The 120,644-nt window shown below is 39.5% G+C and overlaps 2 protein-coding genes and 1 pseudogene across 8 annotated transcripts; 2 read left to right on the forward strand and 1 right to left on the reverse strand.

Moving 5' to 3' along the window:
* Positions 1 to 33,692: 33,692 nt before the first annotated feature.
* Positions 33,693 to 91,124, forward strand: LOC311592022 (fMet-Leu-Phe receptor-like; the record flags this gene model as incomplete). 5 transcript variants are annotated; one of them, XM_084771947.1, is made up of 3 exons in its annotated part: positions 73,085 to 73,230; positions 73,961 to 74,040; positions 89,858 to 91,124. In XM_084771947.1, the coding sequence occupies one exon, from the start codon at positions 89,869 to 89,871 to the stop codon at positions 90,958 to 90,960; it is 1,092 nt and encodes a 363-aa protein (XP_084628073.1). In that variant the 3' UTR covers positions 90,961 to 91,124. The 5 variants fall into 5 exon arrangements, with proteins under 5 accessions (XP_084628077.1, XP_084628073.1, XP_084628076.1 ...); XM_084771948.1 differs by lacking the exon at positions 73,085 to 73,230 and adding an exon at positions 73,644 to 73,694; XM_084771951.1 differs by lacking the exons at positions 73,085 to 73,230; positions 73,961 to 74,040 and adding an exon at positions 33,693 to 34,026 and having other exon boundaries at positions 90,209 to 91,124.
* Positions 57,697 to 68,003, reverse strand: FPR2 (formyl peptide receptor 2). Of its 2 annotated transcripts, XM_084771953.1 has the most exons (3): positions 67,902 to 68,003; positions 67,373 to 67,560; positions 57,697 to 59,557 (listed from the first exon to the last, which is right to left on the reverse strand). In XM_084771953.1, exon 3 carries the CDS (start codon positions 59,544 to 59,546, stop codon positions 58,491 to 58,493), a length of 1,056 nt encoding a protein of 351 aa, XP_084628079.1. In that variant the 5' UTR covers positions 59,547 to 59,557; positions 67,373 to 67,560; positions 67,902 to 68,003; the 3' UTR covers positions 57,697 to 58,490. The 2 variants fall into 2 exon arrangements, with proteins under 2 accessions (XP_084628079.1, XP_084628078.1); XM_084771952.1 differs by lacking the exon at positions 67,373 to 67,560.
* A 17,719-nt stretch (positions 91,125 to 108,843) lies between the features above and the next one.
* On the forward strand, positions 108,844 to 114,463 carry LOC311609823 (elongation factor 1-alpha 1-like; annotated as a pseudogene). The gene is made up of 2 exons: positions 108,844 to 108,901; positions 113,007 to 114,463. The product of its transcript is annotated as an elongation factor 1-alpha 1-like (transcript).
* The last annotated feature ends 6,181 nt before the right edge of the window (positions 114,464 to 120,644 follow it).

The raw sequence follows: 120,644 nt of genomic DNA on the forward strand, positions 1-120,644 counted from the left end.
GCTTCGATAGAGTAACTCCTAAGTATTTTATATTGCTTGTGACTATTGTGAAGGGTGGAGTTTTCCTAATTTCTTCCTCTGTATGATTGTCATTTGTATATAGGAAGGCTACTGACTTTTTAGAGTTAATTTTGTATCCAGCCAATTTGCTGAAGGTGTTTGTCAGCTGTAGGAGTTCGCTGGTGGAGTTTTGGGGGTCACTTATATACACTATCACATCTTCTGCAAATGGGGATAATTTGACTTCCACCTTTCCTATTTGGGTACCCTTGATCTCCTTTGGTTGTCTTATTGTTCTGGCTAGAACTTCCAGTACTATACTGAAGAGATATGGAGAGTGTGGGCAGCCTTGCCTTGGTCCTGATTTTAGAGGAATTTCCTCAAGTATCTCACCATTTAATTTGATGTTGGCTATTGGCTTGGTGTGTATAGCCTTTATTAGGTTGAAGTATGTACCTTGTATACTTGATCTTTAAAAATGAATGGGTGTTGGATTTTATCAAACGGTTTCTCTTCATCTAAGGAGATGATCATGTGGTTATTTACTTTCAATTTGTTTATTTGGTGGATTACTTTGGTGGATTTCCATATATTTAACCATCCCTGCATGCCTGGAATGAAGCCTACCTAGTCATGGTGAATGATATCTTTGATATGTTCTTGTATTCTTTTTGCAAGTATTTTATTGAGTATTTTTGCATCAATGTTCATAAGAGAAATTGGTCTGAAATTCTCTTTCATTGTTGAGTCTTTGTGAGGTTTAGGTATCAATGTGATTATGGCCTCATAGAATGAATTTGGTAATGCTCCATCCATTTCTATCTTTTGAAATAGCTTGAAGAGTATCTGTATTAGTACATTCTTGAAGGTCTGCTAGAATTCTGCACTGAAACCATTTGGCCCTGGGCTTTCTTTGGTTGGAAGACTATCAATGTTTGCTCCTATTTCTATAGGGGAAATGGGACTATATAGCTTGTTGATGTGTTCCTCATTCAATTTTGGCAAGTGCAATTGATCAAGAAAATTGTTCATTTCCCTTAGATTTTCAAATTTTGTGGCATATATGTCTTTGTAGTACGATCTTATGATGTTTTGTATTTCTTCAGTGGCTGTTGTTATCTCCCCCTTTTCGTTTCTGATTTTGTTGATTTGGATACTGTCTCTCAGCCTTTTAGTTAGTTTGGCTAATGGTTAGTCTATCTTGTTGACTTTCTCAAAGAACCAGCTCTTGGTTTTGTTGATTATTTAGACTGTTTTCTCAGTTTCTAATTTATTAATTTCAGCCCTGAGTTTGATTATTTACAGACTCTTCTTGAGTTTTTCTGCTTCCTTTTTTTCTAGGGCTTCCACCTGTGTCATTAAGTTGCTTATGTGTGATGTTTCCAATTTCTTTATGAAGGCACTTAGTGCTATGAATTTTCCTGTTAGCATCTCTTTCAATGTATCCACAAATTCTGGTATGTTGTTCCTTCATTTTCTTTGAATTTCAGGAAGTCCTTAATTTCTTTCTTTATTTCTTCCCTGAACCAGGTGTCATTAAGTAGAGAGTTGTTTAGTTTCCACGTATTTGTAGGCTCTTTGTCACTTCTGTTGTTGTTGAAGTGCAACCTAAGACCATGATGATCTGATAGGATACAAGGTATTATTTCAATCCTCTTGTATCTGTTGAGGCTTGCTTTTTGGCCTACTATGTGATCATTTTTGGAGAAGGTTCCATGGGGTGCAGAGAAGAAGGTATATTCCTTTTTCTTTGGGTGAAAGGTTCTGTAGATATCTGTTAGATCCATTTGATTCATGGCATTGGTTAGTGATGTTGTTTCTCAGTTTAGTTTCTGTTTCAATAACCTATCCTTCAGTGAGAGTGGGGAGTTGAAGTCTCCCACTATTATTGTGGAAGAATCGATGTGTAGTTCAAGCTTTGTTAATAGATCTTTTACAAATGTGGGTTCCCTTGTATTGGGAGCATAGATATCCAGAATTATGATGTCACCTTGTTGGACTTTACCTTTGATGAATATGAAGTGTCCTTCCTCATCCCTTTTGATTAATTTTGGTTGAAAGTCTATTTTGTTAGATATTAAAATGGCTACGCCTGCTTGCTTCTTCTGACCATTTGCTTGGAATATTTTTCCAGCCTTTTACCCTAAGGTAATGTCTATCTTTTTTGGTAAGATGCGTTTCTTGAATGCAAACCCATGTTGGATCTTGTTTATGCATCAATTCTGTTAATCTGTGTCTTTTCATTGGAGAATTGAGACTATTGATGTTGAGAGATATTAATGGCCAGTGATTGTTAAGAGTCTTAATTTTCATTGTAGCTTGTCCCTTTGGAGTGGAGTTTTCCTTCTTGTGCCTTTTGTAAAGCTGGACTTGTGGGTAGGTACTATTTGAATTTGGTTTTGTCATGGAATATTTTGTTTTCTCCATCAATGGTTATTGATAGTATTGCTGGGTAAAGTAGTCTGTCCTGGCATCTGTGGTCTCTTAGGGTTTGTAGAACATCTGTCCAGGCCGTTGTGGCTTTTATGGTCTCTGCTGAAGAGTTGGGTGTAATTCTCTTATATTTGCTATTAAATGTTAGTTGGCCCTTTTTCCATGCTGCTTTTAATATTTTTTCTTTGTTCTGTATATTTTGTGTTTTGATTATTATGTGACAGGAAGTTTTTCTTTTCTGGTCTACTCTATTTGGTCTTCTTGTATGTTTATAGGCATCTCTTTTTTTAGATTGGGGAAGTTTTCTTCTATAATTTTGTTGAGAATAATTTCTGGGCCTGAGAGTCTGGCATCTTCTCTTTCTTCAATGCCTATTATCCTCAGATTTCTTCTTTTCATGGTGTCCTTGATTTCTTGGATGTTTTGTTTCAGGATTTTTCCAGATTTAGCATTTTCTTTAATGGTTACTTCAAGGTCTAGGATTGTATCTTCTAGACCTGAGATTCATTCCTCCATCTTTTGGATTCTCTTAGAAAAACTTGCCTCTGTGTTCCTCGCCTTCCTCTCTGAACTCTCATGCTCCTGTTTTTCTTCTGTCTTTGTGTTCATCATTGAGTCCATTTTCCTCCCCAGATCTTGAACTGTTTTATTGATTTCTTTCAACTGATTGTTTATATATTCCCAAGTTTCTTCCATTGCCTCTTTTTAGGCCTTCAGAGATTGAAGAGTTTAATTGATATCCTTCATCTGGTTGTTTTTATTTTCCTGAATTTTTTCCAGTGCCTCCCTATAGGCCTTTTTAATTCTTCCACCTGTTTGGCTGCATGTTTCTGCATTTGATTATGAATTTTATTTGACTCCTCCATTATCATCCTCATAACTAAGGATTTGAGGCCATTTTCTTGTATTTCTGTTGTGTTTGAGTTCTCTGGGTTGTTTTCTTTGGGATAGCTGTGATCTGGAAATGCCATATTTTGGGGGGTTTGCATATGATTTTGCACTGTCCCTTAGTCTTCTTGCCTGATTTCCCTAGGCTGGAAGCTCTGATGCTTCACTGGTCTGGATGGCAGGAGGCTAGCCATGTAGTTTCAGTCTCTCACAGCTAATGATCCCCAGCTCCCCTGTAATTGTCCTGGGTCTCTGAATGTGCATTGGATCAGGCCGAAGTGTCTACAGCCTTCTGGGTCCCCTTGTAGCACTGGAGCTCTCCAGGGACTAAAGCAGGTTGGGCAGAAAGGGTATGGTGGCCACTCTACTCCTTGTCACTCTAAGATTTCCTTAGTTCCAGAGCTTTAATGCTCCTTGTTCTGTGCTTCCCAGTAGCATTGGGACCCTGACCTCTGACAGTGTCCAGATTAGTGTCACAGGGCCCAAACTTTTTGCGTACACACACTTAATCCAGTTCACGTCTTTGGACGCAAATGGGTCTCTGGGCCTAATCCACGCACTTAGTCCAGTTAGCACTGAGTCCAACCTGGGTCTCAGGCCCAAACCACACACTGAGCTCACTGAGTTCAGCTAGAGTCTCAGGACCCGGACTGCATGCTGAGTCCAGCCAGAGTCTCAGGGCCGGAACTGCACACCAAGCTCAGCTAGAGTCACTGGGCCCAAACTGCCCACCAAGTCCAGGTAGGGAATCTTGGCCCGAAACATGTGAGAAGCTCAGCTAGAGTGAGGGCCCAAACCGTGTGCTGAGCTTAGCTAGAGTCTCAGGATCCAAACTACCTGCTGAGTTCAGCTATGTTTTCTGGGCACAAATTACTTGACAAGTTCTTCCAGGGACTCTGGGCCCAAACTGCACACCCAGTCCAGACAGAGACTCAAGGACGGAACTGCACACTAAACTCAGCTAGTCTCTGGGTCCAAACCACGTGCTGAGCTCAGTCAGGGACTCTGGGTCCAAACTATGCACTGAATTCAGCTAGGGACTCTGGGCCCAAACTGCGCACCCAGTCCAGACAGAGTCTCAGAGCCCAAACTGTGTGACAAGCTCAGCTAGAGTCTCTGGGTCCAAACCATGTGCCAAGCTCAGCCAGGGACTCTAGGCCCAAACCATGTACAGAGTCCAGCCAGAGAGGGTCTTGGTCCAAACCACGCACTGAGCTCAGCTAGGGACTCTGGGCCCAAACTGCCTGCCGAGTTCAGCTGGAGTCTCAGGAGCCAAACCATGCACCAAGTCCAGTTTGGGTCTCAGGGCAGGAGCCACCTGCCAAGTTAAGCTTGGGTTATGGGGCCCAAACCATGCTCTAAGTTCAGTTATGGGCCCAAATCTTGCACAGAGTCTCCTCTCCTGCAGCAACTCCCACCAGTTACCATGCCAATTGCCTCTGCCAGAGGGTTCCTAGCTGCAAACCTCAGCTGCTACTGTTGCAGCTCTGGTCTGAGAACATCAGTGCTCCTGTGTGTGCAGGGGTACGCAGCTTTTCTATATTTTGGTCCATTCGAACTGTGGAGTACTCCTGCTGTAGTGGGGTGGGGAGTTTTGTGTTCCTGGTTCAGAATTCTGTGCAATTCCCTGAATTGTTTACTGGAGCTTCTAAACATGGTCCATGCTGCTCGACACCATCTTGGATCTCCCAAGAAAGTACTTTATTCACAATAATTTAATCTTAATTATTGAAGGGACTTTTTGCAAAATCATATAAAATCCATAATATGTAGAAACATCTGTGACATCTGACTATCTATTAGAAACAATTAGAAACAAATCAAGAAATATATATGTAACTAACAATTGTTTAGTAGCCATGCTTAAAATTATACCAAATTTTGCCAAAACTTAAACAACTCCAAATAATCCTATCAGTAATTGTAAACTAAACAAAAGCAATTGGCATCATATTTTAGTTTTGATATTTCATATATATTTGTTTTTACCTTACTCCAAGATATTAGACTTTTTTTCAGACACCTGAAAAAGGAACAAAACACCAAAAGGAGACCAAAGTCTGAACTACACAGAAAAGGCTGCATTTATTAGCATATTCATCAAAGTTCATAAGCTGTACTGTGAGTGTTGTATGGTGTGTAAAAGGAAGGTGCTTGTCAAGCCTCTTATATGGATGTGGATTTAGGTTTAAGGAACTGGATGCAGCTGCTCACATTCTTTAAAAAAAAATAAACCATCTGTTTTCTGGAACTGCTTGATCAAAAATGAAAACATCTTTAGAAATTTATGCTATCTTCCCCTAGTGTAGCTTTTCCTCTTAAATGTTCCATAGCCATGAGGACAGCAGTGACTACAGAGTGAGGAAGAAGCTGTGATGAAGAAATCAAAACACCAGCATCTATGTTGACTGTGTGAGAAGAAAGCCCATGGGTATCAGGAATGAGCAGTTCTAGCCTCTTGCCACCTGACCCCAGGATCCACAGAAACTGTCCTAGCTTCCTGTCAATAAGTCCACTTGTTTCCTTGAGTATATAAATCAGACCTAAGGAGCATACAGGATCTCACTCCAACATAGCAGAACCTAATGTGAAAAGTGTGGAGGAATCAGGAACTCAGATACCAAAGAACAAGTGAGCAAGAAGGTGAAATGCTGTCTGCAATAGTTCCCCCACTGAGAAAATGGTTCCTGAGTTCCTGTAAAGATCCACAGGATCATACAAGCTAGACACCCTCACTCTAATCCCCTGGCTCTGGATATAACAAGGATACAGCCACATGAAGAGAATGACAGGCTGTTACCTGAGATACAGGAGTAAGTCCACAACCATATACACCAAACCAAGGAATGCTGCTCCAAAAACATCTAGCCTCTTGCCGGGTTTCTTCTGCACTCCATGGAAATCCAGCAAGCACCAAGAAAAATCAGCCAATTCAAAAGACCACCAGTTGGCTAAAGACCACTGTAAGAGCAAAAGCAACAAGATCCAGAGCAATACGGTACCATCAGAACCCAGTTATACTACTGCAAGCACCACTGGATATCTTGAAACACAAGAAAATGACCTTAAATCTATGTTTATGAAGATGACAGAGGCTCTTAAAGAGGAAATTAATAATCACTTTAAAAGTGCAAAAAAAACTTACAGACATGTGAAGAAAATGAATAAAACAGCTCAAGACCTAAAAAGAGGAAGTAAAACAATAAAGAAAACACAAATTGAATAAATAGTAGCGATGGAAAACTTAGAGAAATGCAGAGAAATGTCCTTGTGGATGAAGCAGTTGTCAATAAAAAGCTGTTGGGCCAATCAGCTAGGCAAAAGAACAAATATTGGGAGTCAGGATTTACTGGTGGGGAGAAAGGAACTCTGGCAAGTAGAGAGAAAAAAATTTTCACCAGGTGACATGGAGGAAGAGAGATGTGCTTGTGTGTGCTGGGAGAATAGCTAAGCACATGGCTGTAGAAACACATGGATGGAGTACTAGCAGCCCCTGGAGTCATCAGACAGACAAATTATTGCATTTTATGTGGGTTTTTAAAGGTACTAACATTAGAAGAGCTCAGATTCTGACCAGTATAGTGGTAATACTTGAAAATAATGCATCATCTTTCGGTGTCTGTTATTGGCAAACAAGCTGGTTAAAGAAAACCACTGCCTTAATAATTTATTGGATTAATTAATATCAAAAGAATAATTCCTCATTCAAAAAATCGTGCCCAACATACTTCAAGTTGTCCAACCACTTAAGAGTCACTTTTTGTCATAATTTGGTGAGGGGAAGAAACATCCATAGTCTAAAGGACTAATATTTCCCCCTACCCACAAGAGCTAAATGTAGCCTCCACCATGTCTACCTTTCCAACACAACACCCAGCTAGGAAATACAATTGTTTTTCAAATATTAGATACTAAAAGGTATGGAGGGGGAAGGAATGGGTCCTTTGTAATGGTTGGGTTTTTTCTCAACCTTGTGATGTTCAAAAGTCTGCCTCTAGCTTGGAACACATGCCTCTACTGGCCAGGACATTTTACAGGTACTTCTCCCTGTACAGCTCTTTTAAAAAACTCTATTTAATTTGATGTGGTCAGGCCCCAACCTCCTTTATAAGCTCCAAACCATATGTAGGAGATAAAAGATTAGTAGTAAAGGGGCCTTTTTACTTCCCCCAGCTGTTTAGGGAAGAAAGGTCTTTGGTTATATTCCAATCTCCATCAAATCGGACATAATCAGCAGTCTCCTCCAAGCCATTGCATCTCAAATCTTTCCTCTCCATCTCTCTGCTCCAAACTGCCACACCAACTGTCTTTGTCTCTGCTCTATTCAAACTGCTACAAGCTAGACACCAACACCAGATATAATGCTATGCTCTCTCTGAGTTCTCATTTATATCCTCAGATGTTGAGACCATCCCCATCTCTGTGCAACATGAGAAGGGCTGTAGCTCCAAAAACAAAAAACAAAAAACAAAAAAGCGCTATACCCTGCCTGAGAAAATTAGCAGATGTGGACAAACAAAAGCTCGAACTCAAATCCCATATTTGAAATTAAAACAAAAACATATTTACATAGCACAACAGAGTTTACAAAAACTGCAAGACTTCCATTGCAGCTCCCAGCTGCTCACAAGGCTCAGCTCTCACAGAACTGCATTGACAACAAAGCCCCTAAAGGTGAAATTTTCTGGTTTTATGTTATAAAGGGAGAAAATTGGATTAAAATGTTCATAGACAGATACAAATCCTTTTAAGGTTGATAGGTTTGAAATAAAATAGGTATATAGAGGTGAAAGATGGAATAACAGAGATTTTGAAGTTTGAAGTTTATAAAATGCTCTTTTAAATGATTGCAAAAACTATTTTTACTTTAATAATCATTTCTGATTTTTATAATCCTTCACAGGAAAAGACTTTAGAGAAAAATTTGCAAAAATTTGTAGATTAGACTGAGAAAATGTTATGGTATCAGATAAAAAATGAAATGAAAAATATGAAATTTAGAAAGAAACTTTAGAAGAGGAATTAGAGAAAATTATAAATAAGAACAATGGTAGTAAGATAGAAACAGAAGAAAATGGCCAGAACATGCAACACCACTTTGTAAGAAGACTACCTGGTGAAATATATCTGTTTTAAAAAGCATAGTAATAATAATAATAATAATAATAATAATAATAATAATTCTCCCAGCCTTGAGAACTACCAGGAGATAAAAAAAACCCACAAGTACTTGATTGGCTACCTATAGATGCAAAAGATTTTAAAATGTTTAAGAAGACAATAAACAGTTATGACTTACACTCACCATATTTCAAACACTTAAAACTGAGCCACACAGAATCACATAATTCCAAATTGTTGAGGAAGTATGATGACAGCCTTGAGAGAGCCGGGTCCCCACTTACAATGGCTGACATGGTAGAAAGATGAGGGCCCCATTATGGAGGACTTCAAACAAAACAGAACTAGAGGTATTGATATTGTCAAGGATCAGTTACTAGGCTGAACAACAGGAGCAAACTGAATCACTTACAAAAATAACCCAACTCTGAAGTGAATCTTTTACTGAGTTTTTAGAGACTAACTAAAGCTCTGAATAGAATGATAGCAGATCCAAATACTAGAGAAATTCTACTTTCATCTCTAGCTTTTATGAATGCTAATATTCAAGTGACACCACATGCTGGCGACGATGTAGAGAGAGAGGAACACTCCTTCATTGCTGGTGGGAATGCAGTCTAGTGCAGTCACCTTGGAAACCTATCTGGTGCTATCTCAGAAAACTAAGAATAGAGCTACCTCAAGATCCAGCTATTCCACTCCTGGGAATATATCCAGAAGTTGCTCCAAAACACAACAAGGACATGTGATCAACCATGTTCATAGCAGCCTTATTCATAATAGCCAGAACATGGAAACAGCCTAAATGTCCCTCAGTAGAAGAATGGATAAAGAAACTGAGGTACATTTATGGTACTATGGAATACTACTCAGCTATTAAAAACAAGGAATTCCCAAAATTTGTGGACAAATGAATTGAGCTAGAAATGATCATAATGAGTGAGTTAACCCAGAAGCAGAAAGACTCAAATGGTATATGCTCACTTATATCTGCATATTAGCCCAAGGGGCATGTCCCACGAAAGCCTTCACTTACCAGGAAACTGGGACAGAGGGGAGGACATCCTATTGGGACTCTAAGTGAGAGAAGCATGGGAGAATAGCAAAGTAGAAGGATCCAGAGGGTCCTAGAAACCTACAAGTAGAACATTACAGTAGGCAGATTTGGGCCCAGCCAAGGACAATGCAGGTGGTAACCTATAAACCCCTACTGAGATCTAGCCAATGGACAGAACATTCTCCACAATTGAGTGGAGAGTATGGTATGACTTTCACATGAACTCTGATGCCTCATATTTGATCATGTCACCTGGAGGGGGAGAGCTAGTGGCACTCAGAGGAAGGATAGCAGATTACCAAGATGAGACTTGATACCCTTTGAGCATATACAGGGGGAGGAAGTCCCCCTCAGGCACAGTCATAGGAGAGGGAAATAAGGGGAAAATGGGAGGGAAGGAAGAATGGGAGGATACAAGGGATGGGGTAACCATTGAAATGTAACAAGAATAAATTAATAAAAATTTTTTAAAAACTAAACCACCTTTTTCAGTAGTAAGGACACACAATACAACCATACTTTTTATGAGACAAAACCTATTTTTCACAGATTAAAAATTTAGTGGCTCTGTTAATGCATGGTGGTTCAGCTTTAGTATCTAATTAAACAAACATTGTTTTAAATCCTATGTTCTATACACCTATTTTTAAGACAGGACAATAATCATGTAAAAAACTCATCCCAATTTTAAACTACCTTTGGATATCTGTTTCTATAGTTGGCTCATGCTATGTACTGCTGCCCAGAATGTCTCCAAGGGTGAATTATGACTTTTAAATTAACGTTTTTGTACAAATGTTTACACATTTTAATTTCAAAGAAGGAGTACTTACTATATGCTGAATCCAGTTCTCATGGACACAGAAGTTCTGTAGTTGAACTTGCCTCAGTTTCCCTACATCATAGAGTTGAGGAGCCGGTGGTTCCCCTTGAGGAGCTGCTGCTACAGGTCAGGTGGCCCAACATTGCTGTTGGTGTAGACTGAAGGTACAGCGATGCCACCAGTGCTCTCCTTTTAGCTGAGGGTGCAGTGCTCAAAGACCAGTACCAGTTTAAATATTTTGGTTTCCTGATTCGACCATTTCCTTTTTCTCTCAAAAACCATTAAAATAAGTTAAGGCTAAGCTTGGTCTCCTGATCATGACTCATATTTGTTTTTATTCTTTGCCTTTTATTAATTTGAACTTGATGTATTTTATTTAAATTTACCTTTGTTTCAATGGATGAATATTAGAATTATAGCAAACATCTCTGTGATTAATTTCAATCTACTTATTATACTAATGTCAACTAATCATCTTGTTAATTATTTTAATAATTACCTTTGTAATCTAACATATAAGGGCCACTCAACATGATGGAAATCCTATCAGATACAGGAAAGCTATCCAGTTACCTTGGAATAGTGTGTTCATGGATCTTGCAGGAAAATCTACCACTACCATTTTATTAAATTAATTTTTAGCTGTAGTTATGATTCTTCATTTTCTTACTTAATCATGTTCCAATATGTACTTCTTGAACTTGCCTATCATCACTGATACTTACATTTTTAATCATTGGTGACAAATTCTACTTGGTTTTCAGGAGTCTGGTATTATTTCTTCTATATAATATTTTATGGACCCTCAGAGATAAATGTGTAATTTGAGGATATTTTAAAACACTTTAATGATGTTCACCATCTTCTTTGAGGTAGGCTGGGTGTTGCCAGGAGTTAACCTCTCACTGTTAGTGAATATTTAAAATAATTTTTAAAACCATTTAAATGTCATATTGTGTATGTCTCTGAGGACTTTGAAGACCTTATCTAACTATTTTACCTTATCTTTCTATGTAATCATATATATCTGTTGCCCCTAAGATATATATTCTTATGATACAAATAGACTAGTAATTGATATGACCATGATTTAATCAACTAACAATTAACTTGTATAACGTATTTATCCTAAAGAGCCTACATTTGCACTTTCAAAGTACTGGAAGTAAACCTTGTATTATAATTATGTTATATGGGTAATATACCTCATATTAGAGTAGAAGTATATAAAATGTGTGTGGAGAAGATAGCTTCAAATGTGGCAAACAAGGCACTGGGAAAAATGTCCTCATTTCTACCATAGACAGAATTCTGCCTAAGCAAGGGCAAGCTTGGATGCAGGCAGAGTTGACAGCAAAATACTGCCAAGACAGGGTAAGCAAGTCCTCAGTAGTTCCTGCCTCACATATATGTCTGTCAGATATATTGGGCCAGAAGGCTGAAGATGGTGTTCCAAGGTTGTATAGAGTTTTGGGTGACTATTCAGGTAGAAAACTGTCTCTGTTGTCTTTTCATTTGGAAAGCTACTGACCAACATTCCCAGTATACTCAGGTAATCAATTTTATTTCTTCTCAAGTTTCTGATGGGGTTGAAGACCAGATAGTATAGTTTTACAATGAAGCTTAGTTGTTCAGCGGTTAAGATGTTTTTAGGTCTAGATAGATGTTTTAAGTTGATAATGATGAGATATGCTAGATATTGAATTTCATTCAGAAATTTAGATGCATCAAGTTAGGAAAGATGTTTTCTTCAAGGCTGCCATATACAAATAGCCAAAACACTAAAAATGTAACATTTATATAATTCCTGATTGCTTCATGGTTGTTTGTTGTAGGTACTTTACTGTATATACATGTAATAGTGTAATGTATATGTAAAAATAAAAAATATTAAATATATCTTTTAATGATCTATTAAGACAATGATGAAAGTGAAACAGCATTGTAAATTGGCAAACAGCTGTGGATTTATGTAGCTTCCCCAACTGAACTCATAGGAACTAAGTTAATTATTGTAAGACATTAGATTTTTATCTCAATTTCCATGATACACTGAGTCAGGACAACCAGAACAGCAGAGTTTGAGCCTCTGTGAATCAATTCTCCCAAAACTGAAGTAAAAACTCTGGCAAAGTGATCAAAGACATATGTTCATATCTTTAGAAAGTAACCAAAGTCTACAATGAAACATAAACCTAGTTGTATTCTGGATTATTTCTTTCTCTACTCTCACTTTATATATTCCAGACCTGCATTACATTTCAAAAGCAGTAATCTCAAAATCACATTAGCAATGAAACTTCAATCTTACAATATGAGAGGGAGGAAATAAGCTTAGTAATTCTAATCTCAGAGCAAAGATATATGACAGGCCTCATCCTAGAAATTATATGAGTACTGTAAACCTTACCAAATCCATGGCTGTGTAATTCACCGTTGTTGTTTATGTTATTTGGCAACTTTGTCAAACATGCTCCTAAATATTTACATGTATAGTCATAGGTAAGTGAAGCTGAACCTTTTGGTCACAGAAGCATTTTTTTTCCTGTGGGCAGAAGTTAATGAAAAGGCACACAACTTGTCATTCTGCAGATAATAAATGGCTGTTGAGTGCTCAGGCATAAACAAATATATTTCATCGTTTGCAAGGCTCAAGACACACTTCAGAAGAGGTGAAGAAATAATGAAAATCCAGTATATAGGGGTGCTACTATGATACACTGTATTTGGGACATAACATTGCATCCATGAACTCATCACAGCCACAGTTATCTGGAAAACACCTGCGCAAGACATTCTCTTTTAAATTTCATTATACATAAGTAGAGGGGTCATCAGGCCCTGTTCCCAACTGATGTGCTATTGCAACACAAAGACAATTTGTGCTAGAAGCAGTTTGTGACTTCTAAAGGTGGGGTATTGTTTTTTGTCAGTGACTTAATCACTAAAACACTTGCTTATACTCCACCAAAAAGCCTCAACATCCGTGCTCACACAAATAACTCACATAAAACTCCATGGGTTATAAATCAATACATATAAGCAGAAACAGAACATTTTGAGAAGAATAAAATCAGTAGGGTATCAAAATGATAAGAGAGTGAAAATTGGGCGAATATTATCAAAATACAATATACACTACATGAAAACATCAAAGGATTTTTTTAACTGTGTGAAACAAATAAACCCAAGGAAACCATAAGATACAAGATATTTAAACATACATATTTTTATTGTGTGTATTCTGGGGGGGGGGTATGCCTATATTAGTTTATGTGAACCCCTTGTGAACAAGTGCTCCATGGAACAGGAGTTGAAAGTGGTAGGAGCTAACTGATATGGTTGCTGAAAAATGAACCCAATCTTTTGCCAGAGCAGTAAATATGCACAGCTGATAAGCTGTGTCTCTAGCCCCTTATGGGATGCTTTACTAAAACCTCTTTCATGTACATCAAAATCCAGTCTGTGGTATACTGACTTATTGATTGAGAAGTTTCACCACCACAAAGATTTTTTAATTCACATAAGTCACATTTTAACATATAGCCAAACATGACTGATAGTATCAGGGGTTTCCTAGAATTTCATGAATGTCTGGAGAAAACTGAAGAGATGGATATAATACCTACAAAACTGAGTGAGATTCAGCTGTGAAACTGCTGACACATAGAAACACTTGTAAATTACATGCATGAAGGATTAAACACAATGAAAACTTTAAAACTATGAAACCAGTTGGTGGGATTGTACTACAAGAATTATATTGTATTATAGATGGAAAATAATAATATTATAGAAGTCCAAGAATAAATGTTGCATCAGCACTGTTAACTTGCTAAATAAACAAAAAATAAATGGGAGTGTTGGTATACTGCTATAATTGCAGGATTTTATAGGCTGAGGCATTAGGATTAAAATATGGGATTAAATTGAGCTACACAGGAAAAAACTGGCCACAAAAAATAAAAATAAAACAATAATTTTTTTAAAAAGCAAATGTTGATCAAATACTTCACCAAACAGAACAACCAACATTTGACCTGAAGCAGAACTCAGAGAACACATGAGTGAGGATCTTCGTTTTAAAAAAAAATCCACATCTGAATATGGATACTTGTCACATGTGTTGTTGCAAAGTTTTAATGCCAGGACTAGGTAGCATGAGTCAGTGGAACTCTCATGGAGTTCATGTCCACATTTGTCTACATAATGGCATCCAGGCCAGGCAGCATCATGAAAACCAAAAGCAAAAGCTCTTAAAATCATAAAAGCAAAAAAAAAAAAAAAAAAAAAAAGAGTAGGGGAAATATACTCTTTTTGATAGAAAAAGGAAGAGCAGCAAAAAGAGAAATGTTGTGAAAATTTTAATTCTCATTAGTGGGAAAAGAATAAGAAGGGTCTTAAGGAAAATGTTCAATTTCCCTGGGTGCATCTCTCTCTCTCTCTCTTTCTTTTTCTATCTTTCTCTTGTGTGTGTATGTGTTTGTATTCATGTCTGTGAATGTGATGCATTCATGCTACTGTACACATCTGTTAGTAAGAAAGCAACTCTTAGACATGGGTCTTTTACATTTAACCTTGTTTACATCAAGGACCTTTTTTTCTCCTGTTGTGCACATCAAGCTAGCTGACATTCAAGCTTTCAAGGAGTCTTTAGTAGAGGTTTCCATTCTAACCTTCAGAACACTGGGCAGAACAAACACTTTCCTTAGTGTCAGGATTTTATATGGGCGTTGAGAGTTTGAACTCAGGTTTTTGTTTGCATTGAAAGTGCTTTTACCCACTGAGGCTTCTTCCTCCATCCAAGTTGTTCAGGTTCTAATAAAAGTATTTATAGAAGAGCCTCAATAAACGGGCTGAAATGGATCCAGAAATAGAATATGATGTTCTTTGTTCTCCCTGCTGCCCTAGGTCCACGACAGTCCAAAGGTACAAATTTGAGTAGGTGAGTGGGATAGGCTTCTCCAAGGCTGCCAAAATGTGAGGTGGGTATAGGTATAAGACTTGCTAGTATTCACATACATATCCTCAAGACAGCCTTCTTATCCTCATTTTGAAATAATAGCACAAGTGCTGTCATCAAGGTGACAAAAAACTCATCTGTCATGTGAGTGGACCAGAGAAAGGGTAGAGCTGACCCACTTATTAACTTTTTCTCTGCATTTTGGATGCAGATCATTGGACTCATGAAAGTTTGCATCAATGTTAATTAAATCATCTCTTAATAATCCCCAGGATGTGATGATTTGTCCTGGAACTTAATTACAGCCCCTTCGCAGGTACGTAATGGTCCCTTCGCTGAAGTTGTCAGTGCTCAGTCAGTGACAAAGTAATTGCACCTCCAGGTGCAGAGGTGAACTCAGGGAGTCTGAGGACCTATAACTGAACTGGTTGCAGGTGGCTCAAGTCTACTGAGTGCCACAGTCCTGACCCTGTGCTATCAGTGCAGCTCAGCCCTGGTGAGTGATTACTTTTGGTTCAGTTTCCAGATGGGTATGGGGTTGACTGCAAGGGGAGAGCATGAGAGGAATTGAATAGGAAAGACATTTTCTCCCAGGCCTGTACAATTCACTGCTTCTGTGTTTATAGAATGATGCAAGAATGTGAAATACAACAGACAAGAAGGTCCATTGACATCAGATATCTTGGCTGAGGGTGTATGTTGGGTCTGAGAGTTTCAATATGCCAGCTTCATTTTTCTTTTAGTCTAGGAACTATACAGTGTCCCAGAGTGTGGAGAACAGACTTGGGATTTGGAGATTAGGCTGTATGTTCATACTTTAGAACTATGGTACCTGCTATGTATATTTATACAGAGACACATAACACACACACACACACACACACACACACACACACACACACACACACACAAATATAGACCCAAACAGCCACACATGGATGTCTGGGTTTACTTGCACCTGGAAGGACTGAGGGACCATGGGTTAACAGAACTGATACCTGCTCACTTCAGTATAAGTCACAATTTACAAACAATACTGAATAAACCTTCAGCTTCTGTAGCCAATTAAAAATAGGGGTTGTAATTCCTGACTTGGTTCCTATGAACTGAGGGGCTGAAGTGCTCTTCAGATCATGTCTTTCTTGTACTCATAAAACAGAAGCTAAGAAACCATCTAAGCATAGCAAGTAACCAGTGACTTTACCAAAGCATAGCTAGTATCTAGGAAATACTCATGTTGGCCTCTCCTGCCTCACTGCAGAGCCAGTATTTTGTACATAAGATGATAAGACATTCAGTCCAAGCAGCTTCCATGCAATGGCATAGCCCTCTTAATTTTCTTTCTTGTTTGCTCTTATTTTTGAGGTTCTGTCTTAGAAATCTGCATGTTCTCCACTCTGAGAAACACAGAGAAGCAAAGAAAGGAGAAAATTATAAGCCATACATTTGTATATAAGAAGCAGGAGTTAGCTTGCTCCGGAAAGTGTAAGTGTAAGAAAACAACAGCTGGTGGATCTGATGTGACATCAGACCTAGTCTGCTCATTGCTGTAGCTCTGGGTTCCCCAGATTATAAGACTTTTCCACTCTTACATTGTTTTGTATATTCTTTTAGTGATGTGGCTGTGTTAAAATATAAAGAATGCGCTGGTAGTTTTCTAAGTCTAAAGGTCATGATTTTAGTTTCTTAGAAACATTCACACACACACACACACACACACACACACACACACACACACACAATTTATCATAGTTAAGATTATGAAGATGTCTATTGATCCTGTCAAATTTCTTCCTGTCATTTAAGAGAGCTGACTTCTCTGTCCCAGGCAGCTACACTGAAGCTAGTGAGCTACTTTATGTTGCTATAAAATGTGTGTGTGTGTGTGTGTGTGTGTAAGAGAGAGAGAGAGAGAGAGAGAGAGAGAGAGAGAGAGAGAGAGAGAGAGAGAGAGAATGAGTTTGTGTTTGTATCTCCCACATGTATGGCTTCCCTCAGAAGTAGGAGAATGTGTCAGATACCCTGGATTAGAAGTTACACACAGTTGTTATCTTCCTTATATGAGAGCTGAGAACTGAATTCAGGTACTCTGAAAGAGTAACAAGTAGTCAGTAGCCATTTTATCACCACTGTTTCTCAATTTTTACCTGGGCAAAATAGGAGAAGAGAGAGTAAAGAGATGGCTCACAGTTCTTTCTGATTTTGCAAGATCCAAGCTGTGTTCACATCACTCATGTGAGGCAGCTCACAGCTGCCAGTCACTACAGATTCAGGAAATCGTACACCCCCATCTGCACTCTGGCAACACTTCCACCACCAAACAAATACACATCACACACACACACACACACACACACACACACACACACACACACACACACCACACACCACACTTAAAATAAATATAAAAATAAATGTAAAAATTTCTAAAAGTATACTTTTATATTTATTTAAAATTAGAATAAATATAAATTCTAGTTTAATTGACAATATGATGAGGTTATTTTTTGACATGATTGTTCAGTATGAACCAGTATGAGAGTTCTAAACTCAGACTCAGAACCACAGATGAAGCAAAATCTTGACAATTGCTGTTTCCTTTAAATACCTCTAAGCCACTTTACTGCAGATATAGGTCTGAAATGTAAATGTTAGGTCTTTGGAGATGTTGTTTGTTTTGCCTTTAATCTAGTATCACATAGCCTATACTGACCTCAGACTTACTATGTAGCCTAGAATGACCCTGAATTTCTGATCATACTATATGTATCTCCCCTAAGTGTTGGGGTTACAGAAGTGTTTGACCACACCCAGTTCATGCAGTACTGGGTATTCCAAAAAGGTATTCACAAAATCTACAGAAACATTCTACATGTTTTACTATCCTAACAACATCTCTAGACAGAGAAAATATACTTTCTATGTAGAATATCTTGATGAGTCTTGCGTTTCAATCTAAATTTCTGCCCTTTTGTTCTAGTTTGTGTCTCTATCCCTCTTTTTTTACCTGCTTCTTTTTTAAGTAATATGTCGCTGAAACACTCAGAGATGTCACGCTTCTCTGCCTGTTTTGTCCTGTTCATATTTTCTCACTGAGCTTGTTTTATGTTTCATAGAGAAAACTATGGAAAACCAGGTGAGAGAGATCAAACCCAGGTGACAGCCTGGGTTGCAGAAGCCTGTCCTCTGTGTCACACAAAGTGAAACCAACCTCTTACAGCCTGGGATACTAAGTTAAATGCCCTTGTCAATTACCATATTTTTGCATTATTTTTAGTGACCCAGTATATCTTTCCACGTGACTTTGCTATCAGATGTCATATAAGAATGATGATTGGAAATGTCAGCACCTTTGGTTGTCTAAAGGGTGCTTGCAGTCCCATAATTAAAACTTTTGGATCAATGCCTAGCACAAGAGCAATCCTAGGTGAAATTTTTGCACATGTCACCGTTTTTTGTTTTTGGAGAACTGAGTAATGCTATCTTCAGAGAGTGTTCATGAGTGGAATACATATGTTGAAAATGGAGTTCAGAGACCTGTCTTCTTATTCTAGTCTCTGCCATGACAGGAAGCAATGAGTAACCAGGAGAAAAAAAACCTTTATGAGCCCTCAGGAGGCAATTCTCCATCATTCAATGCTTCCTTCCCTATTACAGAAAGCTATTTTGGTCTCCGACATCAACTTGAAACACTGAGAGGATTTCTGTTGTTTGTGAACCTCTTACTCGAGTACTTAGGCACAGCAGCACAAACTGAGTCAAGGCATGATCGCTGATATGCATGTATCACATACAGAGTCAGAAACCCTTTTCTTATACAGCACATGTGTTTTTCTTTCTTGTGGCTTAGTCACATCCAAATGTGAAAACCAGAAACTTGTTATTTACTGCTTATTAGATATTTTAAATATTTATTTATTTACTTATTTATGTGTGTAAGAGAGAATGAAAAACACATACACAAAGAAAAAGAGAAGGAGAAATAGAGAGGCAGAGACAGAGGCAGAGGCAGAGGCAGAGATAGAGTAGGTAAATGCATACCACAGTGCAGAGATGGAGGTGATAGGATAATTTTATGGAGTCCGTTCTTTGTTCTACTTTTATGTGGATTCTGGATTTTGTAAGAGAGATATTAAATGTCTATTCATGGTATTAGAGAAATAAGTACTGCAGGCCAATCTGGGATAGCATAGGGAGATCCTGAAAGCCAAACATTCTCTATGTAGAAACAATTTGTACTTGTGTGAGTTGTTCTGCTCTCTGTACTACTATGTGCATTTCCATAGACAATGATAAACAGAAACTTTGAGGAACTTGTTGCTAATTAAATACTTTTGATAATTAGGCTGTTAATTAAATATTAATGTCTTCTATTTTTGAGATTATAATATATTATTTATTTTATTTATTGCATATGAGTGCTTTATCTGCAGAAGAGGGTATCAGATTATATTATAGATGGTTGTGAGCCACCATGTGGTTGCTGGGAATTGAACTCAGAATCTCTGGAAGAGCAGGAGGCACTCTTAACCACTGAGCCATCTCCTCAGCCCCCTGAGATTATAATATAAATATATTACTTCAACTTTCATTTGATTTGTTCCCTTCCCACATTACCCATAGTTCTCTTTCAAATTTATGGTCTCTATTATCATCAATTGGTATTGCACTCACATATATATATATATATATATATATATATATATATATATATATATATATATATGAGTTGAGTTGATAATACAATCTGCTCAGTCTATATAATGTTACTTGTATGTGTATTTTCAGGAATTACCTATTTGGTATTGGATAAACAATTGGAAGTGCCCTATCTTTGGAAGAATATTTTTTCCAGATCTCAACATTCCTTTGTTGCTCTTTGTGTGAGTAGAGACCTCATGAGCTTTCTCCATAGACAACGGCATATCCTGGTTCAACTCACTTTTATCAAATAATTTGAAATGTATTCTTATATGCTTATAATGGTATATATTCACAAGGTTTCTGATTACCTCGTTAGAAGGGCACTAGTTTACAGGCTCTTGCCTACAAGAAGAAAGAATTGTAATTTATATATGAGGTTAGAGATAGAAATGGAAACAGATTATTAGGAAAGGGACAGTGCTTTCTACAATAAGAGTGGGTGTGTCAGCAGCAAAAACATGCACTTAAATGCACTCTGCTGGTTAGTATGATTGTGTCTCCTTATAGACTTCTCCCATGTTTGGCTACTGAACTCTTTGCTTGGGCATGTTTCACCCTTATACAGTCCAGGGGAGGCAAATCTTCCAGTCCTACTCTGCCTATTGGTTTCTTTGGTGTATTAGTCTTGATGTCAGAGACAATGGAGGAACACTGATTACTTGACTATACTTCATAGTTTGCTCAGGCAGCCTTCTTATACAACCCTGCCTTAAGGTGATATCAACTCAGTGGGCTGGGACTTCTCACATTAAAAACTAATAAAGAAAATTCATCAGTCTTGACCACAAGCCAATCTGATGAAGGTATTTGCTCAGTTAAAGGTCTTTCTTACCAGATGGCCATAGCTAATCTCAAAGTGACAGCAAAAGAACCAGCTCAAATAAGAAACTGTTGACATGACACAAGAATTTGCTCAACTACTGAGCTACAACCCTAGTCCCAAAGGGTATCATAATATATTGATGTGTTATATATACATATCCACATTTATATATAATAATGATAGTTTGCTTCTCTTCAAAATCTTTTATTATTAACATATCAGTGACTCTTTAAATATTTCCAGCTAGACTATTAGGACACCTACAGATTTTTTTCCATGAAAAATTTCCCAACAGGATTCTATTAACTTAAAGTTACAGTAAAAAAAACAAGCCATACTAATTGAAATGGGAGTCCCCCTTCCTCTCATCCTGAAATTTTTTCTTTCTATATATGGAATGACATACATAAAAATGCATGTGTATGTCTAGGCATAAAGGTAGATGTATTATCACCTACTTGTGACCACCATTGTTTTCAAATATTTCTTATTTGGAACAGAAAATATGGTTTGCTGTTTCGGTTCCCGTTCATTGCTTCCTTTGTAATCAGATTCTCATCTGCCACAATATGAGGCAAACCTAACAAGATAGTTATTTTATAAGTACAATTAGTGGCAGTAAGATCAATTTCCCTTCCTAAAATAACAACTGGTACTACTGATCTTCACATCATTGAACTTTCTTTACATTATTGCTATGGCCTCACATGACCATTATACATTCTTTTCTTTCATTCTACATGTATTTATTATTTTTTTCATGTGTGTTCTTAGGTTTGCCTGTATGCGTTTGTGTGCACATAAACTCACACAGAATATTTATGTGATGCTTGCAAAATCCAAAGGCGACCAGATATCCACTGAACTCTAGTGTAGGAGGTGGTGGACAGTGTGATATGGATGCTAAGAGCAGAACCAGTGCTCTCCACAAGGGCAGCAAACTCTTAACCATGGAACCATGCAGCTTTTGCTTGTTTATTTGTTCTTTTCCGTCCCTTCTGTGACCAATCATACCCTATGTCTCTCTTTTATAGACAAAATCCAACTCTCCATATTGACCAGGCTGACCTTAGACTCACAAAAAAAAAAAACCACCTGCTTCTCTTCCTCCCACGTTCTTAGATTAAAGCTGTGCCACCATGCTCAGAATAACTTATTTTCTTAATTTATATTTTCACCATAACATCTTGGGCCATGAGCTGTAAACAAGATCTTTATTTTAACTTTCAAAAATTAAATGTCTGAAATGAATTCAAATGTAAATATTCCGTTTTATTTACTTTTATATCTTGTTTTTTATGAGGATATAACTAAAACTGTAAAGGGTTCCTCCAGAGAAGAGGGATAAGAGTATATAGAAGAACAAATTAATTCATCTCTATGTATAACTAGTATTTTTATTACTTATGATATTTATATAGTAATTTAATAATTTCAAAACAATTTATTAAGTAAAATATCCAAAATATATACTTATTATGGAAAAAAACTAAGTAGAGATGCACTGACATATATTTTGATAGGGCCATTTACTTTATGGCATGACTTAAGATTATGTATATATGTATTTATTTATATCATTGTTTTGAGACAGGGTTTCACCATGTAACACTGGTTGTCCTGGAATTACCACTTTAGACAAAATAGCATCAAGCTCAAAGAGATCTCTCAGTACCTGCCTTTGGAGCACTGAGATCAAACATTGGCGCTACCAAGCCCAGTCATTTGGAATGTTGCTGTTATCATAGTTTGTACAAGTATCTCCTATACAAGGCTCTGACACTTTAAGAAGTGATCCAGGTATATTAATCTGAGGAGTACCAGACTATTCTTATGCACAGTGATATTTATGAAATAATCTTAATGTAAACCATGCTTTACTTTGTGGATGTTATCTCTGACATACAATGAAGAATCTGGAAAATAGAATTTGGATATTTTGGATCATTGGTGTGCAATACTCTTAAATATAATCAGTGTCTTCATGAAGGGAAGGTCATAAGGGTCCCGGACCTTCATTTTTTATTTTTTACATATACATTATTACATATATATACAATAAACTACCTATAGCAAGAAGAGCCATGAGACAATCAAGAACTATATAAATGTTACATTCTTAGTATTTTGGTTTTCTATCTTAAACAAGAAAAAAATTAAGTCAAAATTGAGGTCTAATCTATGGCTTTCTGGTCATTTGGTATAACTTTTTTCTTCAATCTTGGAATGACTTTTGGTGATTTTATATTCAGATTGCTTTTCCTGGTACAGAATGCAGTTGGGGTATTGGCTGATGCCTTTGTTTTTGTATTCTATGCCTCTATGTCCTGTACTAGTCATGTACCAAGGCCCATCCACCTCATACTCACTAACATGGCTGTGAGAAATTTTTTGTCTCTTTTCTTCAAGGGGATTCTACACAGCATATATACCTCAGGAATAACACAGATTCTGAAAAATCATGAGTGTAAAGTTGCCTTATTTATGCACAGAGTGGGTCAGGGCCTCTTTCTATGTATAACTTGCCTCTTGAGTAATTTTCAGGCAATAGTCATAAGTCCCAGAATCAGTAAGTGGGTGGGAATCAAAGGAAAAGCTTGGAAGATCAGTGTTTCCTGCTTCCTGTGTTGCATATCTAACCTGCTGATAAACATCTTTAGTCCTATCCACACTGAAGGCTTTCAGCATATGCAAAATTCTACTAAACCACAGGATTATGGGATTAGTTCATCTCAATTGTCACTACTGATGACTCTCTTAGAGTATGTATTGATTAGACTCATGGTTGATGCCAGTTTATACATGATTTTTCTTCTCTACAGACACCATCAGAAGGTGAGGCATTTCCATACATTTATTATCTCCCACAGACTTTCCTATGAGGCTAAATCCACTAAAACCATCCTGCTTCTAACAAGCATCTTCACTTTGTTTTATTTCACCAAATACATAATTACACTTGACAATGCTGCTATTTTCAAGTCTCACTACTGGATGCAACATTTCTAGCAGCATGTTACCCCACCCTCATCCCTTTGTTTCTGATGCTCTGAGATTACCACACAGAAATTTTCTGTCCATAATTTGAAAGAAAGTATTCAGATATCACTGCTGGATTAATTCACAGTGATCATCTAATCATTCCACAAAAGTGTTTTCATGTTAGAACAAGCAAGATATAACCCAGAATAATAAGTATAAAATGATCTCTGTTAGATTATTGAGTGTTGTGGAGGATTTTGGTCTCAATTCAAAAGCACATATGCAAACTGAGAAAGACTGCCCTCTACTACCATTATTTATCTGTTTTCTGGTATAATGTTTTCTTGAAGGAGTTGGGCACCAAAAAAAAAAATGAAAATCATGAATAACTATTTGTCTGAGGCAATACCTAAATATACAACCCGGGCTATTCTCAAATTCTCCATACACTTTCTTAGCTTTATAAGATTGGGCATTACATGGCTGAATCTTTTAAAGGGAGTACCTCAGTAAATCAAAACCCAACACTGAGTCATGCTAGAACTCTCCCACAGAACAAACCTTCCAAATGTTTTTCATTTCTATTTCTAAAGATGGGAGTCTGGTTCTATAGATGATATAGAACCGTAATATACTATGTAGCTAAAAATGGCACAGATTCATGATCCTGTTGTCTCGGTCACTCAAAGGCTGACATATTAGAGTTCTGAGGTTTCAGGCTAGCACAACTAGAGGCAGCTTTATATAGTAGGTAGGGTGTGTGTGTCTGTGTGTTCCTGTAAGTTCATGTGCACTTCTTTGTACTTGAGTATATATGCAATGTGGATACCCCAGGTCAGAATGCAGAAAAATATGAGGACACAACAATTGAAATAGCATGCACAAGACCTACATAATCTCAAGAAAAAAATACCAGACCAGAGGAAGTGATAGGGGTACAAGATGCACTCCTATCTGAATAACTTTTAGTGTTTGGTGACTGCTTTGAAAGAAAAATATTTTTTTCAATGTTGTTCTACCTGGTGTGTTAAACACACTCTAAGGAAGTTTACCTGCACAAGAGTATTTGGTCAACACAAACATGACTGAATAGGTGAGATGGAGAGTGGCAGAGATGTAGAGTGAGTGAGGAAGAGAGAGAGAGGGAGAGAGAGGGAGAGAGAGAGAGAGGGAGAGAGAGGGAGAGAGAGAGATGGAGAGAGAGAGAGAGAGAGAGAGAGAGAGAGAGAGAGAGGCAGACGCAAAGAGACAGAAAGACAGAGTCTATGAAGTCAGTAGTGAGACTGTAGCAGAAGCTAGTGAGGAGGGTGCATATAATTAAAATCATTCCATAGAATTTTCAAATTAATGAAATTTGATTTTAAATAGAAAAGAATAAAACTTTTAAGAGGTTATAATGTTTTCCTGAGAATACAAGTAGGAGGATCTCCCAAAGTATCAAAATAATCAGTAAATATTTATTTATACCTGCTAGTTCCTCCGATTTCTACTCTGGAGCTCTCATTTTGCACACACTCTATTCAGTAGGCGTGTGGAATGTATTAAATAATGATAGCCATTTACAATTTGTATTGTGCACATGAGGGAGCAAACATTCAACATTCAAACTAACTGTTAGACTTAGTCTCCTAAACTGAAAGTCCAGCAAAAGTCTCATTCTCACCCTGCTCAGATATTTCTGCACGTGGGCTGTCTCATCCAGGAGACAGTCTAAGGTGATGAAAGGAATAGTACAAATGTATACCAAAATTTAATCTCATGCTGTCAAGAAATTAATGTGTATTATGTCATTAATAATCTTGTATCAATTGCATGGTGAAATGATAATTTGACTACATAAGTTTAGATAAATATTAACAAAATAAGATATTAAAATCATTTCTGATTTTATAATAGGATCTCACAATGTAATGTAGACCTGTTTTGTCTAGAGACTTCTATGTAGTAGAAGCTAGGCTTATACTCACAACATACATTCTATACGTGTTTCTCAACGGCTAGGATTACAGGTATATATTGACTTCATGGGATGTCTTTTCTGCTGTACATCCTCCTTCTCAACTCTTCTTCCTGCTACTCTTTTGTTTACTCTTTTTTGTTGGGTTTTTACTGGTGTTTCAGACAGAAAATGGTGACCTCAAAATTGGCAATGAAAGTTTTAATCTTCCTGCCTTTATTTTCCCAGATCTGGGATTATAGTCCTGTAAGCCCATGCATAGTTTTCTGTGGTGAATTTTAAAATTTGTTTTTTATTATTATAATTTATTCACATTACATTCTGATTGTTATCCCCTTGGTCTTATCTTCCTGTTCCCACTCTCCATCATCACTTTTCTGTCCTATTCCCCTGCCCTAGACCTGATGCAGGGGTCCCCCTCCCTCACCATCTGACCACAGCTTTTCAGGTCTCATGTGGATAGACTGCATCCCCTTCCATTGTGTTCCCATGGGGTCTCTCCCGCAAGGGTCAGTGATCAAATTGCAGGCACAAGAGTTTTGTCAGAGGAGATACCCAATGCCCGCCCCCCACTTCCCATGTGGAAAATGAGCTGTCCATTAGCTACATCTGAATGGTGGGTCTAGGTCCTCTGCTTGCAATGCCCTTGGTTGTTGCATCAGATTACAGGCACCCCTGGGTGCAGATCTGTCAGACTTGATAGTCTCCTTGTGGAGCTCCTGACAACTTCCCCATTCCATCTTCCATTCCCTAACTCTTACATACAATTTGCACCTCTTCAACCACAGTTCAGCTGCAAGTCCAAGTATTTGTCCCGATCCCCCACTGGGTGGAGTCTTTCAGATGACGTCTATGTTGGGCTTATATCCACTTATTAGTGAGTATATACCATGTGTGTCTTTCAGGGTCTGGGTTATTTCACTTAGGTTGGTCATTTCTAGTTCCAACCATTTGCCTGAAAATGTCAAGAGTTCCTTATTTTTAATAGCTGAATAGTATTTCATTGTGTAAATGTACCAGAGGTTCTTCATCCATTCTTTGGTTGAGAGACATCTAGAATGTTTCCAGATTCTAGCTACTACAAATAAAGCTTCTGTGAACATAGTTAAGCAAATGTCCTCATTTTATGGTGGAACGTCTTTTGGGTATGTTCTCAGGAATGGAATAGCTGGGTCTATAGGTAGCACTATTCCAAATTTTCTAAGAAAGTAGCAGATGGATTTCCAAAGTGTTTGTACAAGTTTACAGCAAGTGAAGAGTGCTCCTCTTTCTCCACATCCTCGCCAGCATCTGCTATCACTTGAGTTTTTTATCTTAGCCTTTCTGATAGGTATAAGATAGAATCTCAAAGTCGTTTTGATTTGCACTTCCCTGATGACTAGAAATGTTGAGCATTTCTTTAAGTGTTTCTTGGCCATTTGATATTCCTCCATTTAGAATTCCCTGTTTAGTGCTGTACCCAATTTTTTTCATTGGGTTATTTGGTTTGGTGGTATTTAATTTCTTAAGAAGTTCTTTATATATTTTGGATATTATCCCTTTGTCGGATGTAAGGTTGGTGAAGATCTTTTCACAGTCTATAAGACAACTAAAAGACATCAATTGGTTACAAATTAGAAAGGAAGAAGTCAAATAATCACTATTCATGGATGATATGATAGCATACATAAGTGACCCAAAAAATTCTACCAAGGAACTCCTACAGCCCATAAACACCTTCAGCAAAGTGGCTAGATACAAAATCAGCTCAAAAATATAAGTAGCTCTGCTGTATACAAATGACAAATGGGCTGAAAAAGAAATTAGAGCACGGTGGCACACACTTTTAATCCCAGAACTCAGGAGGCAGAGCCAAGTGAATCACTATGAGTTCGAGGCCAGCCTCGTCTACAAAAAAGTCTAGGACAGCCAAGGCCACACAGAGAAACCCTGTCTCCAAAAACCAGAGAGAGAGAGAGAGAGAGAGAGAGAGAGAGAGAGAGAGAGAGAGAGAGAGAAGAGAGAGAGAGAGAGAGAGAGAGAGAGAGAGAGAGAGAGAGAGAGAAACTAGGGAAACCACACCCTACACAATAGCCACAAATAATATAACATACCTTGTTGTAACTTTAACCATGCAAGGGAAAGATTTGTATAAAAAAAAACAAAAAACAAAAAAACAAAAACAAAAACAAAAAAACTTCAAGTCTCTAAAGAGAGAAATTGAAGAAGACATCAGAAAATGAAAAGATCTCCCATGCTCATGGATCAGGACAATCAACACTGTGAAAATGGCCACCTTACCAAAGAAATCTACAGATTCAATGCAATCTCTATCAAAATACCTATACAAAATTTTAAAGACCTTGACAGATCAATTCTTGATGTCATATAAATAGACAAAAATCCTAGAATAGAAGAAACAATCCTGTACAATAAAATATCTTCTGAATGACTGCATTCCTGATCTCAAGCTGTACTATAGAGCAGCAGTAATTAAAATGTCATGGTACTGGCATAAACATAGGCTGGTGGATCAATGGCATTGAATTTAAGACCAAGAAATAAATCCACAGAACTATAGACACTTGATTTTTTTTACTAAGAAGCCAAATCCATACAATGGAAGAAAGATAGCATCTTCAACAAATGGAGCTAGTCTAACTGGATGGCTACATGTAGAAAAATGAAAATACATCCATATTTATCACCCTGCACAAAACTAAAGTCCAAGTGGATTAAAGATCTCAACATAAAACCAGACACACTAAATCTGTTAGAAGAAATAGTGGGGAAGAGCCTTGAACTCATTGGCACAGGAGACAACTTCCTGAACAGAACATCAACAGCTCAGGCTTTAAGGTCAACAATTAATAAATGGGACCTCATGAACCTGAAAAGCTTCTGTTAGGCAAAGTGCACTCCCATACATGTTTTTTAATGCAGTGCTGAGAATCAAAAAAAAGGATCAATTTGTTCAAAGCAAGCCCTCTTGCAAAAATATTATTACTAGAGTCCTGTGGCTTCCTATTTCTTTAAATCATTTGCTTCAGCTGTCTAATCAAAAACCACATATGTATCTCATATTACTATTCAACTTCAATGTTCTACATGGAATGAACTCATCTTCAGAATTTTCAGGTTACAGTTATGTGCCACCACACCTGAGATTGTGCTTTGCAGAGCCAAGTGAGCTACAGCAACAGTCTTCTGCAGCCCATTTCAGATTTTCTTCTGCTTCCAGTCTGTTCAGTGTTACCTTGCCAAATTTTGCCCACTTCCAGGAAAATATCCCTCATTTGTGCTTTCCAGAAGCTTTGGACCTTCGTCTGGACAACTATAAGTCTATTCCTCTGGGAGAAGTGGCCTGATTCTAACAATTTCAGTAAAATAAAAATGTTCCAAAATGAGAAATAAAAATGTAACTGAAACCAGGAAGCAAAAAAACTGGAAACCATAAGATTTACAGTGACATCAACACTAAACTATTATTTCCTGTTGTAAAAATATTTGGGGAATGAGAAGGATACTTCTAGAAACTCAGATCCTGAACACATTCTTCTTCTTCTTTGATAGGAGTCATGGGTCCAATCCTATAGATGTCAGTAAGGAAGAGATTTGGGTGTTCAAAAAGTTTCTCTACATGAGTTAGTCCATAAAGGGACTATTCAGAAACAGATTATTTAAATTTATAATTAAAATAAATGGGATCCTAAGGCAATGTCCTAAGGAATTATATTCTGTATTAAGTGGTGAGAATCAGAGCTGTAATTGAGTGGCACAGGAACCAGACACCCAGAGAAAGCCAGATGCGAAAAGTTAACAGAGACAGCAGAGATAAAACGTTAACCATTCAGCTATGAGAGCCTAAATGAATCCTGCGATAGTCCAAACTTCTAACAACTTAACTTCGTGGTGATTTCTAAAAGACACATTTTAGACTCTTCTCAAAGGCAGGAAGAGGTATGCAAAGGAATGTATACCAAACACACAATAAAGACTTCTAGTGTAATTTAAATAGCAAAGTGCATCATTTTCCATAGAGAGTGTCAAGAAAACACAAATGACAAGAGAATCCATAGAAAACAATTGCTGGTCAGATTGTGAAGTGCAGTGAAATCTGATTGTTCTTACTGATGATGGCAGAGGAGACCGCTTATGAGTTCACCAATCTCTTTACTGAAAGGCAGGTAAGCTTTATTATTTGCTGCAAAGCAGCCTGTGGTTGTCACACCAATGCCTGTGAAAATTCCTAGAGGAGGGCATGAGTAGTGGCACAATTCATATAATGAAGCAAAGAATGAAAGTCTTTAAGGGGGTTTCTGTCCTAAGTGGCTCATTGTCCAACATAGAAAAAAAAACAAATAGAAATGGCACTGGACTATGCTGAGTGACTAGAATCATTCATGTTAAAACCAATCCTTCAGTCCTATTAGTAAATGAACTATCTGCAATGGCTTTTGTAAGCAAAGAAGGCTACCCATATGGACCGGGTCCAGTTCATTCAATAGTTGAGTGATTGGCAAGTCTTTTCCCTGGCACTGAGAATTTTCTATAAAAGTGAGATAGTAAATACTTCACACTGGTAAGCTGGAAAGTTCAGATCTCAGTTTAACAATGTAAGTACATCAACAACTATAACAAGGGGTGTGGTACTCTGCCAAAATATCTTCCTTTAAGAGCATAACAATTAGATTATGGATGCCTTTATAAAACACAATTTTTTTTTGCTTTGTTTCCTCCAGTCAGTAAAACAAAAAAATAAAAATTCTTGACTCGTAGGCTATGTAAAAACATGAGTTGGTCCATGATTATTGATCATCAATCAATTTACTTGTAATTTCAGAGTCATATAATTTACAGGTTTTTTTTTGTTTGAATATAACAGACAGAAAAACTTATACAGAGCCCACAGAAAAAAACTTCACTTCAGTGAAAAACACATACATATTAGAGATAAAAAATGGTTTCCAGTATATATTTAATATGTTTAGTTGTGTAGGTATGGGGTTATTTTTCTGTATATATGTCTAGGCACCAGAAGTATGCTTCTCCCCGAGACCAGAAGGAGATATAAGATGGCATGGAACTTAATTTACAGATTGTTTTAGGCACAATTTTGTGATGAGTAGTGAGCATGTGTCCTCTAAAATAGCAATCAGTACACTTAAGCACTGAGCTATTTCTCCAGACAATAGAAAACATTATCTCTCGTCTGACTGTCTCTTCTCGATATGTGTTTCCATAGCTTAGGTTTCCATCACACCTCACTCTATTCTCTGTTTTCCTCTCAGAACTTGTTATGGATCTCCAGGCAAACCTTTGGCTTACTTGTTTCTTCAGTCCTACCTCCAGCATTCTTGGTCATAACTTTTTCTTTACAATTTGATATTATGGCATAAGTTAAAGTTTTTTTTCTTTTCCTTTTCATGTTATAACCTTAATCACAGTACCTCTAAATGTAACTATTCAGAAGCACAATGCTTATAGTAATAATTAAAGGTACATGGAACCCTAAAAGTAGGATTCTAATGAAGTATAGACTGTGTCCTTATGAAAATAAAGAAATGCCCCTGCTAATTAAACACACAGGCACAAGGAGGAGATAGCAATATATCAGCCAGGTAAAGAAGTTCTAGAAAAAATAAAATCTTCAGCCTCAGCTTCAAGTATCAAGAACTGAAACAGTATCAATTGCTATGATGTAAGATATCAGTTGTTTGTGTTTTGCATGCTAGTTTTAACAAACTATTCTTCTTGGCTTTTCTTCCGGGGCTCCTATGTCCCCAGGGACTACAAATCAGATGAATTAACATAAAAATTTGAAGAGCATGATCATATGTTGAGCATGTTCAGTTGGTTTGTGTGAACTTTAACTGGGTATATGTACACAAATATTTACTTAGTCATACACACTGAACCAATGAGTGACCAAAGTAATGATCATATAAAAGTCTAACGTGATTAACCAATGAGCTTGTTGAGGTTACTTACAGTAGAATGAATGATAGATCACCTTTATCTAGAGACAACTCAAAGGCAAATTCATCACTGAAAAGCACGACATACCATGTATGGTGACTCATGATACCTGTATCTTTGCATTATTTGTATGTTGGCAACTTGACAGATCAGAAAAACTCTGCTAGACAGTTAAGCATCATCTCCTTTTCTAGTAATTGTTTTCTATTTTCAAGAACTTTGAGTGACCCTCTGAGTATTGTTAGTTTCAAAATGTCTTCAGACTTGAGTATTATTTAGTATATAACCCCCATGAGCTTCCCTATTCTTTCTTGGTGGAAATGTTTCAATTCAGAAGGCTCCATAGGTTTGTTTGCATGTGGTACACATAAACTCATAAAAGAAAACACATAAAATTTCAAAATGAACAAACAAATAAATAAATCTAAAATATATTAGCTTGTGGCTGTTGTAGTACCCACATTTGGCATTAAAGATATAGCAACTTTTCTCAACAAGAGATGGGTACAGAGATGCATTGATTGAAATGTATGCATCAGTTTCAGATGTAGCCTATAATTTGCACAAAGCCATGCACTCCATTAAACATTAAACAATATTTTAGGAATGGTAATAAAGAGGCAAGAGTGGTAGAGCACACCTTTAATCCCTTCAAGGAGGCAAAGGCAAGTTGACGTTTGTGAGTTTGAGGCCAGACTTGTCTTTAAAAGTTTGTCCATGACTGCCTAGGCTATGAAGAGAAACCCTGTCTTGAAAAGCAAATCAATGAAAAAAGTAATGGTAGAAAATCAATCCAAACAGTTTCCTGATGGCATCCATTTATATCATTTTTATCCAAAATTGAGCCATGTGGCTGGTATGGAGGCACATGCAGCTAATCCCAGAACGTGGAAGGCAGAAGCACATAGATTTCTCTGAGTTTGTTGCCAGCCTTGTCAACAAAATGAGTACAAAATCGCCAGAGCTCTGTTATAAAGAGAAACCTTGTCTAGAAGAACCAAAAATAAAAGTGAACTATGTGTAAGTAGCTCTGGTAAAACATTATGAAGCAGCAAGGATTCCATTTTCTAGATTGATCAGTATTTATTCTAAGAATAGGTAGAAAAACTAACTCTTTTGGACAAATCTCTGCCTTGCTTAGTACAAAGGACCAATGAAATAAATGTGCACAAACATCAACATACACTCACACAAACACATGAACAAAGACACACATGTACTCATAAAGAAACAATGTATGTCATATTGTGGTTTAGGCAAAGATAACATTAACCTCACCCTTGTGAATGCAACATGCACCTCACAATCTTTACAAAAAAATCCTCTTTGAAACTCACAGTGTGGAAAGTAGTACAATCACTGGATTGACCAAAATTATAATGACTTTATGTTCTTCAATGAGCAGTGCCTTCCTGTGACAAAGTGCTCCTAGAAGGGTGATCAATTAAAAGACAATTCAACAGACAATGAAGAATACCACAACCATGGTAACAATATCACAGCTAGAAATAAAAAGACATCATAATCATTGGTAAACGTATTCCAATACCTCCTACCTACTCCTCATTTTCTGTTTGAAAATAAATGCCATCTTTAAAATGTCTGCATTTTCCATTGAGAGCAAAGAACTAATGGAAAACCTTGACCACATGACAACCTATTCTGTCTAATGCTCTCCTCCCCATAGTAAACTCATTCCTACCCATATTCTGCTTTCTGTCCACCCTCAAATCAGCATTAGTGCTGAGATGTGGGAGCTTGTGATCCTTTCATAATCAGTCTGAAAAGTAGTAACAATTTTGATAATGTATAGAACTAGCATTCCATAGGAGACTTTCGACAGGAAGCCAAGTTTACTTTATTATGTCTTGAATCAATACGGTGTTATGACTGGTGAGGTAGGACCTCAGGAAGGGTGCTTGCTGTACAATGAAGCCACATCTGAGAAACAATCATTGTTGAAATATTTCAGATGCTGACAAAATGGAAGCCAACTCCTCCATCCCTCTGAATGGATCAGAAGTGGTACTCCATGATTCGACCACCACCGAAATTCTATGGATCATGTCAGTTGTGGTCCTCTCTATAACTTTTGTCCTTGGTGTGCTAGGTAATGGGCTTGTAATTTGGGTAGCTGGATTCCGCATGGTACACACTGTGACCACCATCTGTTATTTGAACCTGGCTTTGAGTGACTTCTCTTTCATGGCTACTCTACCACTCCACATCACCTCAATGGTCATGAACGGAAAATGGCTTTTTGGATGGTTTCTTTGCAAAGTTGTTCACACCATTGTGCATATAAACCTTTTTGTTAGTGTCTTCCTGATCACTCTCATTGCCATGGATCGCTGTATTTGTGTCCTGCACCCAGTATGGGCTCAGAATCACCGAACTGTGAGTCTGGCCAGAAAAGTAGTTGTTGGAGCTTGGATTCTTGCTCTATTGCTTACATTGCCAAACTTTCTCTTCTTAACTACAGTGAGAGATGCAAAAGGGGAAGTTCACTGTATGCCTGACCTTGAATCCTGGGTTACAACCACACTGTCCAGTACTGTGAACACAGCTGTAGGAATCATCAGTTTTCTTATTGGCTTCAGCATGCCCATGTCTTTCATTGCCATATTCTATGGACTCATGGCTGTCAAGATCTGCAGAATAGGCTTTGTGAATTCCAGCCGTCCCTTACATGTCCTCACTGCGGTAGCTGTTTGCTTCTTTATCTGTTGGTTCCCTTTTCAATTGATTGTTCTTTTAGGTAATATCTGGTACAAGGAGACACCAAACAGCATTCACATGTTGGTGAACCCAGCAAGCACCCTGGCCTCCTTCAATAGTTGCCTTAATCCAATACTTTATGTCTTCCTGGGTCAGGAATTCAGAAAAAGACTGATCTACTCCCTGTATGCTAGTCTGGAGAGGTCCCTGAAGGAAGACTCAGTCCTGAGCAATGACAAAGACAGCAACTTGTCTTCATGTCCTACAGACTGAGAGCTATAGACAATGACAGGAGTTAGGCCATGAGAATGCTTTCTATGCTACTCTAGTCTCTCAAACTATCCCTCACTCTACCTTGCATGACATTTTTGAGTATTAATATAGAAAAATAAATTGTGTCTTCTGATTTTAAAGAAATATAGAAAAGTAAAAAAGAATACCACTGTCATTTTGAGAATTTTTCAACTGAGCCTATAGACTAGGCTAAGACTAATGTAGCAAAACATTATGGGAAAGGTTTGTGCTTGAAAGGATTATACATGATAGTATATATAATACTAAAATTGTATTATTTTATTAAGAAGTAAATATTTGATTGCCATATGATACATGCCTGTAATCTAGCACTTTTGACACCAAGAAAGGAGGTTCATGTCAAGGCCTCCTTACATAGAGAGTTGGAGAATTCAAGATACCATGGGCCACATGAGACCAAGTCTCAGATCAACAAAGAGTTATGACATGAAGAAGAAAATCATTATACCACTGCTAGGAAATGCATAAAATTATGTATCAATATAGTGTGAATAAAGCCATTATCACAATGAAGAATATTATATTTTTCCGTATTTATGGATCACTGAATTTTATGTTGATTCAGAAAATTTTGTACACTTGTGTATGTATTCATGTATGCAACTGTGTATGAAATGTGCAAGTAGATTTATACTACCTAAGTGATCAAAGAGGCATGGTAGGTGTAGAGGAGATGACAGACAAGAAAGAAAAGGTGTAATGGTTATTTCTGGTTGTCAAATATGCACAATCTAATATTATCTGAAAGAAAAGTCATTAGAAGAAACATTCTGGACCTTTGGTCCATGTGTGCTTCTATGCAGGACTGTCCTGATTAGATCAGTTGAGGTAGAAACACTTCACTGTTGTGAGTGGCACAAATTCTTAGGCATAGAATGCATCTGGGATTATACAAGATGGCAACATACTATTTGAGTCCTATAATGCATTCTTTACAATTATTTTAGTTCTTGGGTGTGAAGGTAATGTGACTAGCTATGTCAAGTTTCTGGTGCCCCGACATCCCTAGGTTATACACTATAAGATAGAAGTATTTTAAGAAGTTCTAATTTATGTTTCCTTTATCAGAGTATTTTTCATTATAGCAGCAGGAATGGCATCTATAATATATATTCATACTGAGAGTATGTTCTTTCTGTGATAAATATGTCTTTGGTGTGCTAAATAAAGCTTTAATGCCTTTCTAATAGCTTATGGGAGAAACAGTTTGGAACCATGGGATAGATAAAATCAGTGGATGGCTTAAGATATGAAGATAATGAAAAATAGGTCATATTAGAAAGAGGGACTAATAGGGGTAAAGAAAGATGTGTTGAGGTGGATTAACCATAATGGAGCCTACATGAAAAAGCCACACACATGTATATCTTGTAATCAAGTTGAACTATTATTATTTTTCTTTTCCATTCACTTATTTACTTAATCATTTTACAGCTTGATTGAAGGCCCTCCATTCTGTCCTCTCAGTCCTACCCTCACACTTTCTACCTCCATTGCCCCTTTCCTTCTCCAAAGAGAAGGGGAAGCCACCCACATGAACTAACCCACCTACCATAAAAAGTTGCATCAGGAATAAGCACACCCTCTACAACTGAGGTCACACAAGGCAACCCAGCAAAGGTAAAGGGATCCAAAATCAGGCAAAAGAGTCAGAGACAGCCTCTGCTCCAATTGTTAGAGGATCCACATGCAGAAAAAGTGGCACATCCTCTACATATATGTAGGGAGCCTAGGTCAAGCCCCTGCATGCTTTTTTATTTATGGTTCAGTCTCTTGAGCCTCCATTGGCCTTGGTTAGTTGACTGCATAGGTCTTCTTGTGCTGTCCTTGATTAACCTAGCTCCTTCATTCCTTCTCCCAACTCATCCATAAAATTCTGAGATCCACCTATATTTGGCTGTGCGCTTCTGCATCTGTTTTCATCAGCTGCTGTATTAAGGCTCTGAGAAGACAGTTATGCTAGGCTCCTATCTGCAAGCATAGCAGAGTATCATTACAGTGTCAGGATTTGGCTCATTCCTATGGGCTACTTCTCAAGTTGGGCCAATCATTGGTTGGCCATTCTCTCAGTTTCTGCTCCAACTCTAATCTTACACTTCCTGCAGACAGAAAAAAGTTTGAGTCAAGGGTTTATGGGTAGTCTGGTTTATCCCCCTCCACTGGAAGTTCCACCTGGGAACAACTGTGGTGATTTCAATATCCATATCCCCTGCTGCTAGAAGTCTCAACCAGGGTCAACGTCATTGATTTCCTGAATCCTTCTTCACCTGAGAGAAGCTCCCACTGATTTCTGTTTTCTCACAGTTTACCCTCTTCCTCACATCTAATCCCTACTACTACACTCCTTCCATATTCCTCAGATGTCTATATTATTTCACCTTCCTACTGAGATTCAAGAATCCTCCCTTGGACTCTCCTTGGTAAATTATTTGTCTCTGTGGATTGTGGGATGGTTGTCCAGAACTTTACGGTTAATATGCACATAGAAGTGAAGGCCATTTTATTCACATCTTTCTGGGTCTGGGATACTTCATTCAGGATGATATTTTCTACTTCCACCAATGTTCCCAAAAGTTAAAAGATACCTTTTTTAAACAAATAAGAGTAATCCATTGTGAAAATATGCCACAGTTTCTTTATCTATTGTTTAGTTGAGAAACTTCTATGTTCTCTTAATTTTCTGTCTATTACAAATAAAGCTGCTTTGAACATAGTTGAGTAAGTCTCCTTCTGTTACTGTAGAACATTTTGGGGTATATGCCTAAGAGTGGCATAACAGGCTCATGAAGTACGACTACTCTCACTTTTCGGAGAAGCTGACAGATTGATTTTTCCAAGTGATTGTACAAGTTTGCTCTCCCACCAGCAATGTAAGAGTGGTCCCCTTGATGCTCACTTTGGCATCACATATACTAAAACTGAAACAATACAGAGAAGCTTATCATGGCCCCTGCCCAAGGATAACACACAAATTCGTGAAGCATTCCATGTTTTTAAACATAATAAAGGCTTTATAGAGAGGATTCCAAGATGGCAGAACTGATCACACACTGCATCTGATTAGCAGGAAATCCAGGACTGCACAGTGACCTAAAGACCAAACTGAGAATTATAAAACACCAGTGGCTGCTGATTCTCAGGGGACAGACATCCAAATTGTTTGGGGAATGAGTGAGTCTGACACCTGGCCACCTAGCTAACCCACGGAAAAAAAATCCCTGGGGACAGCTCACATTAGCCACCATCTTGGGAAGAACTGTGGGAAATCCCTGCAACTTTGAGCCCTCACTGCCTGCTACTGCATGGGATAGACTTACTGCTCTGGACTCTCACCCCTCCCACCATCTCCCTACCGAATCCAGCATAGGGAGTGAACAGGCAGAGCTTAATCCCAGCACTGGACACAATCCAATGTAGCTGTCTCCTAGCATGGGGGACCTAAGTACCTTTGAGCCCTGAGCTATCTCAGCCTCCCAGATGCTTGCTGGCCTAGACTGAATGGGTCACAGGGCAGATATATATAACCCTGCCATCCCAAGAGAACCTGTGGAACTTCTGAGCAGCTTTGAGACCTGACCTCTTACAACACCCCTAAGTTCTTACTAGCTGAGAACATACCTTGTGGCCAGCAGAGCTGAATCCAGGCTCCAGCCACAGTCGGATTTAGCTGACATCTTATAAGCAACTTCAGGCCTTGATCTGTATATACACAACCACCTGAAACATATCACTGATATACAGCTAAGACACAAGGCAAGCCCACTGAGCAGAGACCCACTTGGGACATATTACTCATTAGCTGCAATCCTGCTAGCAGCTTCTGGCCCTGATCTCACCCTGCCCACCTACAGCCTATTTGCAAGATCCACCTAAGTCACAGACCAAAAATTTGTGCAGGCCACATCCCACATTAGCTGCTGTTTTGTAAGACTCTTGGAGTTCTAATCTCTCCCAGTTGACCTTACCCAAACGGGGCACAGAGAATCATTTGTAACACAACAGATAGACAGAGCCCTGCCATCTCAAAAATGACTGTAGGGTTGCTGAGCAACTCTGGACCAAGAAATATATCAGCTCATACCTACCTTGCCCTACCCAACTGGAATAGAGTCAGGGAAGCCAGCTGAGCTGAGCTAGGTGTAGGCTCTAACACCCACTGTCTAACACCTAAGGACACCTCTGGGGAGCCCTACAAACAATCTTTGGCTTGGAGTTCTCTTTATTTGCCCCCAGTCTGCCTGGAGAACCTGGGACACAGATGGTGACCTCATTGGAGGAGGCACTAGACCTGCTAACACCAGAGACAACCAGATGAATAGAGGACAGAGCAAAAAGATGAACAACAAAACTGAGAACCATATAACAACACAGGAAACCAGTGATCCTAACACAGCAAGCCCTTGAGATCTGAACATCCATGAAACACAAAAAGAAGACTTTAAATATGAGGTGATGAAAATGATAGAAGCTTTGAAAGAGTAAAATTAATCACTCAAAGAAACACAGGAAAATATACTCAATCACATGAAGGAATTGAATAAATCTTATAAAGAACAGGAAAATACATGCAAAAAGATCAAAGAAATGAAGCAATTGAATAAATCATATAAAGAAGTACAGGAAAATACATCCAAACAGATGAAGGAATTGAATAAATCCTATAAAGAACTAAAGGAAAATTCAATCAAATGGGAGAAAGAAATGAATAAGAATTTCAAGACCTAAAAAGGGAATTAGAAGCAACAAAGAAAACACAAGCTGAGGAAATCTTAGAGTGGGAAAACATAGGAAGAGAACAGGAATTACAGACAAAAGTCAAGCCAACCAAATACAAGAAATGGAAGAGAGAATCTCAAGTGAGGAAGATACGATCAAAGTTATTGATACATCAGTCAAAGAAAATGTTAAAACTAAAAAGTTCTTGACACAAAATACCCAAGAAATCTGAGACACTATAAAAGGCCAAATCTAAGAATAATAAGAATAGAAGAAGGAGAAGACTTGAAGCTCCAAGGCCCAAAAAACATTTTCAACAAAATCGTTAAAAAAAAAAACCTTCCCCAACCTAAAGAAATAAATGCCCATTAAAATAAAAGAAGCCTACAGAACTCCAAATAGATTTGACCAGAAAAGAAAATCCTCCCACCACATAATAATCAAAACATTAAATGTACAGAACAAAGAAAGAACATTAAAAACTGAGAAAAGAGAAAAAGGTCAAGTCACATATAAAGGTAAACCCATCAGAATGATACCTGACTTCTCAGCAGAGACTATGAAAGCTAGAAGGGCCTGTAAGGAAGTCATGTAAACATTAAGAGACCACAGATGCCAACCCAGACTACTATACCCAGCAAAACTTTCAATCACCATAGATGATGAAAACAAGATATTCCATGACAAAACCAAGTTGAATAAGTACTTAACTATAAATCCAGACCTACAGAGGGTACTCGAAGGAAAACTCCAACACAAGAAGCTAACTATACCCAGGAAAACACAAGAAATAAAAAAACCCTCCACATCCACAAATCTGAAACACAGAAACACACACACTCTACAACCAACAACGTCAAAACAGAAGGAACTAGCAACTATTGGTCATTAATATCTCTTAACATCAGTGACTTCAACTCCCCTGTAAAAAGACACAGGCTGACAGAATAGATGTGAAAACAGGATCCACCATAAAATAAACATACTTCAGCAATAAAGATAAATTTTAGCTCAGAGTAAAGAGCTGGAAAATTGTATTCCAAGCAAACAAACCTGAGAAATAAGTTGGCATAGCCATTCTAGTATCTGACAAAATAGACTTTTAACCAAAAACTAATCAAAAGAGATGGGAAGGTCACTGCATCTTCATCAAAGGAAAAATATGCCAAAGTTATTTCTCAATTTTGAACATCTATACCCCAAATGCAGGAGCACCCGCATTTGTAAAAGAAATGTTACTAAAACTTAAGCCACAAATCTAACCCCACACATTAATCGTGGGAGACTTCAACACCCCTCTCCCCACAATAGATGGATCATCAAGACAAAACTAAATGGAGAGACAAGGAAACTAATAGATATCATGAAACAAATGGACTTAACTGATATCTACTAAACAGTTCATCAAAACACAAAAGTTTATACCTTCTTTCAGCATCTCATCGAACCTTCTCCAAAATTGATCACGTACTTGACCATAAAGCAAATAAAAAGAGAAACTAAAAACTTTCCAGAATGCAATGAAGCAGAAGGCACAACATACCCAAACTTATGGGACATAATGAAAACAATGCTAAGAGGAAAGCTTATAGCACTATGTGCCTTTATAAAGAAACTGGAGAGAGTCCATACTAGAAACTTAATAGCACACCTGAAAGTTCTAGAACAAAAAGAAGCAGACACACCCAAGAGGAATAGATGGCTGAAAATCCTCAAACTCAGGGCTAAAATCAATAAATTGAAAATAAAGAAAACAATTCAATAATCATGGAAACAAAGAGCTGGTTCTTTGAGTAAAACAACAAGATTGACAAACCTTTAGCCAAACTAACAAAAGGCAGAAGGAGAGTATTCAAATCAACAAAATCAGAAATGAAAAGGGAGACATAACAACAGACACTGAAGAAATCCAAAGAATCATCAGGTCTTACTTCAAAAACCTATATGCCACAAAAAAATTCAAAAACCTAAATGAATTGGACAATTTTCTTCATAGCTACCAACTACTAAAATTGAATCAAGGTCAGGCAAACAAACTGAGTAGTCCTATCACACCTATGGAAATAGAGGCAGTCATCAAAAGTCTCCCAACAACAACAACAAAAAGCCCAGGATCAGATGGACTCAGGAAAAAATTCTACCAAATCTTCAGTGAAGGGGAGATAAACCTGTTTCTGTTTTTATTCCAAGTGTGGGACAGAGAAGAGGCAGGATGTTTACCACCTATATGTGAGAAAGCAGGATGTTTTTTCACATAGAAGTCGAACTACTTCATTGGAACTCTGAGATTCCACCTTACACCTATCCGACTGGCTAAGATCAAAAACTCAGGTGATGGCACATGCTGTTGAGGATATGGAGAAAGGGTACCATTTCTCCATTGCTGGTGGGAGTACAAACTTTTACAACCGCTGTAGAAATCAATCTTATGCCTTCTCGGGAAATTGGGAATAACTCTATTTCAAGACCCAACCATACTACTCCTGGGAATATACACAAAATATGCTATACCATACAACAAGGACATTTGCTCCACAATGTTCATATCAGGTTGTGGGACACCATGCTAAATTCTGCCATGTTAGAAATCCTGTGCTTGGGCTGCATGCTATGACCTTCGAGTTGCTGACCTTTGCCTCATGAGGTCTTGTGTTCTAGGCTATCCTTGGATTATTTTCCTTTGAAAGAAGTCGGGAAGTCCCAACTTGGAATCACCCAAAGGATCAAGGAAATTCTTACAGGGAATGACTCAGAGAAATAGGAAGTTCTTAAAGGGAGTTACCCAGAGAACTAGGAAGTTCTACAGGGAGCGATTCAGGCTATTGTATTCTTGCTTGGAGGCTAGGGTGAGTGGGATTATAATAGATCCCATTGACCTTGCTCTATATATATTCTTACTAGTTGGCATTAAAGTGAGTCTTGATCAGAAATTTTTAGACTTGAGTCATTATTTCCTGCATCTCTGTACCCTACTTTCAATCCCCACTTCCTTTCAAGTGAACCCTGATTAGATTTGTTCTGTGGGCTGGGACACATCAGATTTTTAAAATATGTTTATTTATTTATTTATTTATTTATTTATTTATTTATTTATATTATTTGTAATAACCAGAATCTGGAAACAACCTAGATGTCCCACAATGGAAGAATAGATAAAGAAACTGTAGTACATCTACACAATGGAATACTATTCAGCTATTAAAAATAAGGAAATCTTGAAACTTGCAGGCAAATTAATAGAACTGGAAAAGATCATCCTGAGCGAGGTAACCTAGATCCAGAAGGACACACATACTATACAATCACTCACAATCAGACATTAGCCATATAATACAGGATAACTACACTACAAAACAGAGTCAGAAACATCAACAAAGGAGCATGTATGATGTAGACCTAGACCCACTGCTCAGCTCTACTAGCACAGTCTCCTTGTGGATCCCACACATGGAGAGTAAGGACTAATTCAGACGTGCACTCTGGCCATTGAACTTAGATGACCTCCCTCTGGCAAGACAGCCTTGCCAGTCTACAGAGGAAGAGGTTACAGCTAATACATATGCGACATGATAGGTTGAGGTCAGATATTAGGGGAAGAGGGCTGCCCTGTCTGAGTACTAAGGGAAGGATGGAGAGGGGAAGAGAGAGAGAGTGGGGATCCAGAGGGAATGATGGGGGCCTACAATCAGGATGTGAAGAATGTAAACTGCACAAGAAGCAGGTAACTTATATTGCTAATCCCACCATATGGGACTAGCTCTGAGACTGGCTGAAACCTGAATGTCTAGGCATAGACAATGATTCTTGTTGACTACAGAACCCCTGTGAATTACTATTAGATGCCATTCTTCATATGGCATAAGTGAAGATTTACAGAGGTCTTTTTTTTTCCTTTTCATACAAAGAGCATAAATCCAGCCTTAATTGTTCTGTGCATCATGAACTCTTTATACATTTATAATTTTAGGACTGTATAATACTTGTGAGAAATTACATGCTTTCAGAACAAAAGAACCAGACACTGACACTGGATCAGACCTAACAGGTTGCATTCCTCGCAGCATCCTGAACGTGGACATCCTTTTTGGAGAAAGGGGTTGAAAAGAAAAAAGGAGGAATACAGAAGTTTATAGGGAAAATAAAAGAAAAAGTAGGTTAGTGAATCTACTCCTCAACTTAATGCCTCAATTGTCACTCAAAAGATTTTTAATTCACTTGTATAAAATTTTAATATAGATGCAAAATAAGTTCTAGATACAGTTGTATAGAATTCAAATGTAAGATTATTCTTCACATATCATATATATAGGAATATATATATTTCTACTCTAAGTTATTGTACCCATATAACTCAATTATAACACAAGGTTTATTTCCAATGCTTTGAAAGTGTTATAGGAAGCTGTTTAGGAGAAATAAGTTATACAAATTAAATACAAGTAGATTAAATGATGGCCATGTCAATTGCTAATCTACTTTTATCACAAGAATATACATCTTAGGTGCATCAGATAGATATGACCCTATAGAAAGATAAGGTCTTCAAAAACCTCAGAGACATGCAGAATATGGCATTTAAAATGGTTTTATTACTTTAAAGATTCATTGACAATGAGACAGGTTGACTATGGCAACACCCAGCCTACCTCACAGAGGATGATGAGCATCAAATAAAAGAGCCTCCTTAGGGATATGGCTTCAAATGTGGCAAACTAGCCACTGGGCAAAAGGTCATAATTTCTAGCACAGACAGATTCCTGCCTGAAAAGGGGGCAAGCTTGGATGCAGGTAGAGTCAACAGCCAAATACTACCAAGAGAGGGTAAGCAATCCCTCAATAGTTCCTGCCTCACAAATATGTCTGTCAGATGTACTGGGCCAGAAGGCTGAAAAGATGGTCCAATGTTACAAAGAGTTTTGGGTGAAAACTGTCTGTGTCATATTTTCATTGGGAAAGCTACCAACCTGCACTCCCGGCATACTCAGGTAATCAAGTTTATTCCATCTCAAGTCTCTGAGGGAGTTGAAGACCAGGTAGCTTAGTTTTACAATGAAGCTTAATTGTTTAGGAGTTAAGATATTTTTAGGTCCAGATAGGTGTTATAAGTTGAAAATGACAATATGTGATGGAAATTTATTTACATTCAGAAATTTAGATGCACAAAGATAGGAAAAATGTCTGAGAAGCTTCTGTAAAGCAAGAGACATTGTCAACAGAGCAAAGCAACAGCCTACAGACTGGAAAAAGATCTTCACCAACCCTACCTCTAACAAAGGTCTTATATCCAAAATATATAAAGAACTCAAGAAATTAAACACCATCAAACCAAATAACCCAATTGAGAAATGGGGCTTGGACCTAAACAGAATTCTCAACAGAGGAATATCAAATGGCTGAGAAACACTTAAAGAAATGCTCAACCTCCTTAGTCATCAGGGAAATGCAAATCAAAACTCTGAGATTCCGTCTTACACCCATCAGAATGGCTAAGATCAAAAATTCAAGCAACACCACATGCTGGAAAGGATGTGGAGAGAGAGGAACATTCTTTCATTGCTGGTGGAAATACAAACTAGTGCAGCCACTTTGGAAATCTATCTGACACTATCTCAGAAAACTGGGAATAAGGCTTGCTCAAGACCCAGCTATTCCATACCTTGGAATATGCCCAGAAGATGCTCCAGCACACAACAAGAACATTTGCTCAACCATGTTCATAGCAGCCTTATTCATAATAGACAGAACATGGAAACAGCCTAAGTATCCCTCAGTAGAAGAATGGATAAAGAAACTGTGGTACATTTATACTATGGAATACTACTCAGCTATTAAAAACAAGGAATTCTTAAAATTTGTGGACAAATGGATTGAACTAGAAATGATCATAATGAGTGAGTTCACCCAGAAGCAGAAAGACTCAAATGCTATATACTCACTTATATCTGGACACTATCCCAAGGTGCATGTCCCATGAAAGTCTTCACTTACCAGGAAAGTGGGACAGAGGGGAGGACATTCTATTGGGACTCTAGGTGAGAGAAGCATGGGAACATGGTGAAATAGAAGGATCCAGAGGGTCCTAGAAACCTACAAGAAGAACATTATGATAGGCGGATCTAGGCCCAGGGGTCCTGCCCAAATGATGGCACCAACCAAGGACAATACGTGCAGTAAACTCCGAACCCATACCCAAATCTACCCAATGGACAGGACATTCTTCACAGAGTGGAGAGTAGGGACTGACTTTCACACAACTTCTGATGCCCCATATTTGACCATGCCCCCTGGATGGGGAGGCCTGGTGGCACTCAGAGGAAGGATAGCAGGCTACCAAGAAGAGACTTGATATCTTATGAGCATATACAGGGGGAGGAGGTCCCCCTCAGTCACAGTCATAGGAGAGGGGAGGAAAGGGAAAATGAGAGGGAGGGAGGAATGGGAGGATACAAGGGATGGAATAATAATTTAGATGTAATATGAATAAATTAATAATATAAAATAAAAACAATGTAACATTTATATAAAAAGAACAAACAAAAAATGATTCAGTTAGTTAGTTAGTTAGTTAGTTAGTTAGTTAGTTAGTTAGTTAACAGATGATCTTGACTGTCACAGATGAATTCATGTCCTGGCTTTTAAGGTGCAACTATTCAGCCCTGAGCCCCATGTCCTCATTTCTAGCAACGGGGATAGACTATATTGACACTATACCCATTTTTATATCTGTCAATTTATGAGGTGTGAGAGGAGAGTGCTGAAAGAAAATATAGTCTTTTGTGTTTGGGTGAACTTCTCCATAGATATCTGCTAGGTTCATTTGATCATATGTCAATTAGTTTCATTGTTTCTCTGTTTAATTTCTGTCTAAATGATCCGTCCATTGGTGAGAACAATCAGTTGAAGTTTCCTATTATTCATGTGTGGGGTTAGATGTGTGATTTAAGCTTTAGTAATGTGCTTATTGGCTAATAATATTTAACATTGATGTATTACTTTAATAAATTAGCAGTTATTTTTAACCATTCTGATACCAAAATAGTCACATGGAGACACTAGGATCTATTTAATTCACCTAGAGCACAAAGCTATGCAATAACTACTCTATCCTAAACCTCCAAGTTAGGAACAGCTTCCTCCCATTCAGATTTCCCACATTATACTTGCTTTTCCCTCATATCCTAAGTCAAGCTCATTCTTCCTGGTGTTTCCTCATCCTACCCACATGCATACCTCCTGTCCTTATCTTCCCTCTTGTCACATTTTTTTCTCTGTGTTGCTCAGCATTGGTTTGTTGACTTTTATTGGCAATACTGAAAACAAATGGTGGCACTTTTATGCAAACTAGAGACAGGAGATTCTTAGAATAAGCATCACAATGACATGTCAATATTGACACCAAATAGTGGAGTAGAGAAATCAACATTTATATGAACAATGGTAAACTGTACACATTGTACAAGAACATCATTCCAAGAACAATGTTTCTTTTATGAATGTGGATGCCCTTGCATTTGGGATATATTTTTTCAGAATTGAGATGTCATCTTCATGTATTTTTCCTTTGATGAGTATGAAGCATTCTTCCCCATCTCCTTTGATTAGTTTTGGTTGAAAGTTTAATTTATTACATACTAGAATGGCTACTCCAGCTTGTTTCTTGGGGCCATTTGCTTGGAAAACTTTTTCAAGCTCTTTAGTCTAAGGCAATATCTGCCTTTAGCACTGAGATGTTTCTTGCATGCAGTAGAATAATGGATCCTGTTTTTGCATCCATTCTCTTAACCTGTCTTTTTATTATAGGGAGTTGAGGCCATTGATGCTGAGAAATATTAATGACCAGTGCTTGTTAGTTCCTGTTATTTTGATGTTGTTGTTGTTGTTGTTGTTGTTGTTGTTGTGTGTGTGTACTTCCCATCTTTTGGTTTTACAGATGTTGGATTATATAATCCATATGTTTTTCTTGGTGGAATTAGATTCCTTGTCTTGGAATGTTTCTTCTAGGATCTTTTTTAGGGCTGAATTTGTGGATAGATAATGTTTAAATTTGATTTTGTCATAGACTGTCTTATTTCTACTACCTATAATGATTGAAAGTTTTTCTGGGGTTAGTAGTCTAGGCTGACATCTGTGGTCTCTTAATATCTACAAGATATCTGCCCAGACCCTTCTGGCTTTCATAGTCTCTGTTGAGAAGCCAAGAGTAATTCTGGTAGGTTTGTATTTATATGTTATTTGGCCTTTTGCCTTTGCAGATTTTGGTGTTCTTTCTTTGTTCTGTACACTATTTATTATGCCTTGAGAGGATTTTCTTTTCTTGCCCAATCTATTTGTTGTTCTGCAAATTTCTTGTATGTTTATAGGAATCTCTTTCTTTAGGTTAGGGAAGTTTTCTTCTATAATTTTGTTAAAAATATTTTCTGACCTTTGAAACTTGGTATCCTCTCCTTTTCTATTCCTATTATTCCTAGTTTGGTCTTTTTATAGTGTCCCCATTTTCTTGAATGTTTTGTATCAGACATTTTAGTTTTAACTTTTTCCTTGACTGATATATTGACATTTTCAATTGTATCTTTTATGCTTGAGATTGCTTTTTCCATCTCTTGTATTCTGTTAGTGATGCTTATGTCTGTGGTTCCTATTCTCTTCCCTAGATTTTCCATCTCCAGGATTGCATTTTCTTTCTTTCTTTCTTTCTTTCTTTCTTTCTTTCTTTCTTGGTCTTTTTTTTTCTGAGACAAGGTTTTTCTGTGTAGCCTTGGCTGTCCTGGACTTACTTTGTTGTCCAGGCTGGCCTTGAAGTCACATCAATCTGCCTTCCTCTGCCTCCCAAGTGCTGGAATTAAATGCTTTCACTACCATGCCTGGCCTATTTTACCTCTTGAAGAGTTTTATTCATTTCTTTCTCATGTTTGATTGTATTTTCCTGCATTTCTTTAAGAGAGTTATTCAATTCATTCATATGTTTGATTGTATTTTCATGTATTTCTTTGAGAGATTTAGTTTCCTCCTTTGAGGCCTCTATCATTTTAATAACCTTAGGTTTAAGAACACTTTCTTATACTTCAGGTGTGTTAGTATCTTCAGTGCTTGCTCTGATAGGATAACTGGTATGCAGTGGTGCCATATGGTCCTGGTATTTGTTGATTTTGCTGACATCTAGCCATCTGGTTGTTGCTGATGATAACAGACCTGGTGGTCTCTGATGACCAGGCAGTTCAGGCATAGGAAGAGAGTCTCTAAACTGAATGTTGCTGGAGCCAGCACAAGGCTCCTTGGCATGATAAATGGGTGATTTGCATCAGAGTCTGAGTACTACTCACCTGTGCACCTCTACTGGCCTTGTCCCAGGTAAGTAAGGCAGATATGGAGTCACTCAGGGGAGGGCTTTAAGCTAATTGTTTCATGGTCAGGCCCCCCACTGGCCTTCTTGGGATGGCAGAAAATGGGAGTTGGGTCCCACCTAAAACTAACCTCTCTCTTAGCTTTGTTCCAGGTGGATCAGGAAGATAAGAAGCAGACTTTGGTGTTGTGGAATCAGCTGTGCAGCAAACAGGCCACTGGTTTTTCAGATTCAGGTTCAGCTGCAGTCTTTTGGAGGCCAAGCAGAAACTGTATTATTGGCACTCTATTCTGGCTGGGCTCTTCGATCTTGGACCCATGCCTTGTATGCTCATCTTTTCCAGTGGATCTCCACAGGGGAAGTAGTAGTACCATGGATTGGTGTTGGGATGCTGACCTGAGATATCCAGTTGCTGCCCTCAGAAAAGTGAGAAGAATGTAAGGTTTGGTTCCTAGAGCAGAGCAACCCTGATCCTGGACTTGTGCTCTACTTGATATAGGCAGAATGCACCAGGGACCTCAAATCAAGGACTTTGTGTGACTCCTTTAACCAGAAGATAGCTAAGGGGAACCTGGAATTGTGTGTCCCCAGCTCAAGGGATGTGCTTTAGGGTTAGTCATTAGGTTACTCAGCATAGCAATAGTCTCTTGTCTTCTGCCACTCGGATACAGTACACTCTGGCCACAGCCATCTTGGAAGTCATCCAATAAATGGATTTTTTTATATAGTACACTTAGCCAGGCATAGTTACTCACACTTGTAATTCCAGCACTCAGGGAAGCAGAAAAAGGTGGATCTCTGTGAGTTCAAGGCAAGTCTAGTCTACAAAATAAATCCAGGACAGCCAAGTCCACACAGAGAAACTCTGCCTTGAAAAGCAAAACAAAAGTAGTAATAGATGTACACAATAGAATATTATTCAGTTGTTAATAAAATGGAGCTATAAAATTTGCAGGTAATTTGAGTCAAATGAAATCGATTATTCTGAGTTAGGTAAATTAGATGCACAATGACAAAGGTCACATATTTTCTTTCATTTTATAATGCTAATTTTGAATTTTTACATGTGTATTCAAAAATGAATAATCAAATAGGCACCATGGATGTAACTGCAGTGGAGAGAAGACATAATTCAGAAGTATAAAGAGTTAAAGTTGAATAATGCCACAGGAAAGCCAAACATGTTTATCTGTGTGTCTGACGACTGTTTTGTGGATGTGTACAGTGTTGATTGAGACTTTGATGAACAGAAGGATGGGGCAGACAGCCTCAAGTTTGTATGGGAAGCAAAGTGGGTCTCTCCCGGGTGTGGTGAGAGCCAATGTCTCACTACCTGTGTACACCAAGGAGTCTGATTTTGTCGGTTTATACTTTGTTTCTTTTTTTGTCATTGTGTGACTCTCTTGAGTAAGAATCTTTTGTAAGGCATCCAGACCAGGTCTGGTTTTCTGATTTATGCAGAACCTGGTTACAGGGTAGGCTGCTTCTGGTTTGGTTTCTGGCAGAATGTGATGAAGGCTGCTGGCTCTCGGGACAGTCCACCGCCTTTCTAAATTTTGGTTCTTTTCTCTCCCTGTACTGGTACATTTCTGTTTGTGTAGTCCTTTTATGTTTCTGTTTGCTTATAACTGTCTCAGTTCTAGAAATGCACCAGATCTCAGGAGTCATTCTGGCTAATGCTTTCCATTACCTGCTGAAAGCAGGGTGACTTGAGCCTGGTGCCCCCCACTTCCTGCTTGAACACTGATGTTGCATGCTGGCTGGAGGGGCCTGTCTCAAGCATGAAAGTCCCTCCAAGGAACTCTGCCACAAACACAGGGTCTCTTTGATCCTTGCTGGTACAAGACACCTGAGCGCTCAGCCAGCAATGCCATTCCCTGTTCCCCACCGGCTTGTGCTCCCTAAGGCTTGAGTGTGCAGCATTTGATGAGGGATGAAAGCAGGATTGCCAAGGTAAGCCTACTCCCTCCTTGTCTTTTAAAATACCCCATCACTTCCACTGAACAAGCACCAGGAGGACACGGAACTGCAGAGCATTTAGGTGGCTGCTTTTCTGCCTTGGTGAAAGCTTTTTCCAGCTTACAGTCTGGTTTCAAGCCTTGCCCCCCAAGTGTAGTACACTGGTCACCTGATCTGCGACACCACTGGAAAGTCACAGCTCCTACCTGTATCAATTGAATTTAACAGGTGACAAAATATTTTTTCTTTGAAATAACATCTAGAGAAAGTAAAAATAGTTCTGACTGTTTATCTTAAATGTATTAAGTCACTATATGTTTGATTTAACTTGTTTTATTTAAATATATAAATGTATTGTGTTCTGTAAACCTTGGTTATAAATTACTGGTTATTGAAGATGGTTAAAATCTTTAACATCTGTAACAAAAGAGTTAACTTAAACTTGTAATGTAGAGTTGGAGCCATTATAAGCAGCAAGTGGCATAAGTCAACATGTCTCCAAAGGTACTTTTAATTGAGTTTTTTTAATGCAGTTCTAGTGCTGTATTTAAAAGTAAAACTAGACTTATAAAAGGTAAGATTTAAAACAATGTTTCTTTAATAAGATATTAAAGCTATACCTCCAACCTATACAGCTTAAGGTTATACTGTGAACTCTTATCTAAGGATTTATAATTTCTTATTGGGTATGATGTTTAAATTTTAAATTCAAACTCTTGTTTAGAACATATATCTGTGCCTATATGTTTGTAACACAGATGTTTTTAAATAACAACCATGTGGACCTCGTGGTCTACAGCCTGCCATGTGACTCCACCATCTTGAGATAGCCATGTGGTATAAGGAAACAATTTTAAAGCCTCTTGGTCCTAATGAGATCTCTGCTTGTTATAAAGATTTGTTTAGATTAACAGATTGCTTTATTGCAGACTTTGAAAATGGGTAATTCTAAAAATAATTTGAAGTTGCGATATTAATTTTAGAGATATCCAATTGCTTACACTGTTAAAAATTTGGGTTTTGTCTCCTAAATTTGTAGTTATTATGTTCTACCTTCATTCTAAAAAAGGTAAAAATCACTGTTGTAGGAATAGGTTTGGACTTATTTTCTGAATATGGCTATGTTTTTAAGTTGCCCACCACATCCTCTAACAGCGTGTGGCTGGCAGTCATGTTGATTCTGTGATACAAAGGGTGGGACCATAAACTCTCTGCCATCTAGGCTAAGTGCAGTCACATGACTAGAGGATGAAGGCTGCCAACCACATCCAGTTGTCTGGCTTAGCACAAGGTTAACTTCTGTCCTTTAAGCTGGCTTTTGCTGTTCAGTCTTAATAATAAAATGTGGCAGAATCAACAACATTGTCAGTCCATCAATGGACTGTATCTTTTATTAAAAGCTTTGCTTTGATATTAGTTCAGAAATATATTTAAAGTTATACCAATAACTGATGCAGTTTATGGTCAACTATATCAGGGAATCAGTTGTCTGATAGTTAATGAAACAATTCTAAGAGAATGATGCCCCATTCCCAAGATGGGGTTGGATGGTTTTTGGTTATTCAAATCTTTTTATATTGATATAAAATTAAGATTATATTCTGATTTCTGCGTGCTATGTATCAACTCTTTTAAACTATTGTGCTTATGTAATTCCCCAGGCACTCGCATGTTTCTTATCAGGAAGGGGATGGGCCTATAATCATCTCTGAAGGCTATGTGATGCTACTTATAAGATCTGGAGAATCCTAGATCAAGGCAAGAGACAACTCTGCTGAGGAAGGAGTCCACTGTTACAGACTGAACTCAGAGGCTATCAGAAAATGTCACACTTCACCCTTTCCAGCAGTTCCCAACACTTTATGGTTCTGTCATCAGCTACTTACCCTCTTACCTCTGGCCACTAGCTAGCAGTCCATTTGTCATCTTAATGTTGAGTCCCCACCCTCTTCCCATCCATGTGCAGAAGGCCATTCTGCACTTGAAAGAAATGGCACTGACATGCCCTCAGCTCCAGCACACTTGCTCGTAAAGGACCAGGCCTCCCATTTGGCTAGCGTGCACTTCCTCACTTATTTTCTGGTCCATCTCCCATGTCCAAAACATTTGACCTACTGCCTGAATCTAGTGTCTAAGTTTGGGTTTTGTGCCAGACTTGGATGCCAAATGAATCAGTAAGGAATTTTTATGCCTACCCTAGCTCCTGAATAATGACAAGGAGACTTCTAGTATTCATTATTAGCTTATGGCACTCAGATGAATTATGAATTATGAATTAATTTAACCCAGAAATACTGGCCTTGCCTAAGTCCCTGCCATGTGGCCAATTACCTGTCCTTTCTAGTCTCGTCCTAGTATCTGCTTCTTCATCAATGGCATGCTGGCATCCTCCACATCTCTCTCTATTCCCCACCAACTACCCCCCCCTCACTCCACCTGAAAGTCCTGCCTCATCTTATTGGACATCAGATTTTTATGAAAACCAATAAGAAGCTGATGAAGAACAATGTTTACAAAACACTGAGACAGGAAATGCTTCATGAAATGGCATTGCCAAAATTTGGCCTATAATCAGATATGCAACAGCACAGAAATCAGCACTTCAAGAATACAAGAATACTCTTAACACAATACCAACCCTCCAACACTACAGCATTGGCCCTTCAATACACTACATTTGCTATTGATGAGCTGTTTAACAAGAAACAGAATTGTGTGAGAAGCCAGGTAACTTGAAAGACGGTAGTCTTGGCAGCTGTTTGATTTGGCTATAAAGTAAATGAATGTGCCATATAAAGGTGCCAGTCAATAACAACAGGGCCCTGTGCCTTCCGTGATGAAACTGGCCAATGTAATCGGCATTATTGAGTTAATCCTTTGACTCTATCACCCAAAATTTGCCCTGAGATTGCAACTTCATTTGACAGATACACTGGACAAAAGTACCTATTTGGTAGATAAAGAAATGTCTTAGTGGTGAGGAGCACTTTCTGCTTTTGCAGAGGATCTGGGTTCTGTCCCCAGCACCCACATGGCAGTTCATACCCGCCTATAGAGCAAGTCTCAGGTAATCCGTTGCCCTCTTTTGGCCTCCAGAGGCACCAAACACTCACAATCTGCATATGTATATAAAGCTGCACAATATGTGCATAACAAATAAAATAAATCAAACCGTTTGGTGACTATTGGCCTGAAATTTGAAGTTAGTGCTAATGCCTTGGGGAGTAGAGGTGAAGATAACTGGTGTTTTGTTGTTGAATCGGGGGCTATCCTTCCTCTCTGTCTCTACACAGTTCAAAAAATTTATCTTCCCCTCACACACGGATTCTGATGTATTGTTTTACAGCATACCTGATTGGTAGTGGGAATGAGGAAATGGCGGAAAGGGAAGGAAGCATTTTCTCCTTAATCGTTTACTGTACCAACTTCTCCTGAGAAAGCACTCTTTCAGAGGAACACAAAATATAGACATTGAGATTGTAGCCACCTGTTGCTTACAGAAAACAGTAGGGTGCCCAGGGCCTGGCACAACATACCAGAAAACACAGACTTCTGCCACACCCTCCTTCCAGTGACCACAGCACCAGTCACTTGTGACGATTCCCATGTGATCTGGGGTCTGGATTATATCCTTTATTGAAGGTAGTGTTGACTCAACTGCTGACAGGAGATTGTGGAAATTCTGGGGGCACACCAGGAATGGCAGTAATGTCAACATGAATGGAGACAATAGGTGTGTGAATAGGAGCATTGTTTAGATTTTTACACCAGACTTCATATTTGTGGCTGTTGTTGTTGTTTTAGAGTCTCGGTGAACTAAGGCTAACATCACACTCTCTAGATAGCTACTGCTTGAGCTATCTAGAGATCGCTTGCTTGCTGGGATTACAGGCTGCTTTTGTGGAGCGAAGGAAATTGAACACAAGAGGGACATCGTGCATGCGGAGCAAGCACTCTTTCTTCTGAGCCACGCCTCCAGCTCCCCGCACCTGATTTTATGAATCAGATGCCCTTACGCTTCAGTGTCCTCACCCCTGGTTGAAACATATTTTGAGGGACAAAAGTAAATGGAAAGAAGCCTTCCCTGACATTGTGTTATTGTTACGTCATCTTCTGTATATCAGCCTCTGAGATAACCAAACTTGCATAGTATATGGAGATGAGTTAGAGGTGTGGAGGAAGCATAGCTGCAGGCCGAAACGATGAGTCACTGAGCAGGCTTTCCTTAACACGGAATCACTGCCGTCTTGGAATAAGTGAAATGAGAAATAATCGCCAGATTCTCCTATCAGAGCTGAAATATACATTCTAAAATGAAAGGGGGTTCCTGGCTTTATGAGTGACAGTTCCTTGTCCAGCTGTACTTAGGGACTCAGACGGAGTGCTCAAAGGAAAAGAAGCAGTAGTTCTGAGGTGTATGAGGTCATATACCTGAGCAGCAAGGCTGAAGGGTTTTCTTGCTTTGTGTCTGGACAACCACAAGGGGGCACACATTACCCAGTAAATTACTTGGCATCTGCATGTGATACAAACAGAATGAGCCTGGAGCCACATAAGGTAGCGGGCTTTGTTGTATTTCTTTGAGTCTTCATTCTCTTGCTAGATCAAATTTAGAGAACTTTTCCTTCTACATTAATTGGTTCCCTTTATTAAAGTACACTGAATTCACACGGGATGAAAAAAACAAAAAAACTTACACATGTACCAAAAGGGCTCCATAGCATTGTATTAAAAAATACCTGCTCATCTGTGCTTATTGCTACTGTATTCTCAATAGGAGGTAAATGAATTCAGCCTATATGTATGTAACAGCCATTAATAAAAAAAAAAAAAAAAAGGTCATGAATTTTTAAAAGAGCAAGAATGGGAAATTTTGGAAAGAAGAAACGGAAGAAGTAAATTATGTAATTATATTGTAAGCTCAAAAGAAAAAGAAAAAGAAAGAAAAAGATAATGTGTGGAAGGCCATGTGGGGAGATAGAAGGAGAGGAAGATAAGATTGCCCAATGAATGTTATCACTAAATCAAAGTACAGACAATTTTTTAATCCTTTAATTTTCTTTCTTAATGACCTTTCTTCACTATTAAAACAAAAAGTCAACCCCTTTGTTTTTTGAGATTCTGGAGTTATTTACTACAGCAGTTCCCCTATCCTGACATACAGTGTTTCCCATCTCTCAGCCTTTGTTGCTGAAATTCCTTCCCAGAGGGCAGCATAAGCAATTTCTATCTCTTCCCTTAACCTCCCAAACAGAAAGCCAGGGCTTGACTTGTGAATTTGGGGGAAACAATGAGTTTATTGAGCTTCCTCACAGATCACAGGTGATGAGTTTCTCACAGGAATGAAGTCATTCTTTCCCCAATCGACGTCACCTAAAAAGCCTTACACAACATTTCTGCACAGATAGAGTTCATGTTCGACCTTTGTATATTTTAGCCCCTTACCCAAGCCAGGTGAGGAGCTGGCAGGTAGTAGGGGCCATTCTATTCGCAGATGAGAACGATGTGCCCTGTTCTGCCCCTCTATCACATGTGCAACTACCAACAAGTCTAGCTTGAATAATGTTATGCAGGAAAGAATAGCTAAACTCTCCAAGATGGCAGGTGCCTGTTTCAGAGTACCACCACTAGTTATAACTTTTGAAGTAACATACATTATGTCTTTTATATATAAAAGTTATAGCAGTAAGATATAAATTAATAAGGTACCAGTAAGAATGTAATAATAAGGTACCAGACAGCAGATATTATGTTGTAGAGGAGTTTATTAAATGAGCATGGAGGGAGAAGAAAAGGAGGAAGGGATACCCCAGAGAGACAGAGATGGGATGAGAGTGGAGAGAGAGAGAGAAGGGGAGAAGGAGATAGGCAGGACTGTCCTTTTATATAGCCCTGGGCAGGGCCACGCCCCCATGGCAGGTAAGCAATGACATCACAGGTAGGTTTACTGAAGAATTCTAACATTCCTACCTTTTCCTATAATTGAAAAATGAGGAATGAATGATTTATTTTTATATAAGGTAAGTTAAAGTATATAAATGTAGATAAGGGAGAAAAGATAAAAAAAAATCAGTAGCAGCAAATGTCCAAATTATATGGTGAAGAAGAAGGAAAAGTTCTGCCCTAAAAGTTCAAGATAGAGAGCAGGCTGTGTCCGCCATGTCCTGCAGCAGATAGGGACTGAGGAGTGCTAGGAGAACTGGAGCTGTTTGTCCCGGGCCTGGAGCACAGCATTTCAGCCTTTTGCAAATTGATAAGGGGCAAAGTAATAATCTTAACTACTTCCTGCTGACAGTAGGGCGGTGATAGGGGGTTTAAAAGGCTGAAATGTTGGCCAGGTTCTGGAAGAACAGGCTGTTGCATTTGCTATGCAGGGTCTGAGAATATATATAAAAGATTATGGCAGTAAGATATAAGGAATTAAGGCAATAATAAGACACCAGGCAGCAGATATTATGTTGTAGAGGAGTTTATTAAATGAGAATTGGGGAAGAAGGAAAGAGGGAAGGGTACCCCAGAGAGAGACAAAGACAGGAAGAGAGTGTAGAGAGAAAAGGGGAGAAGGAGAGAGGGAAGGGCGAGGCAGGACTGTCATTTTATATCTCCCTGGGCAGGGCCACGCCCCCATGGCCAGAAAAGAATGACATCATAGGTAAGTGGACTAAAGAACTCTAACAGTGTCTAGATTAACCAAAGACCTGGATACGAAGTTGAATATTTTCTACCACCTCCTCCTTCTTTGCTCTTTTATATTGTCTACATTATAGCTTCATTTGTCTGGGATTTTAAGATTTTGTTCATGTGTACATTGTTCTCTATAGTCCCCTTCAAACTCACTATCCTCCCTTTCTTATCCTCACTCCTTTTGCTCTCCTTTGTCTCTCTAGATAGGCTTAGTCAAATACCTACACATACATGCATATATACATACATACATACATACATACATACATACATACATACATACGTATGTATGTTTGTATGGTTCTATATAAAATTTAAATACCACAGATAAGAGATGACATACAATATCTGTCTTTCTGTGCCTGATTTAATTCACTCAATGTGATTATCTGTAGCTGCATCTCTTTCCCTGCAAACCACATAACTTTGTTTTGGGGACTGGTCTTGAATTAGTCTCTCCTGTTTCTGCCTCTCAAATGCTGAGATCATATACATGCCCAGAAAACTTTTACTTGTTAGTGATAAAATTATTTTTAATGTTTTATTTTATTTTTAATTATTTGGGGTTTTTTGTTTGGTTTGTGTAGAGGTTTGTGCACATGAATGTAAATGCTTACAGAGGCTGGCATCATTGAATGCCTTAGAGGTGGCATTATCAGCATCTATAAGTTCAGTGGTATGGGTACCTGAAACTAAAACCAGGCTCTCTGCTGAAGCACAAGTTTAGCTTTGCCACTGAGCCATCTCACCAGCTCCTGAAATAGAATTTTGGTTTTTAATATCTTCTATCTTACTTCACTCTTGTAAATATACATTATTCTTTTCCTCTCTTATAATTTTTTTACCACCTTAGTCTTATTTCAGGCTATAGGTTTAGTTGAAAAAGCCTCAAAAGGACAGCAGTATTTACTCAGATTTTTATTTCTTTTCCCAAATTCAGGGGACAGAGAAGATTTTTCCAGGTTAACAATGCTTTAGGAGACAATATAAGGTAAGATAAAAGTGGAATAGGACTGAAGTGGGACAAAAATCATTCTAAAGGCCTCTACTCATATCGCCTTTATCTCAATGTCTTCAGGAGATGAAGCAGAATTGGTGCCTGGATTACTTATCTGGCCAGAGTCCTCACTCAAGGCTCTTTCCAGGCTGGAGGGCAAGGAATGGATCAGTCTCTGTCTAAAGTCCTGGCCCATGAAGACATAGAGCATTGGATTGAGACAGCTGTTGAAGAAAGCTAATGCGCTCGTTGGGTGAACCAACATATCAAGAATTTTATGCCCACCACTAAACAGTGTCTCTTTGAGCCAGACTGTGCCTAAAAGGGCCACCAGTTGAAAGGGGAACCAACAGATAAAGAAGGAAGCCACAACTGCCGTAAGGACACGTAAAGGACGACTGGAGTTACCAAGGGCTCTTCTGTGGATCTTGGCAGCGATGAGTCCATAGCAGATGGCAACAATGGACATCGGCATGCTGAAGCCAACAACAAATCGAATGATCCCTCTAGCTGTTAGCATGGTGATAGCTACGTTTAACCGCTCCTCAACAGTGTCACCCCAGGATGCAAAGTTGAATGTACAGTACTCATCCCCTCTTGGATCTCGAACCGTAGTCAAGAAGATGAAAATGGGCAAAGTAAGCACTAGAGCAAAAATCCAGGGTCCAGAAACCATCTTCTTAGCCAGTCTCACCGTACGGTGGTTCTGAGCCCAGACTGGATGCAGCACACAAATACAACGGTCCAAGGCAATGAGAGCTATCAGGAAGACGCTTCCAAATAGGTTTATGTCTACCACAATGTGAACTAATTTGCACATGAACCAGCCAAAGGGCCATTTTTCTTTCATGGCCATTGAGACGATGAGGAATGGTAGAGTAGCCGTAAAAGAGAAGTCAGCCAAAGCCAGGTTCAGATAAAAAATAGTGGTGACAGTGTGTGCCATTCGGAATCCTGCTACCCAGATCACAAGCCCATTGCCCAGCACACCAACAAAAAAAGTAATGGAAATGACCACCATAGAGAGGATCCACAGAACTCTGGAGGTGGTAGACTCATAGACCACAAGTTCTGATGCACTCAGAGGGATGGAGGAGTTTGTTTCCATTTTCTCTGCACCTGAAAAAAAAATCAACAACAAACATTTCTCAGATGTGGTTCCATCTTATATCACCCTTATTCAGAATTCACAACACCTGCCACCAAAGAGCAATTATACTAGTAATATTATAAATCTACCTCTGTACTGGTTGTTTTTCTTCTTCACATTCTCCACATTCCTAAAACTATGCATGCTTTTCAAACTAATAATGAAAAAATAACAGGCTTCCATCAGAGAAAATGAAATGAGTGTGAACAGACATCAAAACACTGATGACAAAAGCTTAACACTTTGGGGAAAGCAGTGAACCTAGTAAACTGTCCCTTGGTGAAGGCTTTCCCTCAGTTCGAATGTTTGCAAAAGAAATGATTCATCTGAGACATGACAAAACTCTTATCAAAAAGTTTCTTTAGCAAAGCATATAATTGTACCTATCAGAAAGAGTAAAGGCCACGGACAGAAAGATAGAGAGTTAACATGAGAGATGTTAATGGGCAGACCCAAAGAAAGGGTAGTATCCCATTTGGCTTTGCACTGTAGATTTCAGACATCTTTGTAAAGATTTTATGAGGTAGGTAGTATACATATGGAATCAAGGTGACCCTTTATTGTTCAAACTTGTGACAGGTCAGATGCCATTTTTGAGTGTTGATTGCTATGATCCTCTTCAAATTCTACAAAGATGAAAAGATATCATAATAAAGCTAAGGTCACATACAGACCCTTTGCTAATGTGTATGTATAGTGACTGGTGACGCTTCTTGGTGTCTTGGTTTTTCTTTTTAATATGTATTTATTTATTATTTATACAGTATTCTGCCTGCATGTTAACAAGCAGGCCAGAAGATGGCACCAGATATCATTATAGATGGTTATGAACCCCGTTAGGGTTGCAGGGAATTGAACCTAGAACTTTTGGAAGAATAGCCAGTGCTATTAACCTCTGAGCCATCTCTCCAGCCCATAAAGCAGATTTCTTTTTTTTAGCAGGGAGGCTATACAAGGTTTCTCTGTGTAGCCCTGGCTATCCTGGACTCACTTTGTAGACCAGGATGGCCTCAAATTTAGAGAAATCCACTTCCCTCTACCTCACAAATTCTGGGATTAAAGGTGTGCACCCGCAAGACCAGCCTTGATTTCTTATATAGTAGAAAGACCCTAACTATGGTAACTCCCTGCTGGACTCTGGGCCAAACACTGAGAGTGGCATGGAAGAATGGAAGAAGGAAAGGACCCAAAGGGTTGAGAAGCCTCACAAGGAGATCATAAAGGCCTGTGGATCTGGAGCCAATGAGTCCTGCACAAGCTGTTGCGCCAACCAAGGACACCGCACGTAGTGAATCTAGATCCCCTGCTCAGGTATAGCCAATGGACAGCTCATTCTCCATGGTTGTGGGGGAATGGGGACTGCCTCTGATGTGAACTCTGGTGCCCCTGATTTGATCACTTCTGCTTGGTGGCAAGGCTAGGCAGGAATACAGAGGAAGGGGAAGCAGACTATCTGGATGAGACCTGATAGGCTGAGGTTATACGGTGGGGGGTGAGGTCCTCTTCTGTCAGAGATCTAGGGGAGGGGAATAGGGTGAGAGAGGGAGGTAGGCAGAAACAAGAAGATACAATGGAGATGATAACAAGTGGTATATAATCTGAATAAATTATAATAAATTACATTTTGAAAAATACTGCTTAAACACAAAGGAGCATTCTGGGCACAGCTGCCAAGACAGCTGAAGTTTTTTTCACGTCTAACTTCTTACTTACATGGTCTCAAGTTCAAATAAGATTCCACCAGGACTTGTTAATCAGGCTATCGAGATCCCCACTTTCCATGCTATATACCTTCTTTCAACCCCAGATTTAAACTGTTTCCAGTTTCTCCTTCTTGCTGTATGAATCCTTGACCTACTCTTTGCCTACAATTTCTTGGCCTGAGGGTCAGTTGAAGAGATTAAACACTGTTTAGAAATGTATTTTTAGGGCTGGAGAGATGGCTCAGTGGTTAAAAGCACCGCCTGTTCTTCCAAAGATCCTGAGTTCAATTCCCAGCAACTACATGGTGGTTCACAACCATCTATAGTGTGATCTAATGCCCTCTTCTGGTGTACAGGTATACATACAGACAGAACACTGTATACATAATAATAAATAAATCTTTTTTTAAAAAGAAATGTACTTTTACCTTGTGATTCTGCAAAAAGAGGAAGTCAGTGAGAGCTAGGTACCATCTCTATCTTCGATGCAGTGCCTTCTTCCACTGTGCCAGCTTGAGATCAAGTACCTCATTCCCCGGGCATACAAAGGGAGTGCATGACTGCATAGTTTAGTGTTATAATTGATAGAGTGTGAGATCTAATCAATTTCAGTGAAGTTTGTGAATTTCTTTTTAAAGACCATGCATTGGTAATTATTACGCATGGAACTTAGATTGACCTATGGTAGGATTCTAAAAGGTTCCTTGTTTCCAGTTTTTATAGGACTGGAATGATGTTAAGAGAAACTATGAAGCCTGAAGACTATATAATGGTGATAAAACAGATATTGATGTAGCTGTGTCTGACCTCTGAGTACCTACTACTCCAAATATGACTTATGTTGCTGAATGTGCCCTCCCCAAGAATCTGATCACTTGCTCTCTAGTAAACAAAGTACAAGTTGCTTTTTTTTTTTTTTTTTTTTTACCCCTGGGAAGTTGTCCCTCCATGTACTTTTCAGTGTAGATCTTAAATGTTCTAGAGAGCATCTTAGACTTTCACTGCATCTTCACTGCAACCCGACACACGAGACACAATTCTAGATAGTCACACTGTGGGAATGGGTCCTTGGAGACCTTCTTTGATTCTTTATCTAGCTTCTGAAGAATAAAGTATACTTTTACTCTGCTGCTTGACTTGGAGGCAGTTCATATCTGTAACTTCTACAACCAATTCAACCAAAAAGTCTATGTGACCCCTATACAGGTTCAGGAACCTTCAAATGTTTTTTTTTTATGCTACAGCATGTGGGTTACCACATCTGCATATAAGTTATCTGTTGAAACTTATTTATTGGCCTGTGGATGTTATATCAGTAATAGAGCACTCATCTAGAGTCTCCTGTGAAGCAGTGGGTACATGCCTCAATGGTAGAACACCTGCCTGCCTAGAACCTCCCAGTACCAAGCTGGGGATGGGGCTCAGTGGTCACTCATTTGCATAGTATACAAGGAAACTTTGTTTCAATTTCTAGCAGCATAATAAAATAAAAATGCAGAAAGAACCTATCTCAATTATTTATTGATTCTGCCTTAAAATGTATTTGTATAAAATCTCAGTTAATTTTGCACAATCATAAAAATTTTAGTCTTAACAATTTATAATTAAAAAGGAGAACAATAATACTGAGCACTTCTTTAATTGATCGGTTGGTTGCTTGAATACATTGGTGGTTGAGATGAGGTCTAACTATAGAGCCCTGCTAACCTTTCTGTTTCACCTTCCAGAATGCTGAAATTATGAATGTGTGATACCACCATGCTGTGCAAAAATTTCCTTCAAAATCACATCTTCTCTTCAGGAGTCGAAAAAGAGGCTCCTAAGTTTCAGAAAGTAAACAAACTTCACGCATCTAGGAAAGTTGAAACTTACAAAATTAACAATTGCTTCTTTCCAAGATTTAAAAAAAAAAAAGAATAAACATCTGCTAGGGTAGGTGACTCTGACCAGCAATGCCACCTACAAAAGACTCCTTGACCTGTCGCACCGCGTTGCCTGTAAGTCACACAGAATGTTCCATGGATATATGTTTCATGAATCTTCACCTTTGTTGTGGTAGGATTTTTGGTGATAGAACTGAATCTCAGTCATCTTTGCTCCTGTAAGTATCTCATCACACGTACTCCTCCTAGTAACCCCGATAAAAGTCATCATTTCACTCTGTTGCCCCTCGATGTAATCATTACTTTAGTCTGTCATGGATTCTTTGGATAAGTAGATATGTGTGTCATGTTTCCCCAGGAAAAGTCACACAGCACACACCCAAAAGTTGCTCACCTTTAGCTCTCATGACAATATTGAAAGATAGCAGCATCACTCCTTTGCAGGCTAGAGCCATATTCTAAGTGCTTTTGTTGGAAACAAAAAGAATTGGAACTCTCATTCCAGAGCTCGCAAATTTGCCTCACTAATGTGCTTCACTTCATAAGGATCTCACATAATAGCTGACTGTCCTTATACGGTGATATGATGGTGACTTCTTTCCCTGGTTTCTCATCACACTTTCTTCATTTCTTGTTCTCACCCATCTCTTTCAACAAGATCCTAACCAGGACATTGTGTAATGGATTCAGAATGTCTCAACCCTAGCACTGTTGACATCTGCCAGTACTTAATTATAATCAGGTGTGGTGAAGTCCTGTACATCACAGGATGTATAGTTGCTCCTTGACCTCATCTACCAGATTCCAGGAGCAATGCTTTTCTAGCTATGATGACCACAAGTATCTACAGATGTCAAATATCCTATGGCAGACAAAACCACCCACATTGAATATCATGGTTGTAGTATAAAATTTGTTGGACTACAATAAGAGCAATATATATTTTTTAAATGTGTGTGTGTGTGTGTGTGTGTGTGTGTGTGTGTGTGTGTGTGTGTGTGTGTTCTACATTGGAGCACATATGTATGCCCATGAATCTGTTCTTGTACATGTAGATGCCCCAGGCTAATATCTGGGCCTACTTCAATTGATCTTCCACCGTTTTTCTGATATATGATCTCATGCTGAAGCTGAGGCTTACAGACTGGGTAGCCTTGACAGCTAGTTAACTCCCACTCTTCCTATCTCTAGCCCTAGGATTACAGATAAGTGATGTTGTGCCTGCTTTTTTTTTCATGTAGATACTTGGTATCCAAGATCAGATTATTATGTTTCCAACACACTTTACCCACTGAACCATCTCCTCAGCTCTGATGAATCTGTTTTCTAACCCTATCTCTAATGCTTCCAGTGTCATTTCTTTGAGCTTCAGTTTCCTCATATGCTGATTAGGAATGATCTTATGGTGGAGAATAATTTTTCAAGTAAGGAGAAAATGAAACAAACACAGAAACTTTCCATGTCAAAATGAGTGAGTCTTTAATAAATGTTAGCTCTGTCTTCACCATGCTCTGGACTACGTTTTAAGGCTCACTTGTGAGCTGTACATTGTAGAAGTTCACATTCAGAGAAGGGCATGTTTCTGTGGCTGAGAATGTGCCTCGGCTGGAAAGGTATTTGACTACCATGTAGTTGGCTCTCAGATTGAATTACAGCACTGCACAAAACTCTACATGGTTGTATCTTTAATTTCACAGTGAGAATTAGAAGTTCAATGTTGTTTTTTGCTATATATTAGATTCAAGGACTATACAGAGAAGAGCTAAAATGAAAAGAACATGATTGTGACAATCTTAACTGGTTCTTTAGACATTGCCCACACTTGAACAAGCTCAGTTAGACTTTGTAACTCATACTAGTGGCTCTTGCAGATTATAGAATATAATAAAGTCAAGCATTATATGCATTCTGGGATATTATATTGAATAATATGATTTCTAATGGACATTACTATTATACAATTTAATGTTTAAGCTCCTAGTAATAATGAAGTCAGCCCAGCATTTGGACCAAGCCCAACTCTTAAGCCTGTCTCACCCTATTTATTGGATGCATGTTTTCCCACCTCTCCAAGTACCCGACAAGACACTTAGAAGATACAACACACTTCCTAATCTTTAGATCATTGGTATAAAAAATGTTGACACAACAATGAATGACAATGTGGTGGTTTAAATATAAAAGTCCCCATAGACTCATGTTTTTAAATGCTTGGCCCAATACAATGGCACTATTAGGGAGTATGGCCTTATTTGAGAAAGTGGATCACTCAGGTGGGCTTTGAGGTCTCAGAAGCTCAGCCTGGCCAGTGTGTCTCAGCTCTCTTCCTGCTGCCTGCTGATGGAGATGTAGTGGCTCCACTCCCTCTCCAGCAACACATCTCCCTGGTTGTGCTCATGCTTCCCACATTTACAATAACAGACTAAACCTCTGAAATACCAGCCCCAACAAAACATTTTACTTTATAAGAGTTGACATAGTCGTGTCTCTTCACAGCAATATAAACTCCCAACTGAGACAATAACAAGTTGAAAAATAAAGGTGGTAAAGGGGGAATCCACCACAATTTTTTTTTTTTTGCAAAATGTAGGACTTATGAGACACAGGAAAAAAAAAGCATGTGCTGATTAGGATGATCCTTCTATGGGGAAACCCTACATATGCCAATCATCTCATTATAACATCTTCATCTTATGAAACACATCACCTTTCTGTAACAAGTGAAACCATAACTCTGAAGAGGAAGTGGCATTTAGACACAGCACTTTTCTCTAATTCTCTCCACTATTTATCATGTTCGTTTGCTGTCTTTGAAATCACTACTGTAGGCTGAGGAGTTATCCCACTATGCAGCATTTGCCATACAATGAGGAACTGAGTTGATATCCACAGTGCTCTCATAAAAAACAGGCATGGTGGCATACATATATGACTCCAGCTTTGAGAGAAGGCAGAAACATGAAACCTGTGGAGCTTCCTGACCAGAACATCTAAGCCATTAGTCATTTTCAGCCTCTAGAAAAGCCTTTACCTCAAACATACATACATACATACATACATACATACATACATACATTAAAGAGATAGACAGTAACTAAATTCGAAGTTTAGTGCTGACCCCCACATGTACACTCATGCATAAACATGAACACACAAACATGCACACAAACAAACACACACACGCATACACACACTAAACTGATTATTGAATCCCTTTGATAGCTGCTCAAACTATATCACTTACTCTGCCATTCCAAGGCTATGTTCTTTTAAAAAAAAAAGAAAGAAAGAAAGAAAAAGTACCAAATTGTTGGAGTAATTTTTACTGTACAGTCGGCAAACTCTCCAGCCTGCTAGCTACACATACCAATTCCTGACATTGGGGCATGAGGTAAGAGTTATCATACATTTCAAATGTCATTTCTACACATACTAGTTATGAATCTGTCTCCCACCAACCACCCCCTAGAAATTAGATCCCTGCATTTTTCCTTCTCTTCCAAAACAAGACAAAAACACAGGATACACTTTCTAGTAGACCATTCTCACTGATATAAGAATTGTATGAATTGTCATGTCACCTCCCTTCAAGAATAGAGCATCTCAGTCAAGCCTGGAAATGTTCACACCAATAATCCAAATTCTTTTTGGAAACAGAGATAAGAACTGCATCCTCAAGGCCTGTCTCAGCTACAGGAAAAGTTCCAGTTCAATAACTTACTGAAGGTTTATCTCACAATAAAGAGTAAAAACATTACTCAGACATTAACAGCGTTACTTGCTCTTCCAGTGGATATGAGCTCAGTTGTGTAGGCTTACAATCATGTGTAATTTCAATTCCAGGGGATCCTATGGTCTCTTCTGGCATTTTTATGTACCACACAAATACATGGCACATAGACACATATTTGTGAAACATACCCATACACATAAAAAGAAAAAAAAACTATTAATAAAATAAATAGAATGCTTGGGATATAGCTCAGTGGCATAGCATCTACATAGCATCCTGCAGTGAGGGGCCAGTTTATCATTAACAGCATCTGACTAGCATATGACAGACATTAAATTCAGTTGACAATGGGGGTAAAGGAGAAGGAGAAAGAGATAAGTTCTGTTTCATTGAAGAGCCTTCTTTCTGTGAAGAGAATTCATAGCCCAACCTTAGAAGCTATAAATACTCTTTATACTTTCTTACCTCACAACTTTTCCTTAATCCACTCTGTACTGACACCAAGTACTCTGTACTACACCAAGTTGCCCCTTCAAGGACATAGACTCCAGATAGCCAAACCCAATGGACCATCCTCAGTTCTTTTCCCGGTATTCCCATAGAAGAGTGACAATTAGATCCATTCTTCCTTTTTAAGTCATGCTTTTCTTATGCTTTAAGATCACAAAAGAAACACACAATGAATTATTAGTTGCCTTTACGAATTAACAGCTGGATGGGCAATCAGCCCATGGATCAGACTGCCTCCACTACACTTTTTAAACGTGGGTTCACCTCAGGTCGGCACACTTTCAGGGCAAGCATTTACAGACTGAGCCATCTCTCCACAGATCCAAGTGTGTTCTGTTCTCATCATATTCTAAGCCAAGAACTCCTCAAACATCTAGTGAAAGTAAATATGATACTGCACATCTCAGCATAGTATTGTAGAAAATGTCTTTCATATAACAGGCATTCAGATAAATAAGTTTTCAGATGTTGGAGTGTGACTTACCACCAGCTGAGGTCCCCTTCCTATGGCTGACCGCTGGGTTTCTGTGGTGTAACTGAAGCACTCAGCTCTCATCAGCGACTTTAGGAAGCGCTGAGAGGAACAAGAACACTGAAACCACTCTATTGACAGAAATCTGAGGTTTCTTAAGATTCCTAGAAGCCATATAAATGTGATACCACAGGAGTTGTTTATTTTATTCTAATTTATACGTATGCAGGTTTAACCTGTATGTATGTTTGTGGGCCAAATATATGCCTTGTGCACTCAGAGGCCAAAAGAGAGCATTGGATCCCTTGAAACTGGAGTTACAGGCAGTTGTGAGCCTCCAGGTAGGTGCTGGGAATGTAATCTGGGTTTTCTGGAAGAGCAGCCCATGCTCCTAACTGCTAAGCCATCTCTCCAGCCAAAGTGGATGTCTTAGAAACATAGAAGTATAAATGTTCTCCCACCATTGCTCTATGGAACACATGAGGTAAATATTGTCAATTTCAAGGTCCAGGCATCTGGATATTCAGAATTCTGGTTCTTTTAACTTCCTGATATGATATTACAGACAGTTGTGAACGGCCTGACTTGGGCTTTAGCAACCGAACTCAGATCCTCTGAAAGAGTCGTACCTGTTCTTCACCACTGAAACTCACCTCCAGGCCCCTCATTTATTCAAAGGGGGTGGTGGAGGAATGGCTCTCTGATTAAGAGCACTGAAAGTTCTTCCAGAGGACCCAAGTTGGATTTCTGGCATCTAATTGGTGACTCCTATCTGTAACTCCAGTTCCAGGGGATTCAATGCTCTCTTCTGGTCTCTGTAGATACCAGACACAAACATGATGTACAGTCATGCATACAGGTAAAACGTTCATACATTTATAAATAAATAAATGAATCTGCATTTAAAACAGAAATATGTGTAGCTGGATAGATGATTCAGTGGCCAAGAGTACTTATTGCTCTACCAGGAGACTCAACTTTCTTTCCCAGTGACCAAATCAAACAGTTTACAACTTTCCAATAACTCAAGGTTCAGAGAGACTAAACATGATCCTCTGGTCTCTATGCACACAGGTATGTATATATATATATGAAGACTGAGATGATAACCAAGTACATTCTTGCCTCTGTTTAGTACAACACATATATGTGTTTCTTTCCACACCAAGAAATTCTCCAATTCTCTGTGGACCATCAACTGGGTGGCCTAAGAACTCAGGTCTTTCCTAACTTAGATTTAAATGGAGCAGACATATACACTACCATAATGAGAAAATTATAAAAAAAAAAACTGTCCAGTGGTCACATTCTTTCTTATGTGCCACTATGTTTCTGCCTCTATCTTTTTCTCTCTTCACGTCTCCACTGGCTTTTCTCTTATTCCCACATGTTGAAACAAGTTCTCATGTGTCTTTAAACACATGCAGTGGACATCTGAACTTCTTATACTCCTGTCTCTACCTCCCAAGTGCTGGAATCAGAGGTATGCACTATCACATCTGGTTTATACAGGACATCTTACATCTTAGGAAGTCACTCTGCTAACTGATCTACACACCAAGTCCATGGCCGTCTTCTTTAACACACTCCAGAAATTGAGTAGATTTAAGGTCATCAAAGAGGTAGTAAGCCCTGCACTAAACCAGAACGGATTAATTTGCTAGCACTGTCACTACAGAGCACCATATACTGGGTGTCTTAAAGCACAACTGACTTTGTCACATTTCTGGATTCTGGAGCTACGAGATCATGATGTTGGCCCTAGAGCTTCTCTTTGACTTGCAGTTGGCCATCCACTCCTCTCTGTGTCCTAACAGAGACAATCTCTGTAAGCGTATACAGCCTCGGTGTTTCTCTCCTCTCAAAAAGATGGCGCTTACATTGGATTAGTACCCCAACCACATGGCCTCATTTAGTTTTAATTAGCTCTTTATCTGGTCTAGCTCTGTACAGTCACATCATGATAGAATGGGAATTTGGGCTTCAACTAAAGAATGAAGGAGACCCCAGTTTATGACGGAGGACAGGATTATGCAAAAAAATTGATGAAGGAAAATTCTAGAGATTACCATGAAGGGAAAGGTGATCCTATCAGATCTGAACTACAGACAGTGATTGGACTGGCATGTGATGAAAACCTACAAACAGAAACCCAGTGAGGAGATGTGAATTTTCTAAGATATAGATGATTCTTACTATACTGGAATCTGTGGTATGTGCTCTGCACCAGTCATTTTGTTTATTCCACTCAAATAAATACATTTTTACAACTGTTATGACTCTGAATTCACAGGTGAAGTGACTGAGTCTTCCATGTTATGATCACATTAAGCAACCTGTTTGGAGAAAGATATACATGGCAATGTACTCACTTGTAACTGGATACTAGCACAACACACATGTCCTCTGAGAGTCTTCACTCAGGGAAGGATTGGAACATGCTACTGGGATTCCAGGTGAGAGGGGTATGGAAGAATGGGAAGACAGAAGGACTCAGAGGGTCCTGGAACCCTACAAGGAGACATTCAAGGCTGGCAGATGTAGACACAAGGGGTCCAGCACAAACTACTGTACCAACCAAGGGCAATGCATGCAGCAAACATAGACCCCCCCTATTCAGATATAGCCAATGGACAGCGCATTCTCCACAGTAGTGTGGAATGTGGGGACTGATTCTGAATGAACTCTGGTGCCCCCTACTTGGCCACTTCCCCTTGGTAGGGAGGACCGGTGGCACTCAGAAGAAGGGGAAGCAGGCTATCCGGATGAGACTTGACGGGCTGCAATAATATGGTCAGGGAGGAGGTCCCCTTTTGTCACAAGCCTAGGGAAGGGGAATAGGGTGAAAGAGGAAGGGGAAGGGAAGATACAAGTAAAGGGATAATGATCAGGATATAATCTGAATAAATTATTTTTTAAAAATTAAAAAAAAAAGAAATCACAAAGCTTATATACTAAAAAAGAGATGTTGCCATGAGCGAAGGAGATCACAGAAAAATGCCACATTAGCAGAGTGACAGAAGCCTAATGTAGCTAACTAAACATTCTGAAAACAACAAAATAAAAAAAAACACTGTAAAACCAAATGCTCCAGAAAAAAAAATGATATTGTAAGCCAAATGTCATGAAACCAAGAAATGTACCCAAGATAAATAAGATCCAAACAATTCATGCAATATCATGCTAAACAAGATAATCCCAGAAAGAATTTATCATCATCTACCCAAGGAAGCAACACCCAACACAAGAAGTCTAGGCTGATTCCTTGTGGTGATCTAAGTAATTCTACTGAAAATGGATTATCTGTAAGGCATCACATTCAGGAACTAAAATAAGTTAACAGATCATAGCTCAAACCTCAAAGGGAGTAAGAGATATTTTATTCTGGAGCCAAGTATGAGTGAACATGACCCATGAACATGAATTCATATTACTGCCATGTATCCTGCTGTAATGCTTTAACATCTTCATGAAATTTTTGTAGTTATAGAAAAGAAAGAAGGTCAAATTTGTGCGAAGCAGGAAGCTTGTTGTAAACAAAGTGCATCTCTACAGTCTGATGACGTTCTTAGTTAGCCACTGAGTTGTTGAAAGTTAGTGGTCTGGTTGTGGGTTCTAAAATGCTTTACCCAATAATCACAAGGATGGATATTAGATCAGACTATTATAGTGTGGGAGAAAGGTAAAGATAATCCCAGATAATTTGGCTCTGAACCTGAAGAATTGTACCTTTCCATAATCATTGGAGCTCTTATTATTTAAACATCCTTTGAGAATATTTAACATAGATGAGCCTTTTTTTTTTTCTGGAAACTTTGGTTCACTCCTTCCAGAGTCTGGAAGCATGCACCAGAACTGTGACCAAACTTTTGACTCCCCTAAACTATCCATAAATCCAGCCTTAACTTTGGCTGAGGTAGAGTTTAAAAAAACAAAAAACAAAAAACAAACAAACAAACAAAAAGTATAATTTTCTTAAGTGAAAACTCCATCTTTTTTTTTCTAGCTTTTGTTTTGAAAGTTGCTGTGTATAGTGGTTTTCCTATACCAGAGTGGCTAATAATGCTACCCTATCAAGCTAAGAACCCTGAAGCCTACCAGGAATTAAATATTCACTTTTTTATGCTTGATAGAAAATGCTTCAAGTTATATACGCTATATAAGCAATGATAGATAGAAGGTACCAGACAACAGATGTTATGTTGTAGAGGAGTTTATTAAATGAGCATGGGGGGAGCAGAAAAAGGGGAAGGGGTACCCCAAAGAGAGAGAAGAGGGAGAAAAAGTAAGAGGGTAGAGCAGGTAAAGAGGAGAGAGAGAGAGAGAGAGAGAGAGAGAGAGAGAGAGAGAGAGAGAGAGAGAGAGAGAGAGAGACTAAGTGGAGGGTCTGTCCTTTTATATGGCCCTGGGCAGGGTCATGCCCCTGTAGCAGGTAAGTAGTGACATCATAGGTAGGTTGATTGAAGCAGAATGCTAACACTTAAGGCTGGTTAAATGGCTTGTCTTGTCACTCAATTAGTGTGACAGGTGCAAAATGAGAACCTTCATAGTTCCCAGTGGCATTTGCTAGGAGTCCATTTTCTGAATGATTTGCTGTCTCAAGCAGAAACTGCCCCCACTCAGCAAAACACAGTGCCATTTCCTTTGGGTTTGCCTAGATTGTGCAAACAAGGCCACACAACAGAAGTCCACTCTGAGACTTTCCTGTTTTTCTTCACCTTCTAAACTGTACCTTACACACAAGCCTCTGCGTTTTCACAGGTGCTGTGTGCTAATCATAGGGTATTAGGCAGGAAAGAAAAAAGGAGGATTGGGTGGGGGAATTCTCATCAAACCATCTTTAAGAAGAACAATAAGACTTCAAACAACCTCAAACTCTGTTCCTCAGGAACTCTCTACTTTGTTGTTTTCTCTTGGGATCTGGGTCCCTCACTATGTAAAAGATTCCCTTTACAACTCTATTCTTGTGAGTTCCTCTTGAATTTGCATAAATTTACATGAATGCCCCATCTATTGTGTTACATAGTAACATTTTCCCTACTGAGTCATTCCCTTGTGGAGGGAGGTTCCTTAAGGTTCAGGAAGTTAAATTGCAACATTTACCCTCTAGGGAAAATAAAAATTTACAAAATATGCAAGGCCTTCTATTACAGGGTTAAGTAAGTACTAAACAAGTGCCTGGGGGAAGACAGCAGGTAAAGTTTCTTGGAGGAGGCCTTCAGACCAACCAGGGTACCTGTGGTACCTCCAACATCTATGGTTGCCTACCAGTTGTGTGGAGAGCTCCAGGCTAAGGGGGGCATTTTGGCAATGCTACAGCGTTTGAGTTACCCTGGTTGCTGTAAGTAAACCCTTACGCATATTTCTGTAAGTAATTCCAGTAGCTCACATTTGTCAAATTAAACCTGGTTAAGTTCATTCCTTTTCTTTGTTCTCGGTGTTCTTTATGAGGTGAATAGACATCTTTTGATGTCCCTCCAAAGAAAAGTCTCACACATAACAGCTCCCATTCTTGGGGACTTTCTAAAAGGTGTTTGTAATGGCTGATCACAGAAGTGAGTTGGTAGACATATGGACTATTATGTGATTGATGTTGCAGACTGTGGCTAAGTGTAGAACGTATGGTTCCTTCTGATTGAATGTTTACATTTATCATCTCTCCTGTGTCTCTAGTACCTATTTCATTCCTTTCTATCTCTGCCTCTCACTGTTTACCATAGGTTCTCCTTACCCCAACTTCCTCTTTTCCTTATGCTGAGAATATGTATGGACACCCAGCGCCCTTCACCACCTGATAAGGCAAAGGTTGGGTCAAAGATGAACCTGAGGAAACTTTTCACTCTCTAGAGTTTCTATAAGAATCCAACCTACTCACCAAATTCTGTTTTTTAAAAAAAAAATGTAGTTTGAGGATAATCTCAGGGTCATTGTAAATCACAGAAAACCCTGGCTTCCTGTTTCTGGTTACCCAACTCATTTCAGCTGTTATCCCTCCCCTTCCCCCCACCCACCCACACCTGTCCTTTATATATTTTCTGCTGAAATGATTGTAAACAGGCCACTTTCTTCAGGTGATCGGACTTAGAGCTATCCTGAGGAAAGACCACAGCTGTTGGAGAAGAAACTTTGGCCTGGAGGTCTACACAGTTTGGTAAGGCTGTATTCAGCACGTTGGCTGCACAATAGACTGAACTATGCAGTGAAGGGCTCGGGATGTGGCTTAGTAGACAGAATGCTTCCCTAGCAATCATAAGGCTTAGGTTTTATCTCTCGTATCTCATAAGCCAGATGCAATGGGACAGCCCTGCAGTCTCAACATTGCAGATGTAGTGACAAGAGGATCAGATGTTTAAGGTTATCCTTGACTGCTTATAGTAAGTTCCAGGGCATCCTGAACTACATGAAAGCCTTTCTAAAAAGATAAAAAAGAAAAAAAAATAAGATCAAATGTGGAGAACTATAAGATAAAGAGGTGAATACAGCAACACATAACACTCAGGATGTTTTGCAAAAAAGGACAGTCAAAGGCGTGGTTGGGAACTAAACAATGATATGAAAGTGAATGATAACTTCTATTAAAGATGAAATGCTCTAGAGCCCATTGATGAATAGTGAGGAACAAAGAAAAGAAAAAGTATTGAATGTGTACTAGTGAGAGATAATACTCCTAGAAGAAAAAAGTTTGTGAAGGATTTGTGGCATGAGCAGAGGGGAGGTCTTAGGCTGGGATATTTGTCTTCTGGTCATAGATGTGAGGCCAGAGAAGGTGCTTCAGGAGTGTGAAGAGCAGTAGGTATGCTGGAGCATGTAGAGAGACATGGCCTTTGAGTCTTTGCTCGGGTGGGTGCGTAAAAGGTACAAAGCTTTAAGCAAGTTATAGAAGGATTAAAACTGTTCTTATATGTCACAGGAAACGGGGACCAGGAGGACTACGTGGGCAGTGATGAGCTTATAAGCTAACATGTCCCAGATGATTCTTGGGATCTGTTGTAGTGTTTTCTTCTGTCTCCTTGAGAATTGCTAATTTTCCTTGTTTTCCTCTCTCAAACCCCAAATTTATTCTTCCATAACCATGCTGATGATATTTAGTAAAGTTCAACTTTTTCAGGGTCTGTAGAAACTAAGGCTGGGGAACAATTAAATGATTGGCAGATTTCAAATGGTGGCCATCAACACTTCTACTTAATCCAAACAACTGTCTTCTCCCTTCATATGGTGGGGCCATATCTCATAGTTCTTCTGTCCTTGAATTTTCTGACCTGTCATTGCAGAATCTTTCTTGTTCACTTTTTATACCTTTTATTCATTGCCTCAGAGATTCTTAAGAACAAAACGCCCCAGTCCAGCTAGGTGATTGGTGGTGTTTGTTGGTATAATGTAAGGAAAGAGGAAATGCTTCCAAATTGTTTCTGCAACTATAAAGCACTGAGAATGAATACTAGCAATGTGAACCACACATGTGATTTTAAGCTGTCCTAGGATCCTTTAAGGAAAATCACACACCAAAGAATCCTCTGCCATTATTCAGTGTGCACTACTTGCCAATCAGTAATTCATGCCCAATCTTATTAAGTCATATTGGTCCCTCTCCCCCATTGAAAGAAGTCTACATTTAATGAACCACTTACATATATTTTTTAATTATTTTTGTAGCTCTGAAATTTGTATTTATTAACCTTAGAATATTTTTATATCTTTAAACATTTTTAGAACCTCATAATTTAAACATTTATATTTTTAGATTTTATATAAACTTCATATTTTTTTTATCTTATTATTTACTTAATGGCAAGAACAGTTGATTCCTGGGAACAGTCTCTTAAATGAAATAGTAAAAAGTTACATTGAAACCTGCTACCTTTTAACATGAAACCTATGAGTAAGGCACACCTGTTTGCCATTGTAAATAAGAGACTTAGTAGTCTTAACTAATGAATTGGCTAATAACTAACACAGTGGTCTACCATGAGGTAAGGAGGAATTTGTCCTGTCAATGTGATCAGAGACCTGAGAAGGATACATTATAATCTAAATGAGCTATATATTAATTAAAATGACAGAGACTAGTTTGTAATCTATTACCTACACAGTTATCCTAGCCTTCTGTGGTTTTCTTTGCACTATGGTCAGGAGAACTCTTTAGCCCTCAGGCCCAGTAGATGAGAAGCTTTTTCTGTGGAGGAGGAACCTTGGAAGGGGCACTAAAGATGAGTTCATAAATTCAGCCCACAGGAGTAGGAGGTGTTCTGTACTCTGAACAAGGCAATGGCTGGGAGGGCTATCTAGTCATCACTAGTTTATGAGGTTAATTTAGTTGGATTCTCCTTTAAGGTTCAATTCATCCTTTTCATCTGTCATGAGCTCTGGACCATGTGATTGTCAATAGGGGTCTCAGTATTTTAACTAAGCCTACTGTTACCTTGGAGATGAAACTAGGTCCATTGTCTGATTCTATTATCAAAGCAAGTCCATATGAGTTCATTGTTTTGTTGTTGTTGTTGTTGTTGTTTTTGTTTTTGTTTTTTGTTTTTTTGGGGGGGGGTTGGTCACTATGGAGGCTGTTTCCTTTTTGATGGGAAAAGCCTCTACCCATCCAAAAAGTGTTTCTTTAAAGACTAAAAGATATTTATATCCATATTTTCCAGGTTATACCTCAGTGAAGTCCACTTCCCAGGGAACTTGAGGTGAAGGGTCTTTTGTTTTGTTTTGTTTTTTTACTCCTTTTTTGAAGGAACTTATTATTCTGTGGATTAGTTGCCTGGCAAGAGAGACATTGGGTCATACAATCCTCCACTAAAAAATTTACATTAAATGTCTTACATTTTGAGTGTTCCAGAAGCAATTTTAATTTTCTTTGGTCAAAATGTGTTCCTTTGTGGATTTGGTGCATCAGGGACTTGGTTGCACCTCAGTTAGGAGGATAAGTCTTTTATCTGTAGTATACTTCTATCCATCTTTAGTATGTGTGTTTGGTAAAGAGGCAAAATCTTTACTGTCTTGGGCAGAATATTCTGGCATCTTGTGCACCACGAGGGATGGCATTGTTATCAGTAAGTTGTTAACAGCCAGGAGAGCCTCCTTGGCTGTGTGGTCTGCTTTTCTATTGCCCTGGGCTTTATAGGAGTCCCCTTTTTGTTGCCCTGGGCAATAGATGATAACCAATCTTTTGACAGCCCAAGTAATGACAGTGAGTTTAGGATCTCTTGTTTATTTTGTTTGTTTGTTTGTTTGAGTTTTTGTTTTTTTTTAAATTATGTTTCTTTTTTAACATATACATTTATATTATTACACATGAGAAAAATAAACTACATACAGCAGGAAGAACCAAAAGACAATCAGGAATTATATAAATGTTACATTCATAGTGATTTGGCTATTTGTATTTGGCAAACTTGAAATAAACATCTTTCCTATCTTGTTGGGTTTGAATTTCTAAGTGAAAATCAATATCTATCATATCTCATCTCTATTAACTTAAAACATCTATCTTGATCCTCTTGTTTATTTTCAATAACCTTTCCTTCAGCTGTTAAGAGTCCTCTTTCTTTTTTAATGTATATTTTATTGTAATTTATTCACATTACAGCCCAATTGTTATCCCCTCCCTCTTATCTTCCCATTCCCACCATCACTTCTTCTTCTGCCTATTCCCCTCCACTAGACCTCTGTTAGGCAGCCCCTTTTACCCCAGCTGTCTGACTACAGCCTATTAAATCTCATCAGGATAGCCTGTATCCCCTTCCACTGTGTGCCCACTGGGTCATCTTGCCAAGCAGTAGTGACAAAATTGTGTACACTAGAGTGCATGTCAAAGGTTCAGCAGCAGTCCCCCTCATAATCATGTGGAGAATCTGCATTCCATGCATTAAATATGAACAGGGGTTATTGATTTTCTGCATGAATTGTGCTTGGCTGGTGAATCAGTTTTTGCAGTCTCCCTGTGTTCAGATCCACAGGCTTTGATGGTCTCCTTGAGGCTCCTACTCTCTCTCTTTGCTACAATTCTCAGTGTTCTGCCCAGAGTCCGGCTTCAAGTCCCAGTACCTGTCCAAATTCCCCATAGGTGGAGTTTCTCAGAGGACATCTATGTTGGGCTAATATCTACTTCTAAGTGAGTATATACCATGTGTTTTTTTATGGGTCTAGGTTGCCTCTATTATGATGATCATTTCTAGTTCCATCCATTTGCTTGCAAAGTTCAAGATTTTCTTATTTTTAATAGCTGAGTAGTATTTCATTCTGTAAATGTACCACAGTATTTTTTATCCATTCTTCAGTTGAGGGACATCTAGGTTGCTTACAGATTCTGCCTATTACAAATAAAGCTTCTATGAAAATAGTTGAGCAAATGTCCTTGTTGTATGGTGGGACATCTTTCAGATCCCAGGGGTGGTATAGCTGGGTCGTAAGGTAGCACTACTCCCAATTTTCTGAGAAAACACCAGATTGATTTTCAAAGTGGCTGTACAAGTTTAAATGTCCGCCAGCAATGAAGGAGTATTCCTCTATCTCCCCATCCTTCCCAGCGTGTGCTATCACTTGAGTTTTTGATCTTAGCCATTCTGATGGATATAAGATGGAATCTCAGAGCTATTTTGAATTGCAATTCTCTGATGACTAATGGCATTGAGCATTTCTTTAAGTGTTACTCTGCCATTCAATATTCCTCTGTTGAGAATTCTTTGTTTAACTCTGTTCCCCATTTTTTAATTGAATTATTTGGTTTAGTGCTGTTTAATTTAAGTTCTTTCTATAGGTTGGGTATTAGTTGTTTGTCGGATGTAGGGTTGGTGACGATCTTTTCCCAATCTGTGGTCTGTTGCTTTGTTCTGTTGACAGTGTCCATTGACTTACAGAAACTTTTTAATTCTATGAGGTACGATTTATTAATTGTTGATCTTAGAGCCTGAGCTATTAGTGTTCTGTTCAGGAAGTTGTCTCCTGTGCCGATAAGTTCTAGTATCTTCCCCACTTTTTCTTATAACAGATTTTGTGTGCTTGGATTTATATTGAGGCCTTTAATGCACTTGGACTTTAGTTTCATACAGGGTAATAAATATGAATCTATTTGCATTTTTAGAAGTAGATATCTAATTAGACCAGCAACATTTGTTGAAGATGTTGTCTTTTTCCATTGTAGGTTTTGGCTTCTTTGTCAAAAACCAAGTATCCATTGGTGTTTGGATTAATTTCTGGGCTTTCAATTCAATTCCACTGATCAACCAGTATATTTTTATGCCACTACCATGTTGTTTTTTATTACTTTTGCTCTATACTACAACTTGAAATGAAAGATAGAGATTCCTCTGGAAGATCTTTTATCATACAGGATTGTTTTAGCTATCTATTCTGGTTTTTTTTTTTTTGTTTGTTTTTCCACGTAAAGTTGAGAATAGATCTTTCAAGGTCTGTAAAGAATTGTGTAGGTATTTTGATAGGAATTGCATTGAATCTGTAGATTGCTTTTGGTAAGATTTTTACTATGCTGATTCTCCCAATCCATGAGCATGGAAGATCTTTCCATTTTCTGATGTCTTCTTCAATTTCCTTCTTCAGAGACTTGAAGTCTTTTTCATATATGTCTTTTATTGGCTTGGTTAGAGTTATAACAAGATACTTTATGTTATTTGTGGCTATTGTGCAGGGTGTGGTTTCCCTAATTTCTTTCTCAACCCATTTGTCACTTGTACACAGGAGGGCTACTGATATTTTGAGTTGATTTTGTAACTAGCCACCTTGCTGAAGGTGTTTATCAGCTGTAGGAGTTCCTTGGTAGAATTTCTGGGGCTATTTATATGTGCTATATCATCTGAGAATAGTGATAATTTGACTTCCTCCTTTCCTATTTGTATCCCCTTGATTTACTTTAGTTGTCTTATTTCTCTAGCTAGGACTTCAAGTACTATATTGAAGAGACATGGAGAGAGTAGACAGCCTTTTCATGTTTCTGATTTCAGTGGAATTGATTTAAGTTTCTCTCCATTGAGTTTGATGTTGTCTATAGGCTTGCTCTATATTGTCTTTACAATGTTTAGGTATGTGCCTTGTACCCCCAATCTCTCTAAGACTTTTAACATAAAAGGATGTTGGATTTTGTCAAATGCTTTTTCGACATCTAAGAAGACAATCACATGGTTTTTTTCCTTCAGTTTGTTTATATGGCTCATCACACTGATGGGATTCCATATATCGAATCATCCCTAAATGCCTAGGATGAAGTCTACTTGGTCCTGGGGGATGAGATTTCTATTAGGGAATTAAGGGACATGCAGGGTCAGGAGAATTCTGCACTGAATCCATCTGGCTATGGGCTATTTTTTTGGTTGGGAGACTTTTTATGACTTCTTCTATTTTCACAGGGGATATAGGACTATTTAATTTTTTGCTTGATCTTGGGGCACAGATATTCAGGATTATAATGTCCTATCGGTGGATTTTTCCTTTGACGAGAATGAAGTGTCTTTCCCCATGTTCATTGATTAATTTTAATTGAACATATATTTGATTAGATATTAGAATGGCTACTCCAGCTTGCTCTTGAGTACATATGTTTGGAAAATCTTTTTCCAGACCTTTACTCTCTGGTAATGTCTGTCTTTGTTGCTGAAGTGTGTTTCTTGGATGCAGCAGAATGTTTGTTCTTATTTCCACAGCCATTCTGTTTGTCGATGTCTTTTAATTGAGGAGTTGAGGCCATTTACATTGAGAGACATTGGTGAACAATGATTGTTGGATCTGTTTATTCTGGAGTTGGTGGGCAATGTGTGGGGCTGTGCCTGTTTTGGTTTTGCTGTTGTGAGATTATCTATATACTGTGTTTTCTTGGGTTGTAGTTGACCTCATTGTCTTGAGTTTACCTTCTAATAACTTCTGTATAGCTGGGTTGGTGTATAGATATTGTTTAAATTTGGTTTTTTCATGGAATATCTTTTTTTCCCATCTATGATGATTGAAAGTTTTTCTGTATATAGTAGTCTGGGTTGACATTTGTGATCTTTTAGTGTCTGCATGACATCAGCCTAGGCCCTTCTGGCTTTCATGGTCCCTATTGAGAAGTCGGGTGTAATTCTGATGAGTCTGCCTTTATATGTTACTTGGCCTTTTTCCGTTGCTGCTTTTAACATCCTTTCTTTGTTCTGCAGATTTTGTGTTTTGATTATTATATTGTGGGAGGAATTTCTTTTCTGGTCTACTCTATTTGGTGTTCTGTGGGGCTCTTGTATGTTCAAGGGCATCTTTTTCTTTAGGTTGGTGAAATTTTCTTCTATGATTTTCTTGAAAATATTTTCTGATCCTTGGAAACTGACATCTTCTTTTTCATCTATTCCTATAATTCTGAGGTTATACATTTTCATGGTGTCTTTAATTTCTTGTATGATCTGTGTCGCAGTTTTTTCTGTTTTAATTATTTTCTTTTAGAGATGTATCAATTTCTTATATTGTATCTTCAGCCCCTGAGATTCTCTCCTACATTTGTTGAATTCTGATGATGATACTTATGTGTTGTAGTCTTCTCTAGGTTTTCATTTCCATGGTTTTCTGGGGTTTTGCTTTCTTAACTGATTCTAATTCTGTTTTCCTGTCTTGAACAGATTTATTCATTTCCTTCACCTGTTTGATTGGAGTTTCCTGTTTCTCCTCGATGGCCTCTATTCCTGTGTTTGTATTTTCCTGTAATTCTTGAAAGTGTCTATTTATTTCCTCTTTATAATTTTCAAATAACTGTGTAAGCATAACATTTTCCTGATATTCAGCTGCATTAAAGAGTCTGTTGCTCTCTTGGATTTCTGGTCTAGCCATGCTGTTCTGGTTTTTGTTGGTTATGTTCCTGCCATTTCCTTTAGGCGTCTGCTGAGGGGGCTTGGGTTTTCTAAGCTGATAGTCAAGGAGTGAGTCCCTTCAGAAGGCAGCTTCTTTATTTACTGGCTTAGCAGACACTGCCCTCCTGAAGCTAGATTCTTCTGAGCTCTGCCACCTAAGATTGGGGATGCAGCAGGGTTCCTCTGACTACTTAGTCTTCTCAGAGGGCTCACCAGCAGAGTAGAACTGTGGTTTGGAGACCAGAAGGCTTTATCGGTTTCACTGTGCTGATCCTCTGTTCTCCAAGGGGCCTCCACTCGCTCCAGTACCCAGAAAAGTACAGGGTGCTTAAAGCTTATGTTTCCTAACCCGTGGGACATCAAGCTGTGATGGGGGTAGGGGTAGGGGTTCTGACCTTCTCTAACTGTTCATACTGAGGATCCCCCAAGTAAGTGTTTGTCCGGTCCTGCCGAACATATCAAACCAGTCTTCCACCTGAAAGAGATGGTGTGAATAGAAAGAGATAAAACAGAGACATACATGCAAAGGCGAGGCCAGGACGAAATTCCAATTGAGGCCCCTTTTGTTAAACACAAGGTGAGGTATATATAGCAGAATCACACAGCCAACTGCATAGACTCCATTCCACCCTCCCCCTCAAGGTAGGCAGTAAAGAAAGCATTTTGTTCATAAGCCCTCTGTCTATAGCTTTCCCAGTGGTAGGCAATTCACACATTCAGGTGTAGCAGTTTCTGTAGCAGCACAAAGGACTTTCCCAACAGCAAAGACAACACAAAGGATTTTCCCAGTAGGTGCTGGTGACTCAAAGGCTAGTGGAAGGCTGCTTTTGCACCCACTGAGTCACAGTGCAGAAATACGCCTCCTGACAGGTGTTTTGGGTCATCAACCATTCACTCACCAGCTTCGCTGCACTGATTGAATCCTCTTTCTTGATACATGGTGCTATGTACCTGTGCCACTGCAAAGGCATATCAGCTGTCAGGGTAAATGTTAACAGTTTTGTCTTGCTTGAGTTGGAGGTCTTTTGTCGGTGATATTAGTTTAGCTTTTGAGGCAGATGTCCCAGATGTTAAGGCCGATACTCAGACAGTTTTTACAGGTGTCATTATTGTCCTGCCTGGTTACTTCTTATATGAAGCTGCTGCCATTGGTATAGCAAACGCCATCTGGTTTTAGCCAGGGTGTGTCTGTCAAGTCGGGCCAATTTCCATGTATTTGCTGTCATGAAAATTTTCCGGGTCCTAGTCGGGCAGCGAAGTGGCTGTGTTGAGTTTGGCATTCAATAAGAACGTGATGTGAAGGGGGCTAAGGAGTAGAGTTTGGAATTTTTCTTCCACTGGTAGAGGGGACTTTTTAATATCCCTTCCAGCTAATGGGTAATGATGATAGTCAGTGGTGGCATCAGAGTGAGGTTGTCAGTGTCCTTGACCAAAATGGCAACGATTCCAATGATGTGAAGGCAGCTGGGCCATCAGGAAGCTGTAGTCATTTAGATAAGTAGGCCACCAACCGTTTCAAGGGGTCCACCTATTATATTAAGACTCTTTTAACTACCCCAGAAGTATTGTCTGAAAACAACTGAAAAGGCTTGTTAATGTCTGTCAGGGCCAGGGTTGGAGCCTTTTTGATAGTTTGGAAGGCTTCTTTGGAGATATGGGAGAGATTGACCTCACCTTGTCTTCAGCAACATGGGACAGCTAACTCTCTAGGTGTCTTGCTTGTCCATAGTTTGGGCCAGGCCATCAGAGTGGATGAGACATTAGGACACTCTTTCCCAGTGGTTAGCCTACCACGATCCAGGGTTGTAGTTATCTGTCCTTGTGTTCAAATCTTCTTGGGAAACTTGAGGAACTGTTGTTGGATTTGGGGGTCATAATAAGTTAAAGCACATTAAATGCCATATTCATCAGGTCTTTGACATGTTTGAGGGCCATCATATCTGGGTTGTGCAATCTTTGTCTTCCTTCAGTTATCTGTTTTAAATTATAACTTGAAAACATAAAACAGGAGCACTTAGCATGACTATAAATATAGTTCTGAGCATATAAGGTGACTGACTATTATATATTTTAATTGTCTTTAACAGCTTATAATAAAATGGCAATTTTGAGTTAAATCTCTATTACTATCTGATAAGACTTTGAAATACAGAGACTGGGAACTCCTGTGATCCTTACATAGTACACTAGGATAGAACATAACAGTTTCCTATATGGCTCAGTTTATAATAAAAGCTATAGTTTAATAATGTTGTCAAAAGATATGTCCTTAAATCAGTCTCTGATAGCCTGAATAGACCTCACACAAAGAAAGTCATGTTTTTAACATTTATAATGATGTAAAGACATTTAAATCTCTCAATTGTGTTTTTGTAATATTAAAATAAAGTACATTTTTAAGAGTGAAGACATAGAGTGTAACCATAATTTTCAGAAAGCAATCTACTCTCTAACAGTGTAAATAATTTTAGTGTCTCTGAAGTCAATACCAACTGGGCCATTTTTATGTTACAAAGTTTGTTTTCCAGAAAGAAAAGTTCTTGTATACAAATGCATGGAGGTGCAGTTTTAATACCTCATTAAAGAAATAATTTTTATATCTTACTTTTATAAGTCTGATTTTTAACACAGGACGGGGATTATATAAAAATCCTATCTTAATCTAAAGTATCTTTAGAAACCTGTTTCCGTCATTGCTCTATGCCATGTGTTGTTGCCCAGAATGGCTCCAATTCTGAGTTACTTGTATTAAACTAACTTTTTGTTATAGATGTTACAGATGTTTAACCATATCCAAAAACCAATAATCTATACTCAAACACACAGAGCATAGTAAATTTTAGACCAGACAGAAATAAACCTGTATGGCCACATAAATTTATATGGCTAAAACAGCTAGACAAAATTTTCCTTACTTCTTCCATCTGTAATTTCAAGGAGAAACACCTGGCTATCTGCTGAAGCAAATTGATTCAGGCAAAAGGTGGGGCTTTCTAGCAGTGCTGCTAGCTGCGGACACAGGGCTCCAAGAGCAGTGCCTGTCTATCAGCTTTTGTCTCAATTCAGCTGCTTTTTATTTTTCTGAAAATCTCTGAGATCAGTTAAGACTAAGTAATGGGACATTATGGTAGGCAGATTTGGTCCCAGGGGTCCTGCTCAAACTAAGGCACCAGCCAAGGACAATACAGGCGGTAAACTTTAAACCCCTACCCAGATCTAGCCAATGGTCAGAACATTCTCCACAGTTGAGTAGAGAGTGGGATATGACTTTCTCACATGCTCTGGTGCCTCACATTTGACCATGTCCCCTGGAGGGGGAGACCTGGTGGCACTCAGAGGAAGGACAGCAGGTTACCAAGAAGAGACTTGATACCCTATGAGCATATACAGGGAGAGGTAATCCCCCTCAGGAATAGTCATAGGGGAGGGGAATAAGGGGAAAATGGGAAGGAGGGAAGAATGACAGGATACAAGGGATGGGATACCATTGAGATGTAACAAGAATAAATTAATTTTTTAAAAAAGACTAAGTAATGGGGTGGATGGCCAACATATTAAGTTTGGGCCATTTTTCCAAATATGAAACACATAGCAACAACTGGACCAAATGAAACTACAGACATAAACTGAAAGACATGAACAGTCCCACATGCCAAGAACCAGAACCAGATGGTCCTCAAATTGGGGGCTTCTCCACCAGGAAAATCCAGGCCACAATATAGGGGATCTGGTCTGAATGATCAGGGGATCTGAAGATGATATTTCAGACTGCAAATAAATCAGACAGGTTAAAGCCAGCCAGTTTGGAAGGCTAGCCATTCAAGATGGCAGAATGTGTGGAATTTTTAAGGGTAGACCATGGAGACAGACAGTGAACAAGACAACAAGAAAACCAAAGACCACTGGACACAGAAGAAAGGCCACTGTGCAACAATCCACCAAGAGTAGATGGACCCGAACAAGTCCCGAAAGGTTTGAAGTGAATGGCTCAACAGCCAGAGGAAGGGCTGAGGTGTCCCAAAAACCCTTCCAGTTCTGAGAGCAATAGCACATCTGCCTATTCTCTATTGACCCCAGTTTGTACAGGTACCAGGAACAGAAATTAGAGAAAAACTTACCGATTGGAACCAGAAGAACAAAGTTCCAGCCAATGCACCAAAAGGTTAGGTCTTGGCAACACACAGCCAATGAAGACAGAACACCACCAAAGTCTAAATAAACCAGTTAGCAACTTTATTCACCAAAGGGAGCTCTTCTAGCTAGTAGGGCAGAGCCAGACTTAGGAGAAGAACTGCAGCCCCGAAGAAAGGGAACAGGCTCCATTTAAATTAAAAAAAAATAAAAAACTATTAACAAATGTTAGGGTACAATTAGAAAAGAACTCCGTTCTTCTTTAAATTGATGCAACTGTCTTTGAGTACCAGCCCGCTTAGGATGTGATTACAAGGAAACAGCACATGAGAACAGATGTGTGCCCGCTTTTGTGATAGTGGGGAGTGCTGGAAGGAAGTGCTGAGGCAGGGCTAGTGATAGCAGGGTGAATGAATGCATTTGTGATAGCAGAGTGGTGAGTTCAGGAAACTTTGAGAAGGGAAGTACACCAGTGCTTTTGATAAGAGAAGGGTCCAAGGGAACAATCACATAGGTTTTCCCTGTAATTAGAAAGAATCTAGGGTAGGGGAATCCCAGCAGATGGGAGGCAGCATGGAGATGTTCTGTGTGCTTGGAAACCATAAATAACATCAATACAAATCACATTCTCTCTCTCTCTCTCTCTCTCTCTCTCTCTCTCTCTCTCTCTCTCTCTCTCTCTCTCTCTCTCTCTGTTTCCCCCCAGCCCTGTGTGTGCACGTGTGTGTGTGTATGTGTGTGTGTGTGTGTGTTGTAGCAAAAACTAATGAAAAAAGATGCCATGGTCTTGATAGACTGCAGGAAGGGAGTAGGGGAACATATAGGACAGATAGAAGGTGGAAAAGGGATAAAGGATAAAACTATAGTATCAAATACATATATAAGAAACCGTAAAAGAGACAATTTCAGAGATGTCACCTGAAGCCATTACTAGTGGAAATGTCCCCTCTCAACAGAGAAAACAGGCTTCTATTGAAGACCCAGGAAGGAAAGAAGTAGATAGGTAATGAAGTGCTCAAGCAGAGTTGGTGGTCTTGTGTATTTTGATGCTAATTAATAAAAGGTAGGTGGGTACACCTGGACAGGGCAAATGAGATAGGTGTGGCTAAGACTCTCCGGCTTGGAGAGACAGAAAGAATCCTGGTAAGAAGAGAGACGTGAGGAGAAGAGAGAAGCAGGTTGTGCCATCATGGGTTATGTGGAGGAGAAGCACATGGCCAGCGTGAATGGGGATTTGGCCCAGATGAAGAACATTAGCAAGTATATGGGATTATGGATGGGAGGTAGCCTGATAGAAGTTATTAGAAGCAGATGTCATGGGATTGGGGCAGGTATGCTATACCTGCTCCACTATGGGAAGTAGTTTAGAGGATTAATATCTGCCCTGCCCCAGGTTAACCAAGGTTATTTTAAAATATAACAAGTGTCTGTGTCTTGATTGATTGCTAGCAGGTTATACTGCTGTAATGATAATTATAGGCCTTATAATAAACATTCTTAGGCCATACTGGTAAATTAGCAACAACAAGTGATGCTCGACATGGGGCAGTGATTAGGCAATACTGATAAATTTAACTGTAACACAGAGTGGTAGGTAGGGGTCTCTCTGGGTCACTGAAGCTGTCTTCTGCCAGTTTCCTAATGTCCACACACAATTTTATTTAAGGTGTGGTAAAATAAATAGAGTAAAAATTCACCTGCTACTTTTACTTATTATTGTTGATGCTTATATTAAGATGCCATCCACATTTATTTGAGACGTATCACTGGACCTGGAGATTACCAGTTTGGTTTGACTGGTTGCCCTAAGGAGCCTCCTGTCTCTGCTTCCATGGCACTGAGACTTTAGATAGGCACATGTCACCTTGCCAGCTTTCCATATAGACTGGACATACAAACTTAGGTTCGTATGCTTTTGTAGCACACATTTTACTGCCTGGCAATCTTCTCAGTCTCTTATTGTTTGTTTACTAAGACAAGGTCTTGTTATGTCTTCCAGTCTGTTCTCAAAGTTACTGCATAGCCCATGCCAGCCATGGATTCAAATCTTTATACCCCCTCTTCCAAGAGCTGAGGTAATAACACTACATCGCCATCACACCCAGCTTATATTTTACCACTTTTAAAATGTCATTAATTTAGAATGTTTTGGAATCATACCCCTATATAATTCTAGGATTATTCCATCACTCAAAAGAAAACAAATACCATGCAATTTGAACAAAAATTATTCTTCACCCTCCATCAGACCCTAGAATCCACTAACATTCTGCTTCTTGTAAACTTACCTGTCTGAATATTTGCTATAAGCTGAATAATGCATCATGTAACATGTTATGTCTGTATTCCTTTTTGCTGCACCTTTAAAGTATACCTATACTACCATATATTAGTTTTTTCATTTTTTTTTTTTTGGCTTTTTGAGAGAGTCTCAACATACATCCGATTTAATACAGGCCTCAGACTTGCCATCCTCCTGCCTTATCATCACAAATGCTTTGGTTATAGACATATTCTACCATAATCAATGTGTTTCATTCCTTTTTCTGTCCAAAAACTGCACGTCTATTGGAAATGTCACAGTTTCACTATCCAATTTATCTTTTTAATTCTTCTCACCTAGACACATGCTAGGGTTATCTGGGAAAGGGGAACCTCAGCTGAGAAACTGCCTCCATCAGATTGGCCTGTAGAACAGTCTCTGGCACACTTTCTGGGTAAGAAATCAATGCTCACTGTGTATGGTGCCACCCTTGATGGCCCTGGGTTTTATAAAAAAAAAAAAAAGCATGCTGAACAATCCATAAGATAAAGCAAAAAAGCACCAATCCTCCATAGCCACTTCTGCAGTTCCTGCCTCCAGGTTCCTCCCATGCCTTCCCTTCATGATAGAGTATATAACATAAACTAAAATAAATTCTTTTTTTCCCAAATTGCTATTGGAAAGAAAATTAGAACAAGTTGCTTCTATGTTATAGCCATAATGAGAAACATAGCTATAAAATTGATACACAGGTTTTGTTTGAACACAAGTTTTTTTTTGACAACATATTTTGTTTATTCTTTGAAAGTTGCAATACAAGATCTTCCTCACACTAACCCTCATAGTGTCACCCAGCACATTCTCCTTTACTCTGTCTTCTCCTTCTGTTTTTAATACTGCAATTATAGATGACTGCTGGACTATTAACCCATATTGTTGGATTGATCTTGTATCGGATTGCTGAACATGACTTTATCTACATAATTTGTGCTCAGTTTTGTTTGTTTTGCTTTTTCCTCTTGCAAAGATCTATATCAACCAATAGGATCTATATTAACAATTGGGGAAACACCATTCCCCATCTTATAAGAAGTTAACAACATGAGTAAGCAGGCCAGGCAGGTGTGAGCTTGCTCTACTTGAGTGTGAGGTGAGGGCCTGGAAGGAAAAGTAGATTGGGTACAGTAATAAAGGCAAGGAAAATTGCCTAAAGGCAACATTTTCAAAAATAAGTCCTAAAGAGATGGCTCAGTGGTTAAAGTGCTTACATGTAAGTGTGAGCAACAGAGTTTAGATCCCCAGAAACCCATGAAAATGTAATTCATCAGTAGTTCACCTATAATTGCAGCCCCAGCAAGTGCAGAGAACCAATCCCCAGAGCGATCTGACTAACTTGATTGGTCATAGCAGTCCATTCAGGATTTGACTGAGAGGCCCTGTCTCAATGAATAAGATGGAAGAGAGGTAGGAGGATGATCTCTGACATCAATTTCAGGGTTCATATATATGTGTTCATATGTACGCAAGGATTCACATACATGCATGCACATATACCTGTAAAGAAAATGTACACATGAAAAATGAAGCCAGGTATACCAACATATACCTTTAATCCCAATGCTTAAGAGGAATAGGCAGGCATATTTCTGTGATTTTGCAGCCACTTTTGTGTATAGAGAAAGATCTAAGTTAGCAAAAGAGGAAAAGAAAAAGTAAGATAAACAAATAAACAGACCTGTTCCTTAATGTTCTAGGAGTGAACAAGATGGACACCAATACCTCTCTCCTCATGAACTTGTCTGCAGAGAACCTGATGAACGTGTCTGGGAGGACTCAGTCAGTTTCTGCCGGCTACGTTGTCCTGGATGTCTTCTCATATTTGATCCTCACGGTCACCTTTGTACTTGGAGTACTGGGCAACGGGCTCGTGATCTGGGTGGCTGGCTTCCGCATGGTCCGCACAGTCACCACCATCTCTTACTTAAACCTGGCCATTGCTGACTTCTGCTGCACATCCACATTGCCATTTTTAATTGTCTCCAGAGCAATGAGAGGACAATGGCCATTTGGTTGGTTCATGTGCAAGTTCATATTTACTGTGATAGACATAAACCTATTCGGAAGTGTCTTCCTGATTGCGATCATTGCATTGGACCGCTGCATTTGTGTCCTTCATCCAGTCTGGGCTCAGAACCACCGGACTGTGAGCCTGGCCAAGAAGGTCATCATTGGACCCTGGTTGTGTGCTTTTCTCCTTACCTTGCCAGTTATCATTCGTGTGACCACAGTCCCTGATAAACTTGGACCAGGAAAAACAGCCTGCACTTTTGATTTCTCCCCCTGGACCAAAGATCGTGTAGAGAAACAGAAGGTGGACATCACCATGCATACGATCAGAGGAATCATCAGGTTTATCATTGGTTTCAGCATGCCAATGTCCATCGTCGCCATTTGCTATGGGCTAATTGCCACTAAAATCCACAGGCAAGGCCTGATCAAATCCAGCCGTCCCCTGAGAGTTCTTTCTTTTGTAGTGGCTGCCTTTTTTCTATGCTGGTGCCCATTTCAGGTAGTAGCCCTCATATCCACAATCAGAGTGCGCGAACGCTTCAGTGGTATGCTTCAAGACATCAAAATTGCTGTGAATGTCACAAGTTCCCTGGCTTTCTTCAACAGCTGCCTCAACCCAATGGTCTATGTCTTCATGGGCCAAGACTTCAGAGAAAGACTAATCCGCTCCCTGCCTGCCAGTCTAGAGAGGGCTCTTAGCGAGGACTCAGGCCAGACCAGTGACACAGGAACCAACTTGGGGACCAACTCTACTTTACCTTCTGAAAACAATGTAAACGCAATGTGAAAAGGATGTTTCAACTTTCAGCGTCATCTGCTTTAAGTTCCGCTATGCTATAGGCATTTCCTGTTGACTGCTGGGCTACATACTCATTGGGAAAACTTGAGATGACTTTTTGGACTTTTGTGACTCAACCCAAGCTGGCAAATAAAACCAATGGACAAAAAGAACATACATTTTCTTGTTAGTTTGAGATAATTCCAAATGGAAGCCAGGGCTATAGTTTCATTACTAATACTGCCATTCACTTCTAGTCCATTCATTGGCTGTAAAACTCACAAATTCTCATAAGTGTCCCCTCAGTGGGTAATAGGTATATGTTCCCTTTAGAAAATGACATAAGAAGGGAAAAGACTCCTATCACTTGAGCTATGAAATTGTCTGATCTCTTTTATTGCATTACTTGGTTTATCTATTGTCCCCATGAGACCAGTGTTTTCGCTTGTGCCTCTCAGTGTGGTTGTAACCAAATTAGCCCAGTTTGTATAGTACATGGCATTTAAGGTACATGCTCGAACAGGAAATGAACCCAGCATGGAACTCCAGTTTTTCTCCCAGGGGCAGTGGATAAGCGCCACTCTATGATTCTCCCACACATGCCAGTATTTATTGTTGAGTTCTTTTGATTTTAACCATTTTAACTAGAGCAAGATGAAATTGCACAATGGTTTTAATTTGCCATTTCCTGCTCAGTAAGGATTTTGAGTATTCATCTAAATAATTTTCAACTATTAGTAATGCATCCTTTGGGAAATCGCTGTCTTTTCTATTGCCTGTTTTATTTTTTAAATTGGGTAGGTTGTTTTCTTGATGTTTAGCTTTTCTTCTTCTTCTTCTTCTTCTTCTTCTTCTTCTTCTTCTTCTTCTTCTTCTTCTTCTTCTTCTTCCAGTTCTTTTTGTATTTTAAATAGTAACCCTCTTTCAGGTGTATATCTGGTAAAGTTTTTTTCCATTGTATAGGCTACCTCTATACGTGAGTGGTAGTATTCTTTGTTATACAAAAGTTTTTGGTTTTATTAGGTCCTATTTATTAGTTGTTGGTCTTAACATATGTACTTAAGGTCCTATTTAAAAAGTCCTTTCCTATACCAATGAATACAAGTGTATTACTTACTTTTTCTTATATCTGATTCAGGACACTATACCTGATATTGCTGTCCTTGATACATCTGGAACTGAGTTTTGTGCAGAGTGAGAGTAAGGATTCAGATTTTTTCTTCTATATGTAGCTATCAAGTTTAGAAAGTATCATTTATTGAAGATGCCATGTATATTATTGATCTTTTTGTTAACAATTAGATGAATGTGGGAGTGAGGAATTATACCTGGATTCTCAATTCTATTTCCATGATCAATGATTTTCTGTTAAGGCCAGAGTCATGAAGTTCTTATTGGATCTGTATATATCTATGCACAGTTACATAGTGCTAGAAGGTTCTATGTATACCACCAGAAGAGAAAAAGAACCACCAGTCTTACCCATTTATGAACACTGCAAACTACAATAGCAACTATCCTGGCAAACTATTGGTACGATTCTGGCATAAACATCATGAGACTAATGAATCACTTTCTTGTTGGATTTAAGGCTCATTACATAAATTAAAACTCATACCTGCCACCATTATTTGAGGCACTCACCTTTGACTAGAAAGGTCATATACCCTAGAAGAGAACCTTCTACTCCTGCAAAGTAGACATAGTGTTAACCAACTTGTAATAACTATCATTCTTTACATAGATTAGTGTATCTCTCCCAACTCATATCAGAAAAGCTTTTTTTGTCCTGGGGATAATATTGAAGACAGAGACACACAGCTGTCTAAAGTATAGAACAAGAGACTAGTGAATGTTCAACCCTAAATGGAAAATGTATTACACACAACCCCCCCCCCAAGGTTCAAGAATCATTTTGAAATGGGACACAGACTACAAAGAGTAAGTGTTTTTTGGACACAACAGGGCATTGCAACATACAAATCCGAAGGGATTATGACAGTGTGAACAATGCTTGTGTACACTCAAACAAGATAAAGTCCCAGTACAGAAAGGAAAGGTAAGCAAGAAGTACCACACCTAGCAGAGGTGATATTGAAAATTGCAAGCTTATGGGATGGATGCTCTTTGGTTGTTGTTGTTTTTTAAACGTACAGCCTCTTGTAGATTAACTATGCTTTACTGGAAGGCCACACATGAGAGATTATTCGGGTAGCACAAACTGTATTGGATGGGTTTTTAAAAAGAAATAAGAGAGCAGGGCATGGTGGCACTTGCCTTTAATCCCAGCACTCAGGGAGACAGAGGCAGGAGGATCTCTGTGAGACTGAGGCCAAGGCCAGCCTCATCTACAGAGTGAGTCCAGGACAGCCAAGGCTACACAGGCAAACCCTGTATCAAGAGGGGGAGAGTGAGAGTGAGTGAGTGAGAGAGAGACAGACAGACAGACAGACAGACAGACAGACAGACAGAGAAGTTATTAAAGAAATAAGAGGATACAACAATGGGTAGGTAAAGAATGAGTTGGAGATCTCAGAAGAGTTGAGTGGGGAGTTTAATATGATTAAAATATATTACATGAAATTCTCAGATAACTAATAAAAATTGGAAACATAAGATTAAAACATCTGAGGAAATACTTGATTTGCCACGAAATTAGACCACTTTACAAGTATCATCAAGAAAGCCTATTTTTGAGAAAGAATCTCACGCATTCCAAATCAAGGATGGCCTTTAACTTCTGTGCCCACATGAATGCTTAGCATGAGTACAGGTGTGTGTGTGTGTGTGTGTGTGTGTGTGTGTGTGTGTGTGTGTGTGTGTTGTGTGGCTCAGTGTGTACATGCATCTGGATGCCACTGGTTAATTCAGGTATCTTCTTCTATTGCTTTCTCTCTTATTTTAAGAATAAGTTTCTCAGTGAATCCAGAAATTACCAATTTGCTAGTTTAGATGGGCAAAGCACTCTGGAGTTCTGCTTGTCTTGCCATCTCCAGCTCTGGCATCATTGCTGTGCCCCTGTTCTTATCTCTTAAGTGGGTTCTGGAGATCTGAAACAGGTCCTGATGCTTCCATGGGAAGTATTCTACCCACTAAGCCATTTGCCCCAGTCCATGAACAGATCACCCTCCTTGCGTGCTACAATTTCACACATCACCACAGCCGGCTTGTGTGGTGCTGGGGATGAAATCCAAAGCTTCCTGCTTATCAGGCAAGCAAGCTACTAAATCCCTAGCCTGAGACTCCTGAGCTTTTAAGCCAGAGTAATTACCATCAGAATTGTATCAACAGGTAGGACTCTGAGAAATTTTCAAGAAAAAACTGGAAGACTGCAGATTACAAGAGAACCCTCCATACATCCGTTTTCACAAGAGCTATAATTAAACAGATTTTTCCCTTTAGTCCTCGTCCCAGAGGATAAGAAAATGCCACCACCAGTGAACAAGGTTAAGAATACTTGGGTGTGGTGAAATTGGGAGTGTGAAGACCCAGAACAGAGGGGAATGAATGGTGCCTTAGTTTCAAGAGGCTGTATTTTAACCACTTACTGTGCTAACACAGGGAAGCTTGCTGTTTGAAAATCAGAAAGAACCGCACTTCCTGTTGCTCAAATAGCCCCAAGCCTACTTCCCCCTCTTTTTTCCTCAATTCTGTTTGGAAATCCCTGACTGTTGAGACACACTTCACAGATTACCAGAACCCAGTGAAACCACAGAGTTAGATCAGGAATGTGATATGTATATATATATATATATATATATATATATATATATATATATATATATATATATATCAAGGCTGCCAAATATAAATAGCCAAAACACTAAGAATGTAATATATATATATATATATATATATATATATATATATATATATATATAATTCCTGACTGTTCCATTGTTCTTATTGCTGTAGGTCATTTATTGTATTTATGTGCAATAATATAAATGTATTTGTAAAAAATTAAAAATATTAAAAGAAAGAAAAATGTATATCCTTAGAGTAGGTAATTAGAAAATCCAGAAAAGCTGAATATAAAGGAGAGTCACAAATTCCTGGAACTCTAGGCTTCATCTCTCTACTTTCCATTTTCTAGTTTGTGAAATGAATGTTTGATCAGTAAGCAGGTCTATTTAGCATTTTCTTTCTTCTGCTTTTTAAAAAACTATTTATCGATTCTTTGTGAGTTTCACATTGTACCTACCAGTCTCACTCAACTACCTGTCCCCTTGTCTTATCTCCCAACTTTTAACCTCATCCCAAAAGAAAAATAACAAATGAAAAATAAATAATCAGAAAAAATAAAATAAAGCATAGAAAACATCTCATTTTGGCAACTATAATGTGCCATACTGTGTCCCACTGTATAACACTCTGTGCACACATCTTCACTTACAAATCATAGAATTGGGTTGAGGTCTCTGCCTTCTGCCACACCATTGATATTGAATTCTCATCAGGATTCTCCTTGGTTATCCTGTTGTTGCCCTGTGTCTTGGAAATCCTACAGCTCCAAATGAACAGGACTGGCCGTTTCATGCATTCCAACAATTCACAGATGATACAAAGCCCCTGACAGGACCTGGGTGGTAGCTATGCTGGTAAGCTCACCACCTCTCCTGCGTCCACATTACCAGGGTAGTTCCTCAGCACAGAATAAATAGTCCCATATCTCCTATGGAAATAGAAGCAGTTCATCAAAAGCTTCCCAAGCGAAAAAAAATGTCCAGGAAAAGATGGATTAGTGCAGAATTCTACCAGACCTTCAAAGAAGAGGTAATACCTATACTCTTCAAACTATTTCACAAAATAGAAACAGAAGGAGCATTACCAAACTCATTGTATGATGCCACAGTCACCTTCGTACCTAAACCACACACAGACCCAACAAAGAAAGAGAATTTCAGACCAATTTCCCTTATAACTTTGATGCAAATGTACTCAGTAAAAGAACCACAAACACATCAAAAATATGATCCACTATGACCAAGTAGGCTTTTTCCCATTCAGGAGTGATTCGATATACAGAAATTCATCAATGTAATGCACTATATAAACAAACCGAAAGAAAAAAAAGCCACATTATCATCTCCTTAGCTGCCAAAAAAGTACTTAACAAAAATCCAACACCCATTTGTGTTAAAAAATCTTGGAGAGATCAGGGATACAAGGCACAAACTTAAACATAGTAAAGGCAATATACAGGAAAGCCTATAGTCAACATCAAACTAAACGAGAAAAAAATTTATACTAATTCCACTGAAATCAGGGACAGGACAAGGCTGTCTACTCTCCCCATAGCTCTTCAATATAGTACTTGACGCTTTAGCTGGGGCAATAAGACAACTAAAGGATATCAAGGGGATACAGATTGTAAAGAAAGAAGTTAAAAGATCACTATTTGCAGATGATATAATAATATATATAAGTGACCAAGGAACTCCTACAACTGATAAACACCTTCAGCAAAGTAGCTGGATACAAAATTAACTCAAAAAAAAAAAAGTAGGAATTCTATATACAAAAGGCAAGTGGAATGAGAAAGAAATTAGGGAAACAGCATCTTCACAATATCCACAAATAACATAAAATATCTTGATGTAACTCTAACCAAGCCAAAGAAAGACTTGTATGAAAAAAAAACCCTTCTAGTCCCTGAAGAAAGAAATTGAAGAAGATATCAGAAGATGGAAAGAGCTCTCATGCTCACGGATCTGTAGTATCAACTTAGTAAAAATGGCCATCTTACCAAAAGCAATCTACAGATTAAATGCAATTCCAATCAAAATACCCACACAATTCTTTACAAACCTTCAAAGATCAATTCTCAACTTCACATGGAAAAAACAAACAAACAAACAAACAAAAGCTCAGCATAGCTAAAACAATCCTGTACAATAAAATGGGGTTATCTCCATCCATGATCAATAGTTGTACTATAGAGCTATAAAAACTGCATGGTACTGACATAGAAGCAGACTGGTAAATCAATGGACTCAAACCAAAGACCCAGAAATAAACCCAAATACCTATAAACATTTGATTTTTGAGAAAAACATCAAAACCATACAATGGAAAAAGATAGCATCTTCAACAATTGGTGCTGGTCTAACTGGATATCTACATGTAGAAATGTGAAAAGATCCATATTTATCACCTGCACAAAACTAAAGACCAAGTAGATTAAAGATCTCAACATGAAACCAGACATAATAAATCTATTAGAATAGAAAGAGGGGAGGAGCCTTGAAGTTATTGGCACAGGACACAACTTCCTGAACAGAACACCTATAGATCAACCTCTAAGATCGATAATTAGTAAATGGGACCTCATGAAACTGAAAACATTCCATAAGAAAAAGGACACTGCCAATAAAACAAAATGACAGCCTAAAGACTGGAGAAAAAAATCTTCACAAAAATCCATATCAGACAGAGGGATAATATATAAAGATATAAGGAAATCAAGAAATTAAACACCAAAAAAAAAAAAATCCAGTGTATAAATGGCATACAAAGCTAAACAGAGAATTCTGAATGAAGGAATATCCAATGGTGGAGAAACAGTTAAATAAATGCCCAATGCCCTTTGTTATCAGGGAAATGCAAATCAAAACAACTGTGAGATTCTATTTCACACCTGTCAGAATGGTTAAGGTCAAAAACTCAAGTGACAGCACCTGCTGGTGAGGATGTAGATAAAAGGGGAACACTCCTCTACTGCTGGTGGTAGTACAATCTTGTACAACCACTTTGGAAATCAGTATGGTGCTTTTTCAGAAAACTGGGAATAGTGCTACTTCAAAATCCAGCTGTATCACTCCTGGGCATATGCCAGACAGATACTCTACCACACAAGGACATTTGCTCAACTATGCTGGTAACAGCTTTATTCCTAATAGCCAGAATCTAGAAACAACCTAGATGTCCCTCAACTGAAGAATGGATTAAAAAAAAAACATGGTAAGTTTACACAATGTAATGTTACTCAGGTATTAAAAATAAGGAAATCATGAAATTTGCAGACAAATGTATGAAACTAGAAAAGACCATCCTGAGTAAGTAACCCAGATCCAGAAAGATACACATGGTATATACTAACATATAAGTGGATATAAGCCATATAATACAGGAAAGCCATACTACAATCCACAACCTAAGAAGCTAAATAACAAGGAGAATCCTTGGAAGGATGGTTAATTCTCATTCAAAAGTACAAAAAGCATCAGAAGCAATGAAGGGAGAGATCAGAAAGGGAGCCTACTGTAGATGTCCTTGAAAAAGCCCACCCAAACGGGGATTAAGCAGATACTGAGACTCACCACCAGACTTTGAGCAAAGAGCAGGATGTATTGTGGAGGAGTTGGGAGATAGAAACACCTGCATGGGACAGGAGCTCTACAAGGAGACCAACAGGGTCAAAAAATCTGGGCCCAAGGGGGCATTCAGAAACTGATGCACCTACCAAGGACCCAGGCATGGAGAGGAACTAGACATCCCTACTCAGATGTGTTCAATAGGCAGCTTAGTCTCCTTTTGGGTCCCCTAATATATAGGGAACAGGGGGCTGTTTCTGACTTAGACTATGTTGCCTGCTTGTCGATCACTTCCCCCAGATGGGGTGGTCTTGCCAGGCTACAGAGGTAGAAGACACAGGCAGTTCTGATGAGACTTGATGGTCTGGGGTCAGATGGTAAAGGAGGAGGGATCCCTCTTTAGGGAGTCTAGTGGAGGGGTTAAGAGGGGAGGAGGAGGTGGGGCATAAATCCTGTAGCCGGCTAGCTGATGACTCTATAGACTTTCTCTGAGGGCAACCTTCCAGGCAGGAACTGACTGTTGTTGGCAATAGCTTCCACTGATGCTTGCATACACACTTACACTTGAAGATGAAGTAAGATAGACTCCAGCAAGTTGGTTTCAACAAGATTCTTCTTCTTCTTCTTCCTCTCTTATTATTCCTCTTCCTCCTCTTCTTTCAAGTTCCTCTTACTTTACAATTCACATACATACATATATACACATCTTGGTGGATGGAACAAGATTCCAATCCAACCTTATACAAATACACATGTCTTTGTAGATAGAAAAAGATTCCCAACAACTTTTTTATTTCTCCCATAGCTTATATATCCCAGCAAGATCTTCCAAGCAGTACATAAGTCACAATGTGTTTACATTCTATTTCTCTATAAGTAAATTATTGCAATGGATATATGTAAGAAAATCATGGTCTAATATCTTTACATGATCAAATGTTTTATGTATTATGGGTGAGAAACAAACATGAATAACAAGTTATTTCCACAAATCCACATACATTTGTACCTAAGCAACTTGTCACATATTAACAGAATATAAGCAAACAAGGTAACGTCTCAGCCAGCTTTTCTTTACTGGCAAACTGCAATTTGTAGTTACAAAGGAATCAATTATCTTAAGAATAATCTTATAAAGATCTTAAAAGAATCACAAGTATAAACTCATATTAAAATAATCAGCCATTTCTAATTTAAGGCCTAAAAGTGCTCATCTACTCATTAATATATTTTATTAAATTATATCAGGAAGCTGAGGCCAGAAAAATTGAATAAGAAAATAAATCTTCATCAAAGGGTCATATTAGCCAGTGCTACTGTAGGCCATTGTTCTTGCTTTGCCATCCTCAAAAACTCCCTAGCTTTACTACTAACAGTATACTTTCTCTTAACTTCAATTGTCCCCTAAGATTTCCTGCATCAGGACCAATAGCAAAAACATCATCACCTCACTTTTCTAAACAATTTATTTTTCCTAAGACTTTTTATGTCAGAGCTGCTAGTAAAAACATTTTCACCTAATCTTGTCGAACAATCTATTTTTCTAAATTCTGTCTAAGCGTAATGATCATTGATAGCAATCTACATTTGTAGATTGTTTTCAAAGGTGGTGGTTGAATCATTAATCTGCTCCAGCAGCAATGCCTGAGAGAAATCGAGCATTGTTATTGTGAGTGCCAATGCTACTGCCCAGTGAGGGGCTGGAAGCCCCCTTTATAGGACTCACACAATTTACATATGAAAGAGCACAAAGGAAACAAGCAGAGCTATGCTCCATGACAGCATGAAGTCCTCAGAACATATAGTTCTCAAGGTTATGCCTCTCTGAGACATACCCATTGTTGGTTTGCTAACTGGTGGGCTGCATTCCATGAGTTCTAGGGCTATTTTGCTAGTCCTCCTGCATGGTCTCCAACAGAAAATCATCCACTCTCTTTATATTTTGCAATTTTCTGGAATACAGGCTTTTGAAGTAAGACCTAATGATTCTTTGTATTCCCTCAGTGTCTGTTATTATGCCCTCTCATTTGTGATTTTGTTAATTTTGGTACTTTCTCCCTGTACTTCAGTAAGTTTCACTACCTTGTTGATTTTCTCAAAGAACCACCCCCTTGGTTTCATTGATTCTTTGTATTTTTCTCTTTGTTTTTAATTTATTGATTTCAGCCCTAAGTTTTATTATTTAGTGCTGTCTGCTACTCTTCAAAGTATTTGCTTCTTTTTTGTTCTAAAGCTTTCAGGTGAGCTATTAAGTGTGGGATCTCTCCAATTTCTTTATGGAAGCACTTAGTGCTATGCACTTTCCTCTTAGCACTGCTTTCATGGTGCCCCATAAGTTTGGCTGTGTTGTGCCTTCTTTTTACCAAACGTTAGGAAGCCATTAATTTCTTTATTTCCTCTCTGACCCAGTGGTCACTGAGGAGGGAGTTCTTCAGTTTCCATCAGTGTGTAGGTTTTTTAAAAATCTCTGTTGTTGTTGAGCTCTAGCTTTAATCCATGATAGTCTGTAAAAGAACAATGCTTAATTCAATTTTTTTGTATTGGTTACCATTTTCTTTGTGACCCACTATATCAATTTTGGATAAGATTTTATATGGTGCTAAGAAGAAAGTATATTCTTTTGTGTTTGGGTGAAATGTTTTGTAGACATCTATTAAGTCCTTTTGATTATAACCACTGTTAGTTTCCTTATTTCTCTGTTTAGTTTCTGTTCTAGTGATCTGTCCATTGGTGAGAGTTGGGTACTGAAGTCTCCCACTATTAATGTGTAAGGATCAATGTGTGATTTAAGCTTTAATAGTGTTTCTTTTACAAATGTGATGCCTTTGTTTTGGAGGCATAGATGTTCAGGATTGAGATGTCTTTGTGGTGGATTTTCCTTTCACTGCAATGAAGTGTCCTTCCCCATGTCTTTTGATTAATTGTGGTTGAAAGTCTATTTTATTAGATATTAGAGTGCCTACTCCAGCTTATTTCCTGGGTCCATTTGCTCTGAAGTCCTTTTTCCAGCCATTTACTCTGAAGTAGTCTCTCTCTGTTTTGCTGAGGTGTGTTTTGTGTGTGCAGAAGAATATTGAATCCTGTTTACCTATCCATTCTGTTAGCCTGTGTCTTTTTATTGGAGTATTGAGTCCATCCATGTTGATAGATGTTAGTGACCAATAATTGTTAGTTACTTTTATTGTGGTATTGGTGGGGATATTGTGCTTGTGTGTTTGTGCTTTTTATGGTTTTGCTGTTGTGATGTTATTTATATCCTGTGGTTTTGGAGGGCTGTAGCTGACCTTGTTGGCTCTAATATCTTCTGTAGGACTGGGTTTGTGCATAGATACTGTATAACTTTCGTTTTGCTGTGGAATATCTTGTCTTCTCCATCTGTGGTGATTGAAATCTGGCATCTGTAGCTTCTTAGTGTCTGCATGACAACTACCGTGGGCCTTCTGTCTTTCTCGGTCTCTGTTGAGAAATCAGGTGTGATTCTAATAGGTCTTCCTTTATATGTTTCTTGGCCTTTTCCCTTTGCCACTTTAAATATTGTTTCTTTATTCTATTGATTTAGTACTTTGATTACTATGTGGAAGGAAGAATTTTGTTTCTGGTCTAGTCTATTTGGTGTCCTGTAAGCCTCTTGTATGCTTAAAGGCATCTCATTCTTAAGATTGGGGAAATTTTCCTGCATTTCTTTGAGGGATTTATTTGTTTCCTCTTTATATGCCTCTAATATCTTCATAAGGAAAGGTTTAACACCCTTTTCCTATATTTCAGTAGTATTAGACTATCTAGTGTTAGGAAGGGAGTGTTCTGGTGAAGCTATATTGCCCTGGGTTTTGTTGATTGTGTTCTTATCCTGTCCTTTAGCCATCCAATGGCACTGGATATTTGTTTCTGGGATCTGATGAGTTTATTAGGTTTTTGTGATCCAGTGAGTTCCTGCCAGTCTCTTCAGGGCAGATATCTAGTTGAGTTGAAAGGAAGGCTGAATCTGCATGTCTCTGGAGTCTGAAGTCTTTTTCAGCATGGTAGGGGAAGTCCTGGTGAATGCAAATGTGTATGCTTTGGAGTCAGCCTCAAAGCAAGTTTCTCCTTGAGCAGACACTGTGATCCTGGCATTTGGATTCAGCTGGGCTCTGCCATCTTGGACCTGTGACCATGTATGCTAATATTGTGCATCAGTTCTCCCATGGGGCACCAATGTGACCATGGGTTGGAGGTTGAGGTGCTGTCTTCAGTATCTGGGCACTGCCCTCAGGGAAGCAAGACAAATCTGACCTCTGGTTGCTGGATCAATTGGAATGCCTGTGGAACTGTGGGCCCATCCTCAAGTGGGTGGGCACAAAGTGCTGTGATTTCTGTTTTAGAGTCAGCTGCCACCATCTTGGAAGTCCCACAGGATGTATTTTCACTGTTACAAATTGACCCAAATGTGTTGCAACCCATGGAATGAGAACTGCTGTTTTAGGCAATCAACAAATTAAAGAATAGCTCTGAAGACTCTACTCTGTAATATTTGGACTTGGATCTTGGGGAAAAAGAAACTTCCCAAAATCCACCTTGGCTCTGATAGCCTTAAAAGATAGTCTCTGTGAATGTTTCCAGGGCAAAGGTCAGAGACTAGTTCACATGCCTCTGAGTCAATGGACTACTATTTTAATCACCACATCCCAAGCGACTTAAAGCCACAGACCTATCCTTTCTCACACTTCTGCAAGGAAACGTCTGAAAATTGAAGTTTCACCAGAGTTGGTTCTGCTTTGGTGTCTCTGTATGAAAAACTCCATCTGCAACATGCAACTCAACTCCTTGGCATTTCCTGTGTTGAACTCCTAATCCACAGTGTCTCAGAAGGTTAACCTGTTTCCACAGTGGATTGTTGCAGATGTAATTATTTAAGTTAGGATTACATTATAGCAGGGCAGGGTGGCGTTGTAATCCAGTATGACTGGAATCCTTGCATAAAGGGAACACACACACACATACACACACACACACACACACACACACACACACACGAAAGAGAGACAGAGAGAGACAGAGAGAGAGAGACAAACAGAGAGAGAGACAGAGAGACAGAGAGACAGAGAGACAGAGAGAGAAGGCAGGAAGCATGTGGAAAACTGTCAACATCTTAGTAGCATCTGAGTTCTTGTCTTGGAACAGATCCTGTCTCACAGAGTCAGAAGGAACCAGTCAGACAACACCATGATGTTGAGTTCATAGCTTGCAGAACTTTTCAGTAGCAATATTCTCTTGTCTCACCAGCCTTCGTTACCAGGAAGCTGTAAGAAACAAATGCGTTTGGCTCACAGATGAGTCAGAGCCTGTCTTCTAGTCAGTACCTTGGCTTTACTGGCATTTAGGATCCACCCTACACACAGAATGATCTCATCTTTGGTTTCTTAACTTCATTAGGTCTTTAAGGGTAACAGTGTCATCAGATTCTGGGCACTGACGCTTAGAGTTAGCTTTGAGAGCCCAACAGCTGGCTTACTATATATGAAGGTTCTTATGAAATCTCAGATGTAATCTTTGTTCTGAGAATCACGGGAAAGAAACTGAGGCTCACAGAGAATGTCATTTATGCCAATTCAGTATTGGAAGTGGTATTCTAGTTGGATCCACACTACTCACACAGTCCCCATTTATGTTCTAAACCATTCATTCCATTGCCCTTTCTCTCTTCTCCCCCTTCCCCAAGCAACTTTAAGATCTCCTCCCCTCTCTTCTAGCCCCAGGGACTACTACATTTCCACATGGCAGTGCATATAATAGACTCTTGCTTTCTCTTTCTGTAAGATGGGCATTATATCACTTCCCTTATGTATTTCTGGGGGGTGTTAAATGAAAAATTGCATGCTGTCTAGTGTCATGTATAAAATAATAGACTGGATTGTGTTATTTTGCTTCAGAGCCCATTTTCCCATGTGATCTCCAAATTTTACAGCATAGACACAAACTAACACTAAGGCCCTGTAATCTCCTTCTTAGCAAACGTAACAGAGCTTTGGATGCTTTAGTGACTCAGCCTGAAGGGCATTGGCTGCTCTTCCAGAGGACCTGTATTCAGTTCCCAACATCCACATGGTGACTCACAACCATCTGTAGCTCCAGATCCTGGGATTCAGTGACACTTTCTGGCCTTTGGAGGCAGTATACTCAGGTGCACGTAAATGCACAAACACACCTGTAAGTAATACATTTCTAATAGATACTTTGGAGTTCATAGGATGATATGGAAAGTAGTTTAATAGCTTAGAGGTAATAAGATAAGAGCAACTGGGGATGTACCCCAGTCAGTATAAGGTTTGCCTAGACTTGGGGAAGCCTTGGGCTTGACCACTAGTACCTCATAAAACTGGGCATAGTAGTGCACACTGGTAATCCCAGCACTATCTCAGAAATAGTCAGAAGAATTAAAAATTCAAAGTCTTCAAATCTATCAAGTGTCTGAGGCCAAACTGGCCATAAGAGATTTGTCTCAGAAAAGAACAGAAGGAAAAGAGAGATGGATAAAAAGAGAGATATAGAGAGAAGAAAAATTATTTCCTTTCCGATAAAAGAAAAAAGAAAGACAAAAGCAGGATATGACTGCTCCTAGGTATGGTGGAGAAGAAGACTTATTATAGATAAGAAGAAGAACATAGCCAGAGGCAGGGGCATCTGGGAGAGTCCAGAGTGAACATGATGCTGGGCTAGACCATGTGAGGAAAGGGGTAAGGAGAGAGAGAGGAGAGACAAGAAATCAGAAGACCAAGAGTCCGGGAAGGTAAAGGGTAGACAAAAAGGACTGGGCAATCAAAGTGCCTGGGTTATACAGGGAAGGGTAGCCCAGCTGCTGAGCTAGAGAAGTTACAGCCAAACTCTACAACTGAGGGATGCTGGGAGAACCCAAAGGTCAGGTCTGCTTTAATACGCTATATAGGCACCTCAGCCAGGCATTTATTCAGATGTTGAGACCTAACATCCCAGCCTTTTTCTTGATAATGACTACATTCTGCTGACATTGGGGTGTCTTTCTTGAGGACCTAATCAAGCTGGAATAATGACCAAGGTCTGGAAGAAAGACAGAAGAGTGCAGATTGTTTCTTTTGCTGCCTAGGCTCTGCAGGACCATCTGGGGGCTACGGAAATCCTGCCCATGTTAGAGCTGTCTGAGAAGCTGGAGCCATTGAAGATGTAGAGGTTCAGGCTTTCTGGGAATTCCATCAGAAGCACCTATGCATGGCAAGTTTGGAGCAGATTGCAGTAGTTGATTGGAAATTTGCTGGAACAGACATGCATTAGGCATAGAAGGTAAAGTTGACATCTGAATTTTAGAAATAATAAAAAAACAAACTAGTAGAAAAATAAAGGCTAGCACATTTCTTCCAGGTATACACAAGGAGGCATCCTGAGAATGAAAAGTGAATATTCAGTAAGATTTAGAATTGTATATGCACTTTTCTATAGTAAAAAAGAAGTGAGGGGTGTGGGGCATTTAGAGGAAGAAAAAAACGACTTCTGTGGGACAAGAACAGCTCTAAGTAATAGACAGTGTTAAGGAAGGACATTTATCTGATTCAAAGTGTGGTGCTTGTCCGTCATCTCTTCTATGATGACAGTTTGATTTTCTTAGCTGATGAAATAACAGATGGAGGTTGTGGACAGCTGTGCACTGTTTTTGTAGAGCCTGTCTTTAGTCAGACAAGGGAAACTGGCATAAAAGCCCTTGCTTACGTTTTCTGTTACACAGCCACAGTCTGATACTTAAAATGATGCTTTTGTGTTATTTTTTAAACCTCAACAGTAGACAGAAAACCATGGCAATATCAGTTCCCTTTCTCTGTCTCACTGGGGATTTCTTCATGGTGGTTTTGACCACTTCCTTATAGGTTAACTAAAGCATTTGTCATAAAAGAGGCATCTAGGCCTCTGACTTAGCATCTTCTTCTTGGTCCCTCCTATGCACCCCTTCAAGGGTACATTGTCTATGCTGCCATCTTTTTGGCTAGCCCCCCAAAACTTTCCAAGCTTCCCACTAAAAGATCTTACCCCACACTCTAGAAGTGACGATGATTAGTTCAGGAACTAAAGTTGCCCATGTCAGGCATGGGGGCACATGCCTTTAATCCTAGCACTCAGGAGGCAGAAACAGGCAGATAGCTGTGAGTTCAAGGCCAGGCTGGTCTACAAAGCAATTCTAGGACAGCCAAGGCTAAACATAGAAACCCTGTCTTGAAAAACCAAAAAATTAATAAATAAATAAATAAATAAATAAATAAAGTTGCCCATATACATCAACATAATAACTGGATCTTGTGGTATAAGGTAGACAAAGATTAGAGTCAGGCTATGAAGGTGTCTGGCTCAAGGCAACCAATCTCGGGATTCAGTGTGACTTGACAAATAAGCTCCTTCTAATTACTGTCTGGCTGACTCTTCAGATAAAATCTGATGTCATGAATGAGGACATCATCTTGTCTCTGCTCCTACCCCAGTGTGTCCATTAGCCAGCCACCCAGTAACTGGTGGTTTACCAGTCATGCTACAGTTTGTATCTTAAATATTCCCACTTGGCTCCTAAATGGTGTTGTTAATTTAGAAACTTGTCAAAGTTTAGGTGATGGGGACTTGTGATGGTGTTGATTGCCAACTTTGCATGCTATGTATTACTTATTAAATAAGCCTCCAAGCACTCCTGTCAAATATTATTTACAGTTAGGTCAGTTGCGGTAGGATGATTTCCCCATTGAGTATGGCACCATTTCATGGTCTTCCATCCCAGATGAGAAAGTGAGCTGAGCATCAGCATTCATCGCCCTCTGCCTCCCAGCTATAGGTGCAATGTGACCAGTTACCTCAAGCTCCTGCTACCATGACTTCCTTTCTGTGATGGACTGTATTTGGCAACTATGAGCCAAGAAAAAAAATCCTTCGTTCATTAAATTGTTTTTGTCAGAGTATTTCATCACATTATCATAAAATACCAAATACAAGACTAGTGAGTGGAGGCCACCAGGTCACCAGGGCAAGATATTTCAGGTTATACACAGCCACTGTTCAATTTTTTGTGTCCTCCTTCCCTCCCCTATGCCTTCCTTGTCTACCCTCATCTACCATGAACTGAAGTGATTTGACATGCTTTTCCCATTGAAATGGGCCTTTGAAAACCATGAGCCAAGCCAGGCAGGGTGGCACATGACCGTAATCCCAGCACTCTTGGAGGCAGAGGCAGGTGAGTGGATATGTAGTGCTTATCCACTAGAAAGGGAACTGCCTCTTTCAGGGGCATGCTCTTTGCTAATTGGTAAACATCCTAATACAGACTCTGAGGGAAAATATATGTATGAGATTGGTTTTTTGGTCTTGGCACTAATTCCTATCATTTGCCTGTTCATCATTCTGCTTCAAGATGTTCCTAGAAAGAAATGCTCCAGAGAATGCTTTGAGGTTCTAGGTCCCAGCAGCTGCTCTGGGTTCTGGATTCTGCTCTGGATTCTTGCTGCTGTTGTTGCAGTCACCTTTGCTGAATTGCCGGTTTGCTGTTTAACAGTTCTGCTGGGATCCTGATGTTTAAGAGTGGAATCACTCCAAGGAACTGAGTTTAAAAGGTCTACTTCTCCAGTTCTCATTAATCTCTTTTCTTTCCTATTTAGGATAAGTGGGTTGAAAGGAAGATATAAGCATTAAAGAAGCCCAAATAAAGTAGGTTTCAAAGCCTACAAGTGGCACCCCATGTTGTGCACCAATTGTTGGTGTACTTTTAAAATCTATTTTTATTTTGGGTTCCTTATATGTCTTTCCCCCTTTTCCACCCCAATCTCTTCCAACACCCCAGTACTAGATAGAGGAGAAAGAAGGGTAATGGGGAAAGGGGTAGTACTTTTCCTTAGATGCTTCCTGCTCTTAAGGGTCATCTGGTTCTTTGGGGCAAGTCCAGTCCTCATTTCTGGATCTCACACTTCTTGCCACACTGCATCAACAGCAACTAGGTGTAATAGGGGAAACACCAGCTTCTTCATTCTCAGAGCCCCCAGTTTCCCTTTGGGTCTGGTGTTTATCCCCACTAGCAAAGACCATGCCCCCACACAAGGTACTTCATAGCTGACAAACATCATGAGCCCTTTCTAAAAGCAACTATCAGTTGTGGACGAGCTGGAGCAGCCCCCATATCCCACACTTGGGATTAAAACAAAAGCATGTTTACATACACGACAGGTATGCAAAACTCTGTGAGTTCAAGGCCAATCTGGTCTACAAAGTGAGTCCAGGACAGACAAGGCTACACAGAGAAACCCTATCTCAAAAACCAAAAAGATAAAATAAAAAGAAAAGAAAACCATGAACTGAAGGAAATCTTTCCTCTCTTGAGTTGTTTCTGTCTGGTATTGTGGTCACAACAAGGCAAAAGTAATTTCCACAAATGGGTAGCACCATTTCATGTCCCCTATGCTATGAGCCCTCAATCTTAATGGGTGCGCTGTGAGGAATGGCAAAATAATATTATTTTATAGATAGAGGTGTTCTGGGGAATGAGCCTTTCAAGTTACATGTGAGCGAGTACGATATAAGCAGGGTCTGTGTCTCTCTAACACCCACGATGGCAAGCCGGAGGAACAAGGTGACGGTGCATGAGTGTAAGGGAGCCCTCAAGACTGGTGAGAAGTCTCATTTCATTTCTGCGGCTGTGTCAAACATCATGACCAAAAGCTATTTTTAGGAGGAAATGATATATTTGGCATATATATCCACGTCCCGGCCTATTCCTGTGGAAATTCATGGCAAGAACCTGAAGGCAAGCGAGCTAGCTCTTTCACACAACATTGCCTCCAAGTAAGAAACTCACTTCAGAAGCAAAGAAGCATAACAGAAATCATGGAGGCTGCTACATGCTGGCACGTTTATGATCAGCTAGCTTTTGTATGCGGACTACAATCTCATGCCTAAGGAAAGTGCCTTCCACAATAAGATCCCTGAGGGCAACATGCTGAAAAATGAAAATTAACTGCTACAAATTGTCCTCTGACCTTCAAGGGTGTGCAACATCCAGAATTGTAAAAATGAAAGGTAAAATTAATTTTAAAAAATGAGCCAAGATTTCCTTTTCTTTTTCCAGTATCAAGTCCATCCTTTGTAAAATTATTTTTTAATTCTGCTGTTGTAATTGTTATCTTGGAGGCTTACTGCATCTATGGGCTAGTTTAGGTTTAGTTCTAGAAATTTCTAGCCTCCATACAAACTTTTCAAGGGCTAGAATATTTTCAACCTCTGAGACTTACTGGTGAATAAGCTCACCCTTTCTACTTATTTCTGAACTCTGGTTGGCTGATTCAACTCAACTGTCTGGCTCAAAACTTCTCTCTAAGCCGACTGATTCGAACTGCCTACTGACTGAATTGCTCTTCTTGGCCTCAAACTAAGCCTAGCAATCTATTCTAATCTTCTCCCTCTTTCCCATTCTCTGGCTTGTCTGTCTTCAACTGCTTCTAGTGTGGTCTTTCTACAACCTGTCTCTGTAAAACTGTCCCAGCAAAACTGCCTCCTCTCACCTTCTCTCTACCCTGTTGTCTTAAGTCACCTCTCTTTCCTCTTGGTTCTCCTGATAGGCATGTCCTATCTATGAATTATTTTGTCAAATATTTTTGATTTGTCGCTTTGTCTGCCCCTCAATTAGACATCACTTTCAAACGTGATTGCTACCTTCTGCAACCTAACTTTATCTTAATTGTTTGAGATTAAGGGTGTGTACTAAGGGTGTGTCTGCAATCCAGTAGTATCAAAAAGACATAGGAGGTCTTTGGATGTGTTCTCTAGGCAGAGCAGCCATGATGCTACATTAAAATTTTTCTATACTTCTCCTTCAGTCTGTAAGTCCAAACCTTAGCCTTCCTCCCACAAACATAGAGGTCCAAGCTCTAGTCTTCCTCCCTTGTCCCAGAGCTTCAGAATCCATACCTCCTCCCTCAAACTCAAGATTATTGACTCCAGACCTCCTCCGTCAGATCCAGGTGTCAAGATCCCCACCAGAGCCAGAGGTCCAAACTCCAGCCCTCCTACCTCAGACAGAGGGTGCCAGACCCCTGCCCTCTTCCCTCACACCACAGATCCAGAACTGCCTTCCTCCCTCATAACCAGGTATCCAGGTCCCATCAATCCGCTCCCAGATTCTAGTGTCCAGGACCCATCCTCCCCCCTCAGATTTACATGCTATTCCTACTCCTTCCCTCTGTCAGACTCAAATGTCCAGGTTTACCCTCTTCTGTCAGATCATGGGTCCTGGCCCAGTCTCCTCTTCTCTCATGACAGGCCCCAGCCTCCTACCACAGAATGAGACCTAAATCAGAATGCCTACTTGGTCACCTCGGTCAACTAGCCATATCCTTGCTGCGTCTTTATTGTTGGGAAACTAATTTTCTTAGGTTTCAGTTCTCCTCTATGGAAACCAAGATCCGTGTTCTCTTGTTTGTCTGAACAGAGACAGAAATCTATGATGAAATGTCCTGTTCTCTTTCTTCCTGTTGTTCTTTTCTTACCTTCAGTAAGAAAGAAAACCCTTTGGAAAATGTCTAGGCAAAGGAGTGTCTGTCTGGGATAGCTACCTTCCAGAGACATGGAGTCAAACTCTCTGTTTGTTGGTTTCCTAGGAAACTTGGAGGTTTTACTAGAGTCTGGTATGTGTGGGAGGAATTGCTCAGGGAGGCCCCATTGGCAGCATTAGGATCCAAGCCCTCCCAGTTCCTGGAAGTCAGAATCAGAGTGATTGCAGGTCTAGAATCTGAGCCCATTCTGGGGATTCCTTGCCTCAGGTCCCACCCTCTCACTCTCCACCCTCCACCCCACCCCTACACTGCTGGAAGTTCCTTATCACATCTTGCCCAACTGAGAGGCAGCCATAGAGCTGTGGGGTGTGGGACTCCCAGCTGCTGACCCCTCTCCTCTCATCTTCTCTTATCACTCTCCTTCCTCCCTTTTCCTCTCTTGTTGTCATGACTCCTCCCCCATCCTTGTATCTCCCTTCTCTTCTGCCTTCCTGGGAAATCCCACTGTGTGAGGAATTGATGCTATCACAGGAGTACAGTCCAGAAGAGATAATGCAGGAGGCCAGAGAACAACAAGAGAGAACATAGGGAAACAATGTTTGTTTGATGAAAAGAATGGAGAGAGAGAGAGAGAGAGAGAGAGAGAGAGAGAGAGAGAGAGAGAATATAATGACATAGATAGATTAAATACTTAGAAAATACAATATGGAAAGCAGGCATTATAGCGACCCATAACATACATCCTTTTTCTTTTTTGTTTTGTTTTGTTTTGAGACAGGGTATCTTTATGTAGCATTGGCTGTCCTGGACTCATTTTATGGACCACGCTGGCCTCAAACTCATAGTAATCCTCCTGCCTCTGCCTCCTGAGTGCTGGGATTAAAGGAAGGCATGTGCCACCACGCTTGGCATGCATCCTTCATTTCTTTAATCTAGCTCCTCCTAGGTCAGAGAACTGCAAGCTGAAGAGTAAACTGAGCAACAGAGTGAGTTCAAGGTCTGTGCTGCACAGGGAGATAATGTCAGAAAGGGAGGGGCATGTAGAAAAAGAAAGAAAGAGTGAAGTAATAGAAAGAAGATGGAAGGAAGGAATGGTGGGAGGAAAGGAAGGGAGGGAGGGAGGAAAGGAAGGGAGGGAGGGAGGGAGGGAGGGAGGGAGGAGGGAGGAGAGAGGAGGGAGGGAGGGAGGGAGGAGGGAGGAAGGAGGGAGGGAAATAAAATGAGAACACATGGGTTAGAAGTTTAAAGAGATGCAAACCTTACCCTTCCTCTTCTTTTTCTTTTCCCTCTGACTCTGACTTCTCATTCTGACCACATGCAACACACGTGTTCTTCTACCCCGTTCAGTTCAGGAACTGGCCTAGGCTCTAAGTGTTATATTTGTTAATTAAAAACACCAATGTTATGGTTTAAAGAATAACGCAGTAAGGTGTAAGGTGATAAGATATAAGATGGTACCAGGCAGCAGATATTATGTTGTAAAGGAGTTTATTAAATGAGCATGGAGGGGAGAAGGAAAAGGGGGAAAGGGTACCCCAGAGAAAGAGGCGGGGGGGGGGGGGAGAAGGAGAGAGAGAGGAAGTAGAGAAAGGGGTGATAGAGGAGGTAGAGAGAGAGGAAGTATTGGGGGGTAGAGGAGGTAAAGAGAGAGAGGAAGTAGAGAGGGGAGAGAGAGAGAGAGAGAGAGAGAGAGAGAGAGAGAGAGAGAGAGAAAGGAGAGAGAGAGAGAGAGAGAGAGAGAAAGGAGAGAGAGAGAGAGAGAGAGAGAGAAAGAGAGAGAGAGAGAGAGAGAGAGAGAGAGAGAGAGAGAGAGAAAGGAGAGAGAGAGAGAGAGAGAGAGAGAGAGAGAGAGAGAGAGAAAGGAGAGAGAGACCATGAGGAGGGTCTGTCCTTTTATATAGCCCTGGGCAGGATCACTTCCCCCCACGGCAGGTAAGTGATGACATCACATGTAGGCAGGGTAAAGCAGAATCCTAACATTATGGGCAGGAAAATGTGTAGAATGGATACAGACTTCTGCCCACTGAGAAATTACACTCTAACAAGAGAGATCCTCATTATACCAAAAAGATGCTGAGCAGTTGAGTTTACATATTATATAGAAGGCTGATCAATGCTGTGGGTGAAAAAGGAAAAACAGAATTTGGAAATAAGATGTCCCCACATCCTGCAATGGGTTTGCCATCAGAACACAGGTGTTGTGAAAACCACCAGTAACTCAAAGCCAAAATTGGAAAGGAGAAGACTCACACCATCACCATCATTGGACACAAAGATACCGGCAAGTCCACCACAACCAGCCACCTGATCTACAAATGTGGTAGAATCGACACTGAACCATCAAAAAGTTTGAAAAGGAGGCAGCCAAGAAGGGAATAGACTCCTTCAAGTACGCCTGGGTCTGGGACAAACTGAAAGCTGAGCGTGAAAGTAGTATCACTAGTGACACCTCCCTATGGAAATTTGAGACCAGCAAATACTATGTGACTATCACTGATGATGCCCCAGGACACGGAGACCTCATCAAAAACATGATTACAGGCACATCTCAGGCTGACTGTGCTGTCCTGATTTTTGCTGCTGGTATTGGTGAATTTGAAGCTCCAAGAATGGGCAGACCCATGAGCATGCACTTCAGGCTTATATCTTAGGTGTGAAACAGCTGATTGTCGGTGTCAACAAAATGGATTCCACTGAGCCACACAACAGCCAGAAGAGATAAAAGGAAATCATTAAGGAAGTCAGCACCTATATTAAGAAAACTGGTTACAACCCTAACACAGTAGTATTTGTGCCTATTTCTGGTTGGAATGGTGACAACATACTGGAGCCAAGGGCTAATAAGCTTTGGTTCAAGGGGTGGAAAGTCACCCACAAAGATGGCAGTGCCAGTGGAACCACACTGCTGGAAGCTTTGGATTGTATCCTGCCACCAGTTCGTTCAACTGACAAGACCCTGTGAACTGCTCCTCCAAGATGTCTATAAAATTGGTGGTATTGGCACTATCCCTGTGAATCAAGTTGAAAATGGTGTTCTCAAACCTGGCATGATGGTTATCTTTGCTCCAGTCAATGTCACAGCAGAAGTCAAGTCTGTTAAAATCCACCATGAAGCACTGAGTGAAGCTCTTCCTGGGGACAATCTGGGCTTCAATGTAAAGAACGTGTCCGCCAAAGATGTTAGACATGGCAACGTTGCTGGTGCCAGCAAAATTGGTCCACCAATGGAAGTAGCTGGCTTTATCGCTCAGGTGATTATCCTGAAGCATCCATACTACATGGGTGCTGGCTATGCTCCTCCTGTACTGGGCTGTCACACTGTTCGCATAGTGTGCAAGTTTGCTGGGCTTAAAGAAAAGATTTATGATCGTCCTTCTGGCAAGAAGCTGGAAGATGGCACTAAATTCTTAAAGTCTCTTTATGCAGCAGCGATTGTTGATATGGTCCCTGGCAAGGCTGTGTGTCCTGAGAGCTTCTCTGACTATCCTCCACTGGGTCATTTTGCTGTTCGTGACATGAGGAAGGCAGTTGCTGCAGGTGTCACCAAAGCTATGGACAAGAAGGCTTTCAGAGCTGGCAAAGTAACCAAGTCTGCTCAGAAAGCTCAGAAGGCTAAGTGAACATTATCCCTAGCACCTGCTACCCCAGTCTAACTCAGTGATGGAAGAACTGTCTCAGAACGGTTTGTCTCAATTGTCCATTTAAGTTCGATAGTAAAAGGCAGCTTAATGATAACAATGCACCTTAAAGCCTTCAGAAGGAAAGGAGACTGTTTTATGGACCATGTGTGTGTCTGTGTTTGTGTGTCTGTGTGTGTGTGTGTGTGTGTGTGTGTGTGTGTCAGTTTTAAGTTATTAGTTTTCAAAATCAGTAATTTTAATGGAAACAACTTGGCCAAAAATCTGTCAGAGAATTTTGAGACCCATTAAAACAAGTTTAATAGGGGAAAAAAAGACTTTGGAAATAAGAAGTTCATGGCTGAAGCAGTTTTCAGGTCACATAGAGAGTCCAGGTAAACTATCTTCCCTATCAGTTACATAGACATCACTGTGGTACGATATCTAAGAAAAGCACCTTGAGGAAGGAGAGGTTAATTTTGGTCATGGTATACGGTCCATAATGGTGAGAAAACTATGACAGTTTCAGAGACTCAGCCCATCAAAGCAGGCAGTCACTAGGTGGCTTGTTCACATTTCGGTGGGTCAGGAGAGAGTGGGACCTTGGCGTATACCACTCAGGGCCCTTCACCTACTCAGTGGCCAGAGTCTGCCAGCTAGGCCCAACTCCAAAAAGATTCTAATTCCGAGTAGACAAGGAGGTCAATGTGAGGTGTTCTAGTATCTTTTCCGTGATAAAACACTTATCAGAAGCAAAATTGAAAAGGAAAGGGTTTATGTGGCTTATAATTTCAGGTCTACCATTAATGGAACTCAGTGCAAAAACTCAAGTAGGAGCTTAAAGAAGAAACCGTGGAAAAACGCTGCTTGGCTAGTTCAGTTGCAGGCTCTTGCTTAGTTAGTTGTATTCTGCGGCCCAGGTTCCCCTGCCTTGGGATACCACCCATAGTGGACTGGGCCCTTCTACATCAATCATCAGTGAAGGCATTCTTTGTCAGACATGGCTGCAAGCCAATCTTATCTAGCAGACCTCCTCTCAAGTAACTCTAGGCTGTGTAAAGTTACCACGTTGAGCTAACTAGGACAAGAGGGAGCTAAGGGAAACTATACCTGCATCTTGGTGGGTTGTTCTCCCTGTCCTCAGAGCCCCTTTGCGGTTAAACATCCTTGAAGCAGTTAGCTTGTTCTTATCATATAAAAACTAAGAAACTTGGAAATTCTCTAAGACATGTATAGTAACCAAGTGTCCGAAATTCTCTAACACGTGCGTGGTAACCAAGGGTCTACAGTCCCAAATTACCTGATTTACATATACCACTCAAATGGTGGTATTTACTGTTCTTTTTATAGAGTTTTCTGGAGGATCATGGGAAGAAACGTCTTAAAAGGGAGACAGTCTACCATGACTGGGAGGGATAAAAGGGCAACTTAGTCTCATGAATGTCACCACCACATAAATATTCATTAAAACATCTTTAAAATCTACAACACAGAACCCATTGGCCTGCTCCCTCACCTTCAGGTAGTCCAGTTCAGTCATTCTCTGTTTTGTTTGTCTACAAACTTTTGCTCAAACTGTCTATCTCTCTTGACTAACTGCTTTTTTTTTTTTTTTTTTTTTTTTTTTTTTTGTGGTTTTTCGAGAGAGGGTTTCTCTGTGTAGCCTTGGCTGTCCTGGACTCACTTTGTAGACCAGGCTGGCCTCGAACTCACAGCGATCCGCCTGCCTCTGCCTCCCGAGTGCTGGGATTAAAGGCGTGCGCCACCACCGCCCAGAGAACTGGGAGAAAACAGCACCCCTTCATAACAATTCCTCCACTTTTAAAACAGCGCCACCAGCTGGTTATTTAGTGTTCAAACACACGCTCTGTAAATGGTATTTCCCTCTTGTCCATTGGTTTCTGGAGTTCTTCAAAAATATTTTCCTTCCAAGTCGGAACATTTAGAGTAACTACCTAGGTGGGCTCAAGCAATTAACAAAATGCAGACTTCTTCAAGTTACTTTTCAGTGGTCACTTATCCTCCTTAGTTCTCCAGGAAGGCAATACGTTACTGTTCTGCTGCGAAATGAGCTAATTCAAGATGTACTAAAGTGTGTAAAACCACAGGTTTATTGGGAGACGCTCTCAGTGGGTTCACTGGTCCCAAAGAACAGGGGCAGGAAAGTCGCCATGTGGAGAGAGTCAGAAAAGTATGCAAGAGGGGGGGGTAGGGGGGATGGAACCCAAAATGTCTGAAGCCCAGTCCCAGGGCTGGAAAGTTCAGGGCAGAGGTGGGGTATGCCAGCCACGTCCTGTACGTGTAAGGATTGAGGGATGCTGAGAGAAACTGGAGGTCAGGTCTACTTTGGTTGAAATGGCGCCTCAGCTGCTTGTCCAGGTCTGAAGCCAAAGAGAAGTTAGAAAGCATCCAACCTTAAAGCGGAGCTGTAGTTCAGTAAGTAGAGTGCTTGCTAGGCATGCGCAAAGCGCTGGATTCCTGCTCCAGAACTGCATAAGCCAGTCACTCTACCTATCATACGCCTGCAATCCTAGCACTTCAAAAGTGTATCCATGAGGACCAGGAGCTCAAGGTCATCCTCAGCTGTGTTGTGACTTGGAGCCTAGCGGGCTGTAAGAAGTCAGCTTTTAACCTGGGGCGAGCAGCGGAAGTGCCTACTTAACACATCAAAGCAGAAGTGGCTGCCAGGCTCCCCCTACTACCCTTAGTCCATCCTTGCCAGTGTACCCCTCCCGCTCCCCTAAACTTCTACTGCTGGGCAGCACTTCCCGCAGCTGCACTTCCAAAAATCCAGCTATTTTGGTTACCTGGCCATTTCCCCCACTCTCTAGAGGGCCTCTTTGCTGCTGCCCCTTGTTGTCCTCTTGTCCCCTTTCTCTCCATCCCAACGCTCCTAAGATGGCTTATGGCCATTTCGACTCTGGACTCTCCCAGATGTCCCTGTTTCTGGCTTTGTCTCCCTTACATGCACAATAATCTTTCTGCTCCACCATAGCCAGAAGCAGTCATGCTCCTTTCCTTTTCATTTCTTTTGTTTACTCATGAGAGAGTCTACCTCCAAATAGCAACAAAATCCCTTCCCTCTATTATCCAAGGAGTATAATTTTCAATGCCTTTCCTGAACGGTTCGAATTATACACAGTACTCATTTCTACAGACAAAGAACCTTGTACTGCATAATTTCTTTTTAATAACCTGAATTGCTATTGTTGTATGAACTTAGCCAAAAGGAGAAATGAGCAAGGGTAAAGTGTTAAGTAAAATAACTACTGAAATTAAAATACAAGCTATGGTAATAACTGATCCAATAGCTAGATGGCTAAGTGACTAAGGGGCTGGCAGTATACGCAGTATGAATACACTGGGCCCAAGGAATATTCACACCTAGGACAGAACAAAACAGTAGATCTCACTGTACTGCTTAGAACTCAGCAGGATATATACATATAAATATATATATATGGGTGTATACATATATATGAATAATTTTTATAAGCCAGGAATTTGAGGCAGAATATGAGAACATTAGGAGGAGGAGGAGAAGAGAGCCAAAATGATGTTATTGTTTTATAGTTAAAATTATTATTTTAATTTATAAGTTGTTGAGCTGGAGAGATGGCGCAGTGGCTGTGAACACTAGGTGCTGTTCTAGAAGACATGGATTTGATTCCTAGACATACAGAAAGGCTAAATACCTATTCATACAAAATAGTGAAATAGAAATGTTTTTTAAAATTACAAAGTGTTTATTCCTAGGATATTTCTGTTTGCTATTTTTGGACTTTACTCGATGCTGCTAATTGCAACCTCATAGAGGGAAACCAGATAAGGAAGTCCTAGTTTCTTGAGAACAGTGTATGATGAAGCGGGGCAGAGAACGGGGAGTCAGCATAGCAGGAGTGAGCTTGGATAAAGGGTTCTACTCATTTTTGGCTGTGTCTCAGCCACCTTCTCGGTCCTGACAACCCCAAAGGACTGTGTCCAGCAGCTCTGTCCATCCTCTTTCACTCCTTACTGGAGTTCTGCCATCTCCAAAGCTGCATCTCTTTGCCACAAAAGCCCAGCCTGAAATCAGTTTGGGAACCTCTAACACAGCCACCTACAGTGTTACCTGGCTGAGACCCACTTGCCTCTGCCTAATTTTTTAGCTCACATAGACCCAGAGCTGATGCTTTATTTCCCTACCTGCAAGCTCTCCTGGAGTTCCCTAGTACCTCCAAAACAAGAGTCTGCCACTCAAAACTCTGTATATTGCACATGCAATAACAGTTTGATTTTTGTCATATATAAAGAATGACATATTCTTGAACATACAATTTAAACTTTTTCCAAGTTTTTGTATTTTTTTTAACTTTTCATGGTTTCTTTGTGAATTTTACATCATGTACCCCAATCCACCTCATCTCTTTGTCCCTTTGTATTGATTTCTGCCCTTGCAACCTTCCCCCCACCCAAAATTAAAAAATAAAAAAAATTTCTTGTTGTGGAAGCTCTAGTCTGTCACAGTGTGTCCCATAGAACACCCTTTTGTTCACTCATATTTGCTTGCAAATGTTCATTGCATTAAGTTATTGGTCTGGTTGGAAGAGGCTGGCTTCTTCTACACTGTCAGGACTAGGTCCTCTCCAGGACTCCTCTCAGTTATCATGTTGTTGTCCTGTGTCATGGCGATCCTGCAGCCTTGGATCTGCATGACTGTCCCCTTCATACCATCTAGAAGGTCATAGATGGAGTAGATGCTGGGGGCCCTGGATCTGGGCCTAGCTAGTAGCTGAATTGGTCCATCCAACAACTCTCCCACATCCACACCAGCAGGGAGAGCTCTGCAGCACTACCCTCACTAGCTCACCCAGTGTTTCAGCCAGCAAGAGGCAGGGGCAACTCTCGTGCTCTCACGCCCTTGGGGGCCAGCTTTATGCTGTTTCCCAGGTCAAGTTTCAGGACCCACCCACTCTAGAGTGCTACAGCAAGCAAGGGGTGGGGCCAGCTCTCCTACTGGAGGGGAGGTAAGTTAACTCTCCCTGGCCCATGCAACCACACAGCAGAAGAGTTACCGTGCTGCCCAGGCTAGTAGGGCAAGTAGCAAGGGACAAGACCAGCACTACACAGCCCTTGGATATCAACAGAGCCCCAGGTGGCAGGCCAGGCCAAGGACTTCCTCAAGTACTTTGATGGTAATATGAGCCACACACAGACCCTTGCTGCTGCGAGGCCACTGTCCCAGACATGGCCCTAATTGGCAACACAAGCATGGACTTCACCATGGCCTCAAATGGGAGGGCAGGCTGTTCCTCTCCACCCCTCTCATCTCCAGGTCTGATTCTCTTTATGGTGCTAAAATCATTCTTCTTCTCTTTCTTTCTCATCTCTCCATCACATCCCTACTGGTAGTGGCTCCCACTGTGGTGGGGGCCTCTGGGTGTCTTTTGCCTGCCTGTACCTCATGGCAGAGTGGTGGAAGAGCCTATTGTCAAATTTTTATTTCATTCATTATAGTTGACTGCAGGAGCCTGTTTGCTCCTCCCACCGTGTGGGTTCTGGAGACTAAATTCAGGTTTTTAGGCATAGTGGCAAGTGTCTTTTCCAAGCTAACTACCCTATCTAACCCCACTTAATTATTTTGCAAAGGACAGGATCTCATGTAACCCAGGATGGCCTTAAATTCACTTTGTAGTCTAAGACAATCATGCATTTCTGATGCCCCAGTCTGCATTTCCCAAGTGCTGAGACAGAAGGCATGAACCACCACATCTACGATTATATAATGCTAACGATCACACAGACAGTCTAATGGGTGCTAGGCAATCATTCTACCAAGTGAGCTGGATCCTCATCCTGAATGCTCAGGTCATCTGCAAGGGCATCAAGCATTCATTAAGATTGAGCCACGTGTCCCCGCCCGCCCCCCCCCCCGGCCCCCACATCATCTTAAAAGTGATTTTGCCTTTACTATCTCATTACCAAAGGAATCACTTCTCACCTCCTTCATGCTTCCACAGCACCACTCAGTGTGTGCTCTGTAAACTATAGCCACACGTCTGTCTTTGTTTTTTGTTTTTTTTTAATTTTTATTTTTTCTCCTTTATTAATTTATTCTTGTTACATCTCAATGGTTATCCCATCCCTTGTATCCTCCCATTCTTCCCTCCCTCCCATTTTCCCCTTATTCCCCTCCCCTATGACTGTTCCTGAGGGGGATTACCTCCCCCTGTATATGTCTTTGAATGCCTTTCTCCTTCACTTTT

Source organism: Acomys minous (assembly GCF_964271855.1).
Source record: "Acomys minous genome assembly, chromosome: 2".
NCBI classification, from domain to species: domain Eukaryota; kingdom Metazoa; phylum Chordata; class Mammalia; order Rodentia; family Muridae; genus Acomys; species Acomys minous.

Excerpts from the sequence above, each read along its gene's own strand:
- FPR2 (XM_084771952.1), bottom strand. The coding sequence starts at position 59,546 with ATGGAAACAAACTCCTCCATCCCTCTGAGTGCATCAGAACTTGTGGTC.